This window comes from Salvelinus namaycush, chromosome 16 (genome assembly GCF_016432855.1).
Source record: "Salvelinus namaycush isolate Seneca chromosome 16, SaNama_1.0, whole genome shotgun sequence".
Taxonomy (NCBI): Eukaryota; Metazoa; Chordata; class Actinopteri; order Salmoniformes; family Salmonidae; genus Salvelinus; species Salvelinus namaycush.
Genome location: NC_052322.1, coordinates 25,336,710 through 25,458,605, shown reverse-complemented (window position 1 = coordinate 25,458,605; position 121,896 = coordinate 25,336,710). Strand labels below are relative to the sequence as shown.

At 42.3% G+C, this 121,896-nt stretch overlaps 5 protein-coding genes across 19 annotated transcripts in view; 2 read left to right on the top strand and 3 right to left on the bottom strand.

Annotated features, from left to right (window-relative positions):
- Positions 1 to 7,253: 7,253 nt before the first annotated feature.
- Positions 7,254 to 76,959, top strand: LOC120061218 (E3 ubiquitin-protein ligase MIB2-like). Of its 3 annotated transcripts, none has more exons than XM_039010865.1 (19): positions 7,254 to 7,348; positions 23,967 to 24,347; positions 31,182 to 31,353; positions 45,393 to 45,499; positions 47,586 to 47,780; positions 49,228 to 49,370; positions 49,732 to 49,839; positions 50,535 to 50,639; positions 51,841 to 52,003; positions 52,962 to 53,095; positions 53,177 to 53,325; positions 53,953 to 54,109; positions 60,031 to 60,185; positions 66,730 to 66,856; positions 68,223 to 68,498; positions 71,195 to 71,373; positions 71,598 to 71,791; positions 73,714 to 73,779; positions 73,964 to 76,959. In XM_039010865.1, the coding sequence occupies exons 2-19, from the start codon at positions 24,125 to 24,127 to the stop codon at positions 74,203 to 74,205; spliced, it is 2,895 nt and encodes a 964-aa protein (XP_038866793.1). In that variant the 5' UTR covers positions 7,254 to 7,348; positions 23,967 to 24,124; the 3' UTR covers positions 74,206 to 76,959. The 3 variants fall into 3 exon arrangements, with proteins under 3 accessions (XP_038866793.1, XP_038866791.1, XP_038866792.1); XM_039010863.1 differs by lacking the exon at positions 7,254 to 7,348 and adding an exon at positions 15,033 to 15,176; XM_039010864.1 differs by lacking the exons at positions 7,254 to 7,348; positions 49,732 to 49,839 and adding an exon at positions 15,033 to 15,176.
- Positions 76,960 to 82,056: 5,097 nt separating this feature from the next.
- LOC120061217 (ubiA prenyltransferase domain-containing protein 1-like) lies at positions 82,057 to 84,393 on the bottom strand. Its single transcript, XM_039010862.1, has 3 exons — positions 84,222 to 84,393; positions 83,116 to 83,715; positions 82,057 to 82,946 (listed from the first exon to the last, which is right to left on the bottom strand). Exons 2-3 carry the CDS (start codon positions 83,672 to 83,674, stop codon positions 82,459 to 82,461), a joined length of 1,047 nt encoding a protein of 348 aa, XP_038866790.1. The 5' UTR covers positions 83,675 to 83,715; positions 84,222 to 84,393; the 3' UTR covers positions 82,057 to 82,458.
- A 961-nt stretch (positions 84,394 to 85,354) lies between these two features.
- LOC120061216 (matrix metalloproteinase-23-like) lies at positions 85,355 to 95,036 on the top strand. Of its 2 annotated transcripts, none has more exons than XM_039010860.1 (8): positions 85,355 to 85,707; positions 90,772 to 90,911; positions 91,119 to 91,258; positions 91,705 to 91,872; positions 92,334 to 92,498; positions 92,879 to 92,989; positions 93,993 to 94,119; positions 94,215 to 95,036. In XM_039010860.1, the coding sequence occupies exons 1-8, from the start codon at positions 85,582 to 85,584 to the stop codon at positions 94,387 to 94,389; spliced, it is 1,152 nt and encodes a 383-aa protein (XP_038866788.1). In that variant the 5' UTR covers positions 85,355 to 85,581; the 3' UTR covers positions 94,390 to 95,036. The 2 variants fall into 2 exon arrangements, with proteins under 2 accessions (XP_038866788.1, XP_038866789.1); XM_039010861.1 differs by having other exon boundaries at positions 85,599 to 85,707; positions 90,776 to 90,911.
- A 1,060-nt stretch (positions 95,037 to 96,096) lies between these two features.
- LOC120061215 (cyclin-dependent kinase 11B-like) lies at positions 96,097 to 113,791 on the bottom strand. 12 transcript variants are annotated; one of them, XM_039010847.1, is made up of 20 exons: positions 113,737 to 113,791; positions 112,520 to 112,653; positions 111,949 to 112,088; positions 111,615 to 111,793; positions 111,342 to 111,486; positions 110,717 to 110,895; positions 110,444 to 110,569; positions 110,232 to 110,330; positions 109,923 to 110,021; positions 109,718 to 109,792; positions 109,304 to 109,548; positions 108,985 to 109,075; positions 107,291 to 107,412; positions 106,969 to 107,074; positions 106,556 to 106,677; positions 106,230 to 106,337; positions 105,270 to 105,386; positions 101,704 to 101,852; positions 97,486 to 97,675; positions 96,097 to 97,268 (listed from the first exon to the last, which is right to left on the bottom strand). In XM_039010847.1, the coding sequence occupies exons 2-20, from the start codon at positions 112,628 to 112,630 to the stop codon at positions 97,176 to 97,178; spliced, it is 2,496 nt and encodes an 831-aa protein (XP_038866775.1). In that variant the 5' UTR covers positions 112,631 to 112,653; positions 113,737 to 113,791; the 3' UTR covers positions 96,097 to 97,175. The 12 variants fall into 12 exon arrangements, with proteins under 12 accessions (XP_038866775.1, XP_038866778.1, XP_038866779.1 ...); XM_039010850.1 differs by having other exon boundaries at positions 109,304 to 109,518; XM_039010851.1 differs by having other exon boundaries at positions 110,717 to 110,856.
- A 4,443-nt stretch (positions 113,792 to 118,234) lies between these two features.
- The window catches only part of LOC120060711 (solute carrier family 35 member E2A-like), a 37,694-nt gene continuing 34,032 nt past the window's right edge, over positions 118,235 to 121,896 (bottom strand). Inside the window, exons 8-9 of the mRNA XM_039010114.1 lie at positions 119,708 to 119,853; positions 118,235 to 119,407 (exon numbers count right to left, since the gene is read on the bottom strand). Of these exons, the coding sequence (XP_038866042.1) occupies positions 119,170 to 119,407; positions 119,708 to 119,853 (384 nt within the window). The 3' untranslated portion in view covers positions 118,235 to 119,169. The remainder of the gene's footprint in view (positions 119,408 to 119,707; positions 119,854 to 121,896) is intronic.

Genomic DNA, 121,896 nt, shown 5'->3' with positions numbered 1-121,896 from the left:
GGAGGTTGTTTACCGGGTGCAGCTTCCTCCCAGGGGGAGAAAGGTGGCACTGCACCGGGACAGGTTAGCCCCATACAGAGGGGCCTCTTCTCCCCAAACCCCAGGAACCCCCACAATTCCCCTCTCTGGCAATGCCATTCTCCAGGCACCCACCCCCAGGTGCCGCAGACAAGGCTCCAGACAGCCCACTCCCCCTGTCTCCCCCCCTGTGTCACCGCGTGGTTCCCCAGAGCCACGGACTGTATTACCCGTTCCCGCTTCCTTGTCCCCCATATCCCTGCCTTCATCCCCTGGTTCCCAGAGGGGCACTCTGCGACCATCACGGCCACGCAGGCAAAGGAGACCTCCGGGTCGCTTCAGAGACTTTGTTTGTTCCCTCGGGGACGAGGGACTTTGTGGTGGGGGGGCTGTGTAGCGACCCGCACAGACAGCTGTGTGTTATGTGTTAGGCTAGTAGGTGGTTGTGTTCGCGGGGTCCGACATGTCAGTCAACCTGCTATCTGCCAATCACGGGAATGCCTGGAATGTTCTGATGCCGGGCATCCTGGCGGTTGGCGGAGTGGCGTGGAGGGGGGTTGGGCAGGGGGATGGAGCATTGGAAGTTAAGACCAGGTTTTGCCTTTGTTCTCTCTCTTACGTCTGGGCTTCACAAGAGAAGGTCACGATTGGCTTGTGGGTTATCTTTCATTTATTTGGCGTGGGCTACGGCCAAACAGTAGCCTGTGTAAAGTTGGTTTAATAAACCGTCCATTCGTAAACTCAATCCTCTGTCTGGACAGTTGTTCTTTTATGATCTAGTCAGGTCATTACAGTATCAAAAGTTAAAGTATAAATCATTTCAAATTCCTTATATTAAGCAAACCAGATGGCACCATTTTTATTTACGGTTAGCCAGGGGCACGCTCCAACACTCAGACAACATTTACAAATGAAGCATGTGTTTGAGTCTGCCAGATCAGAGGCAGTAGGGATGACCAGGGATGTTCTCTTGATGTGTGTGAATTGGACCATTTTCCTGTTCTGCTAAGCATTCGAAATGTAACAAATACTTTTGGGTGTGAGGGAACATTTTTGGAGTAAAAAGTACATTACTTTCTTTAGAAATATAGTGGAGTAAAAGCTGTCAAATCTAAATAGTAAAGTACAGATACCCCCAAAAACGACTTAAGTACTTTACACCACTGTGTATGAGAGTGATTGAGGTACCATTTCTCCTCAATCTCCCATACACAACAATTCATACTGTGTAAGGACTGCCTTTCAAAGACTTTTCACACTTCCTTGAGCCCGCCCCAGCCCATTCACTTTCCTCTCAAAAGCAGCTCCCAATGTTCCCTAAACAATACGCTAGCCGGTCCCATTCGGTTGATACTTTTTCCACCAAAGGCGTGTTGCCCTACATCCCTTCCACAAAGTGTAAAATGCTAACACCACAACCATGTATTTTCCAGGAGATGTGCAGTACCAGGAAATATTCTGCAAGAGGACCAAACAGTTGGTGGTTAAGAAGCCCTACACCACTTTCGGCAGAGCCTTATCCAGCTGGCCATTCACCGCAGACAGGACAAGCCCATCGCCATAGCACAAAGAGTCTCCGCTTCCCCAGTGCACCATGCCAAACACAATTGACAGTGTACCGAAGCCAGATAAAGGACTATGGCTGCATTTACACAGGCAGCCCAATTCTGATATTTTTTCACTAATGGGTCTTTTGATCAATCAGCTCTGTTGTGAAAAAATATCAGAATTGGGCTGTCTGAGTAAACGCAGACAGTGTGGCTCAGCATAAGATCATGTAGAACACACTGGAGGATACTGAGGGGAGAAGGGCTCATAATAATGGCCAGGACGGAGCAAATGGAATGGTATCAAACACATTGAAACTATGTGTTTGATGTATTTGATATTGTTCCACTCTTGCCATTACCACGAGCCCGTCATCCCCAATTAAGGTCCCTCCAACCCTGTTTCTGGAGAACTACCCTTTATGCTCCTACCCTAGTTGTAACTAACCTAGTTCAGTTTATCAACCAGCTAATTATTAGAATCAGGTGTGCTAGGTTAGGGTTGGAGTGAACCTACAGGATGGTAGCTCTCCAGGAACAGGGTTGGAGAGCCCTGATTTAGAACCACCATCAAATAAATATAGATATTTTATATTAGTCTTTTAAATTTGTCTGCCCTTATGAATTCACAGAAGACATTTATATTAAAACTGTACAGGGCTCTATAGCTTTAAACAGATGCTAGACATTCAGATATCCTCTGTAGACTCTACAGATGGGACTTATTCACCATAGTAACCTCCTTAACCAAGCCTCAGAGTGTCAGGGACTGACTGGGCCAACCCAACAGCAGGTCCCTCACAATGAGGGGTGGGCTTCAGCTTAGCACACAATTCCAAAACCACATGAGTGGGCTTGGGCTATATGGAGATTAGCATAAGTGCTATGTACTGGTTGTGCATCCCACCTAAACTTATCTGTAATTACTGTATTGGGCTGTAGTTCTGCTCTTGTTTTTAGTGTATTTTTTAAATACTATGCATTTTTGGTGTCCTGTTGTGTATATATAAAATATGCTATAAAGCAATGATGCCAAAGCTGCGCAAATATTTGGAACTCATTGTACAAGATGAGATGTTATATTTTACATAATTTATTTAAAAATATATATGCATAATAATATGTGCAGTAAAGTGGGAAAGCATGGATGAGAATAAAGACTCAGAAGTTGTGGCACCTCTTTGGGGACCATGGCCACAAGCAACACATACTCCCTCTGTTGGACTCCTATGATAAAGCACTTGCATCACTCAGTTACTGTTGCTGAAAAAACATTGAACATCATTGCATTGTTCGTAATAACGTTGAAAACGACTAATTCTCTCAGTTGTAAAGTACCTGTAGATTAACTATAGACAGACCGAATCAACAAAGTGGTAATGAATAGTATAGTGATCTGGATGCACCTTTTTTAAATAAACAGATTTGGTGTAACATGACAATGGAATGGAGTACAACTTCTATCGAGTCATTTGATGACACAAAAAACGAATGATTTTTTAAATATCCAGTACACATGGTCTGTTTTTCTGCCACCATCAGAGAGCGCTATTTCCACTTTAACCTCAACTAGCCTGGACCGCCACTCTGTTCGCAATTTGATGTGTTTATTTTGTTAGTTGTGAGGACGACGCTTCAATGACACTTTTGTTTTGAAGAGAAAAGTTAAGCGAAAGGTTGATGCAGCGTTTAGCTAGCTACCTACCGAGGTTGACTAGCTAGGTGACTTGCTTAGTTGCTGCCTCAAGCTTCCCTTAATCACACCGACAGAGTCATTGAGTTTTGTTTGGTACACCAGAAGTATACTGAACAAAAATCAAAACGCATCATGCAACAATTTCAAAGTTTTTACTGAGTTACAGATCTTATAAGGAAAGCAGTCAATTTAAATAAATAAATTGGGCCTTAATCTATGGATTTCACATGACTCGGCAGGGGTGCAGCTATGAATGGTCCTTGGAGGGCACACATCCAGTAAAAATTTTGGATTACATAATGAATAGTGCTGAACAATTAGTTATTTTTGAGGTCGTTTATGTTCAATTATTAAAATAATCACTGTTTTCAATTTCGATAATTTTGTAGACAGTAAATGCACTATGCATTATGTGGGTTGAATGCTATAACAAAATAAAACAAAAGCAGTGACTACCCATTACTGCTTATCACTTATTAACCATAATTTATTCACATGAAATTTGTTTTATTTGATACATTAATTTTTTCATTCCAAGTCATCTCATCTCTATAGAGCTGCTGCCTATGCTGTCTGACAAATTCACTATTTTAGTAGTTCTTCAAAGTAAAAAAGGCATGCTTTTATATGACTGATGAATGCCAAAGTATCAAACACTTAGATAATGTATTTTCAGGTAATTATACCAGTGGTGTAAAGTACTTAAGTAAAAAGTACTACTCAAGTATTTTTTGGGGGGGTATCTGTACTTTACTATTTATATTTTTGACAGCTTTTACTCCACTACATTCCTACAGTGCCTTGCAAAGGTATTCACCCCCTTGGCGTTTTTCCTATTTTGTTGCATTACAACCTGTAATTTAAATGGATTTTGGATTTTGTGTAATGGACATACACAAAATACACCAAACTGGTGAAGTGAAATAAAACAAATGTCTTGTTTCAAAAAATTATAAAAGAAAAAGTGGTGCGTGCACATGTATTCACCCCCTTTGCTATGAAGCCCCTAAATAAGATCTGGTGCAACCAATTACCTTCAGAAGTCACATAATTAGTTAAATAAAGTCCACCTGTGTGCAATCTAAGTGTCACATGATCTGTCACATGATCTCAGTAAAAATAAACCTGTTCTGAAAAGCCCCAGAGTCTGCAACACCACTAAGCAAGGGGGACCATGAAGACCAAGGAGCTCTCAAAACAGGTCAGGGATAAAGTTGTGGAGAAGTACAGATCAGGGTTGGGTTATAAAAAAATATCTGAAACGTTGAACATCCCACTGAGCACCATTAAATCCATTATTAAAGAATGGAAATGATATGGCACCACAACAAACCTGCCAAAAGAGGGCCGCCCACCAAAACTCACTGTCCAGGCAAGGAGGGCATTAATCAGAGAAGCAACAAAGATAACCCTGAAGGAGTTGCAAAGCTCCATTGCTGAGATTGGAGTATCTGTCCATAGGACCACTTTAAGCCGTACACTTTACGGAAGAGTGGCCAGAAAAAAAAGCCATTGCTTAAAGAAAAAAATAAGCAAATACGTTTAGTGTTCTCCAAAGGGTGGGAGACTCCCCAAACATATGAAAGAAGGTACTCTGGTCAGATGAGACTAAAATTTAGTTTTTTGGCCATCAAGGAAAACGCTATGTCTGGGGCAAACCCAACACCTCTCATCACCCCGAGCCTACCATTGCCATGCTTCACTGTGGAGGAGGCAGCATCATGCTGTGGGGGTGTTTTTCATCGGCAGGGACTGGGAAACTGGTCAGAATTGAAGGAATGATGGATGGCGCTAAATACAGAGAAATTCTTGAGGGAAAGCTATGTACGTCTTCCAGAGACTTGAGACTGGGACGGAGGTTCACCTTCCAGCAGGACAATGACCCTAAGCATACTGCTAAAGCAACACTCAAGCGGTTTAAGGGGAAACAGTTTAAAAGTCTTGGAATGGCCTAGTCAAAGTCCAGACCCCAATCCAATTGAGAATCTGTGGTATGACTTAAAGATTGCTGTACACCAGCGGAACCCATCCAACTTGAAGGAGCTGGAGCAGTTTTGCCTTGAAGAATGGGCAAAATCCAAGTGGCTAGATGTGCCCAGCTTATAGAGCCATACCCCAAGAGACTTGCAGGTGTAGTTGCTGCAAAAGGTGCCTCTACAAAGTATTGACTTTGGGGGGGTGAATAGTTATGCACGCTCAAGTTTTCTGTTTTTTTTGTCTTATTTCTTGTTTGTTTCACAATGAAAAATATTTTGCATCTTCAAAGTGGTAGGCATGTTGTGTAAATCAACATACCTCCCCAAAAAATCTATTTTAATTCCAGGTTGTAAGGCAACAAAATAGGAAAAATACCAAGGGGGTGAATACTTTTGCAAGCCACTGTAAATAAAATAATATACTTTTTACTCCATACATTTTCCCTGACACCCAAAAGTACTCGTTACATTTCGAATGCTTAGCAGGACAGGAAAATGGTCCAATTCACACATCAAGAGAACCTCCCTGGTCATCCCTACTGCCTCTTATCTGGCAGACTCACTAAACACAAATGCTTCATTTGTAAATTATCACGCTTACGCTTTCTCTCTTCTCTGTCTGCTCCACACAGACCTGACAGTAAGTGAGCACGCAATGGATTTTGGCCATTGTAGTGGATTACCACGTTTTCTGTGCTAAACTATGTAGAATATTGGTCTGTTTGAAACTTCACCTCCCTACTACATCGCACGGTTTGGGGTTGATCTGATTTATCTTTACAGAAACTGAGCATCAAGCTCACAGAAAAAAACCTACGAAATGGAATTCAAATAATTTCACCAATGTAGGTCAATTAGTTATTTAAAACCCCAAAAATAACAGACATTTCGGTTAATCATTCAGCACTAATGTTGAAAAAATTTGACTGCAGAATTTATTACCCAGCATTGAATCAATGATGCTGTCGGTCTGATCAAGGAGTCAATCTGCTAGTTACGTTACTGGATAGGTGACAAACTATGTCCTCTGAGCAGGCTATTGTTATTTAATGTTTACAGGAAACATAAATACATGTAATACATTTTATGCAGGGGTTAGCAACCCAGCTATTTCTGTGCATGAGAAAACAAGAAGTGACGCACTGTATTTCCTTTACAATTCATTTTACGGGCACAGATAGAACAATAAGCCAGATGTTTCACCGGATGTGTAAATCTGAAGCATCCAGTTGGCTTTTTCACCCACCACCAAATATGGTGATGAGAGGAAGCCCAGTGGCTGGCGGTGGGAGAAGATGGAGCACAAATATAGAAAACCCGGTGCCAAGTGACAATTGAAAATATTTTGTTTTCCACTGAGACAGCTTTTAAACAAATTAAAACAGAACTGAAAAGGAGAAGAACAATCTAAACGAAACGTGTCCATATTTAGTCCATTGAATATTTAAATAAATATATTTTTAAAGAAAAAAAAATCATAAATGCAACAAAACAAGAGAATGCAAACACATGTATGTATCTCTTGAAAGCGAAAAGTATCAGTGAGCTCTGGTTTTAAAGCTTTAAAGTTGATCATGTTTTAAAAAACATTTAAAAGGAGACGATTTTGGCCGATGTTCTGCTTATTTTCTCATCTATGAAACATTTGGTCTCAGTACAGTTTTCTGTTCCCCAAACTACACTCTGTTACGGACAGTGGACTACGTTTAGTAGACATTACCCTTTGCCAAAGTTTTTTAAATTGCTTGTTTTAGAAGGAGTTCAAGGGCAAATTGAGTTAATGCACATGCCCACTTCAGAGTTCCCTAACCAAAATATGCAAATAGATGCAAGAACGCGCCAATAGGATCACGCTAGCTAGTGCCTGGCTCGGCCCACCTCCTTGCTTGTTCTGCCCACTATGGTTCATTTGTCCCCATTGGAAACGACAGGCTGTGGGCTATCTTGGGTTAGTTATAAGAAATCTTTGGTATGGGCGTGTGGCTGACTGGCTAGGTTGCTACTTGCTAGTTAGCCAATCAACTTCCGTCCTGAGCACAGCAGACGTCAACCATGACCATAGACACCCATATGGAGTTACACGTTAACACCGATTAAATATTTGAAGTCGGGTAAGGAAAGCACGAGAAAACAATGTTTTCGAGCTAGTAGCTTAGCTAAAATGTTAGCTAGAAGTTTTTAGAGTTAGCTAGCTAAATGTGTGCTAGCTAGCTAACGTTAGCTTATCAGGACTACCAGCTGTACCAATGAATGTAGCTAACGTAATGCATATCAGGGGTGTAAATGATCCATTAAGGCGATTCTGTTGCAAAACGTTTCGTCTGTTCGTAAACGTTTTGCAACAGAAACCGTTTACTCCAAACGGAAAACGTTTCAATTGGATAAATGCAGGTAGGTCCCTCCCCGTTTCGTTCAGGTTGGTTCTGTTTGGATCTTAAACGGTAAACATTTTCACGACGTAATCAATAAACCTCAGTCCATGCATGGCAGCTGTTGTCGCCTAATGTCATTATGGCCATTGAAAAGGATAGAATTCCGGAAATTTTAAACAGCTATGTGGATTGCACTTGAATGTATATCCACTTACTTTCACACATTTAAAACCCACGTAGGTCTAACGTTACACCTATACCTCCTGAAATTCAGGAGTAGCCAAAGTGTTTACATTGTGTGTCAGTCAAGTAGTTTATGTTTATTTGGTGCCACATTCATTACATTTTTGTAGGCTGATTGGCTAAACTAGCAACATTAGACCTGCTGCCAAAGAATAGCCTCAAAGCCTCAATATGGTTGTATTGCATAAATGAAGTCGGCTACATAATAAGTAGGCCTATGCCTTTAGTTAGCCCAAAGCCTTTATCAGGAGTGGCAGGTAGCCTAATGGTTAGAGCTTTGGACAAGTAACCGAAAGGTTGGAAGATCGAATCCCTGAGCTGACAAGGTAAAAATCTGTCGTTCTTCCCCTGAACAAGGCAGTTAACCCACTGTTCCTAGGCCGCCATTGAAAATAAGAATTTGTTCTTAACTGACTTGCCTAGTCAAATAAAGGTTAAAAAAAATATACATGAAAATCTCTGTTTAGCCTAACATCGCACCATAAGGACAATTACCTTACACACTATGTTTGGTTTCAATAGCAGGTGTGAGCCTGCTTCTTCACTGGTATCAGAAGTGTGATAACTGTTAAAGATAAACTCCAGATTTTGATGATAACATTTCCTCATTGCTGCCCAATGCCCCTGATTTGCAATGACCCCTCTCTGGGGTGACCCATTGATTTGCATACTCCTCAGCCAGAATAAATATTTGCTCAGTCCACTGCAAAGATGCAGGTGTTACACCCCCCATTGCCACCACTGCTGAAAAAAATCATAGGGAAAAATGATGTCTAGTCTTGCTAAATGTATGTTTTATTGTGAAACTTTGCAAAAAATGTGATACAAATACAGATATTTGCACACTCCTCAGGCAGAAGAAATACTTGCTAAGTGCCGCTCGTCCATATATTTATATATTCTTAATTCCTTTACTTAGATTTGTGTTTTGGTATAATTTGTGAAATTGTTAGATATTACTTGTTAGATATTACTGCACTGTTAGAGCTAGAAACACAAGCATTTCGCTACATCCGCAATAACATCTGCTTAACACGTGTATGTGACCAATAAGATTTAATTTTGAGTAGACTATTCTAGCCTTGAGGTGTGGTGGTTCAGGTGCTGTTATTAGCACACATTCTCTCTAAACAGAGGTCTTAGAATCAATAGTTTTTGAGTGGTGTTTGACTGGACTGCGTTGCTGTTTCTGTCTAGTTTGTCACCATTGTTTGATATTAGCTTGGCTAATAGCTTGGCTATTTTGGGAAAATTAGGTGATCATTGTCTATCCTACCATACAGGATATGTGATCATTTGCTCTGTATTACTCAAAAATGAATCCTATGTGCCCCTATGCTTGAGCTATGCCTCATGGGTTTGTTTGAGTGTTCCTTCTTGTCTAGTATACATTTAAGCTGTTTTTTCATTTATTGACATTGATCAGACATCTCTGATTGTTGATTGTTGAAAAATCACAGGCATTATGCCTATCCAGTTTATGTGTATTGCCTAGATGCTGCTGCTGAATGTTGTCTGAAACTTGGAAGTGCAGAATATGACTTGTGGTCTTTCTATAAACTAGGGTACCAGTGAGGATTTCCTACACTGGACAACTTGTTACAGCTGCTGATATGTCATTTATAATAATCAGATTTTTTTCTCTCATGTCATTACATTAAAAGCTATATTCAATCAAATTCACCAGTTGATTTAAAACCTATGTTTAACCCTTTCTCATGGTTGGTGTCTTGACGGATTTGTCCAAAATCGTGTGACATTAAACATTACTTTTCTGTCCTAGCATTTATGACAGTGTAAGTTGTCGTTATAACATATATTAAGCATTAATCAGTTAAATTAGACACTGAACTTTAACACTAAGAATCCTGGCTCTAGAGATTGGACAGTTTTTTTGTATAGAGATCTCAGAAATGAAGTGTAACTACATTTCGTGTCTCCTTATGTGATGGGGTGAAAACAGTTTTCATGGGCACACAAATCCCCCAAAATGCACACTACCAGTCAAAAGTTTGGACACACCTACTCATTCAATGGTTTTTCTTTATTTTTACTATTTTTTACATTGTATAATAATAGTGAAGACATCAACACTATGAAATAACACATATGGAATCATGTACAGTTGAAGTTGGAAGTTTATATACACCTTAACCAAATACATTTAAACTCAGTTTTTCACAATTCCTGACATTTAATCCTAGTAAAAATTCCCTGTCTTATGTCAGTTAGGATCACAACTTTTTTTTAAGAATGTGAAATATCAGAATAATAGTAGAGAGAATGATTTATTTCAGCTTTTATTTCTTTCATCACATTCCCAGTGGGTCAGAAGTTTACATACGCTCAATTAGTATTTGGTAGCATTGCCTTTCAATTGTTTAACTTGGGTCAAACATTTCAGGTAGCCTTCCATAAGCTTCACACAATAAGTTGGGTGAAATTTGGCCCATTCCTTCTGACAGCTGGTGTAACTTAGTCAGGTTTGTAGGCCTCCTTGCTCGCCTACGCTTTTTCAGTTCTGCCCACACATTTTCTATAGGATGAGGTCAGTGCTTTGTGATGACCACTCCAATACCTTGACTTTGTTGTCCTTAAGCCATTTTGCCACAACTTTGGAAGCATGCTTGGGGTCATTGTCCATTTGGAAGACCCATTTGTGACCAAGCTTTAACTTCCTGACTGATGTCTTGAGATGTTACTTCAATATATCCACATAATTTTCCCTTCTCATGATGCCATCTATTTTATGAAGTGCACCAGTCCCTCCTGCAGCAAAGCACCCCGACAACATGATGCTGCCACCCCCGTGCTTCACGGTTGGGATGGTGTTCTTCGGCTTGCAAGCTTCCCCCTTTTTCCTCTAAACATAACGATGGTCATTATGGCCAAACAGTTCTATTTTTGTTTCATCAGACCAGAGGACATTTCTCCAAAAAGTACGATCTTTGTCCCCATGTCCAGTTGCACACCGTAGTCTGGCTTTTTTATGGCGGTTTTGGAGCAGTGGCTTCTTTCTTGCTGAGCGGCCTTTCAGGTTATGTCGATATAGGACTCATTTTTACTGTGGATATAGATACTTTTGTACCGGTTTCCTCCAGCATCTTCACAATGTCCTTTGGTGCTGTTCTGGGATTGATTTGCACTTTTCACACCAAAGTACGTTAATCTCTAGGAGACAGAACGCGTCTCCTTCCTGAGCGGTATGACAGCTGCGTGGTCCCATGGTGTTTATATTTGCGTACTATTGTTTGTTCAGATGAACGTGGTACCTTCAGGCATTTGGAAATTGCTCCCAAGGATGACTTGTGGAGGTCTACAATTGTTTTTCTGAAGTCTTGGCTGATTTCTTTTGATTTTCCCATGATGTCAAGCAAAGAGGCGCTGAGTTTGAAGGTAGGCCTTGAAATACATCCACAGGTACACGTCCAATTGACTCAGGCTAATTGACATAATTTATCAGAAGCTTCTTAAAGCCATGACAATATTTTCTGGAATTTTACAAGCTGTTAGGCACAGTCAACTTAGTGTATGTGAACTTCTGACCCACTGGAATTGTTATGCAGTGAAATTATCTGTCTGTAAGCAATTGTTGGAAAAATGACTTGTGTCATGCACAAAGTAGGTGTCCTAACCGACTTGCCAAAACTATAGTTTGTTAACAGGAAATTTGTGGAGTGGTTGAAAAACGAGTTTTAATGACTCCAACCTAAGTGTATGTATACTTACGACTTCAACTGTACATTCATGCATACATACATACATACATACATACATACATACATACATACATACATACATACATACATACAGTGCCTTCAGAAACTATTCATACCCCTTTGACTTGTTCCACATTTTGATGTTACAGCCTGAATTCAAAATGAATGAAAAAATATATATATCTCACCAATCTCCACACAATACCCAATAATGACAAAGTGAAAACAGGTTTTTAGAAATGTTTGCAAATGTATTCCAAATGAAATATATATATCTCGTTTACATAACTATTAACACCATTTAGTCAATATTTTGTAGAATCACCTTTGGCAGTTATTGCAGCTGTGTGTCTTTCTGGGTAAGTCTCTAAGAGTTTTCCACACCTGGATTGTGCAACATTTTGCCCATTATTCTTGAAAAAATTATTCAAGTTCTGTCAAATGATCCCTTATTGATGTCACTTGTTAAATCCACTTCAATCAGTGTAGATTAAGGGGAGGGAACCGGTTAAAGAAGTATTTTTAAGCCTGGGGACAATTTAGACATGGATTGTGTATATGTGCCATTCAGAGGGTGACTGGGCAAGACAAAAGATCTCAGTGCCTTTGATCGGGGTATGGTAGTAGGTGGCAGGCGCACCGGTTTGAGTGTGCCAAGAACTGCAACATTGCTGGGTTTTTCACACTCAGTAGTTTCCCGTGTGTATCAAGAATAGTCCACCACCGAAAGGACATCCAGCCAACTTGAAAAAATCTGCGGGAAGCATTGGCGTCAATATGGGCCAGCATCCCTGTGGAACACTTTCAACACCTTATAGAGTTGAGGCTGTTCTGAGGGGAAATGTATATTTTGATCTCTTTTTTGTTTTCTGTGTGAAAAACACAGAATTCTGCATTAACGAGACCCCTGGGGTGTGTCTGTTTGAAGGGACCAGTATCGGGAGGTATCCGGCTAGTAACAGTGACTAAGGTTCAGGGCAGGGCACTGGGCGGAGGCCGGCTAGTGGTGACAATTTAACAATCTGATGGAGATAAACAGCTTCAATCAGTCTCTCGGTCCCAGCTTTGAAGCACCTTTACTGTCTCCTTCTAGATGGTAGCGGGGTGGCTGGGGTCCTTGATTATCTTCTTTGCCTTCATGTGACACAGGAGACTGTTTTAAGTTCTGGAGGGCAGGCAGTGTGCCCTCATGCATTCAGCTGACCGTACCACCCTCTGGAGAGCCCTGCGGTGTGCGGAAGGTTCAATTGCCATACCAAGCGGTGATACAGCCAGACAGGATGCTCTCAATGGTGCATCTGTAGAAGTTTGTGATGGTCTTAGGGGCCAAGCCAAATTTCTTCAGTCTCCTGAATTTGAAGAGGCACTGTTGCGCCTTCTTCACCGCACTGTCTGTGTGAAGGGACCATTTCAGGTCGTCAGTGATGTGCACGCTGAGGAACTTGAAGCTTTTGACCCTCTCCACTGCGGCCCCGTCGATCTCAATCTGCTGTGTGGCGCACCACAACCCCCCGTTCCTCCTTTTCATTGGCTAGTTGGCAGTAGGAATGTCAGCTGCATATTAGGTAGCTTGTTCATGAGCCAGTGACTGTTAGTAGAATGGCTGGCTGCAAAATGCACTGTCCTGTCCGGTCCATGCCCATTACTGTATTACTGTGCTGTTCAAGGCTGTGAGAACACACACTATCCCCATTTCTCTTCCACTTCCCTTGCTATACCTCAACACACACGCACACACACAAACACACTCAGGTCTACACACAGTCCGTGATTGAAAATTGGAACCAATGCCAGGTGCTCATTCTTCAAGTCCCCATCCATCCTGCCCCTTTTCTAACACAGAAAAGCGCAGCCTTTCTCCAAACACACTTCCCCTCCCTTCCCCCTGCTCTCGCTGCCCCTCCCCCTCATCTCGGTTCTCTGGTCGTCTGTTCACTGGCAGCAGAAAGAGCGAGAGAGGTGTCCCTGGGTATGGAAAGGAAGCTGTGCAGCGCAGTGTGTAAAATACGCACACAGGCATAGTGTGTTGATGAGGGAGACAACGCATACCCGTGTGTGTCACCGGTGTTCGACAGTAACAACGGATTTAGCAGCTGAAGAGAATCCCATCCGCCTGTGTGTGAGAGTGGGTGTGTACGTGTGCATGCATGCACGCCAACCCGAATGGCCTGCCTGGGCAGCCAATTTCCTCACTGCCCTCCTCCTCTGATAATCCCTGCTGACACTCCACACAAAGGACTGAACGCTGGCCGCATCCTCCAGAAAGACCCTCTTCACTCTGCTTCTCTGCCTGTCTCGTTCCGATTACCCACACCCAGGCTGGCTACAGGGAGGATGCTGCTGCCGTAACGCTGTATGCCTGCTGCTACATCACCTCTTGTTACTTGGCTGCTACCTCCTCCTTCACCTTCTCCTCTGCTGGTCCATTCTGCTGGTCCAGTCCCCCTCCACCACAGCACAGCGCTCTAGCCCCAGGATCCTCCCCCCTCTCAATTCCTCTCACTGGAGGTGTTCCTAGGCTGCTGGTGGAACCGCTGCATGGTCTCTTTCTTCTCACCATCTTGCGCTGATCTGAGGAGGCCTCCTCTCCTCCTCCCCCGTTTTTTTTTTGTCTATCGCTGACTGTGCCGCACGCGTCTATTCCAACAGGTAAACCTACGAACCGCGCCACAAATTTGTAGCCGTGACACAATATTTCACAAAATTGGCGCTAGTTTCAGGGCGATATGAGAATGATATTTGGAAATTCTGACAGTAATATTGTGCCTTATCACATTTCTGGTAATGCAGTGCATGTATTGCTTTTAATGTTGCTATAGCTATTTAATTGTTTCGGTTTGAAGGATCACTCAAATTAGGGGAGTGTCTTTTGAAAACATAGCTGTATCCTGGAAACGTTTGTGTATTTTTTACTCTGAAATGGAGCATGGTGACCATCTTATTTGATTTTCTTTCTTTATTGATAAATTGGACAGGACTGTCTGTCTCTTTTCCAGTAGGGCACAATGAAAGGTGAACCAGTGAAATATTTTAATATTATATATTATCAATAATAATATTTTATTGATTGAGATAGCAAATCTCTGAAAACTGTTTAGAAATTTTGAGTTAGACAAATTTCTCACGTGAAAGGTATGCTATTTGATCATACATGTGCCCAGCTATGAGAATAATTTTACACGTGTAATTTAATTCCCTCAAAATGTGGGTTGATCTAAGGGCCTACTCTAAATATTCAAAGCTATCATCAGTAGGCCTACTTCTGTAACTCATCAGTGATATGAATGCAGTTAGTGATACAGGACTACCACGGGGCTATTGCTACAACCCTTTGACAGACTTTCTTTACCTTGTTTTTTGTCACAGATAGTGAGTCCAGCATGTTCCGTTCCAAAAACAAAGAGCAAACTTCACCCCAAAGCAAATACTGTAGGACAGAAACTGCTTGAACGTGTTTATTCCTCTGATAGCAGGATGACTGGTCCATAGTGCTAAGACAGTCACATTGACAAGGCAGTGACACAGCACAAAGCTGCTCATGGTGTCCTGCGACTCTGGAATAGAGCTCTTTGAGATGTTCAGGAGTGTGATGAAGATCATGGGGAGTGAGTTTACTTCTCTCTTTTTACCAACTAGTGGATATACTGACTCAATGTTGCATTATTTGGAGCTTATATAATACAGAAATAGAATACTCAGTAGGATTGGGTACTGTTCAGGCTTCTGTTCAGATATTGTGTTTAGGATTGTTATGTGGTTTGTGATAATGGTTCAGAGGCTCTGGGATGCGACAATTGCTTCTTTCTCAGTCACAGGGTGTCCAGTGAGAGTACATAGAGTTTTTGCCACATTCTGGCAATTTTCAATATGACTTAGGTCTAATTACACACCAAATTGTAAAAAAAAATATATATATTTATAATATATATATATGAGGAACACTGCTTTACTCCAGTTGGAATATACTGATACAATGTAAACAGTCAATAATTACATTGTACAGCAAGCTACATCAAATCAAAACCAGGGAAGTCACGAGCCTGAAATGGAAAACGGCAAATTAAGTTGGTCCAGTGTTTTAGCCAGGGTGAGCTAGGTGATGCAATCTTGCCAGATGGGTTGTTTATCCAGTATCCATATTAATTTTCAGAAAACCCTGCGGCACCAGATGTTTCTGACATGCGTCAGTTCCATCAAGATTCCACCAAGTACCTAGCCTAATTCTAGCAATACACACAGCCTATATACAAAGGCCTACCTACTTCAAAAATGTGTGTATGCCTAGCCCTAGCATAGGCCTATATGATTAAATCAATTATTATCCAGATAGAATGTAAATAAACCACATTATTACAGCGGTCTAGATGTAGATGGGCATCAGATGTTAGTGTGATAGAATATGATAACATGGCCGTGTGGGCACTCAATCCTACCTTTACCAGTGCTTCACATTATCACACTGTTGAAATTTAGTCAAGTCAATCAAATGTTCACAGTAAGGTATTGGACAGATATAGCATTTTTCTTCCGATATTTGTTGTTATAGACGGGCAAAGAATCAGAAAAATGTAATTTAGGCTTGGGTAACTTTTTGAATATTTCGCTATTGATAAATCTGTGTCAACTTGCATTCAGCCCATGCACCTTGCCTCATATATAATGCTTAGAATTGTGGGGAAGGGCCACTCTCTTTCAAATTAGTGATTTCATTAGTAATGTTTATGATTAATCCACCTATACAGGGTTGGAGACTAGGGTAGGCTATGTGTCTTGTGCACTGTTATCAGAAAATGCCCTTTAATTTACACTCTTATTATGCACCTAGAGAGTATTACCTTGGAGGTATGCTATTTCTGTCTCTGTCCGAGCGTCTGTGTGTACGCGTGTGTCTGTGTGTGTGTTGGTGACGTCAGCTTCACAAGGCCAACATCCCGGAGACGCCTCTTCACGTTTGATGTTGAGACTGGTGTTTTGCGGGTACTATTTAATGAAGCTGCCAGTTGAGAACTTGTGAGGCGTCTGTTTCTCAAACTAGACACTCTAATGTACTTGTCCTCTTGCTCATTTATGCACCGGGGCCTCTCACATTTCTATTCTGGTTAGACACCGTTTGTGCTCTTCTGTGAAGGGAGTAGTACACAGCGTTGTACGAGATCTTCAGTTTCTTGGCAATTTCTCGCATGGAATAGCCTTCATTTCTCAGAACAAGAATAGACTGACAAGTTTCAGAAGAAAGTTCTTTGTTTCTGGCCATTTTGAGCCTGTAATCGAACCCACAAATGCTGATGCTCCAGATACTCAACTAGTCTAAAGAAGGCCAGTTTTATTTCTTCTTTAATCAGAACAACAGTTTTCAGCTGTGCTAACATAATTGCAAAAGGGTTTTCTAATGATCAATTAGCCTTTTAAAGTGATCAACTTGGATTAGCTAACACAACATGCCATTGGAACACAGGAGTGATGGTTGCTGATAATGGGCCTCTGTACGCCTATGTAGATATTCCATAAAAAATCTGCCATTTCCAGCTACAATAGTCATTTACAACATTAACAATGTCTACACTGTATTTCTGATCAATTTGATGTTATTTTAATGGACAAAAAAATTACTTTTCTTTCAAAAACGAGGACATTTGTAAGTGACCCCAAATTTTGAACGGTAGTGTATATTTCTTATTACCGCAACACAATCTGTAATTTCTCGTTGCTTATTTGAGCTGTTCTTGCCATAATATGAACTTGGTCTTTTATCAAATAGCACTATCTTCTGTATACCACCCCTACCTTGTCACAACACAATTGATCGGCTCAAACGCATTATGAATGAAAGAAATTCCACAAATTAACTTTTAACAAGACACACCTGTTAATTGAAATCCATTACAGGTGACTACCTCATGAAGCTGGTTGAGAGAATGCCAAGATTGTGCAAAGCTGTCATCAAGGCAAAGGGTGGCTACTTCGAAGAATATAAAATATTTATATATATTTGTTTAACACTTTTTTTGGTTACTACTACATGTTATTTAATAGTTTTGATGTCTTCACTATTATTTTACAAGGTAGAAAATATTAAAAATAAAGAAAAACCCTTGATTGAGTAGGTGTGTCCAAACTTTTGACTGGTACTGTATGTGGGGTATGGACCAAAAACAGGTACACATGTCAAAATGAAGGATATCCTCCTTTTAGTGCTAAAACGCAAACTCCAGATTGTGGCTTTAAGTAAATTTAAAATGGGGTTTATACCCATATTTCCTGACAACCCCTACTTAATCAAATAACTGATGTTTCACAAAAAATATATACTATAGGTATAAGTAGTGGTCCTAGTAAATCATTCAAGTTACCAGCACAGCACACCCATTGACTATACATTAAAATTAGCTTATTATCCTTACTGAAATTAAGGTTCTCATTACCGAAATGGACCCCAAAAATGATGTGGTTGTGAAAAATGTGTGTTTCGGTAATGAAAGACCCTGAACTGCAAGTAATAGCAGACAGCCATTATGAGTCAGCAAACAATTGACCACATCAATAAACCCTATTCATCCTTCCATGTTGGTAAGGTAATGGTTCTCTAAGATTTCCCAATTTGAGCTTTTTAGTAATTTCGGTAATGAGAAGGTCAGGTGTCGTAAAGGGGGTGTTTAAGAATAAGATCCTCATTCTGAAGGCATATAAGTGAAGTAATTAAATTAACTTGTGCTCATCTAAGGACTACTCCTCTAGATGATGCATCATGGTTGAATAACAATATTTAGAAATAAAATATTGGCGTTTTTACAGCAACTTAAAGTGTTGCGGTAATGAGAAACATGGCCACAGATACAGTGTTTTTACGTAATAAATATTATAGTTTAATGTAGACTTCAAGTAGTATGATTTATGGACAAACTACAGCAACATATTTTGTTTTATTCAAATAATTTAGATTTTTCTAAAGTAACATTTTATAAGTGACCCAAGAATTTAAACTGCGCGCATTTCGGTAATGACAATTTTGGGGTGAAAATGTACAAAATTCTAGGGACTTCTTTTTAGACTGCCATAAACTAAGCATCTTAGTCTTCAGGATGATAGTTGATTGTGGCAGATGCATCATGGTTTTCTAACGATTTGTTACTGCCATGGATAAAACTGATTTCATGCGAATCACCCAACCACAGGCCCCTGTAGGGCCCACAAAATAATATGGACCTGTGTTGGTGTTGTTGGGTTTTGGCTTGCTTGCGCTCTTGCTGGCTTGTTTGCACTCTTGCTTGCTTGCTTGCTTGCTTACAGTAATTATAGTAGGGTACAATTTGGTGGCTGAGAATCCTTTTGAATAACCTGGTTGTCCTTTATGGCAGCCCTACTTCTTACTTCTTTTTCATGTTGATTTATTGATTAGGTCCTAAACATGGTCCACCCAGAAGTCTGCTGCACACCTTTGTGGGAAGATCCGTTTAGCATGCCACAAATGTAACCCATTGATTGTGAATATCGATTCCCAGTTTTTCTTCTTTGGTCCGATGTCAGCCAACTAGCCACTGTATCCTACTGGGTTGAGCTAAGCTCCCACTGTGGAACAGTGTTCTTTTAAAGCCAGGATAAGGGCTTGTTGTGTAGGTAGTCACCCCCAGACTCATCCATGCTGGGAGTGTACTTGGCACAGTCAGTCCTAGTCCAATTTTAATTCTGATTAGATATCAGTATACACTGGCAGGCTGGTGAAATCCCTGCCTGATCAAGATGCACAAGCATGGAGGGAGATTGGTAGGCAAATGTCTCCTTTCCCTAATCTCCATAGATCTCTCCATCCAAAGGGTGCATCTCAGTCATTCAATTATCCCAACCTTTTCGCTTCCAGGGACCAACAAATCACTGTCAATCTCTTTAGGACAACCAGTCAATTTTATCAGCGAATATAACAGATTAAAGGTTTTATTATTATTATAAACAATTTGCATTGTGAAAAGTAATGTAAAATTGCTTATAATTCTATTAGCCTAATACTCCCATGTCCCAACTGTGAGGCCTATTATTTTTGGACGAAACATATGTTAAAAACATTCGGACCACCTGCAGTAGAAAACAACTGGCCTAGACGATCTCTTTCTCCTAGTTTATTTTCCTGTATCAAGGGTGATCTGAAAGAACTGCTAGGATTTCTAACTTATTGCTTTCACATCACCGGTAGATCAGAGCAAAAGGAGAAGAGGAGCCAAGGACAGGAAGCTACTTTAGACTATCGATACTCACCCTGAGGCTCCCCTTTAACACAGTGTCAGATGACTGGCCAGAGCTATTAATCCAGTGAAGGCAGGCTAACTGTGATTTTAGGGCTGGAAAAAGAGAGTATGAGCAGCCTGCTTGTTCTCTCTCTGATTTCTCCCCCCCCCCCCCCCCCCCCCTCACTCCATATGTTTTCACGCTTAAGCAGATACATTTAATACACAAATGACACAGTAATCTCTGTAAACATACAAATATAATCTCAAACGTAGTATAATAATTTTGTTCGTCCTATTGCTGCTGGATTAAGATGGATTTAGGCCTATACTAAACCAAGTATCTGAATACTTATCATGTGATTAAGACTGAATAGGCACCAACAAAAAATGCATTTGGTCTACATTGTCAGTTGTATCACCCAGGGTGAATAAATGTTGTTTGTAAGCATAAAGCTTCATAGGTAGATAATAGTTACAGGTTCTCTCTGTTATTGGAACCAGTGAGTGTGAAATAGTCTTTCCAGTGAGAAGTGACAATTAAAGGGAGAGCTGTCAAAAGTTCAGAACTTCTGTAGATTAGGCTACATGCTTGGTTTTAACAAGGGAAAATGTCAAATTTGAGTGTTTCACTTTCCGATCCATTTGTGACTGTTTTTATTGGATTTGTCTCTGCTTTTTTCTTGTCCTCACACAAATGCACAAACAAAATTCTGTAGGCCGTTACGTAAAGGCTGCAAGCCCGCAGTACGCAGCCCAGGCAGGCAGATGAGGAGGATGCAGAGAGACAGGCTGATCTAGTGTGCTCCACAACTACAGGCGGCTGGACTGCCTGCCTCTATCTATGCAGTAGCTCCAACCTCGATTCCCCTGTGTACTGTAGACACAGACCGAAGCAGCATCCAGGAATGCCATCACCAACATGATCAACGTAAATCAACCAAAGCCAAGCATTTGTTGGCCGAGGGGCAACTGAGGTAGGGCTCCACCGCCTCAACAACGGTAGGGAAACTGGTTCAATACCATTGCTAAATAGCATTGTAAATTCATTGACCGTGGTTAACTCAGTGGTTTAAAAAAGGTGACTGTGCTTTAGCCTCTTGTTGTGGCTGTGTAGACAGACAGTGTTTCAACAACCGGTCAACTGAGACATTCCTCCTAGTGGTTAAGAGCATTGAGCCAGTAACCAAAAGGTCGCTGGTTTGAATCTCCAAGCCGGCAAGGTGGAAAAATCTGCCGTTCTGTCCTTTAGCAAGGCAGTTAACCCCCAACAACAACTGCTCCCCGGGTGCCGATGACGTCGATTAAGGCAGCCCCCCGGACCTCTCTAATTCAGAGGGGTTGAGTTAAAAGCGGAAGACACATTTTGGTTGAATCCATTCCGTTATGAATGGATTCACCTGACTACACTACATGACCAAAAGTATGTGGACGTGCTCGTCGAACATCTCTTTCCAAAATCATGGGCATTAATATAGACTTGATCCTCCCTTTGCTGCTATAACAGCCTCCACTCTTCTGGGAAGCCTTTCCACTAGATGTTGGAGCATTGCTTCGGGAACTTGCTTCCATTCAGCCACAAGAGCATTAGTGAGGTCGGGCACTGATGTTGTGCGATTAGGCCTGTCTCTCAGTCTGCGTTACAATTCATCCCAAAGATGTTCGAAGGGTTTAAGGTCAGGGCTCTGTGCAGGCCAGTAGAGTTCTTCCACACCAATCTCAACAAACCATTTCTGTATGGACCTCACTTTGTGCATGGGGGCATTGTCATGCAGAAACAGGAAAGGGCCTTGCCCAAACTGTTGCCACAAAGTTGGAAGCACAGAATCATCTAGAATGTCATTGTATTCTGTAGCGTTAAGATTCCCCTTCACTGGAACTAAGGGGCCTAGCCCGAACCATGAAAAACACCCCCAGACCACTATTCCTCCTCCACCAAACTTTACAGTTGGCACTATGCATTCGGGCAGGTAGTGTTCCCCTGGCATCTGCCAAACCCAGATTCGTCCATCGGACAGCCAGATGGTAAAGCGTGATTCATCACTCCAGAGAACACGTTTCCACTGCTCCGGAGTCCAATGGCGGTGAGCTTTACACCACTCCAGCTGACGCTTGGCATTGCACGCTGTGATCTTAGATGCTTGGCATTGCGCGTGGTGATCTTAGGCTTGTATGCGCCTGCTCGGCCATGGAAACCCATTTCATGAAGCTCCCGACGAACAGTTCTTGTGCTGACGTTGCTTCCAGAGGCAGTTTGGAACTCGGTAGTGAGTGTTGCAACTGAGGACAGACGTTTTTTACGCGCTTTAGCACTCTGTGGTCCCCTACTGTGAGATTGTGTGGCGTACCACTGCGTGGATGATCTGTTGTTGCTCCTTGATGTTGCCACTTCACAATAACAGCACTTACATTTGACTGGGGAAGCTCTAGCAGGTCAGAAATTTGATGAACTGACTTGTTGGAAAGGTGTCATTCTATGACGGTGCCACTTTGAAAGTCACTGAGCTCTTCAGTAAGTCCATTCTACTGACAATGTTTGTCTATGTAGATTGCATGGCTTTGTACTCAATTTTATACACCTGTCAGCAATGGGTGTGGCTGAAATAGCCGAAATCCACAAATTTGAAGGGGTGTCCACATTCTTTTGTATATATAGTTTAGATATCCCCTTTCCCTATGCAAGACTGGGCTAAAGTAGGCCATGTATGCAGTCTGACCGGCTGGCTGTCTGACTGGTGGGCTGTCTGATTGGCATACCTCTCTTATTTGTGAAGGTTCCTGCCATTCTGCCGACTCAGTCCTCCACATGAATAAGCACTTCCTTCCTGCGTTTTTGGGGTTACAGGTGGCTGCCGGGCGCTAATGCTACATGCCATAGTGTCATGATGAGGCCATGACTGTGTGGCAGACTGTGACTGCTGTGTCATGTTAGGGGTACAGAGGAAAGCAGTGAGCGTGTTAGGGGAGTCTAATGTCCAGCTGCTCCTCTCTGAGTCAGCCCATGTCACATAGCATGGGACTCAGTGAATGTTGAAGAAGGGACAGGATAAACTCACAGGGCTTCAGTACATTGGTTAATGAGACAAAAGGCATGCTGCTGCAGTGTCACTGACAGTATCTCTGGGAGTGGTGTAAAGCTCTCTGAGTATTGAGACCATAGAGATCCTGGCTATGTCATAAACAGTCAATGTCCCCGAATGTGGTGAAAATGGCAGCCATATTGGTCAGGGAGAAATCCAAACAAATTTAATTGGAATGAATGGCAGTAGAGGCATAATCCGGATTTTATTTACGCAGGAAAATTTAAGTAAGGCATGTGATCTATCAGAAAATGTGTAATAGAATTATTGTTACCCAATAATAAAGTCATATAATTATAAATACGGTTTATATGGGTTTTAAACAAATGTTCTGTGATATATATATATATATATATATATACAGTGGCAAGAAAAAGTATGTAAGCCCTTTGGAATTACCTGGATTTCTGCATAAATTTGTCATAAAATTTGATCTGATCTTCGTCTTAGTCACAACAATGTGTGTGGGGGGGCAATATGTGTTGGACTGCAGAGTGAAGGAAAAGCAGCCAACAAGTGCTCAGCATATGTGGGAACTCCCTCAAGACGGTTGGAAAAGCATTCCAGGTGAAGCTGGTTGAGAGAATGCCAAGCGTGTGCAAAGCTGTCTACTTTGAAGAATCTCATATCAAATATATTTTGATTTGTTTAACACATTTTTGGTTACTACATGATTCCATATGTGTTATTTCATAGTTTAGATGTCTTCACTACTATTCTACAATGTAGAAAATATCTTAGATATTGGTTTATGGTTTACCAATTCCCTGACAAACATGGCTGACATTTATCCCATCATAAGACGGTCCATGTCCATTCTAGTGTTCTAATTCCTAATTCTATGATTGAGACTATTGTTTTAGGGCTTAGGCTGACTTCTTTTTAAAAAATTGTCAAGATCATGAAATTGTTTACCAATGAAGAAGTGGCGGTGAATGGCTAATCTGAGCTAGCCTATTTACGGAAAAAGATGCTTGGCTGCAATAACTATTTCTCACAAAATGAAAACTAAATTGCCAGTTCTCATTCACATCTCTGCTAGTCGACGGCGCCCCAATTGATTAGACATATTTTTCTTTCTCTCTCCTTCTCCCGTCAGTCACCCCTGATTTGGTCCCGGAGCCCCTGGTGCTACCCGTGGTGCCCTCTGTGCGGGTCCGGCCTGCCCTTCACAGGCCCCAGAGGCGCAACAACAGCAGCAGCGGAAGCGACCTCACCAGGCCGCGGCCCTCGGGCCCAGCTGGCCCGAGAGGCAGCATGGAGGTGGGCATGCGCGTGGTGCGCGGCCTGGACTGGAAGTGGGGGAACCAGGACGACAGTGAGGGTCACGTGGGCACAGTGGTGGAGATCGGGCGGCAAGGCAGCACCACCACGCCTGATAAGACGGTGGTGGTGCAGTGGGACAGCGGCACGCGCACCAACTACCGCACAGGATACCAAGGCTCCTACGACCTGCTGCTCTACGACAATGCCCAGATCGGTGAGCATAACACCCCACCTCAGCTGTTTACACACATATAGGCTATGTACTTACATTGAACTCGGAAAGTATTCAGACCTCTTCACATTTTGTTACATTACAGCCTTACTCTAAAAATGATTAAATTGTTCATCAATCTACACACAATACCCCATAATGACAAAGTGAAAATGGGTTTTTAGAAATATTTGCAAATGTAATTAAAATAAAAAACATAAATACATTTACAAAAGTATTCAGACGCTTTGCTATGAGAATCGAAATTGAGCTCAGGTGCATCCTGTTTCCATTGATCATCCTTGATTGGAGTCCACCTGTGGTAAATTCAATTGATTGGACATGATTTGGAAAGGCACACACCTGTCTATATAAGTTCCCACATTGACAGTGCATGTCAGAGCAAAAACCAAGCTAGGAAGTCAAAGGAATTGTCTGTAGAGCTCCGAGACAGGATTGTGTCGAGGTACAGATCTGGGGAAGGGTACCAAAAAATGTCTGCAGCATTGAAGGTTCCCAAGAACAGAGTGGCCTCCATTCTTAAATGGGAGAAGTTTGGAACCACCAAGACTCTTTCTAGAGCTGGCCGCCCGGCCAATTTGAGCAATCGGGGGAGAAGGGCCTTTGTCATAGAGATGACCAAGAACCCGATGGTCACTCTGACAGAGCTCCAGAGTTTCTTCTGTGGAGATGGGAAAACCTTCCAGAAGGACAACCATCTCTGGAGCACACCACCAATCAGGCCTTTGCCTGACGAAAGGTACTCCTCGGTAAAAGGCATGACAGCCCGCTTGGAGTTTGTCAAAAGGCCCCTAAAGGGCTCTGACCATGAGAAACAAGATTCTCTGGTCTGATGAAACCAACATTGAACTCTTTGGCCTGAATGCCAAGCGTCATGTCTGGAGGAAACCTGGCACCATCCCTACGGTGAAGCATGGTGGTGGCAGCATCGTGCTGTGGGGATGTTTTTCAGCGGTAGGAACTGGGAGACTAGTCAGGATCGAGGGAAAGATTAGCTAAGCAAAGTACAGAGAGATCCTTGATGAAAACCTGCTCCAGAGCGCTCAAGACCTCAGACTGGGGGCAAAGGTTCACCTTCCAACAGGACAACGACCCTAAGCAAAAGCCAAGACAATGCAGGAGTGGCTTTGGGACAAGTCTCTGAATGTCCTTGAGGGGCCCAGCCAGAGCCTGCACTTGAACCTGATGGAACACCTGAAAATAGCTGTGCAGCAGCGCTCCCCATCCAACCTGACAGAGCTTGAGAGGATCTGCAGAAAAGATTGGGAGAAACTCCCCAAATACAGGTGTGCCAAGCTTGTAGCGTTATACCCAAGACTTGAGGCTGTAATCGCTGCCAAAGGGGCTTCAACAAAGTACGGAGTAAAAGGTCTGAATACTTATGTAAATGTGATATTTCAGTTTATTTTTTATTTTTATACATTTGCAGAAATGTCTAAAAACGATGAGGGGGGAAAATGGGTTAATACATTTTTTTTTTTAATGGCTGTAACATAGCAAAATGTGGAAAAAGTCAAGGGGTCTGAATGCTTTCTGAATGCAATGTACACTGCTCAAAAAAATAAAGGGAACACTTAAACAACACAATGTAACTCCAAGTCAATCACACTTCTGTGAAATCAAACTGTCCACTTAGGAAGCAACACTGATTGACAATAAATTTCACATGCTGTTGTGCAAATGGAATAGACAAAAGGTGGAAATTATAGGCAATTAGCAAGACACCCCCAATAAAGGAGTGGTTCTGCAGGTGGTGACCACAGACCACTTCTCAGTTCCTATGCTTCCTGGCTGATGTTTTGGTCACTTTTGATTGCTGGCGGTGCTTTCACTCTAGTGGTAGCATGAGACAAAGTCTACAACCCACACAAGTGGCTCAGGTAGTGCAGCTCATCCAGGATGGCACATCAATGCGAGCTGTGGCAAGAAGGTTTGCTGTGTCTGTCAGCGTAGTGTCCAGAGCATGGAGGCGCTACCAGGAGACAGGCCAGTACATCAGGAGACGTGGAGGAGGCCGTAGGAGGGCAACAACCCAGCAGCAGGACCGCTACCTCCGCCTTTGTGCAAGGAGGAGCACTGCCAGAGCCCTGCAAAATGACCTCCAGCAGGCCACAAATGTGCATGTGTCAGCATATGGTCTCACAAGGGGTCTGAGGATCTCATCTCGGTACCTAATGGCAGTCAGGCTACCTCTGGCGAGCACATGGAGGGCTGTGCGGCCCCACAAAGAAATGCCACCCCACACCATGACTGACCCACCGCCAAACCGGTCATGCTGGAGGATGTTGCAGGCAGCAGAACGTTCTCCACGGCGTCTCCAGACTCTGTCACGTCTGTCACATGTGCTCAGTGTGAACCTGCTTTCATCTGTGAAGAGCACAGGGCGCCAGTGGCGAATTTGCCAATTTTGGTGTTCTCTGGCAAATGCCAAATGTCCTGCACGGTGTTGGGCTGTAAGCACAACCCCCACCTGTGGAAGTCGGGCCCTCATACCACCCTCATGGAGTCTGTTTCTGTCTGTTTACCACCCTCATGGAGTCTGTTTAAATTCATTAGGCCTAATTTATGGATTTCACATGACTGGGAATACAGATGCATCCATTGGTCACAGATAACTTTTTTTTTTAAAGGTTGGGGCATGGATAAAAAAAACTGTCAGTTTTTGGTGTGACCACCATTTGCCTCATGCAGCGCGACATCTCCTTTGCATAGAGTTGATCTGTTGATTATGGCCTGTGGAATGTTGTCCCACTCCTCGTCAATGGTTGTGCTAAGTTGCTGGATATTGGTGTGAACTGGAACATGCTGTCTTACACATCGATCCAGAGCATCCCGAACATGCTCAATGGGTGACATGTCTGGTGAGTATGCAGGCCATGGAAAAACTGGGACATTTTCTGCTTCCCGGAATTGTGTACATATTCTTGCGATATGGGGCTGTGCATTATCATGCTGAAACATAAGGTGATGGCAGCAGATGAATAGCACAACAATGGGCCACAGGATCTCATCAAGGTATCATCAAGGTATTCAAATTGCCATTGATAAAATGCAATTTTGTTCATTGTCCGTAGCTTATGCATGTCCATATCATAACCCCACCGCCACCATGGGGCACTCTGTTCACAGCATTGACGACACCATACACGCCATCTGCCCGGTACAGTTGAAACTGGGATTCATCCATGAAGAGCACACTTCTCCAGCGTGCCAGTGGCCATCGAAGGTGAGGATTTGCTCACTGAAGTCAGTTATGACGCCAAACTGCAGTCAGGTCAAGACCCTGGTGAGGACGATGAGCATGCAGATGAGCTTCCCTGAGAGGGTTTTTGACAGTTTTTGCAGAAATTCTTCGATTGTGCAAACCCACAGTTTCATCAGCTGTCCAGTTGGCTGGTCTCAGACGATCCCGCAGGTGAAGAAGCCGGATGTGGAGGTCCTGGGCTGGCGTGGTTACACGTGGTCTGAGGCCGGTTGGACGTACTGCCAAATTCTCCAAAACCTGTGTAATGATCATGCTGTTTAATCAGCTGCTTGATATGCCACACCTGTCCAGTGGCTGGATTATCTTGGCAAAGGAGAAATGCTCACTAACAGGTATAAACACATTTGTGTATAATATTTGAGAGAAATACGCTTTTTGTGTGTATGGATCATTTCTGGAATCTTTTTTTTTCAGCTCATGAAACATGGGACCAACACTTTACATGTTGCGTTTATATTTTTGTTCAGTATAAAAAAACACAGACCATTGAATATCCCTTTGAGAATGGTTAAGTTATTAATTACACTTAATTACACAGTCCCTACAAAGATACAGGCGTCCTAATTGCAGCATTACCGCAAAAATGGAAGAGGCAATTGGAAGGGGGGAAAAAGTAAGGAACTTGTCTGTCGACCCTGCATTAAAGACAAAAATTGGTTAAAGAAAATAGAGATTAAATAAAAATGTATACCAGTTTAATTTAAGGACCAAAACATTGACAGCTGTGCCATATAGATTGCAAAATTATTGGGAATAAATTTTCGATGTACCGATTTCATGGCACATGGTTTATGAGCTGATACACAAAACGATGCCGGATTGAAAATTTCAAATTTTCCAATTTAATTGATACCAGAATTTTACCAGATTCTTGCAACTAATAGAATGTTATATATATACTGTATACAGTTGAAGTCGGAAATTTACATACACCTTAGCCTAATGCATTTAAACTCAGTTTTTCACAATTCCTGACATTTAATACGAGTAAAAATTCCCTGTTTTAGGTCAGTTAGGATCACCACTTTATTTTAAGAATGTGAAATGCCAGAATAATAGTAGAGAGAATGATTTATTTCAGCTTTTATTTCTTTCATCACATTCCCGGTGGGTCAGAAGTTTACATACACTCAATTAGTATTTGGTAGCATTGCCTAAAATTGTTAACTTGGGTCAAATGTTTTGAGTAGCCTTCCACAAGCTTCCCACTAAGTTGGGTGAATTTTGGCCCATTCCTCCTGACAGAGCTGGTGTAACTGAGTCAGGTTTGTAGGCCTTCTTGCTCGCACACGCTTTTTCAGTTCTGCCCACAAATTTTCTATAGGATTGAGGTCAGGGCTTTGGTCAGGGCTTTCCAATACCTTGACTTTGTTGTCCTTAAGCCATTTTGCCACAACTTTGGAAGTATGCTTGGGGTCATTGTCCATTTGGAAGACCCATTTGCGACCAAGCTTTAACTTCCTGACTGATATCTTGAGATCTTGCTTCAATATATCCACATAAATTTCCCGCCTCATGATGCCATCTATTTTGTGAAGTGCACCAGTCCCTCCTGCAGCAAAGCATCCCCACAACATGATGCTGCTGACCCCGTGCTTCACGGTTGGGATGGTGTTCTTCGGCTTGCAAGCCTCCCCCTTTTTCCTCCAAACATAACGATGTTCATTATGGTCAAACAGTTCTATTTTTGTTTCATCAGACCAGAGGACATTTGTCCAAAAAGTATGATCTTTGTCCCCATGTGCAGTTGCAAACCGTAGTCTGGCTTTTTTATGGCGGTTTTGGAGCAGTGGCTTCTTCCTTGCTGAGCGGCCTTTCAGTTTGTCGATATAGGACTCGTTTTACTGTGGATATAGATACTTTTGTACTTGTTTCCTCCAGTATTCTTCACAAAGTCCTTTGCTATTTTTCTGGGATTGATTGCACATTTTGCACCAAAATACGTTGATCTCTAGGAGAATGCATCTCCTTTCTGAGCAGTATGACGGCTCCGTGGTCCCATGGTGTTTATACTTGCATACTACTCTTTGTACAGATGAACGTGGTACATTCAGGCGTTTGGAAATTGTTCCCAAGAATGAACCAGACTTGTGGAGGTCTGCAATTTTTGTTCTGAGGTCTTGGCTGATTTCTTTTGATTTCCCCATGATGTCAAGAAAATAGGCACTCAATTTGAAGGTAGGCCTTGAAATACATCCACAGGTATTCCTCCAATTGATTCAAATTATGTCAATTAGCCTATCAGAAGCTTCTTAAAGCCATGGCATAATTTTCTGGAATTTTCCAAGCTGATTAAAAGCACAGTCAACTTAGTGTATGTAAACTTTTGACCCACTGAAATTGGGTCAAACCTGGTGGCCAACTACAAGAAACGTCTGACCTCTGTGATTGCCAACAAGGGTTTTGCCACCAAGTACTAAGCCATGTTTTGCAGAGGGGTCAAATACTTATTTCCCTCATTAAAATGCTAATCAATTTATAACATTGTTGACATGCATTTTTCTGGATTTTTTTGTTGTTATTCTGTATCTCACTGTTCAAATAAACCTACCATTTAAAATTATAGACTGATCATTTCTTTGTCAGTGCGCAAACATACAAAATCAGCAGGGGATCAAATACTTTTTCCCCTCACTGTAAGTGAAATAATCTGTCTGTAAACAATTGTTGGAAAAATTACTGGTGTCGTGCACAAAGTAGATAATAATAAGTATTATAATATAATACTTTTAGAAGAAAAAAATCTTTAATTTACAATCTGTAGAAACTATGAGAATAGAAAGGTTCAGAACTTGTGTGAAACATGGAAATCAAAACTGGATAAAAACAGGATGCACCTGAGCTCAATTTGGAGTGTCATAGGAAATGTCTGAATACTTACGTAAATAGGGTATTTCTGTTTTTGTTTTTTTATAAATGTGCAAAAATGTCTAAACCTGTTTTCTCTTTGTCATTATGGGCTATTGTATGTAGATTGATGAATGAAAAAACGAATTTAATAATTTTTAGAATAAGGCTGTAACGTAACAAAATGTGGAAAAGGGGAAGGGGTCTGAATACTTTCCAAATGCACTGTATCTAATGTATTGTTTGTATATCATTTGTTATTTTTAGGTATTGGTCTCATCTTTGTGACTCAAGCAAGGTTCCTCAAGCTCATGTTTACTTACCATCGCAGAGCAAAGGGCATCTCTCTCCATCTCCATTTCTCTTGACTCAAGCAGGAGACAGGCAATACAGCCCTGTTTTAGAATCGGCTGTATTAGAATTTAATGCCAAGTGCTAATGCAGGATTCATCTGCATTTTGCTCCATTAAAACAGAATTGTTCTACCTCAGAAGTCAATAAGGCTTCAATTAATGTAGCGAAAGCAAAGAGAAGGAGAAGGAGAGTGAGAAGGGGGAGGAAGATCAGCATTTCTCATCATCTGTCATCAGTCAACTCTTCTCATTTGCTGTACTTTGAACTAATTCTGGACTGGCTTGTCTTAACCTCCTTCAACCTCGCTCTGACTTTCTCGCTCTCTCTCTTTCCCCTTTTCTCTGTCTCAGGTGTGCGCCACTCCAACATCATCTGCGACAGCTGCAAGAAGCATGGCATCATGGGAATGCGCTGGAAGTGCAAGGTGTGCTTTGACTACGACTTGTGCACGCAGTGCTACATGAACAACAAACACGACCTGGGCCACGCATTTGAGCGCTATGAGACAGCCCATTCCCAACCGTGAGTACCATGCCCCCCCCCCCCCCCCCCCACAAACTCTCCATTCCTTCGAAACCCTATCTCCAGATTCACTTGGGTTGATTTGTATTAAAATTAGCTTCAAAATACAGTGTGTGATTTGCTGAATTTGATTACAATTTGTTTTACTTTTCAAATAATAACTTGTGCCAGATTAATTTGAAAGGGACCGTTCTAATTGTCCCTGTGTCCCCGACTCCCCTAAGTTGATTCCCATTGTCTGCTCTGCCCGCCTTCTCTAATTAAGTGATCATGCCAGAGATTTGCCGATCTTTGGAGGATATATTGGCATGGCTGTCGTCGAGGGCCGGAAAACCGTGCCAATATATCCTCCAAACAATGGCTTCGAGGGCATTATCAATTTTATACAAGTACGTGAATTATCCCCTCCTCTCTCCTCATCCAGTCTTCTGTATCAGTTCACAGTAAAGCGATGTGGAACCGATACAGGCACTGTCTGAATGTCAGCTGGGTGGACAGTTCCCTTTATAATATTGGGTGATACTCATGGCACACTGAATTTAAAATGGGGCACAGAATTCTTCTACTAGTCCACCAGTGAAGAGCCAGCTCAAACCCCTGTATTCCTTTGTGTGCTCGCTGGTGAGTGTGTTTCTGGGCTTTTTGAAGCTTGAGACTGAATTTCTCAAGAATTCTCCATTCATGTAGTATAATACACTTAGTATTACACAGACACGGGCTGATCATCTGGCCAGGAGCTAAAACTCAAAATGGTAGAACGACACTTAAGCAAATATGTTCCATGATGCCAAGCAGAATACTGTTGGCCAATAGTACAGTAATTCCTTATGTGGAACCGATTCCCTCTTATCTGTGATCGGCACACATTTCATCGCATAATTAGTTTCCTCAAATGAGTGAAGCCTTTTGGAGATCATAGACATTGCGAAAGACATTTGGTGAAGATAGAGGAACTGTGTCAAGAGAACAAGCTTACCAACCCTTCAATGGCTGTATGCCCCTGCTGCTTAGGTTTAGGGCTATTCAATTAAAACTGGTTGTTCTGTTCTTAGGGTTAGAGTAGCCTGAACTACTGAAAAGTTCAGTCTTCATCTTGAAATTCAAAAAAAAACAATAAGCAGTTTGGATAGTAGGACCCCCGGTTTACATTTTTCTCTCATAACGAGAGAATAGATCAAATGTATTTGACACTGATGGCCAGCTCTCATATTCTGTACCAGGGTTCAGTACTGCAACTAAAACAGTCGCATTTGCAACTGTTTGACTTGGCAGTGCAACACACATTTTTATTTGGTCGCAAGGGTGCCAGCAAACATTTTTTTTACCTGGTCATGTTCGTTTTTGGATCACAATTTGCTCTCTTTATCATGTTTTATTCAAACAGTAATGTGCAATTGACCAAAAATTAACCCAACTTTATGAAGCGTCAGAGATCGACTTACAGGGGAGGTCGATCATCCCCATCAGTGGGCCGGTGAAAGAAATATTGCAATAATGCTATTTTTAACCTAGGCTATATAATTGAGCAACTCAATGAAGAACGACAGCGGTAGGAAAGATGTTCCAAGTTATGAGGCAAGAATGGGTATGCAAACCAGGTATTTAAAAAGTCTTGGTTGAATATTTGCGATGTACAATTCAGTCATCATGGAATGGCGTACTTTTGAAAATCATACATTTCCTCTTGGTTATTTGATCTTTTGAAAAGTCATTGAAGTTATGGTAGCTGATTTAGAAGTTCTACTGCTCCAATATAATTATTCATGTTTTCATTTCTGATCCGTTTTAATGAGAGATGAAGGCACTTTCATTTGTTTCCCGCCGTTTCAATTGAAGGGTGTTTTTTCTGTAGGCTATTACAACAAATATACAATCTTGGTCCTTGGAAAATACAATTAAGTGCTTGAAAATGTCCTTGAATTTGACCCTGTAAAGGCTACTTGCTCAGCCTGTAAATGAAAGGTAATATATTCTTAAAACTATGAAAGCATAATTTGCTTTCCTGTCAGCTCTTGACCCGGGCCAGTATTTTTTTCATTCGAGCCAGTAGCTTTCAGTTGGCACTGGACCGGTGTGACACTGGCAAATTTACCTGAATGTCGAGCCCTGATGTGTGCAGTGCGCGTAGGGCCTATATGGCTACCACTTTGTGTAGCTGTTAGCGATGCTAATGATAACAGTTTTCAGGCAGATTGAAAGGCAATTTAAAGGTAACTACAAAGTAGCCTATGTCTACCTGGCATAATCATAATTATTTGCATCAATCCAGTGACCATTTTCTTTTGAAAATTGTGTGTGCTATAGAAACACTGCTGGCCAAACACAACTGTCTGGCTGGTGCACACCTGAATTAAAGGGTAACTACAAAACAACAAAGAATATGGTTTAAGCATTGTTATGGACTTCGAACATCCCATTTTGAGAGTGAAAACCTGTAAAAACTGGGGGAAATATATATTTTTTTGTGTTATTGTTTTGGTATCAAGTATCGTTTTTCCAATTCTGCCCTCTGCAGGATTTCGCAGGAAAGAACACATGGCACTTTGAAATTGGCAATAAATACATTTTGCACTTTATTTTAACAGTCTCTTTTCTTTGCTGTCACAGTAAATATATCAAAATCAATGTAAGAACACAAGGACATGCTAATTTAAAAGATGGCAAAAATAGTAGGTGCCACCAGTGTAAAAGGTTAGTGTAGAACCCTGTGTGTACAGTACAACAGTGGTTCCCAACCAGGGGTACTAGGACCTCTATCCACAGGGAGTAACCTCCCGGGTGGCGCAGTGGTCTAGGGCACTGCATCGCAGTGCTAGCTGCGCCACCAGAGTCTCTGGGTTCGCGCCCAGGCTCTGTCGCAGCCGGCCGCAACTGGGAGGTCCGTGGGGCGACGCACAATTGGCATAGCGTCGTCCGGGTTAGGGAGGGTTTGGCCGGTAGGGATATCCTTGTCTCAGTATGTAAAAATGTAATGAAATGTAAAAATGTAATAAAATGTATGCACTCTACTGTAAGTCGCTCTGGATAAGAGCGTCTGCTAAATGACTAAAATGTAAAATGTAAAAAAAATTAGTACTTGAGAAGACTCATGAGACCACAGGCCTACTGGTAAAATGCACATGAGGGGGTACTTCTGGGGGCAGAGCAAAATTCAGTTGGTGGTACAATAACCACAAATTTTGGGAACTACTGCAGTACAATACAGTCTGACAGACTCCTTCCCCCTCTCACTTGGACTCCCACCTCAGTTTCTCTACAGTATTGATTAAACATTGGGCATGTATGCTGTTTGGCTCAGCAACATCCTTCATTAGAAGAGAGCCCTTCAGACAGTCCTCAGGATGGATGGCTCTGCTGTTCCTGGAGACTTCAGGCCAAGAACAGTGGCCAGTGCTTTCTTAGTGGAATGCAGGGATTCATCCCACTCACTTGATCGAGTAAAGATACATTTAGTAGATTCAGTGACAGGATGCTTGCCATTTACTCATTTCTCTTATTGTGGTAAATGTGATTTGATTAAGGTTGTTTGGTTTTTAAAATGTTCAAGGTTGTTTGATTTAAACTTAAAGGTAATTACTTTGCGTTATCACATAAAGAGATGGGCTACGTCTGGAGTGAAAAAGTTATAAGGTTGGATTTATACTTAACTCTTTATTTGAAACAAAGTAGTTAAGTCTGGACTTGAAGGCCTGAAAGCTGTCCAGAGAGTAAACACAAGGCCAAATGTTTTATTTCTGGCCTTTGAAAACACTAGTGGACAGCAGTGTGTCCCATAAGACCACTATAAGATCCAATCGTCTTATTGGTTTTGTTATTTGCAGGTTGTTTACAAACTACTCAACCCCAGAGTAGGACTTACGCTAGCTACCTGATGAGACTGCAAAACTACCTTTTTAAAATATATATCCTCTACTTATTACAAGTAAGGAGATTGATACATATGCTGGGTGTGGTGATGGGATAGTAGTAAACACACAGACCACCACGCTGCCACTTTGTGGTGAGGGAAATAAAAGCCTATTATTTAGTTAGTTCACTATTGATGAAATTACTCCCACACACACACATTAACTTCTCTATATCAACAAACAGTACAGACAGGTAAAGGCAAATGCAGGATTAGATATCTCAGTAGTTGAGTCCTGTACATGAATGATAATGGAGGTTTTGAAATGGGGGGATTTGGCCCAAAATGGCTGATGGTCAACACACGTTTAGTGTGTGTGGTCCATGCAGGGAATTGTTTGAATATGAAGTGGTTCTTTTGGAGGGATCTCTGTCATTCCAATACTAACACGTTATTAATCTGAGCCATCTCTCTGAGCCATCTCTCTGAGCCATCTCTCTGAGCCATCTCTCTGAGACATCTCTCTGAGACATCTCTCTGAGACATCTCTCTGAGACATCTCTCTGAGACATCTCTCTGAGACATCTCTCTGAGACATCTCTCTGAGACATCTCTCTGAGACATCTCTCTGAGACATCTCTCTGAGACACCTTTAAGTAATGGAGTATTTAGTCTTAAGTGGAATGAAAGAATGTGACTCAGCTGAAGTCAGTTGGCCTGCAGTGATGTGATGGACCCTTTAGACATCTCTGGCCTTGGCTAGAGAGGACATACAGTAACGTGATGAATGGAGGGCAGACGTGACGAGGAAAACCACTGAGTGAACAGACGGGCTCTTACGCAACCCTCATCCCGACAGAACATTCATTAAGATGAATCTACTAATGTGTTCCCGCCATTACCACTGAGGATTTGGAGAAACTAATCTCACGTGGACAGTTTTACTTCTTGGTAACTGAGATTAGGAGAAATGGATGATACAAAGAGCCATTGATGGTCTTTCTCAGTTCTGTTTAGGCCTCGCTACTTAGCCTAATTCAGACACTTATGCCTTTTGTAGTCACACAGCTCATGTGCTAGAGCAGACGTCTTTAGAGAAACCCACTGAGTCGTAATTAGTTTATTTGAACTATGAATCCCATTGGCGTTGTTTTGAATTCGCTAGATTGGTGTCAAGCAGGAGGCTGAGTCGGTTTCAGTTCTCCTTTGACCAAATATGCCATATGCACGAAATATAGCCAGTCATTTATATTTCTACACCTCATCATACCAAAACTCATCCATACTTCATTAGATCACGCCATTAGCATTTTAGACATACTTACACACACAACATTCCATCTTTACTGTACAAGATTACGAAACATTGCACTCGTCCGTTGCAATAAGCATATGCGTATAAGGTTTCATTATGAATCCAACAGTTTATTGATCCGCCTGGTCTCATAGTAAATCGGGACACTCAAGTTCGTTTTGATATGTCAAGTTTGGTATGGTTATAAAAGACCGAAGGTTAATTAAGGCAAAAACAAAAGGAGGGTGGTTGGTCGGGGTGTATGTATAACGCGAACGTATAGCAACAATTTTAGCTAACCCTTCCCCTAACTTTAACCCTTTAACCTAACTCCTAACCCCTAGCTAACGTTAGCCAGCTAGTTAACGTTAGCAACCTAGCCACATAGCTAACGTTAGCCACAACAAATTGGAATTCATAACATATCATACGTTTTGCAAATTCGTAACATATTGTAAGTTGTGCAAGTTTGTAATACAGTGCATTCAGAAAGTATTCAGACCCCTTCAGTTTTTCCACATTTTGTTACGTTACAGCCTTATTCTAGGAAATACAGGAGTAGATCAAGGTAGGGAAATGGTGAATAAATTAGTCAAAGTTTATATCCAACCATTTGATCACAATTCTGGTTTAGATGTACTTTTGATGTCATTCATTACACACAGTGAAGATACATTGACTGTTGGTGCTCCAAGACCCAGCTCTAAAGCAAAGGGGAAAAACATCATATGAAAGTAACGCCCGCAACCCCTCGTTCTTCTTCATGCTTGTTGTGCATGGGGCAAAACACAACAGAGCCCCTCTATACAGTGCCTTCAGAAAGTACTCACACCCTTGACTTTTTCCACATTTTGTTGTGTTACAGCCTGAATTTAAAATAAATTCAATTGAGATTTCTTGTCACTGGCCTACACGTAATACCCCATAATGTCAAAGTGGAATTATGTTTTAAATTGTTTTTACAAATTAATTAAAAGCTGAAATGTCTTGAGTCAATAAGTATTCAACCCCTTTGTTATGGCAAGCCTAAATAAGTTCAGGAGTGAAAGTTTGCTTAACAAGTCACATAATAAGTTGCATGGACTCACTCTGTGTGCAATAATAGTGTTTAAAATGATTTTTGAATGACTACCTCATCTCTGTACCCCACACGTAAGGTCCCTTAGTCGAGCAGTGAATTTCAAACACTGATTCAACCACAAAGACCAGTGAGTATACAGTGAATGTTCCTGAGTGGCCTAACAGTTTTGACTTAAATCTACTTGAACATCTATAGCAAGACCTGAAAATGGTTGTCTAGCAATGATCAACAACCAATTTGACAGAGCTTGAAGAATTTTGAAAAGATAAATGGGCAAATGTTGTGCAATCCAGGTGTGGAAAGCTTTTAGAGATTTAACCAGAAAGACTCACAGCTATAATCGCTGCCAAAGGTGATTCTACAAAGTATTGACTCAGGGGTGTGAATACTTAGGTAAATTAGATATTTCTGTATTACATTTTCAATAAATTTGCCAAGATTTCAAAAAACATGTTTTCCCTTTTTCATTATGGATTATTTAATCAAGTAAAGTCAAATTGTATTTGTCACATGTGCCGAATACAACAGGTGTAGACCTTACAGTGAAATACTTACTTACAAGCCCTTAACCAACAATACAGTTTTAAGAATATACAAAAACAAAGTAAGAGATAAGAATATCAAATAATTAAAGAGCAGCAGTAAATAACAATAGCGGGGCTATATACAGGGGGTACCCGTACAGAGTCAATGTGCGGGGGCATTGGTGTCGAGGTAATATGTACATGTAGGTAGAATCCATTTTGAATTCAGGCTGAAACACATTAAAATGTGGAATATGTCAAGGGGTATGAATACTTTCTTGAGTGAGTGAGTGAGTCCTCAGTGATGTCATCCAAAGCGCTACAGTCTGTCTCGCGTCTCATAAGACCTGGTCCGTCTTAAGAAAAATGCAGGCATTCAATCTGTCCCAAACTGATATTGGGGGAGCCAAGAAGTTGGCTGGCTTCCATGATGAGAGAGGCCCTGCTTTATTTTACTGATCATTTGTGATGGAGGGATTGGATCTGGGCTCAGCAGCACAGCTAATGGGATTCATTTAATGTCAGAGACCGAGAGAGTAGCCGAGCAGGTGGCTCAGCTGAGGGCTTAAAGCAGAGAGAGAGCCACTGTTAGGCACACACTGCCATGGGGTCGGGGGGTTCTTATCGAGTAGTACAGGCCTTGCAGTGCCAGAGTTTTGCTGTATTGTAATTAACCCACTTAATAATGGGATTAGCATGTTAGCAGAATGTCATGTAAATTCTAATCAAGCAAGGGAGAAAAGACTTTCAATTTCTTCAAACAATCAACCTTTAATACCGATTTAATTATTGCAATAATGGATCTGGTCAACGACCACCCATAGGTGATCATTGAGAGCCCAATAATACAGAAAACGCAAGAGGTTTATATAGAAACCCCAAACCTGCTTAGTCATGGTTGGTTCCACCCCTCCCCAGCAGATCGGGGCATCATAAGCTACTGTGGTTTCTTCTTTGTCTTATGCCTTGTGACCAAGTTACTCAGAAGCAAAGATGATTGGAAACAATACAGGTCTATTCTGTTCCTCAAGTTTATCTCTATCCCATGTCCTTAACTACACGCCCAGACCAGCTGCGGTGAGTGAACGTGGAAGAGAGGAACCATCCCTGAGGCGGGGGAAGTGGTGAAACTATCTTGTAGTTTCAACCCTCCATATGTGCACAGCAATATGCCGCCTTTATTCCTTTAAGCAGAGAGCTCTTTACGATCACTAAGCTCCTATACTAAGCTCCTATTATGAAGCTACAGATAATTATATAGGTACATCTAATAGATCCTGCAAATACATGTTTTTTCCCTCACAAGTCTCACGTTCCTCCTCATTGAAGTGTGTTATAAGGTAATTAATAGTGGCTGAGTGTGAATACAGATTTGGGGAAGTGAGGTGCCAGTGGATGTGCTGTGATTTTCCTTAATACAGGATGTTCATTACCATGTATGTGTGCCCAGTCTGTGATCATCTGGATAGAGGCTGGGTCATCTGGATACTCTCTAATAATGTAGTCACATGTGAATGTGTTTTGTAGAGTGTTTTGTCACGTGTGTGTGTGTGTGTATAATAACCAAGTGTTCACAATGACATGTTTGGTCACCGTTGTTCATGGTAAGTGGTGTGTATTGTCTTGCCGTGTTTGTGTAGGTTATGGCGTGTTGACGGTGCCCTGTGCAGCATATGGGTGTCCATATGTTTACTGAGGGGGGGGGTGGAAACGCAACAACAACTTCGCGGTTGGCTAATCGTCTCCCGCACACACACACACACACACACACACACACACACACACACACACACACACACACACACACACACACACACACAGATGCAGAGGCCCTGTCAAGTAGGCTCAGTTTAATCCTTATCCTGCATATCTGGCAATTCAGCACCTCTACCTCCTACTGGTCATGTTTCAGCTCACCACATCCTCTATCTCAGAGAGACCGTTGGTCAGGCAGGATTAGACGTCCAGGTCCTTTTAAAGAGCTGCTCGCTCTCTCTCTCAAAGTATAAGTGTTTAACAGCGACAACACCAACAACAGTAATATGTCAAAATAGTTGCTGTCTTCACTAATGCCATCTGTACCATTCATGCATCATTATATTTACTCTCTACTAGATCTGTTTTGGATAGTTCTGCCCCCCCCCCCCCCCCCCCCACCCTTTACATATTTTGCCCAATGGTATCTGGACCCATAAATTCCTTAAAGTGGTGTTTTTAATCTTGCTAAAATCTATTGTTGAAAGCAGCCCATTAACAACCTCCACCCTAATCTACCAACTCAGGAAATCCTGCTGTATAAGCCAGCATTGTTTTATTCAGGTCTTATCCCCACCGCATCATCATCTTTGCATGGAATTTTCTGAAAATCATGTTGCGTACCAACCCTTTCACCGCCTGTGGCCGTACACAGTAAACACAGTGTCTACAGCAAAGGCCTACAGTTGAAGTCGGAAGTTTACATACACCTTAGCCAAATACATTTAAACTCAGTTTTTCACAATTCCTGACATTTAATCCTAGTAAAAATTCCCTGTCTTAGGTCAGTTAGGATCACCACTTTATTTTAAGAATGTGAAACGTCAGAATAATAGAGTGATTTATTTCAGCTTTTATTTCTTTCATCACATTCCCAGTGGGTCAGAAGTTTACATACACTCAATTAGTATTTGGTAGAATTGCCTTTAAATTGTTTAACTTGGGTCAAACATTTCGGGTTGCCTTTCACAAGCTCCCACAATAGGTTGGGTGAATTTTGGCCCTTTCCCCCTGACAGAGCTGGTGTAACTGAGTCAGGTTTGTAGGCCTCCTTGCTCGCACACGCTTTTTCAGTTCTGCCCACAAATTTCCTATATGATTAAGGTAAGGGCTTTGTGATGGCCACTCCAATACCTTGACTTGTAGTCCTTAAGCCATTTTGCCACAACTTTGGAAGTATGCTTGGGGTCATTGTCCATTTGGAAGACCCATTTGCAACCGAGCTTTAACTTCCTGACTGATGTCTTGAGATGTTGCTTCAATATATCCACATAATTTTCCTCCCTCATGATGCCATCTATTTTGTGAAGTGCACCAGTCCCTCCTGCAGCAAAGCACCCCCACAACATGATGCTGCCACCCCCGTGGTTCACGGTTGGGATAGTGTTCTTCGACTTGCAAGCCTCCCCCTTTTTCCTCCAAACATTACGATGGTCATTATTGCCAAACAGTTCTATTTTTGTTTCATCAGACCAGAGGACATTTGTCCAAAAAGTATGATCTTTGTCCCCATGTGCAGTTGCAAACTGTAGTCTGGCATTTTTATGGCGGTTTTGAAGCAGTGGCTTCTTCCTTGCTGAGCGGCCTTTCAGGTTATGCCGATATAGGACTCGTTTTACTGTGGGTATAGATACTTTTGTACTTGTTTCCTCCAGCATCTTCACAAGGTCCTTTTGCTGTTGTTCTGGAATTGATTTGCACTTTTTGCACCAAAGTACGTTCATCTCTAGGAGACAGAATGCGTCTCCTTCTTGAGCAGTATGACAGCTGCGTGGTCCCATGGTGTTTATACTTGCGTACTATTGTTTGTACAGATGAACGTGGTACCTTCAGGCGTTTGGAAATTGCTCCCAAGGATGAACCAGACTTGTGGAGGTCTGCAATTTGTTTTCTGAGGTCTTGGCTGATTTCTTTTGATTTTCCCATGATGTCAAGCAAAGAGACACTGAGTTTGAAGGTAGGCCTTGAAATACATCCACAGGTACACCTCCAATTGACTCAAATGATGTCAATTAGCCTTTCAGAAGCGTCTAAAGACATCATTTTCTGGAATTTTCCAAGCTGTTTAAAGGCACAGTCAACTTAGTGTATGTACACTTCTGACCCATTGGAATTGTGATACAGTGAATATAAGTGAAATAATCTGTCTGTAAACAATTACTTGTGTCATGCAAAAAGTAGATTGCCAAAACTATAGTTTGTTAACAAGAAATTTGTGGAGTGGTTGAAAACGAGTTTTAATGACTCCAACCTAAGTGTATGTAAACTTCAGACTTCAACTGTATAAATGTACATCCGTATGCTCACAGGACCATTTGGCACAGAAAGCTTAATAAGGGCCATATGTTATCTCCGTGGTGACGCAGATGTATTTTTGTAACACGCACTCTCTTAGCTGTGCTGTCTGACATTGTGCTTCCTGATTGCGCTGCTGTCTAGGGATTAGTCCTCAAATCTCTGATTTTAGGCACATGCCACCTCACCTCCCCATTGTCCGTGGCCACACAGCCCACACCAGGATTTACTGTCAGTCTACAGTAAGCCTCCAAGAAGCAAAGGTGCCACCGGCTTCTTCTTCTAAGGCCAACGTGCCTCACAATCTGACCTGATTAGTTTGGAAGATAACCAGGGCTAGCTTCGTTTTTTCCCCCACGTTTGCGTTGATGGACACCACTCGAGGCCGAAGGGAGAGTGACGCGTAGGTGTAGCAAAGCCTCTCTTCATCCCAGAGGAAGACCACCCACGGGAGGATTGTTTTACTTTGATTATAGTGGATTGAGAGAAATTCAAGTCAAGTTTCCAGTCTTTCCCCAAGCTTCATGGCAGAATGAAACCTCAATGCTGACCTCGCAGAGAAAGTATGGCAAATGGGAATAGGCAGTTAATTTGCCCCTTTGAGATATGACCAAATCTTTACCATAAGGTACGGCTCCTCCTAGACCCCTCCCCCCTTCTGATTTCTGAGGAATTTAGTATAACTGCCTGCTTGAACCTGTCAAACAGGTCTGGGTTTTTGGCAGCCATATTCTGCTTAGTCTTGTGGTTGTGATGACATTGATGTCCCCTGTTGAGTAATTTAAGGGTTTTGCAGCATGTTTTTTCAGTTTAGGACGCCTCTCAGCCCTCAGCGAAGCTGAACGACCCATCAAAAATAAAGACCTCTCCTTAACCTGTCTGGCTCCGGGGTTCCGCTAGCGGAACTCCTCCCACATTCCACTGAAAAGGCAGAGCGCGAAATTCAAAAAATATTTTTGAGAAATATTTAACTTTCACACATTAACAAGTCCAATACAGCAAATGAAAGATACACATCTTGTGAATCCAGCCAACATGTCCGATTTTTAAAATGTTTTACAGCGAAAACACCACGTATATTTATGTTAGCTCACCACCAAATACAAAAAAGGACAGACATTTTTCACAGCACAGGTAGCATGCACAAAACCAACATAACTAACCAAGATCCAACCAAACTAACCAAGAAACAACTTCATCAGATGACAGTCCTATAACATGTTACACAATAAATCTATGTTTTGTTCGAAAAATGTGCATATTTGAGGTATAAATCAGTTTTACATTGCAGCTACCATCACAGCTACCATCAAAAATAGCACCGAAGCAGCCAGAGTAATTATAGAGACCAACGTGAAATACCTAAATACTCGTCATAAAACATTTCTGAAAAATCGATGGTGTACAGCAAATTAAAGACAAACATCTTGTGAATCCAGCCAATATTTCCGATTTTTTTAAGTGTTTTACAGCGAAAACACAATATAGCATTATATTAGCTTACTACAATAGCCTACCACACTACCGCATTCATTCATCAAGGCACGTTAGCGATAGCAATAGGCACGTTAGCGATAGCGAATAAACCAGCAAAATATATTAATTTTCACTAACCTTCATAAACCTTCATCAGATGACAGTCCTATAACATCAGGTTATACATACACTTATGTTTTGTTCGAAAATGTGCATATTTAGAGCTGAAATCAGTGGTTATACATTGTGCTAACGTAGCATCTTTTTCCCAGAATGTGCGGATATTTTTATGACACTCAACTATTCTGACCAAATAACTATTCATAAACGTTACTAGAAAATACATGTTGTATAGGAAATGATAGATACACTAGTTCTTAATGCAATCGCCGTGTTAGAATTCTAAAAATAACTTCATTACGACATCCAGCTTAGTTATAGCGAGAGAGTGCCCAAAATCTGGGCGCAAACTACTAGTTCACATGTTCGACAGATATATGAAATAGCATCATAAAATGGGTCCTACTTTTGATGATCTTCCATCAGAATGTTGTACAAGGGGTCCTTTGTCCAGAACAATCGTTGTTTGGTTTTAGAATGTCCTCTTCTCCAGTCAATTAGCACGGAAAGCTAGCAAAGTAGCGCGAAGCTCTCCTTTCTGAACAAAGGCACACAACGCAACACGCCTAACGTCCCGAATAAATTTCAATAATCTAATAAAACTATTTTGAAAAAACATACTTTACGATGATATTGTCACATTTATCAAATAAAATCAAAGCCGGAGATATTAGTCGTCTATAACGACAGCTTTACAGAAGGCAATACCAGGTCCCTTCTCGCGCGTTCCAGGAAACAGAAAATGGGTGTCACGTCATGCCAAGAGCTTTTATTCCACCTCAGATCATGTTATACACTCCATTTCTTCTCTCACTGCCTGTTGACATCTAGTGGAAGGCGTATGAAGTGCATGTATACTAATATATATCAAGCACATTTATAGGCAGGCCCTAGAACAGAGCATCGATTTCAGATTTTCCACTTCCTGTCAGGAAGTTTGCTGCAAAATGAGTTCTGTTTTACTCACAGATATAATTCAAATGGTTTTAGAAACTAGAGAGTGTTTTCTATCCAATAGTAATAATAATATGCATATTGTACGAGCAAGAATTGAGTACGAGGCCGTTTAAATTGGGCACGATTTTCCCCCAAAGTGAAAATAGCGCCCTCTGTCCTCAACAGGTATAATTTGGATGAGCAATCGAGCGCATGTATGCCATCTCCCCTTGGCAAGCATCCACCACAGAATAGACTCCCCTTTGTCTCCCCACCTCCCTTACTGATTCAAGTGTCTTCTGAGTGTGTCTCAGTAACATTGTTTCCCCAACATTGTTGTATCTTATAACCCTCTCTGACTTTTAGGCTTGTGTCTGTGACATAGCGTGTCTCTAAGCCAGAGAGCTGTTACATCTGGGCTGTTTGCCTGTGCCACTTAGTTGGACTATAATGTAGGCCAGACGGTTGGCTTACTTATTCGAGATAGCTGTACGTTTTAAAGGGTTTTAGCTTGGGTTTTTCTGGTGGCCGATAAGAGAAGCATTTCGAACAAGCTTCTGTCAGTCAGTGGTTATGTTTCTGAAACTGCACAATGTCATTTGGACAGAACATTCTGGATACACTCCATGATGTTGTATCACAAGTCATAATGCTATCTTCTTGCCATAGTGTTTCATTGAGAATGTGGTTTGTACTTTTTGCCTTTCACAGAGTGTGCTTGGCCCCGAGGCAGAATCTCCCACGGATCATCCTCAAAGGAATCTTTCAAGGGGTGAAAGTGGTACGCGGACCTGACTGGGACTGGGGAAACCAAGACGGTGAGGGAGTGAGCGGAGCAATCCATCCATACCGACCAGGGCCTCTTGTTTACCAGTGTGGCAATGTTGTTGTTTCAACTGTTTCACCATGACCCCTTAACCTCATTCCATTATACTCTAATGTTCTCTAATTACCCTGCAAAGTGACAGTGTGAACTGGTGTGTTTGTGCTTCAAGATTCTTTCCCAACCCAAAAGTGTCTCATTGAGTCTGTTTAACAGATGTTTCTTAACGATCAGGTTTATTTTTCCTTTCGTACCGTTTCCCCTCTAGTGTAGTGGAATATACCAAGAAGTCACATGAATTCTAATTATAGAATGTGCTGCAATTCCGGGGAGGAAAAAAATGTCTTTGGGGTTATTAAGTTCATTTTGGGACATGGGTTTTGCGGCTACTGTGCTGTTGGGTTTCTGTGGGTTCGCATAACATTTCGAATCAAGAGTCAAGAGAATTTGTCTCTCAATGGCAAATTATTAGGAAAGAAACAGATTTTCCATACAAGTACTAAATTAACTCTTTGCAGGATCTCCGAAAGTTTGATAATTGTTCCTTTCAATTTCAAAACCCTTGAATATCATTGCCTCTAGGGCTGGAGAAAGCTGTCATTAGCTCTTTGTATTACCTCATGTGGGGTCAGCACCGGGAATGGCATTGGGTCCTCTCTGTGCTAAAGCACTGGCGAATGAGTCAAAATGTCCTATGGTGTCTTCGAAGGTGAACTGGGGTCTAAGTCATCATCAGTCTTTAAGCAGCATGCGGTAAGTGCATAGGGACATTCTGGGTATGCTTAGAAGAGAGGCTGTCCCTTACCCGAGTCCTGTCCTGTACTGAGACTCTGTGTAATCCTTGATATAACTGTTAACCTGCATAAACTAGGCTATACAATGTCAGGTTCTCTAAGTTTGTGGTGGAAACTGAATGTAGTATTTGATATCATTTGACCTTGATGCAAGTCAGTATGTAATAAAGTAGATGCGTAACGCCGTGGTAGTAAATCAATGTATTTTATTGTATTGTATCTTGTGTCCGGTACAGTAGTTGAGAATGTGAGGGGTGCTAGCCCCAGCCTCTAAGTGTGCTTTGTTTTGTGTTCTTCTTTGTTTGATCTCTCACTTCTAACCAGAGTCAAAGGGATGATTGGAGAAACCTTGTTTAGATTATCCATTTAGATTGGTCTTTGAAAACCTTTTCAGCATCCAGAGCACAGATTGGAGTCATGATCCTACTTGTTGTTTCTTACTTTCAGTATGTGATGTTGAATTAGCCAAGTTTATAATTGACAAGATTCCTGTACCAGAGTATGGTCTTTGTGCTGTGCGTTCCCACAATAAGGTTGAACATGTGGATGTGAAACACTGATGGGTACCATCTCCTGTTTTAACATTGGGTGTGTTTGTAAATTCACCCTGGCTATCTACTCCGATTTCAGAGCACTCTCGTCAGTGAGCACAGAATAACTGATTAATTTATTAACTTGCAACACCTATTGAATATGACCGGTGTCAGTAAATGTCAGCAAAAAATATAACTAAATTGTTGCCTTCAGCACAGTTACAGTCACCAACGCTCTAACATAAAAACAGCCTAACCAGCTCTGCTAGGACCAGTAAAATGGTCAGAGTGAGCTGTTCTCTCATTTGTGTCTGGAAATAGTTAGCAAGCTAGCCAACTTTAGCCAGTTAGCTTGGGTGCTTTACTGCCGTTGAGGTCAAAATGCTCGGATCAACCCTACTCCTCTGCCAGAGTGTCCAGTGTGCGCTCTGAATGCTCAGAGAGCGAAACACTCTGAATTTACTAACGGACAGTCTGACAACCCTCTGAATTTACAAACACCCAAAGTGCACTCTGATCGCAGTCTGGCAATCCAAAATGCATTTACAAACATACCTATTGTGTCTTTGAAGGGGTAATGTCCTGCCTGTGCACAGAATCAAACTACATAAAACATAATTGTTTCCATTGTGCTTGATATATTCACCCTAACTATCTTCTCATTATTCCTAATTTTTCCCCAATAAGCCTATTTTACTTGCTCTCTTCGGTTTTTCTCTTCTCTCATACTCCTACACCGTGTGTGCGTGTGCAGGAGGAGAGGGTAAGGTTGGAAAGGTGGTGGACATCCGTGGCTGGGACACAGAGTCTGGTCGCAGTGTGGCCAGTGTCACCTGGTCCAATGGCACCACCAACGTCTACCGATTGGGTCACAAGGGCAAGGTAGACCTCAAATACGTGTCGGAAGTCCAGGGAGGCTTCTACTACAAAGACCACCTACCAAAGCTTGGTATGAACCAAGGGGGATAGATTTTAAGTTTCTACCTCTTGTTAAGGAAACAATTCATCAAATTGTATACACTACCGATCAAAAGTTAGAACACCTACTCATTCAAGGGTTTTTCTTTATTTAAATTTTTTTTTCTACATTGTAGAACAGGTGTGAACAGGTGTGCCTTCTTAAAAGTACATTTTTTTTTACATTTCTTTCCTTCTTAATGTGTTTGAGACAATCTGTTGTGACAAGGTAGGGGGGTTATACAGAAGACAGCCCTATCTGGTAAAATACCAAGTCCATATTATGGCAAGAACAGCTCAAATAAGCAAAGAGAAACGACAGTCCATCATTACTTTAAGACATGAAGGTCAGTCAATACGGAAAATTTCTAGAACTTTGAACATTTTCAAGTGCAGTCGCAAAAATCATCAAGCGCTATGATGAAACTGGCTCTCATGAGGACCGCCACAGGGATGGAAGACCCAGAGTTACCTCTGCTGCAGAGGATACGTTCATTAGAGTTACCAGCCTCAGAAATTGGAGCCCAAATAAATGCTTCACAGAGTTCAAGTAACAGACACATCTCAACATCAACTGTTCAGAGGAGACTGGGTGAATCAGGCCTTCATGGTCGAATTGCTGTAAAGAAACTACTACTAAATGACACCAATAAGAAGAAGAGACTTGCTTGGGCCAAGAAACACAAGATTTTTGGTTCCAACCGCCATGTCTTTGTGAGATGTGGTGTGGGTGAACGGATGATCTCCGCATGTGTATTTCCCACCGTAAAGCATGGAGGAGGAGGTGTTATGGTGTGGGGGTGCTTTGCTGGTGACAGTGTCTGTGATTTATTTAGAATCCAAGGCACACTTAACCAGCATGGCTACCACAGCATTCTGCAGCGATACGCCATCCCATCTGGTTCGGGCTTAGTGGGATTATCATATGTTTTTCAACACGACAATGACCCAACACACCCCCAGGCTGTGTAAGGGCTATTTTACCAAGAAGGAGAGTGATGGAGTGCTGCATTAGATGACCTGGCCTTCAGGAAAAGCAGCCAACAAGTGCTCAGCATATGTGGGAACTCCTTCAAGACTGTTGGAAAAGCATTCCAGGAGAAGCTGATTGTGAGAATGCCAAGAGTGTGCAAAGCTGTCATCAAGGAAAAGAGTAGCAATTTGAAGAATCTAAAATCTAAAATACATTTAGATTTGTTTTACACTTGTTTTGGTTACTACATGATTCCATGTGTGTTATTTCATAGTTTTGATGTCTTCACTATTATTCTACAATGTAGAAAATAGTAAAAATAAAGAAAAACACTTGAATGAGTACGTGTTCTAAAACTTTTGACCGGTAGTGTATGTATCCTACAGATCAATATGAAAGCACTGCAGTAGAGTATGTTGTCACGTGTGTGTGTGTGTGTTTTTATCTATGGTTTGTGTGTACACAGGTGAGCACGCAGAACTGCAGAGGCAGGAGAGTGCAGAAGGCCACACCTTCAACCAGGGGGACAAGGTGAAGTGTCTCCTGGAAGTAGACATCCTCAGACAGATGCAAGAGGGCCACGGAGGGTGGAACCCCAAAATGGCAGAGGTACTAAACTAAACTCCCTCCAAGTCAATTGGTGGAATTTCTCTGACATAATCTTATCAAAAGAGTCTTACCTCATTCCAAGCTTTCTCCAGTCGTAGAACTACTTTGAAGTGTATGCCACGTTGTCACTGCATGTGCTATGTTAGGCAAGTACTGGTTCAAATTCTGAGTACCGTATCCCCATTTTGAACCTTTGAACCCAGGTTTATGTAACGTTGCCGGCGTGAATGGTCTCTGGTGTGCAATAGAACAAAATCAACAAGCACGTATTACTTTCAAATCAATGGAGCCAGCGAAATGACAATGCCAAGGCCGGCCACAATCGGCAACTGCAAATCAAATCTGATTTGTGTGTTTACAGTACATCTGCAAAATCGGGACGGTACACAGAATCACTGACCGGGGAGATGTCAGAGTCCAGTACAGCAACAACATCCGCTGGACTTTCCACCCAGGTGCCCTGACCAAGGTACTCTAGCTCTACCAGTGAGAAATGAATACAGGCTCACAGCATGGTCTTATACTGTAGGTTAGCATTAGCTAGCGATGTGATGCTAATCAAATCAAATTGTATTGGTCACACACACATATTTAGCAGATGTTATAGTGGGTGTAGCAAAATGCTTGTGTTTCTAGCTCCAACAGTGCAGTAGTATCTAACAATTTACAACAATACACACAAATCTAAAAGTAAAAGTATGAATTAAGAAATATATAAATATTAGGACGAGCTATGGTCGGAGTGGGATTGACTAAAATACAATCATAGAACACATTATGTACATATGAAATGAGTAAATCAGTATGTAAACATTATTAAAGTGACTAGTGTTCCATTATTAAAGTGGCCAGTGATTCCATGTCTAAGGTGCAGGGTTGAGTAACCGGGTGTTAGCCGGCTAGTGATGGCTATTTAACAGTCTGATGGCCTTGAGATAGAAGCTGTTTTTCAGTCTGTCGGCCCCAGCTTTGATGCACCTGTACTGACCTCACCTTCTGGATGGCAGCGGGGTGAACAGGCCGTGGCTCGGGTGGTTGATGTCCTTGATGATCTTTTTGGCCTTCCTCTGACATCAGGTGCTGTAGGTGTCCTGGATGCTGACAGATTAGCATTAGCATCACATCGCTAACAATTTGCTGTCTTCTTCCCCTTTCTTGCCGTAGGTCAACACGTTTGGTGTGGGCGAGCTGGTGCGAGTACTGGAAGACATAGACAGTGTAAAGAGGCTTCAGGCTGGCCACGGAGAATGGACAGACAGCATGACACCAGTACGTTGACATAAGCTGAGGCTAACTATCTGTAGCCTGACGCTAACTTCCTGTAGCCTAACTGAGTGGGGAGAGGGAAACTGAAAACTAGCTGTTATTGCCAGAGAAGTTTCGAACTCCCTTTCTTATTAAGGCATCAGCATGCTTCAGTTAAGCAGGTACCTAGCCGAACTCGGCTAGCCGAACCGAACGAGTGTGCTCGCATACTCTCTTAAAAGACCTCTTCACTTGAAAAAAGCGGCAATAGTTACTGTTTGTCCATTTTGAGATGCCATAGCCAGAATACACTTCCTCAAAATAGTCAGAATTAATCTAAGATAACTCAAGAAATCTCATAAATGTTGACGTTTTTGCCGAAGAGATCTTAGTCAATCTTAGCAATTTTACATCTAAGATGTTTGGGGCAGTATTTCTTTATGAAGAAATGTGCATGAAAACGAATTATCTCTTGTTGAATGACAACAAAGACTTTATTGAAGAATCTTTACTGTTGACTTGGGGCATAGACTTCTGCTTCGAACTTAGGCTTGCCTCCAGAAAAAATTGTCATTACCCTCACCGAAGTCCAAAACGAACAAAAACGTCACAAAATGTCGTCATAATATATGCACAAACTCTACCGAACTGTTTCGGCTGGGAAGCATGCAGATGCCTTTAGTCTATTAACTAATTTACCGTCCTGGTCTTTTCAAACAGCTCTTACACTAAAAGGGCATTATCATTTTCACAATTTCACAGTATTTTTCCAACCTCATAGTGTGGAGATATATAGTATAAAACACAGGAAAAGCTAGTTTTTCACTTCACTGGGCCTTTAAGGCTTCTGCGAAAACAAAGCATCTTATTTACCTATAAATAAAAGCCCTGAGAATTTCCCTGAGTGGCATGGGTAACTGAAAAGAGTGCATTTGAGATGGCAAGATGAATCATGGTTTGATGGAGGTTCTTTGAAACGCTCCTTCTCTCATTCATGGCCAGTGATAAGTGTTTATACCTAAAATCTTGTCATATCAATGGTCGTGATGGAAAGGAGACAAAGTGAGGAAAGTGTAAAGGGAAAGAATCCATAGTCCTGCTTACCTATCTGGTGTCCTAACACTGTCAATACCACTGTCTTTTCACTCTCCTCCTTCTCTCCTCTGCCCTCCCACCCTTCTTCCTCCTCCTGTTTTTTACACCCCCTCCTTTCTCCTCCGATCAGGCCCTGGGGCAGATGGGCAAGGTGCTGAAGGTGTACGCAGATGGGGACCTGCGCGTGGCCTTCGGCGGCCAGACGTGGACCTTTAACCCGGCGTGCCTCTCAGCCCAAACCACGGAGGTGGATGCCAACCTCATGACTGCTGAAAACCCCAATGAATCCGGAAGTAAGGACTACTTAGACCTCGCAAAAAGGAGGAAGTGGGCCTCTTATCCAACAGTCTTCCAGCGACCTCTGCTTTTTGTCCTTCCTTCGCCTTATTCCCCCTCTCCACCCCTCCCTCTTCTTCCAGCACTCTTGCTGCAAGCCATGCATGCACTACTGGCCAAGGACTGTGACAGTGGCTGTCTGTTGCATAGACAGCCAATCATAACTCTGTTTCTCCTGGTCACTGTCTCCGCATGCATGGCCAACGGGTTTCATTTGCATGTCTCTGAAATGTCTGGTTTCTCTCTCCGTATCATGTCCATGCATGTAGTAAATAAGAATTTGTTCTTAACTGACTTTCCTAGTTAAATAAAGGTCAAATAAAAATAAAACAAATGTTGGAGGGAAGCTCCACAGGCCTCATCAGCATATGTGCCTCTACTGCTCCTCATGTGTGTATATGAATGTGTGCTTCTCCTACCAGTCTTGAGTGCCCTGACTCAATCCCCCCTCTTTCTATGTCTGTCATATTCATAATGATGGCACAGAGATGGGGACGAGAGGCTCATAATGCTGGGTTAGGGTGCACGAGGACATTTTGACCCATTCCAATGATTGTACTTTGACTTGACTTTACAAACCGTCTTGGTAACTCTGTGTGTATGTATGTGCTCTCTGGGTTTAGAGGGGCCTGGAGGGCAACGCAGCACAAACTGTTTCCCACGCTCTCGAATCCATCACTAACATGTCACACACACTCTCTTCTTTCTCCTTCCTTTGCTCCTCTACATTGTCTTCTTTCACTGTCCCTCTCCCCTTTTTTTCTTTGGCCTCTATTCCCGATCTTCTCTCCATCTCTCTCTCCTTTCTTTCTTTCTTTCTTTCTTTCTTTCTTTCTTTCTTTCTTTCTTTCTTTCTTTCTTTCTTTCTTTCTTTCTTTCTTTCTTTCTTTCTTTCTCCCTCTCTCTCATCTCCAGACACAGTCATTTCAGTCCTGGAAAAGCTGCTGTCTCAGTCTACAGAGCAGGACAACCCCAGCCGGCTGGTCATCGAGGCGGCGCATGGCAGTGCCAGCAAAGTCAGAGAGCTAGTGCAGAAATACCCTGACAAGGTGCGCTCACTCCCCACCGCAGACTGTGTGTGTGTGTGTGTTACATCTCTTAATGTGATTGTGTGTGTTACATCTCTCCAGGTGGATATAAGGAACCAGGGCAAGACGGCGCTGCAGGTGGCAGCCCACCAGGGCCACATGGAGGTGGTCCTGGCTCTGCTGCAGGCCAACAGCTCCATCAAGGTGAAGGATGAGGACGGAGACACTGCCCTGCACTACACAGCCTTTGGGTGAGAGGAGCACACCCAGACACACGGGCCATCTGAAGGTGGCCGTCTTAACCCTGTATTCACATTGTAAGCAAACAAGTTATGGGGAGGGGTTATCTGGATTTAATTGGATTTGGACTTGTCCATTTCTCCAGGTGGTGTGCATTGGGTTCAGTAAAATCACTCCACACACACACAGACAGGCATTACTTTTGTCCCTAATCCTCCACACGACAGAGAACAGGGATTAGATAGGCAGCTTTAGATTCCATCTATGAGAAAATGAGCCATCGATGGGATTTACAAGTATCCCTTGGGTTGCTCAGTGGTTACATGGCATGTAAACAAGCATCAGCTTTGGGATGGATCTGTTATGAGCCTCGTGCTGTGGGTTTGTTATTCAGGCCTGCGTGTTTTAGTGGTTCACTCTCCATTTTCAATTCAGTCCAATCCAGTGAGGCTTTATTGTTGTGGAACTCATTGGTAAATATTGCCAAAGCTGAAATTTGTTATCAGTAATGAGTAAATAAAAAATAAAAACACAACAATTATATGAAAATGCATCGAGTAATGCATATTGAAATTAATATGCTAACTAGATATGAAAAATTATTATGCTTAGGCCTAAGTGTGTGTGTGTGTGTGCAGGAATCAGGCGGAGATTGCGCGGCTGCTGCTGAGCAAAGGGGCCAATGTGAACCTACTGAACAACTCCATGTGCACGGCGCTGCACATAGCCGTCAACAAGGGCTTCACCGACGTGGTGCGCGTGCTGTCAGAACACTTGGCCGACATCAACCTGCAGGTCAGTACCGACTAATAAGATTTACATTACCTGTGCCTGAAATGGCATCCTTTTCCCGATATAATTCACTACTTTTGTTCGTGCTTTCACCTGTCATGCTCACTGCCCATACATACAAACACACACGTTCACGCACAAACACACTCTCACAAGTCTCTCGAAATAAACAGCATAGAGAGTGCAATGGCAGACAGATTTATTTTACCTAAAAACAGAATTTTACCGCAGATCCTTTTTTTCAGATCCTCCATACCTTCTGCTATGGAGCTTTTTAACAAACACTTTACACTACTGTTCAATAGTTTGGGGTCACTTAGAAATGTCCTTGTTTTTTAAAGAAAAGCTAATTTTTTTTGTCCATTAAAATAACATCAAATTGATCAGAAATACAGTGTAGACATTGTTAATGACTATTGTAGCTGGAAACGGCGGATTTTTAATGGAATATCTACATAGGCGTACAGAGGCCCATTATCAGCAACCATCACTCCTCTATTCCAATGGCACGTTGTGTTAGCTAATCCAAGTTTATCACTTTAAAAGGCGAATTGATCATTAGAAAACCCTTTTGCAATTATGTTAGCACAGCTGAAAACTGTTGTTAGTGATGGTAGTGATGGTTGCTGATAATAGGCCTCTGTACGCTGTTGGATTCTGGGTAAACTTTGAACATTACTACACTAGAGACATGATAGATCAGAAGTAATACTATAGTATCTGCGGGGTGATAGAGCATGGTTGTTACATCAGAAGTTAATGGTTATCTGTAGGAGACAGATGGCTTTGGAATGTGCTGGGTGGACGGGAAGAAGGAGTGCTATAGGTGTGCTCACGGGAGTGCTATAGGTGATACGGGTGGAGAGTTTTGGATTAGACATCAAGGGGGTTGAGGTCAGGTCACCATAAGGGAGACAGAACGGTTTATTACTCTATTACTTTGTCTTCCTGTCAGACCATAAAACCTAAGGATTGGAGAGAAGGAGTGTCTAAATTGGAGTGGTGGAAACGTGATGTCTGAATGCAGCTATCAACCCTTTGGGAAGAATTAAACTTGGTTAAGCTTTTCTAGTGTCCGTCGAGTTATTTACACTAAAAATAAGAACCTGATAACGCCTATGTAGATATTCCATAAAAAATCTGCAGTTTCCAGCTACAATAGTCATTTACAACATTAACAATATCTACACTGTATTTCAGATCAATTTGATGTTATTTTAATGGATAAAAAATGTGCTATATATATATAAATAAACACACACACAACCGTATATACATATATACACATATGTATGTATGTATGTATGTATGTATGTATGTATATATATATATGTATGTATGTATGTATGTATGTGTGTGTGTGTGTGTGTGTGTGTGTGTGTGTGTGTGTGTGTGTGTGTGTGTGTGTGTGTGTGTGTGTGTGTGTGTGTGTGTGTGTGTGTGTGTGTGTGTGTGTGTGTGTGTGTGTGTGTGTATAAGCTTGACACTAGAGGTCGACCGATTATGATTTTTCAACGCCGATACCGATTATTGGAGGACAAAAAAAAGCCGAAACCGATTAATCTGCCGATTTTTATTTAATTAAATTTTTCTATTAGTAATAATGACAATTACAACAATACTGAATGAACACTTATTTTAACTTAATATAATACATCAATAAAATCAATTTAGCCTCAAATAAATAATGAAACATGTTCAATTTGGTTTAAATAATGCAAAAACAAAGTGTTGGAGAAGAAAGTAAAAGTGCAATATGTGCCATGTAAGAAAGCTAACGTTTAAGTTCCTTGCTCAGAACATGAGAACATATGAAAGCTGGTGGTTCCTTTTAACATGAGTCTTCAATATTCCCAGGTAAGAAGTTTTAGGTTGTAGTTATTATAGGAATTATAGGACTATTTCTTTCTCTGACATTTTTATTTCATTAACCTTTGACTATTGGATGTTCTTATAGGCACTTTAGTATTGCCAGTGTAACAGTATAGCTTCCATCCCTCTCCTCGCTCCTACCTGGGCTCGAACCAGGAACACAACGACAACAGCCACCTTCGAAGCAGCGTTACCCATGCAGAGCAAGGGGAATAACTACTCCAAGTCTCAGAGCGAGTGACGTTTGAAACGCTATTAGCGCGCACCCCGCTAACTAGCTAGCCATTTCACATCGGTTACATCAGCCTAATCTCGGGATTTGATAGGCTTGAAGCACAGCGAAGAGCTTCTGGCAAAACGCAGGAAAGTGCTGTTTGAATGAATGCTTATGAGCCTGCTGCTGTCTACCACCGCTCAGTCAGACTGCTCTATCAAATCATAGACTTAGTTATAACATAATAACACACAGAAATACGAGCGTTATGTCATTAATATGGTCAAATCCGGAAACTATAATCTCGAAAACAAGACGTTTATTCTTTCAGTGAAATACGGAACCGTTCCGTATTTTATCTAACGGGTGGCATCCATAAGTCTAAATATTCCTGTTACATTGCACAACCTTCAATGTTATGTCATAATTACGTAAAATTCTGGCAAATTAGGCGGCCCAAACTGTTGCATATACACTGACTCTGCGTGCAATGAACGCAAGAGAAGTGACACATTTTCACCTGGTTAATATTGCCTGCTAACCTGGATTTCTTTTAGCTAAATATGCAGGTTTAAAAATATATACTTCTGTGTATTGATTTTAAGAAAGGCATTGATGTTTATGGTTAGGTACACATTGGAGCAACGATACGTACCGCATCGATTATATGCAATGCAGGACACGCTAGATAACTACACATGGTTGATGATATTACTAGTTTATCTAGTGATTATGATTGATTGATTGATTTGTTTTTTATAAGATAAGTTTAATGCTAGCTAGCAACTTACCTTGGCTTCTACTGCATTCGCGTAACAGGCAGGCTCCTCATGGAGTGCAATGTAATCAGGTGGTTAGAGCGTTGGACTAGGTAGCTGTAAGGTTGCAAGATTGAATCCCCCGAGCTGACAAGGTAAAAATCTGTCGTTCTGCCCCTGAACGAGGCAGTTAACCCACCGTTCCTAGGCCATCATTGAAAATAAGAATGTGTTCTTAACTGACTTGCCTAGTTAAATAAAGATGAAATAAAGGTGTTAAAAAAAAGTATATATATTTTTTTTAATCGGCCAAATCGGTGTCCAAAAATACAGATTTCCGATTGTTATGAAAACTTGAAATCGGCCCTAATTAATTGGCCATTCCGAATAATCGGTCGACCTCTACTTGACACACCTGTATTTGGGGAGTTTCTCCCATTCTTCTCTGCAGATCTTCTCAAGCGCTGTCAGGTTGGATGGGGAGCATTGCTTCACATCTATTTTCAGGTTTATCCAGAGTTGTTAGATCGGGTTCAAGTCAAGGCTCTAGCTGGGCCACTCAAGGACATTCAGAGACTTGTCCCAAAGCCACTCCTGCGTTGTCTTGGCTGTGTTCTTAGGGTCATTGTCCTGTTAGAAGGTGAACCTTTGCCCCAGTCTGAGGTCCTGAGCGCTCTGGAACAGGTTTTCATCAAGGATCTCTCTGTATTTGCTCTGTTCATCTTTCCCTCGATCCTGACTAGTCTCCCAGTCCCTGCCGCTGAAAAACATCCCCACAGCATGACACTGCCAACACCATGCGGGACGGGATGTAGTCTGGCGGGTAGGAGCGTTGGGCCAGTAACCGAAAGGTTGCTGGATCGAATCCTCGTGCTGACAAGGTAAAAATCTGTCGTTCTGGCCCTGAGCAAGGCAGTTAACCCACTGTTCCCCGGGCGCCGATGACATGGATGTCAATTAAGGCATCCCCCGCACCTCTCTGATTCAGAGTGGTTGGATTAAATGCGGAAGACACATTTCAGTTGAATGCATTCAGTTGTGCAACTGACTAGGTATCCCCCTTTCCCTTTCTCCCATGCTTCACCATAGGGATGGTGCCAGGTTTCCTCCAGACGTGACGCTTGGCATTCAGGCCGAAGAGTTCAATCTTGGTTTTGTCAGACCAGAGAATCTTGTTTCTCATGGTCAGAGCCCTTTAGGTGCCTTTTTGGCAACTCCAAGCGGGCTGTCGTGTGCCTTTTACTGAGCAGTGGCTTCCGTCTGGCCACTCCACCATAAAGGCCTGATTGGTGGAGTGCTGCAGAGGTTCTCCCATCTCTGCAGAGGAACTCTGGAGCTCTGTCAGAGTGACCATTGGGTTCTTGGTCACCTCCCTTACCAAGGACTTTCTCCCCCAGTTGCTCAGTTTGGCCGGGCAGCCATCTCTAGGAAGAGTCTTGGTGGTTCCAAACTTCTTCCATTTAAGAAGGATGGAGACCACTGTGTTCTTGGGGACCTTCAATGCTGCAGAAATGTTTGTACCCTTCCCCAGATCTGTGCCTCGACACAATCCTGTCTCGGAGCTCTTTGGACAATTCCTTCGACCTCATGGCTTGGTTTTTGCTCTGACATGCACTGTCAACTGTGGGACCTTCTATAGACAGGTGTTTGCCTTTCCAAATCATGTCCAATCAATTGAATTTACCACAGGTGGACTCCAATCAAGTTGTAGAAACGTCAAGGATGATCAATTGAAACAGGATGCACCAGAGCTCAATTTCGAGTCTCATAGCAAAGGGTCTGAATACTTATGTAAATAAGGTATTTCTGTTTTTATTTTTAATACATTTGCAAAAAAAATTCTAAAAACCTGTTGTTGCTTTGTCATTATGGGGTATTTTGTGTAGATTGATAAGAATTATTATTATTTTAATACATTATAGAATAAGGCTGTAATGTAACAAAAAGTGGAAGAAGTCAAGGGTTCTGAACACTTTCCGAATTATGTGCTGCTTTTAGTGTCTTTGTCATTTGTTGTGTTTTTACTGTGTATTTATCGTTGGTATATCTATTGGCCGGTACAATTAAATGTATTCCTTTTTTGTGTGATTAATAAAGTACTATGTTATCTAAAATGGATACATTCACCACCAGCCTGATTCATTTTTCTATAAGGGCTGTGTGATTTTTCTGCTCACTTGGGTCCAGTTGTTGAGCTCATTAAAGCCATTTAGACATCTCTCCAGCTCTCTGTCTGGGCTTTCCTCAAATGGCCACACCTCAAAACAGCTCCTTACGCCTCACAACAAGTCTCTGGTTTTGTGTACGGCTCGGGATATTTCATTTTTCCGCTTGTGCAGTGTGCGTGCTCAGTTGGAGTGGAATGGCTGCCTGGAGTTGTGTGTGTTATGTCTTGCTCGGGTAGTCGGATACTGGGTTATGTCGGCGTAAATGTGCAACATGTTTGAGGTGTTGGCAGCTGCATTGGCTATTCTCGTGGAGCAGTGGTGACGTACTCTCTCTTTCCATCGCCGTTGTAATCTACTGGGAAGCCAGAATGTTCCCAACTGGAGATTTAAACGATGATGGAGAATCATCCTGGTTTATCGACCCCACCACTCGCCATTGTACAGAACGAGTTCTGGACTGCGCCTCACAAAAGGACAATTTGAAATGCGCCAGTTAAGATTTTAATTTAGATTACAACTTGCGCATAGGCTCTAGTTCTTTTAACCGAATAAGCCAGAAGAAAAAAAAATTCAGCTCAGATTTACTCGAGGCTTACAACGCAGTGTATGCATAGCCTATAAGCCTAGTGTTTTTATTTGTTATATATTTTTTTATTTATCAATTTGGGTTCACAGTGCTGACTGAACTGAGGTCCCTGTACCGAATGGTTTTGTACGAATATGTGTACCATTACGGCCATATCCCATATCTCACTTCCCTCCAGGACTGCTATTAGGACAAGATGCTGTACAGATTTAGGATCAGCTCTCCCTGCCCAAGTTATAACCCTCTCCTTTAGGGGCTACCATCCTCTAAACTGACCCCATATAATTTATTATAGGGCTAACTTCTTTCTCCTCCTATCCCACCAGGACTCGTATGGAGACACGCCACTGCACGACGCCATCGCCAAAGACTTCCGGAACATCATTGAGATCCTGGCGGTGGTGCCCAACATCGACTTCACCCAGCAGAACAACCGCGGCTTCAACCTCTTGCACCATGCAGCCCTCAAAGGCAACAAGCTGTGAGTACCACACTGCTGCTGTACACTACACACTACCTCATACAAACTACACACACCACGCCACCCTTAAAGGCAACAAGCTGTGAGTACCACACTGCTGCTGTACACTACACACTACCTCATACAAACTACACACACCACGCCACCCTTAAAGGCAACAAGCTGTGAGTACCACACTGCTGCTGTACACTACACACTACCTCATACAAACTACACACACCACGCCACCCTTAAAGGCAACAAGCTGTGAGTACAATCAACACTACTACTACTAGACAATACACACACATACTACTAGACTATACACTACACACACATACTAGCTACATCTCACTACAACCCTCATACTCTTCGCACACACACAAACTAGGGGTGGGCGATATGGCCAAAATATTATATCACAGTAGTTTTTTTTAAAGTTGGACGGTATGACGGTATTTGACTGTATTTTTAGTTTTTGAATAACACAAGTTCTACATTTGCTTTATGAGTAGTGAGTGATCCGAGGATGGCAACACATACATTCTAAGTGATATCAATGAGTCTTTCTCCATTCTGATGGTTTTATACTGTTCAATTCAACTTCAACCAAAACAAATTTCAGCACTTTTAGCATTTATGCATTTCCTGCACTCAATTGCAGTGGTCGAAAAAGTACCCAATTATCATACTTGAGTAAAAGTAAAGATAGAAAGAAAATGATTAAAGTGAAAGTGAAAGTCACCCAGTAAAATATAACTTTAGTAAAAGTCTAAAAGTATTTGGTTTTAAATATACTTAAGTATCAAAAGTAAAAGTATAAATCATTTCAAATTCCTTATATTAATCAAACCATTTTCTTGTTATTTTTTATTTACGTATAGCCAGGGGCACACTCCAACAGTCAGACATAATTTACAAACAAAGCATTTGTGTTTAGTGAGTCCTCCAGATCAGAGGCAGTAGATGACCAGGGATGTTCTCTTGACAAGTGTGTGAATTGGACCATTTTCCTGTCCTGCTAAGCATTCAAAATGTAAACAGTACTTTTAGGTGTCAGGGAAAATGTATGGAGTAAAAAGTACAGTATTTTCTTTAGGAATGTCGTGAAGTAAAAGCTGTCAAAAATAGTAAAGTAAAGATACCAAAAAAATGACTTAAGTAGTACTTGAAAGTATTTTTACTTAAGTACTTTACACCACTGCTCAATTGAGAGAATTTACACACTGCCACGTAGGGCTGCACAATATGGGCAAATAATCTAGGATTTATCTTTAACCAAATGTTGCAATTGCGATTTGACTTGCGAATTAGTGCAAAACTGTTGAAATCATGGAAATAGAATGACTTCTAATGAATTAAAATGCCAGGGAGGAGTTTTTTTGACAGGGTAGGAACTAAATTGCTGATAAGTGTTTCTTAGGGGACCCTATAAACTTTGGCTACATTGCAATTTTCTCTTACGTACTTCATGTAGCTAACATATTATTGCTTTGCATATTCCTCTTTGATTGGGAAGATACTGTTGCACAAACGACATACTGATTGAGGTCTACACCATCAATGGTAATATCACGCTGTATTAGCTAGCTACGTTTGCTCTTACTCGGTACATTTATTTGCTAGGTAGTTAGCTATTAGCATTAGCGGCATTATTATTAGCATTATCTTTTCGTGAGGTCCCTGGCAATTCGTGAGGTCCCTGGCAATTCCCAACAATTAGCGTCTCACAAGATTTAGGGCAACTTGCTAAGGAAAGAAAAAATAGCTGTTTGCTGATGTAAGAAACACAAACTAATAGTGTCATTATAGAATGCTAGTGGATTTATATTAAGAAGCAAAGTGAAAACAGCATTATTGTCATCAACATTATTGCATGTGCTGCATTGACCATGCAGACTGAACACAAGTGTCTCGTGGTTGAGGAACATCAAATGCGCTCCTTGAGTGACAGGGGGCGTGGCTAGGTCTGTGGAAAGTGGCACGGAGAGAAAGGGCCGAGAGTGAACGAAACATTAAAATACCGGTATAGAAGGTAAAGTAAAAACCCAAACCGGTCCCTGCATCAATACCAGTATATCATAAAATACCGTATACCGTCCAGCCCTAACACACACACACACCAGGCTGAGATGGGAAGCTCCCACACAGCATCTGTTCCCATGAGCCTCAGCACTGAGAACAGCCAGGCTCTCCTGTCTCTCGCCCTCCCCTTCCCACCAGCACTATTAACACAGAGAGAGAAGACACTCAAGACGTCCCACACACATTCATGGCTAGGCTACATTCTTTGTCCATCCAGTTTGTGATGATGAACTGGTAGTTTGTGCTCAAACAATCAGGGTAGCGGTGTTGCATTGAGTAAGTACATACTAGATACAGACAGAAGGCGCAGCTCTCACTTCAGATACAAAAACCCTAGTGTTGGCAAAGAGTCCACAATGATTTTGATCTGAAATCAGTTTAGTTACCAAAGCCAGTGTGAAATACATTTGTTTCGGCAATAACTAGAATACCCAGCCCAACAGTGTTTAAAGTTGTAACATTGCTTTCAGTTTCGTTCTTCGTCAGGCCTTTAAACCCCAGAGTCTAGTGAAACGCTTGAGCTGGCGCACACCCCAAAAAAGTTAGTAAAGGTGCTGACAAACAGTGAAAACTGTAGGCTATAAAAAATAATAAAGAGTTGCACACTCTATACAAGCTCCCAGTAATTTATTGGGTAAACCACCAACGTATGGGCATCACGGTGCCTTATTCAGGGTGATAGGACTGAAATAGAGGACAGACAAATGCTTATAGACCCAACAAGTGATTGAAGTACATCTGAACGCAACTGTTAGACATTCTATTGGCATCAGAACAGTCTGTTAGTTATGGCGTAACCAGTGGTTCCGAACTCCAGTCCTCAAGTACCCCCAACAGTACACATTTCTATTGTAGCCCCAGACAAGCACACCTGATTCAAGTTGTCAACTATTCATCAGGCCCTCAATGAGTTCAATCAGGTGAGTTTGTCTGGGGCTACAACAAAAATGTGTGCTGTTGGGGGTACTGGAGGACTGGAGTTGGGAACCACTGGTCTAGAGTAACTGGCTTTGCTTAACCCAACACCATATAGCAAGACACTTGTGTTACTGTTAAAGGGATAGTTCGCCCAAATTACATATTGGTTTCCTTACCCTGTAAGCAGTCTATGGACAAGGTTTGGCAGCAATCATGTCCAAAGCATCCAAAAGTTTATACAGTTGATTGTGAAGCTCAACAAAGTCACATATAGATGATTTAAACCTGAAGCACGAAAAATTATATTATCAGTATGGGATTTGTGCCACAAGCCAGGACCCTCCTCCCCAAATCAAATGTTATTGGTCACATACACATATTTAAGCAGATGTTATTGCCACTAGTAGTTGTTATGGCCCAGATTCTCTCATCACATTGGCACAGCTCACTCCCACAGCTCTGGGGGGACTAAATGACAACTACACCCCCGAGCCTGAACTCCACAGTAAACACACACACATCTGCCCTATACTGCTTGTATCTCTATTCCATAAATGTACACATACATGTATTACAGCAGTGGTATTCAAACGTTTTGTATGTATGTATGCATGTATAGTGGGGAACAACGGAATTCAATTTTTTTTTAAGTGTATTTATTGCTAAAAGTAGAACCAACTCGTTTCGGCTTTTGGCCTTTAGGGTTTTTTGCTGAAAGATGCCCAAGTGTCTGTGTTTCTTTTATTGTTTAGTTATTTGGATTTTTATTTCGGTGTTTTTGTCAATAGAAATGTACGTTTGTTTATTTGAGTGAAGGTATTTATTTAGTTTATCTGAGGAAATGGAAAAAGAGCCTAGTTCTAAAAGGATCCTCGGAAGGCAGAGGCAGGCAGCCAGAGGAGTACTCGAGCTCCCCAGACACAGGCAGACAATGAGACAGAGAGCCTCATAGAGGCCCTTTCTCTCTCTTTCCCTCTTTCTCGCTCGCCGCGGTCTCTTCTAACCCTCTTTCCCTCTCTCCAATCTTCCTCAATCTCTCTCTTCATCTCTCTATCTGGTGACCTGGGCTCTCAGTGCTCCTTCCCGAGTCCCCAGCCAGGCTCCCAACCAATGGCCAGTCCATCTGTCCGTACGCACCCCAGCTAGGCCTTATCCCTCACACACAGTCGAACCACAGCAACATTAAACATCTGAGATGACTTCCTCTGTCCCTCTAACTACGTCACATAATTCCTCAGCAAATGAACACACATTTCTTTCCACCTCCTCAAATCAATGTCACTTAGAAGCAATGTTTATTTCCCGAATGAGTCCACGATTAATACCAAACGATGAGAACCCAAAAATACATTTGCTCTCTAGTGAAGTCATTATCATAGCGTTGGAATGCCCTCAAGTCGTGTTGTATGAGCTCATGTTAAGACAGTAATGCCTCGTAGATATGGAAATATTAATGAATGTGCAGGGGTTATTATGGAAATGATGCAGAAATCTAAACCGAGGGGAGGCGAGGTAAGATGCGATGGAGTGATTGGGCAAAAATCCAATCAGAAACACTTTCCAAGGGCTGCAAGGGGAGGGGGCGGGACTATGAGCTTGTGAAGTGGGTAGGGGGGATCTGAGAAATGCGGTTTTGATGGAGGAGCGAGGGAGGCAGCCGTGACAACCTCCCTATCCACCCTCCATCCTGCCTCCCCTACTTCCTATGTGATCCGCACTGCAGGTACAAATGACCTGGATGTCCCCCCTACCAGTAGTACAGTATGTGGTGAGCTGCTTCTAGCAAGGCTGGCTGACCATGCCCATCTGCTGGTTGTTTACTAGGGATGGGGGGGGGGGGGGATCTATACAGTTACATATCGCAACATTATTTTGGACGATATTATATTGATTTGTAAATATAAAAAATATAAATGCTGTACCTGCACCAAAACTCTGGTATTTTTCATCGTATATCTTGTTCTCCATCTTTAAAAAAAATAGTGAGCCATCATGTTTTCAGCACTTTTATTTCCATGACTGATCAAACTTTTATCATGCTCTCTTGTCTCTATGCACCAGACATAATGAGAAATATGTATGGAACATCAAATCGCAAGGAAATCTCGGATTCGAATCGCAATACATGTAGAGTCATGATAATCACATTACATATCGTGTCGGCACCTAAGTATCTTGAGAATCGCAATACATATCGTATCGGCACCTAAGCATCATGATAATATCTTTTCGTGAGGTCCCTGGCAATTCCCAGCCCTTTTGTTTAGTCCCAGCCAGCTCTGCTGGTCGTGTACAGTAATGCGTCTGAAACAGATGAGTATGTGTTAATGAGGGCTGCAATTAGCACCACTTTGTTGCTATCATAAATAATGCTGCATTAAACCCCCTTATTGCACTCCGCAGCAGAAATAATTTAACTATGCATCCTCTGACCGTGCTTTTACTGTACACTACTGTAATTACTTACACTAAACGGTTACCCAGTCAAGAGTCGACACTCAAATGTCTAATCTGCTGTTTAGTAGTGGTCATTTCAATTTTTCTTGAAGAATATAATTTATAGATGCCTCATGACATTTAAAATTATTTAACAGTAACTTGGAGATGCAAACGCTTCATGTTGACATTAGATTATTAAAAATGAGATGCAAGTTAAAAACAACTGACTAATGGGAAAGAGCCTGCCTGTCTGCAGTGGCCCGAGAACTGAATAATACTGTACAGGCCAGGGCTAAGGGACTGGGGCACTGACTAAGGTCTGTTGAGTTCAATTTCACACGCCATAAAGCAGCCGGCGCAGAGGATGGACACGGACAGCCCTGCTTTACAGCCAGCCAGCCCCTCGACGGACTGCAATATCAGAACCCAGTGCTTGAATAACAAAGCAGGATTATTCAATACACCCGTCCTATTCGTCCTCAAAGCCCCAGCTCAGTCTCTCCACCACCACCACCACCTCTCACTTTGCACACTATGGAGATTGGCGAAAGTCTGTGGAAGTAGTTATAGAAAACATTTTGTGGCACGAATATGTGGTGTGGATTAGAGTGAATTATGATGAGTGCTTGAGGAAGATTTATCTGAGTGTGGGAATGGTGGAGGAAGTGACTGATGGTAGAGTGAGATGTATGACGGGGGAGGAGGTGGGTGTTAGGAATGAGCAACGGCAATCCTTTAATGCAAGTTCAGCCGAGAGCTGAAGGTCAATGCTGTTCAGAGCTGCTACTCCTTAGTAAAACGCTTAGCACTGCCTAATGGAAATCCCTGACCCATGTTGGGGCTCGCTGGCTGTGTCGTTTCCTTTCCTTCTTATGACGGCTTAGTTCTAGCTCCTGAAACAGCTGTCTGTGCCATCATCCAAATGCCCCTTAAGCTACCGATGTGACACATTGACCTACGTCACAACACAGTCTCTCTGATTCCAGGGTTTCCGTGTGTGTGTGTGTGTGTGTGTGATTATAATCCATAAAGCACTCTTCTGTCCCCAAGGCACGAAACATGTACATTATATGAGTAGTGCACTATATAACCCATCTGAACCCAAGGCTATTTGTTTCCACAGGGCCACGGAGAAGATCTTGGCTCGGGCGCGTCAGCTGGTGGACGTCAAGAAGGAGGACGGCTTCTCAGCTCTGCACCTGGCCGCCCTCAACAACCACCGAGACGTGGCCGAGATCCTTGTAAAAGAAGTAAGGAACGGGGCTAAAAAGAGGTTTCCCCCAGCCTGTATATCTTTCTGTCTCCCCTTCGCTCTCTGCTCCCCAGAGTTATGAAGGAGACCTCCTCCTGGTGGCTGTTAACAGATATGACATGTTTGGTTGTGGAGCAGCTAGAAGAGTTGTTGTTTCCATGCAACACTTTCAACGCTTAAAATGAACTTTCCAAGAAACTTTCCTTAATTCTGCATTGACAGCATCCTTTGAAACTGGGACAGAAATGCCATACTAAACATTACAAGTACTAGAACAATTGTGCTGTTGGAAAAAATCCCTCCTTGCAAACCAAACAGCCAATAATATAGGTCTACACATAGGCTAGGCCTACTGTCAATTAAAGTCGCATAAACGTTACTTCAAGTTAAACTTCGACAATATTATAAATATTAGTTTAAGTGCTCCCGCAGCAGCACTTACAATAATCAGGAACAAAAAATAAATGAATGATGAGTCTGTATTTTCAATAGCTTAGAAATTTGGCATTTATATAAAAGTCAACAACAATCGGATAAAACAAATTAATATTTTGCTTATAACATTCTTTATAACACTTAAATGAACATTGGGCTAAAAACGAATAGGCCCATTATAGCCCAAAAGGGCTATGCCTTTCGAACTGTAAAAATCCTAGATATACAATCAGATAAAACAAAATTATTATTTGGAACTTTCTTTATAACACTTAAAAACGAATGAACATTGGCTTATCCAAAAAAAAAAAAATAGGCCTATTAGGATATTCCTTTTTCCTATCTAACTGTACAAATCTTAAAATAAGAACTACAAGTAACAAAATAAATAAAGTAGCCTAAACAAAATAATATATTTTAGCCTATCCTATAGGCTATCTCTTTCGAATAAGATGCATCTGGATTTGAATTTAGGCTACATTTAAAATTATATAAAAAAGTTATATGAGGAACCATTAGGTCTAGTTGTTTTTACCATGTCTTAGGCCTAAAGACCTAAATGTTTCTGACAAGAAACACAAGCATATTAACTTTTTTCTGCCCCAGAAAAGCGAACTCAGCCATTTGTCCTTAATATTGTATTCTTCCAGCCAATTGACCCCTCCGTGCACAATCTTAGTACAGTACAGCATAATAGGAACACAACAGCACAGTAAAATACTTACAGATACCAGGCAGTCACAGGACAGTAACATAAAAAGCAAACGCATACAATCTAACATCTGTACCTTCTTAGCCTTCCAAAATTGTTTAAATGACAGCAATACCTAAAGATGATCACAAAGTTATATTAAATCAACGTGTACCTTTACGCTTCAAAACGAGCACACCAACTAACTTTCCCTCACCCCTCACCCACCCTCTCTCAGGGCCGCTGCGACATCAACATCCGCAACAACCGCAACCAGACGCCGTTGCAGCTGGCGGTGACGCAGGGCCACGGGGACTTGGTGCAGCTGCTAGTGGCCGAGGGCGCCGACGTCAACGTGGAGGACGAGGACGGGGACACGGCCATGCACGTGGCCCTCAGCCGCCCGCAGCTGGCCAATGCCAAGCTCACCCCGGCCAACTCCAGCACCACAACCACCATGCAGGAGAGAGGAGAGGGGGGCCCGGGCTCATCATCGTCCTCGCTCTACTGTCAGGTAGGACTGTGAGGAGAGGTGTGATCCTTCTTGATTAGTCAGGAATTCCTGCATTTCTAGCATTGTCCTCCATTCATATACATTTGAAACTGACCTATCCCCTAGCCAAAATCCTGCTTTTCCTAGAATGGTGAACACAGCGATCAGACTAGTTCTTCTATGTTGTCCTGATCACATCCTTAACCGGGTAGCCTGGTCCCAGATGTGCTTTAGCCAAACTCCTCTGACTTTTGTTCACAATGGTAGCCAATGGCGTTGGCTAAAGCACATAAAGATGGAGACCAGGCCAGGAGAAGGACGGTGTGAGAGATCTTCTCCCCCTTCTTCATATACAGTGGGGAGAACAAGTATTTGATACACTGCCGTATGATGTTGTATGATTTTTAAGTAATTAATTTGCATTTTATTGCATGACATAAGTATTTGATCACCTACCAACCAGTAAGGATTCCGGCACTCACAGACCTGTTAGTTTTTCTTTAAGAAGCCCTCCTGTTCTCCACTCATTACCTGTATTAACTGCACCTGTTTGAACTCGTTACCTGTATAAAAGACACCTGTCCACACACTCAATCAAACAGACTCCAACCTCTCCACAATGGCCAAGACCAGAGAGCTGTGTAAGGACATCAGGGATAAAATTGTAGACCTGCACAAGGCTGGGATGGGCTACAGGACAATAGGCAAGCAGCTTGGTGAGAAGGCAACAACTGTTGGCGCAATTATTAGAAAATGGAAGAAGTTCAAGATGACGGTCAACCACCCTCGGTCTGGGGCTCCATGCAAGATCTCAACTCGTGGGGCATCAATGATCATGAGGAAGGTGAGGGATCAACCCAGAACAACACGGCAGGACCTGGTCAATGACCTGAAGAGAGCTGGGACCACAGTCTCAAAGAAAACCATTAGTAACACACTACGCCGTCATGGATTAAAATCCTGCAGCGCACGCAAGGTCCCCCTGCTCAAGCCAGCGCATGTCCAGGCCCGTCTGAAGTTTGCCAATGACCATCTGGATGATCCAGAGGAGGAATGGGAGAAGGTCATGTGGTCTGATGAGACAAAAATAGAGCTTTTTGGTCTAAACTCCACTCGCCGTGTTTGGAGGAAGAAGAAGGATGAGTACAACCCCAAGAACACCATCCCAACCGTGAAGCATGGAGGTGGAAACATCATTCTTTGGGGATGCTTTTCTGCAAAGGGGACAGGACGACTGCACCGTATTGAGGGGAGGATGGATGGGGCCATGTATCGCAAGATCTTGGCCAACAACCTCCTTCCCTCAGTAAGAGCATTGAAGATGGGTCGTGGCTGGGTCTTCCAGCATGACAACGACCCGAAACACACAGCCAGGGCAACTAAGGAGTGGCTCCGTAAGAAGCATCTCAAGGTCCTGGAGTGGCCTAGCCAGTCTCCAGACCTGAACCCAATAGAAAATCTTTGGAGGGTGCTGAAAGTCCGTATTGCCCAGCGACTGCCCCGAAACCTGAAGGATCTGGAGAAGGTCTGTAGGAGGAGTGGGCCAAAATCCCTGCTGCAGTGTGTGCAAACCTGGTCAAGAACTACAGGAAACGTATGATCTCTGTAATTGCAAACAAAGGTTTCTGTACCAAATATTAAGTTCTGCTTTTCTGATGTATCAAATACTTATGTCATGCAATAAAATGCAAATTAATTACTTAAAAATCATACAATGTGATTTTCTGGATTTTTGTTTTAGATTCCGTCTCTCACAGTTGAAGTGTACCTATGATAAAAATGACAGACCTCTACATGCTTTGTAAGTAGGAAAACCTGCAAAATCGGCAGTGTATCCAATACTTGTTCTCCCCACTGTAGGCACAATCACTCCTCACCTCTATTCAAAAAATGTGTTCCTTCTATTAGCTAGGTAGGTTATTGGGAATTAATTATCTTTTACAATATGGACAAGGTAACAACAGAGCCTTGTATGACTGCACCCCCAGGTAGGTGCAACAGATTGTTGGTGGAAGGAATTAGTTACCCCCCAATAACTGCACAATTACAACATAAAGCACTGTTATTTTGAGAAGAGCTTTATGTAAATGAAAATCATCAGCATTGTGTTCTAGCTGCCACTGCCGAAGGGCATCCTCTCATATCGGCACGACCTCAAACACTGCAGCGCTCAAACAATGCTGGCCAACCGCCAAGCCTTTTTTGGGGCTTGGTGGATGGATGGGGTAAACAAACACAAACACACACACACACATGCACATCTCAAGGTGGCCAGTCTTAGTACCCTGTATTCACATTGTCAGCAAAGGAGGGGGGGGGGTTCTGGATTTGTCCAGCTGGGGTGCATTGGGTTTAGTGACAACACACCCTTGTGGTACTCTAGTCTGTGTATGAGGACCAGACATGCCCTTTGAATTTAGTAAACAGGTGTGCAGCTTGCATCTCTGACATGCCACTGATTACTATAATTAATAGAAGATTATTGATGAATTTATACTAATGATCAATTACTAGCTTTAGTGTAATCTTATGTCCCCAGTAATCTTGGTGTGGTTGTTGTGCACTGTACTGTCTGTCTCTCTCTGCTATATCTTATGTGTGCGGCTTTCAAGCTCACTTATGTGATTCCTTTAATTTACCAGATTAAAGGCTCATCAGAACTCAATTCTCTTTCTTCTTCCCCTCCTTCTCCCTCCCTCTTCATGTCTCCTGTGTAGCTGAGCAGCTCGGGGCTGATGGGTAACACGGAGCTGAGCGTGGGTGCGGCCATCGCCTGTTTCCTGGCACAGGAGGGCGCCGACATCAACTATGCGAACCACAAGGGCAAGAGCCCCCTGGACTTGGTGGCGGATACAGCCGTGCTGCAGCTCATCAAGAGCTTCTCCGAGAAGTACCGGTACATACAGCAGCCAGTGACTATTATAACAACCCCTCTCACACTCCTCACTCCGATGGCTCAGCCTGGAGATTAATGCCCCAATCAGACATAAATGGGCTTTAAAATAAGTGATAAAGAAAAGACCAGAACAAATAACTAACCAAAAGAAAGAAGATAGGATTTGTCCTCTAATCATACAGTATGTGTACCAAATCAGTCTTCCATCCATCCGTTCCTTTTAGGTTGCAGCGGCTGCAGGCCATCACGTGTGGCACGTCACTGAGCAGCACCAGCCTACGGCGGGTCCACACAACGCCCAACACCATGACCAACCTGGCCATGCCTGCCCTGCCGGGGCCCAGCGAGTGCCTCATCTGCTCCGAGCTGGCCCTGCTCGTCCTCTTCTGCCCCTGCCAGCACATTGTTGCCTGCGAAGGTAGATGGATAGTGTACAGAGCTCGACATAAAGGCTTGTCCGGGGCAATAAAAAAATAGTCGGACAACCAGAATATAGATTTCAGTTGTCTAAATGGACAAGTAAAAAATTACAATATCAAACAATTAGTCGAATCAGAATTGGATAAGGCAGCGGCGATGCTGCAGTGCACAGCAGGGCGTACATGGTTGACATTCTCAGTAAATTGCCTATATCCAACACTCCAGTGTCTTATTGTTGTAGGATCCCAAATGTTCTATTTTCTCTCCATTTGACATGAATATGACTTGGCCTATTAAGTCACTCTTTCAGTTTAATGCATGCTAGATCTGTCTTGCCCTGCAATTTCATGATCAAATAATAAATTAGTCATCTCAGAAAGTTTTACATTGTTTAAGGTGAGGCCTAAGGCAATAATGAGAGCTAGAAGAATCAATAGCAAGATATAAAGATCAAATTAGAAATTTGAACAAACTTTAGTTGCGAGGTCAGAAAAAAAATCCTTCCTTGCCATTGCGACCCAATGACCAAAAGCCTAATCCTACTAACTGAAATATCATAAAAGCATTAAGACAAATTAAAGTTATGAAGAGTATTTTCCAAACTATTCCAATAAAGTGTTTAATGTCCTAAAGTTGCAGCTTTTAAATGGGAATAATTATGAACGTCGGAGTCTATGCTATTCTCATTCACAGATTTATTTTAAATTACAAATATTTTAGGCCACAAGAAGTGAAATTGAGCAAACAATACCAAAATAGAAAAATCTAATGAGGAATCAAAAGAAATAGGCTACAGCTGAGGAAAGCTTATGAAAGAAATTCCCAGTTGGCCCAGGCCTATTGACATATTATTCTAGCAATGTGCAACCTACCTACAACACAGAGTAGCCTAGGCCTAATAAGAAAGGAGGAGGCAAAAATGCAAATCCGTTTATAATTATCCAGTTCTGAGGACAGCAGAGTTGCTCTGCAGCCCATGATGATTTACAACCCATCACAAGACGCACAGCCAGCGAGGCTCGTTGACCGTGTCACTCGCTCCATCTGCACGCTTCGGTACACACGGATAGCCAGATAGGCCTAGGCTACTACACGTCTCCTTCGTGCCACAGCTACACCAGAGTGGAATAGGCTATTCGAAAAGATTTGTCTCCACTAAATATATTTGGTCAATGTCATGGTTCCTCTCGTCCCTCCCGTAGCATGCCAGCCAAATGTGTAGCGGTCATCTTTCTTTTTATCTATTTTTTTGTAGATTATTTTGGATGGTCGCTAGGGGACAATAATATTGTCTATGGCAGGGGTGTCAAACTCATTCCATGGAGGGCCAAGTGTCTGCTAGTTTTTGGTTTTATCTTTCAATTAAGACCTAGACAACCAGGTGAGGGGAGTTCCTTACTAATCAGTGACTTTTATTCAATCAATTAATTACAAAGGAGAAGCAAAAACCCGAAGACACTCGGACCTCCATGGAACGACTTTGACATGTAGTCTATGGGCAAGCTTAGAAAATTATTTCAGATTCCTCCTATGTACTTTACTCATTTTCAGTCACCATTTTGGCCGATGGTGTTAGGGACCTTTTTTTGTTGGGACAAGTGACTTCAGCTTTCGGACAAGTAAAAATATCAGTCCTACTTGTCAGAAGGGTAAGTGGCAAAAAAAAATTAATGCCAAGCCCTGCTGTGGGTGCCCTGTGATGGTGTGTGTGTGGGGTGGGCATCTGGAGCATTAAGGATAGTCCTGGACTAAAATGGATCCATTGAAAGTGGTTTTAGTCCAGGACTAGGTTTAGTCTGTGTCTGGAGAAACTGGCCTTTGATGTTCCCACAATTGTACTCGGTACCTTATTTTAGGTTTGAGGTCTTGATGTTTGGGATCTGAGGTAACTCCTTGTGCTTCTCCCTAATCTCTCCACAGAGTGTGCTCATCGAATGAAGAAATGCATCAAATGCCAGGTCACGATCACCAAGAAAATAAGACAAGGTAATGATACCACAGATGAGTAGAAGGCCTGTCTTGTTTTCAGATTTTTATTGATGTGTGTCGGGGAGGAGCATTGGTAGAAATGGATAAATAGAAGATGTCCGGGTCATACTAATACTAGTACAGATCACAATACCGTGTGATGTTGAAGTGAATGATGTGCATCCCCTTCCTCTCCCTCCAGACCAGACAGAGGTGGACTGCAGCCCGGGCTCGGAGAACTCCGAGCAGCACAACCTGCTGGAGCAGCTGCAGTCACGCTACCGCCAAATGGAGGAGCGCATCACCTGCCCCATCTGCATCGACAACCATATCAAGCTGGTTTTCCAGTGCGGCCACGCCTCCTGCATCGACTGCAGCGCCGCCCTCAAGACCTGCCCCATCTGCAGGCAGACCATCCGGGAGCGCATCCAGCTCTTCGTCTGAACCAGACCCTCCTCCTTTCTTCCTCTCTTCCCCTCGAGGAGTTGCCCAGTCAGTCTGCTCCTCAGTCCTTTGGGATTAGCCACTCGATCGTCCATCCTGGCTCAGCTGCTGTGCTTTGTTGTGTTCCATTACGTGACGTGCACCAGGGTTCCCAGCAGTGTCAATGAGCTGGATGTGGTTGTACTGACTTGATTTTTTTGTTTTGTTGTTGCCTGTTTTTTCATGGAAAAAATCCAGTCATGGCCCCTGAAATGCTTGTCAATGCTTTGTCCGTGGCTCCCAGTGTGTAGCGGCCGCAGCGGGTTGCGTCAGGAGGAGGCAGTAGTGCTGCAAGCTCCATTCCCATTGGTCCACATGGAGGACATCCCTACGAACCAGGGAGGAAGTCCCTCTGAATAGTCCCTCACCTGTGCTGCTCTAAGAGGATGTCTGTTACTCCCTGTTAGATTGCATCCCACCCTGTTCCCCCTGTTTGCCTGTCTTGCCTACCCTGTTTACAAGGCTGCAGAGAACTGGCTGATGTCTCCCTGTCTTGAATCCGGTGTATTATGTTTACTCTCCTTCGTATGAAACTCTTTGTTATCAGTGTTAGTCTCCTGAGGGTGATGGTATAACTAAAGGCTCCTCTGTATAGCCCCTCCCGCTTGCCGTACGTACGCAAGGGGAAAATACACACTTTATATATGCATGAGTATATGCATATTCTAAGCTGAAGACTGTGTTGTGGGTTTGGTTAGATGTGTGGTTTTAAAAGTACCAGTAATTAGTACTGAGGTATTTATGTCTAAAAGTGTTTCTATTTAGCTAAAGTCACATTATTTTTGGTGTTCGCTCAGTAAAAAAAGGATTTCTGCTGAAATTTCACCCAAGCCTATGTCCTTCTCTACTCAGGGTCCTGATTCATTGAAATACTTCTAGTATCAAAAAGGTTACGGAATGTTTTTTTTTGTCAACCCTTTTTACGTTGGAGCCATCTGACAATTTGATGTGTGTTCATTAAGGGACTTGTAGTTGATGTCTCATAACACAACAGCTAGAGCTTTTATAGCAGAATAGACCTGTGGATAAGTTCACTTTGGTCCAACATACCTTTCCTGCTTTAGGTATAAAATTAATGTTTAAATTACACCATCGTAGAGAGTGGTTTGCGTGCTGCTTTAAAGGAAAGACTTTGTCAGATGACGCAGTGCAACTAATTTTCATTATACCATCACCCAGATACCCATCGGCTTTGTTCTTTATAGATATGTATCAAAACCATAATCGAAGCCTGTGTCTGTTGTTCATCTGAACCTGAGCGTCTGTCCTACTCCTCAGTGTGTAGTGTTGTACTACACAGCGAGTGCATTAGCTGCCCACAGACCCACTTGCTAGCATCATCACACTCAGGCTCAGCCCATTTGGTGGTGCAGAGATGTTTGTCATTATGTTTAGGTCAACTTTGGACTCTTTTTGGACAGAATGACTTTTGACTTCTGGAGGCCTTTGTGTCCTCTAAATAGAGGAAGAACACTGATACTGTACATGATGAATCAATCCTCCCAATACAGAACAGGAAGGATTATTGATCAAGCGAGGTGTGTGAACTTCTACCAAAGCTGAGCCAGAAAAATAATTAGCATGTATTTGCTTTTTCTTTCTTATTTCGTCACAATGTGGAATTTTGGCAGCCTTTGCACTCTGTTTTCTTGTCATGTATCTTTTTTTCTCTCAAAAAGATGTCTTTGTAAACATTTAATAATTGTTAATTGTGCACCTGTTTCACATCATAGTCATCCTACCTGGAAGAAACCCTCCCCAATCTGTGTTTGGCAAAGCATTTTGGATTGTACTTTATCGTTAATCATCCTTTGTAATGTTTGGTTTGTTTTCCGAAGGGCTTATGCATTAAAAAAAATTATCTATTTTAATCTTCTATTTCATTTTTCTATTGTAAACTTCCAGTGACAGGAGTTTTGTAACATTAGATCCCAACTTTGGGAGAGCCAATTAAGATGTACATTTGAATGTCAGAAAAATGTAACCTGCATACTCTGCCTTGTAAAGCTGCATGGGAGAGAGGAAAGTAAGGTTTACTCAAAGTACTACTAACGTTACACCAGTGCCAAATCTTCAAAAGGATGTGCGTGGCTCTGGTAAAAGGATGTGCGTGGCTCTGGTAAAAGGTGGTGCGTGGCTCTGGTAAAAGGATGTGCGTGGCTCTGGTAAAAGGATGTGCGTGGCTCTGGTAAAAGGATGTGCGTGGCTCTGGTAAAAGGTGGTGCGTGGCTCTGGTAAAAGGTGGTGCGTGGCTCTGGTAAAAGGATGTGCGTGGCTCTGGTAAAAGGTGGTGCACTACATAGGGAATAGGATGTCATTTGAGACGGTGCTTCTGATTAACTGATATTAAAGAATTCTGATCCAAAGTATATCAATCAAAAAAAATGTGGAGCCCAAACATTAATTTTTTTTAGTCATGAATATAGCGAGCATTTCTGATTGAATGAATTAGAGTCATCTGGGGTCATGTGAGTAGTCTCTGTGCACAGGTAAAGGTAATAATACTTTAGAAGAGCCAGGAGGTTTTGAAATATACCACTAGAGGTTTGCGATGAGAAGTACATACATAATATTTAAGCAACAAATGTTACTATTGGTGTGTGTACAGCACTTGGAGTTCTTGTTGGCCTTACTGTCCATTCTTATGTTCATGTTTTTTTTCAGTTGTATTCTGTACAAAAATATTTTGCAATAAATATGGAACTGTTTTATAAGGATTGTGTTCTGTGCTTAATAAGTCACTGTCTCCACCCAAAATGTAATTGGCATGTCACCCATCTAACTTGAAATATGTTTATCCTCAAATAGTATATTCATGTTTTCTAACTCAAATTTAGTTTACTCACAATAAGTGTAAATTGGCGTAATTTGAGTTGGGTAAAGGTATTATTTTGAGTTGGATAAACTGATTGATTGACGTGATGGTTTATCATACTTTAATATTTGGATATGTTATGTGCTGGAGCTCGGATCCACCTGGCTCTCCCTTGGGCCCAAGGTGCAGGAGCCCCGCTCCGGGTAACTCTGGCTCAATTTAACCACGGTTTGTGACTGAAGTTTCATGCTCGTTGAATGACCACATTTAAAGCGTTTCCCTTGAACACATCAGTAGTAGTGTGTTCAGCTAAATGCTGCTGTGTGCCAGTTCTTAGGCCTAATTGTCTACACTGCCACCTGGTGAGGTTAGCATAGGGCTAACGTGTGCCAGGTTATCTGATGGAACCAGCTACAATGTAGCGTTCTATCACGTGCGAGTAAATCAACTATTTTAATTGGCTGATGCGTATTTTGAGACTGAGGTCCAGGTTAAATTGTAACTTTTTCTAATGTTCAAATCCACAAGCGGCTCCCGGCATACCTAACGCGGACATTGCCATTGGCTGAACGGAAATCCCTTGTAGCCTTGTTTACAAGTTTGAACGCTGGAATGTGAGATGTAATCTACACCTCAATTAAACTGATATAATCCTCAATGTAATGATTTTCAATTTGAGCGTCATTATTTCTATATAGCCTAGACTTTCTAATTCGGAACTTCTGTGAGTTGGAGGGGTGTAGATTTGTGACAATGATCACAAGAGCAGCTGCTCACAGATTTGACCGCTCCAACACCGCCAAAACATCAGCTATGTGGGTGTCAGCTGTCGCTGGTTATTGCTTGATCCGATTGAATTTAGGCCTTCCTTATCACCTCCGTAAGTAATTGAGGAAGAATAATTGAGAAAGATCCCTGGAATTCTGCCCAAATGAGTTTTCCTCATTCAGGCCAGAATTCCATCCATATAGTCTTTTCAAAAAAACATTTTTGTTCATGTGGTCAAGATCAGATCTTCTACAACTACATTTACACAGGCAGCCTAATCTTTTGACTAATCAGATCAAATCTTTTGCCAATAATTGGGCAATCGATCACAATTGAGCTGCCTGTTTAAACAGCCTACAATATGAAACACTATGTATTTCTGCGCACCTCCAAGACTTGATACCTACTAATGGTTTAGTTACTATAGACAGAAGTTAAAGAGGGTAGGTGGGCATAATTGGCGATCTTCTAGCAATCTAAAGGTTGCATATTCGAGGCGCATCGGGGACAACTTTAGCTAACCTTTGCCCTTATTCTAAGCGTAGGTCAATTCACCTAATCAGCTACGTAAATTCACCTAACCTTTGTGATTTGTTCTAACCTTTTCAAATAATCCTAACATTTGTCGTTAGTTCCCCTAACCACCAACGTAAATTCTCCCCGTAATTCTTTGTTGTTAGAGCACAACAAGGAACCGGGTCTCGTCTGCCAAGATGTATGGTAAGTTACCTCATCCAATTCGTATGCTATTTTACGTCCAGGTAAGATGTATGATATTGTACGACCGCTATTCCTTTCATAATGTAACCTAATATATCATACTAAATGGAGTGTCCAAGATTTACATACAGAATAAGACGAAATGCTCTGAGACCACATTAGTGTAAACGCAGCCTATCTGTTTAAGTTTATCCATGTCGACACATGGTACTGTCTCCACATTGGGCCAATATTTCCTGGTCCCTACCTATATGTATGAAAATTATTTGAGAGACTGTTTCAAAATTATAATTTTTATTTGATGTTAAGACAAATATTGATGTCTTGAGTCAATGGTGTCACCTGTCAACAAGGGTGGAAAGAGTACTGAAATATCCTACTCAAGTAGAAGTACTGCTCCTTAAATGACATTTTACTCAAGTAGAATTACTAAAAAAAGTACAAGAAAAGCTACTCAATAACAGTAATAAGAGTAGTTGTAATTTGTTACTTTAGACCTCTGCTTATTAATAATTTCAGAGAGCGGTGTAATGAAATGATAATTAGAGACAGTAGAGTTGGATAATGGTGTAATAAGCAACGGTAGAAATCCATCGCCTCACTATTCCCATCTCAGCATCTGTGCTTTTAATGGGTCAATTATCTCGCTCTGCTGCAGAGCACATTGATGAGGCTAGACAGCCTGTTCTTAGCAAGGCCTGTATCATAAACCATCTCTGTCCTTAGCCCGAACATAACAACCTCATGCCTTCTTCATCAGGAACACATATGGTACTTGCACACAAATTGACTTGCATATGACAAACTGCTCATGAGGGGATGATGACAGAGCCACATGAGAGCAGGGGCTTAACTCAGGTGGTGGAAGCATTTTGAGCGGTGCAGATAGAAATGTAATGAAATAGAGGAGACATGATGATTCTCTTATCATGGAGTTTAGATCATTTTTTTCAAGGAGAGTATAAATATTTTATTGAGACGGACTAGATATTCCTGAACAGGCCCCAGCCTAACCAGATGAATAATTTTCTCAAAGATGGAGGAAAGAGCATTTGGTCCAGTGTGGCTCAGTTTATAAGAGTTTGGCGCTAGCAATGACAAAGTGGAGGGTTCAATTCCTGCAGGGATCACATACTGGTATGCACTCATTAAACTTTGCTTTGGATACAAGCATCTGCTGAGTGGCATATTTATGCATTTGTAAAGTTGTTATTTATTATTAAATACAACTTCAGTTGTAAAACATTGAAATGGTGGATGGCTGTTATGCACCTGGTGAGGCTGAAGCGTTAGAACTGCAAAAGGTTGTCTGTGGTTTGGTTGACCAAATAACTTTTTTTCTCTCTTTGTACCTTTTATTCAGATAGGTGATAAGTAGAGGGGGTTCTATACTAAATGGTAGTTCTATACTAAATGGTAGTTCTATACTAAATGGTAGGGTGGGGCGATAAACAGCCGTTTAAAGAGGCAATCTGCAGTTGAAACAATAACAAAGCTCATCCCCACCCCAGTTTTGGTAAAATGTTGAGGGATGGAGTTGGAGAAATGTAACCACTCTCAAATTAATAGACAGAGCTATGGATGCAAGGACTGACCATCCATGTTTTCAACATTAGTTTTACCCATGTAGTGAGGCTATACACAGTGTACAAAACATTAAGAACACCTTCCTAATATCGAGTTGCACGGGAAACAGTTGAGCGTGAAAAAACCAGCAGCATTGCAGTTCTTGACACAAACCGGTGCGCCCGGCACCTACTACCATACCCCGTTCAAAGGCACTTAAATATTTTTTCTTTCCCATTCACCCTATGAATGGCACACACACAATTAATGTCTCAATTGTCTCAAGGCTTTAAAATCCTTCTTTAACCTGTCCCCTCCCCTTCATCTACACTGATTAAAGTGAATTTAACAAGTGTCATCAATAAGGGATCATAACTTTCACCTCGTCAGTCTGTCATGGAAAGAGCTGGCATTCATGTTTTGTACACTCAAGTGTATAGTGTTGGTTTACATTGACTTTATTTACAAACATTGGTTTATGTTGGCTTCTGATGGGGTACAACAATTTAACTAAGCTCATGAGGCATTTCTAAGTTATATTCTTCAAGAATCAAAGGGTACAATATTATTAATTATTAGTTTTAAAACATCTATGTAGCAACTACAGATTGCTCTTTTAAGTTATACCGGTATGGCTTTTTACAACACCGTCTACAAAGGCATTTCTACATTTAGTAAGTTAACATGATGCAAATTCTTACCATCAGACTGAGTAGTTTGGCTGACAAGTCCAATGGTCATGTCCCAGTCCTGTTCCATATAAAACACAAGTTATTTACAAATGGATACAAGTCAATCAATCAAATGTATTTATAAAACCCTTTTTACATCAGCAGATGTCACAAAGTGTTATACAGAAACCCTGCCTAAAACCCCTAACAGCAAGCAATGCAGATGTAGATGTAGAAGCACAGTGGCTAGGAAAAACTCCCTAGAAAGGCAGGAACATAGGAAGAACCCTAGAGGAACCAGGCTCTGATGGCTGGCCAGTCCTGTTCTGGCTGTGCCGAGTGGAGATTAAGAGTACATGGCCATTAAGACCAGATTGTTCTTCAAGATATTCAAACATTCATAGATGACCAGCAGGGTCAAATAATAATTACAGTGGTTTTAGAGGGTGCAACAGGTCAGTACCTCAGGAGGAAATGTCACTTGGCTTTTCATAGCCGAGCATTCAGAGGTCGAGACAGCAGGTGCAGTAGAGAGTCGAAAACAGCATGTCCGGGACAAGGTAGCACGTCTGGTGAACAGGTCAGGGTTCCATAGCCGCAGGCAGAACAGTTGAAACTGGTGCAGCAGCACGACCAGGTGGACTGGGGACTGCCAGGAGTCATCGGGCCAGATAGTCCTGAGGCATGATCGTAGGGCTCCGGTCCTCCGAGACGGAGAGAGAATTAGAGGCAGCATACTTAAATTCACACAGGAAACCAAATAAGACAGGAGAATTACACCAGATATAACAGACTGACCTAGCCCCCTGGCACATAAACTATTGCCGTATAGATACTGGAGGCTTAGACAGGGGTGGGTCAGGGGACACTGTGGCTCCATCCGACAATACCCCCACCCATGTCATTTCTTAATGAATACATAACTTTCCAAAACATAGAATTTTACTATTAAATGTAAAAGATCACTAACTGGTCCGATGCAAATTAGGCTGAGATTTGGAACATTTGGGGGCATTTCCATGTACATTAATTTGTATTTGTTTATAGACTGGATCGATTATTGGTTGCACTCCTCTGTCTAACAAAATAAAATGGAAATTCCCAAACCTTGACTGCAAAACCTGATAATTACAAGGCTACCATCTCATACCCCTCCAAATAAAAACACTATTGCAATTCATAATTTTAACCTCAAACCCTGACTAATAAATCAAGCTATTGTCCTAACATAACCAAAAAAAACTGACATTTAATTTCAATTTACAGAGATTAAATGGTTTAGATTTGGTTTATTGACATTTTGAAGAATTGCATCACCGGTAGCAAGTATGAGGGCCCGCCGCAACCCATGGCAACCGTTTCTTCAATGTCTGTCCTCATTTTGAGGCATCAGGACTTGAAATGTCCTCTGTACTGTAGTCTTATACCAAATGAGTCTGAACACACCTCAGACTTCAATCGATACACAGAACTACGCAAAATAATGGACCAGTTACGCATCTGGTTATATCTGTCAGTATTAAAGAAGAGTAACTAAACTGTTTCTCTGGACGTATAAATTAGACAATACATTAAAGCCTTTGAACTCAAGTAAATAATTACAAATACAAAGATGTACATAAACTAGTCTGCATTTCAACAACAAAAAAAGCTATAAAAGAAGCTACAATTCAATCACAGTAGCGGTAAGCTGCCTTGAGGTGCCAGAATGATCCCAAAGACATAGAAAAGTCCCATCAGGAGGTTGAGCTTGGCTGTCTTTTGGGGGATCTTGGAATAGCACTGGCTGCGGAACTGCCTCTCTAGGGGGAAGGCCATGGGCAACGTGAGCAGGGGCAGGGCCATGCTGATGGTGTAGTGGGTGGCCAGGATGCAGAAGAGCACATAAGGGACAAACAGCAGGAGGTTGAAGAGGATGTAGGACAGCGTGGGCCCGATGAGAATGGCCAGAGTGACGATGCCCGCCTGTTTGTCAGAGTCCATGTCCCTGGTATTGTTGCTGTGTAGGATAGCCTCTGTGTTGAGGGCCAGGGGAACGGCGTAGACCAGAGGCAGGACAGACAGGTAGCCCACCTGCACGGCGTGGGCAAACATGACCGCCAGGGGGCCAAAAGTGATCAGGATCACCACGTCCCCCAGGGCCACGTACTTAAGACCAATGCCTGGAAACAGGACAAGGAAGGTATCGTAAGAATCTGGATATTAGTGTGTGTGTGTGTGTGTGTGTGTGTGTGTGTGTGTGTGTGTGTGTGTGTGTGTGTGTGTGTACTTGTAAATAAAGTGAGGGAAATAATGTCAGTACATTTTGAAACAAGTTAATGCCAAGCTCACCTCCCGTGTACAGAAAAGAGCTGGAGAGCCCTCCAAAATAAATAAGGGCCAGATGCTCCATCCTCAACGTGGAGAGAAAGTAGAGCAGGGTGGCACACAAGCAGCCCAGAGAGTAGAGCAGCGCTCCGAACATGACCACGTCCTGCGGCGCCAGGATCTCATCCACCAGAGTCCTATCGTCGCTCTTCTTGTGGTCGATCCCTTTGGAGAAGTCATAGTAAGTGTTAACCAGATTCCCTGCCCCGTGCACCACCAGCACTGCCACGGCACACACCATGAGGATGACCAAGTCCACAGAGCCCTCCAGCTTGTAGGCCAGGGCACTGCCCAGAGCCACCGGTGTGAGGGAGGCGCTGAAACTCCACGGCCGCAGGGCCAGCACATAAGCAGCACACTTGTACCTCATGTCAGACGCGACTCTGGCCCTCCCCGAGCTTCGCTGGTCAGCGGTGTGATTCTGCACAGTGTCATTCAAACCGGTGTGCCTTGTCTCACTATGTCCATTCAATCCAGCCAAAACAAATGTCTCTGCACTGCTTGGTTTCTGCCCCACAGCCATACCTCTGCCAGGGTCCACAAACAAAGAAACAGAAGGTAAACCTGTAACAGAATTACAGAGGTCACACATAGAATGTCATTTATGTACAATGAACATCTCATTTAATGAACAAGAGCATCAGAATACAGGCTCTTTAAGTTATTGAAAACCAGTATGGAGTAGTTTTTGTATTATCTGTCCGTCATAATTGAAGGGTTGCAAGAGCGTGAGACCAGAATGTTTTGTTGTTGTTGAGCAGGATTAAAGCGTGCTACTACATGCTAAAACGTAGGTAGCAAACGAGTCTGTTAATTTACAGTATTTCCCGAGTAGCTAGAAATATGCTAGTTGGACCACCTGAATTTCAATGCACCATGTTGTGAATTGTACAACACACCTGTTGGATGGCCACATTGCTTGCTCCCTACAACCTCGCAAAATTGGCATTTAGAGCATTGCACTGCTGGATAGTCAACTACATAGATTAAAGGATTAAAGCTAACTATCCAGTGTGCTATTAGCAAGCCAAAAGCCAGGGCCAAATTAAATGTCCGAAACCAGACTTTACCTGTTTTATGTATCCGTTATCTGATAAACTATTTCACGCCATGTAACAACAGATTTATGTGGCTGCTACCTAACCACAGGGCTGACCCTACTCCTTGATAAACTTGCTACGTGTCAATTTCGAGAATATTTCACTGGCTGATCACAGTTAACCCTGACGGACGACATTTCGTCCAACCCTCTTGAGTGAGTGCAGACGTAAATAGGCGCCGTTAGAAACACACTTCAATGTGATCTGCGTTCCGGGTGTTGTAGATGACATGTGCAAGAAGAAGCCTTTCCTCAATAAGAACATTTAAATAAAATAATAAAAATATCTGGAAAAATTTAGGATTTAAAATATCGCTTATTTTGTACACTCGCACCAACGGATGTATTAGAAATACTAAGGCAGGCCAGGGAGTTATTGATTCTCTGGTGGTGGTTCAGTGCGATCTCTCACTATCCCACCCAGATTCGTAAATGGGGGAAAACGTTCAACTAAATTCAGACCATCATCTCAGGGCAAATACCATACTCTCTTAATAAAAACACTTGTGAAGCAATTTGTTTTCCAATTATTTTCGAACGTAGCTGAATACGAATGCAGCCCAGACTCAAATTGCGTGTTTTGGGCCTTCACAAACGCACTGGTTTTACACAGATCTGCAGAATATATGCCTATCAGCATAGGCCTACTGACATACATTTTCACAATTAATTTGATGTAGGTAATTTACTCCAATTAAAATATAATTTGAGAAATATTTGTTGCTTGCATCAGGCAATAGCCTGTCACAGATATACTATTTTCCTATGCAATTAGAACAAAAAAATATTGCATTTTTAATTAAGAGTCAGAACATATTTAAATAAGGTTCAATATAAATCAAAGTCAACCTATTGCCCTATGCGTATTCCTCAGCTAAAATGAGAGACCCACACATAGGTATTTGAGCAGGCCTACATTTTTTAAATCCATGATCAAATCTCTGTTATGCACTTCTAGATTAATAAGCATGCAAAAATAATAGTTGAATCAAAATAGTTTTAAGATTGTCGACTACGTGCAGCTGGTTTCCTTTCCATTTAAACTTGTCAAACTCTGACCTCCATTTAAAGTAATGTGAAACCATTTGGCAGACTGCGGAATAGCGCTGCGGCCGAAGGTTGTATAGAAAGCTGCAAAGTTTGATGCAGCCTGGAGCTGGCGGCGGGTGACCAAGGATTCCAGCCTTAACACCGTTATCCTCAATTTAAAAATAATTTGTCAAATAAAAGGATGCATTGGATGGCCATTGATATCCATGCGGATAGATGGTGGTGAAATTGACTAGTCTGTCTTTGTTTGGGGATTTTTTCTGGAAGGTGATATCGCAACGATGGTGTGTCAGACGTTCAGAAGTTTACAAAGAGGCGACTTCAGTGCTCTGCTGGCTGTGGCGGTGCTTGGGGTTCTGTTTGAAGGGATGCAAGAAACCACGGCATTTCCCACCTGGAGAATAGAGGTATGGTGTGAGAATTCAACTTTCTAACTTGATACCTCCTTTAATTGCACTGCTGAATACTTCATTCAGTTTCTATACTGGACAGGTTATGCTGGAATAAATTATGATCAAGATTTTAGATGATTAAACCCATTTAGGGCAACAATATTTTCATTTTATTTTAACTTGTTTTTTTTCAGTGTCTACCAAGACATCTGCTTGGTGACAAATGAGCAAATAATAAATAAATCAAATGTAATTGTAATATGAATCACATTTTTGGATAAACTTCATCAGACAGGAATTCCTTTATATAATCAGTAATTATACATATCATTTATAATGTAGCCTATTCATATTATATAATTGGAGGAATTCTTTAGTTTTGGTGGTGCATGCAAGGAATATAATTGTACACCTTTCCAATAGCCTACAGTTAGTATAGAATAAGGGACAAAAATCCATTATGACATTTTCTTTGAAAGAGACATATCATCACAGGAGCCAGACTTGCTTGTATGATATGCAATCTCTGTAGAATAATTAAGAATTTGGTTGGTTTTGCCCTGATTTTTGTCCCAGTTGAGGAAAAAAACACTATTCTTATTGCATTGTAGCCACAATAAAAATGTTTTGATCTGGCTGGATGAAGTCTTAACCCTCACTTATACCAAGTTAGCTATTCTAAAAGTATCTTATATTGTTCATTAATTCACACTAAGTCAAATGCAGACTTCTCAGAATCCTTGATTAATAAACCAGGGGCAAACAGTTTGGGAATCTTCAAAGGAGATCACAGTAAGAGGAGCTTAGCATGTTGGTTGAGCACTGAATGATCAGGTTCTAAAGGTTATCTCCAGTGCGCTTGTTTTGGAACATTTTCAGTTGTTTTCCATAGGAAGAAATGGTGTAGTAAATGGTACAGCTTAGAACAACATGTAGCTTCAAGAAATCATGGACTGTTCTCACATTGCTCCAATTTAAGTGGAATGCCTGCTCCAACTTCTAGGCTATGTCCTCTTCTTTTGTAGTGTATGTTTCCTTGACTCTGTTATCAGTGTGGCAGGAAGACTTCAGTCTTCTGCAGGGCTCCTCTGGTGTTCGTCTGGGTGTCTAGGCCTCAGCTCTTGGCAAAGCCCTTGTTTTCCTGAGGATTGAGGAACATTAAAAAAGGAATGCATATGTAGCACATGGGGATGTGTGAAACTTACTCCTCAGCCTGAAGGGTCCCCACTTGTGCCAGCGAATAGCTAGCTTTTTCCGACTGGTAAGACACTTCAGGAGGGCGGTCACGTGTGCTAGCATGGCAGAGGTCCCGACTTAGCGCCAGGTATGGTCTGAATGAGCAGCGTGGCAAGCAGTGTGACGTCCTTTACATATAGTGTCTACATTATTTCTCTGCGAAAAAATATTTAATTTTCATATAGATATTTAAATAGTATAAATTCATATGTTTAGAAATAGCAATTTTTGGGGGTTGTATTTCCACTGTATTTGTATGTAAATGTTGAACTTGTTCAGGTCGTGTTGGTCCAATCCCTTATCGTTGATGATAAGGACTGTGGAGTAGATCTGTGGATAGGCTAAATTAGCTTATTCACTTGTCATAAAAGTTCCCGATAACAAAGTCACCTAAAGTTATTGGATAATCAGTCAAAGTGTACACTACCTTTCAAAAGTTTGGGGTCACTTAGAAATGTTCTTATTTTTGAAAGAAAAGCAAATTTTTTTTCCATTAAAATAACATCAAATTGATCAGAAATACAGTGTAGACATTGTTAATGTTGTAAATGACTATTGTAGCTGGAAACGGCAGGTTTTTAATGGAATATCTACATAGGCGTACAGAGGCCCATTATCAGCAACCATCACTCCTGTGTTCCAATGGCACGTTGTGTTAGCTAATCCAAGTTGATCATTTTTAAAGGCTAATTGAGCATTAGAAAACCCTTTGCAATTATGTTAGCACAGCTGAAAACTGTTGTTCTGATTAAAGAAGCAATAAAACGGTCCTTCTTTAGACTAGTTGAGTATCTGGAGCATCAGCATTTGTGGGTTCAATTACAGGCTCAAAATGGCCAGAAACAAAGACCTTTCTTCTGAAACACGTCAGTCTATTCTTGTTCTGAGAAATGAAGGCTATTCCATGCGAGAAATTGCCAAGAAACCTTAGATCTTGTACAATGCTGTGTACTACTCCCTTCACAGAACAGTGCAAACTGACTCTAACCAGAATAGAAAAAGGAGTGTAAGGCCCCGGTGCACAACTAAGCAAGAGGACAAGTACATTAGAGTGTCTAGTTGAGAAACAGACGCCTCACAAGTCCTCAACTGGCAGATTCATTAAATAGTACCTGCAAAACACAAGTCTCAACGTCAACAGTGAAGAGGCGACTACCGGATGTTGGCCTTCTTGACAGAGTTGCAAAGAAAAAGCCATATCTCAGACTGGCCAATAAAAAGAAAAGATTAAGATGGGCAAAAGAACACAGACACTGGACAGAGGAACTCTGCCTAGAAGGCCAGCATCCCGGAGTCGCCTCTTCACTGTTGACGTTGAGACTGGTGTTTAGACTGACGAGTTTCAGAAGAAAGTTATTTGTTTCTGGCCATTTTGAGCCTGTAATCGAACCCTCAAATGCTAATGCTCCAGATACTCAACTAGTCTAAAGAAGGACAGTTTTATTGCTTCTTTAATCAGAACAACAGTTTTCAACTGTGCTAACATAATTGCAAAAGGGTTTTCTAATGATCAAAACAAAGTCACAACATATTTCTAAACACTCTTAAACAGTTAGCACCTATAGCTGGCCTTTCACAGCTGTAAAACAAGAATAGAATACTGGTGTTATTATTTGGAGAGTCTCATTTGCCCCTCCCCAAAGGGACATCAGACATATTGTATCTGCAAAATGTATCATACTTAAAGTTTGGAAAGCAGTTTTACTGCTGACCACTTCCTTTTTCTACAAAATGGAATGCCCTTGCATGAAAATGTAACATGTAACATTCACATGCAATGCATTGGGATAATAGCCTCTAGAAACTGCAGAATTAGAGTTGAGTATCCTCAGCTGGTCTCGTCAAACCAGAACCCTTGCAGCATGGAACTGTTGATTGTTTAGATTTTGAACATTATAACTATAAATACTGTATAAATTAACACCATGAATCACAACTGTCAGTTCAACTAACAGTGTAAGTAGATTACAGTACAACGTTAACGCTGTGCTGCTCTCCGCCTGCTACTTGAAGTGTGTCAGAGGGTTGGGTACTGTGGCAGTAAAAAGACAAATGACGTTGAATAAATGTGTTATACATTTTTTATGAATGATACTGCAGACACATGAATAAAGGTGTAATGACTAGTATCATAAAGGTATTATGCATGCATTATGTATACCCCCTTCAAGTAAAGTGTTACAACTTTTACTTTTTACTTCTCGGGGATCTCCACTGTTTTTGTCCAGTTTCTCAAGTTCCTTCCATGAATACTTCTGTTCTTCCATCTCATGTTGTTAGCAATATTCTCCTGGTCCTTGGTGCTTGGTTCTTTGGTCTGGTTCAGACACTGGATCAAGTCAGTCATATCATAATAATCTGTCAGTCAGCCACGAAGACAGGAACACTAACAGTGATAAAATACTAAGCACTAGCTATGTGTAGTTCATAAACACAATTGTATTCTAGGTTAATTATCTACTGAACAAAAATCTAAACGCAACATGCAACAATTTCAAAGATTTGACTTAGTTACAGTTCAAATAAGGAAATCAGTCAATTGCAATAAATTAATTTGGTCCCAATCTATGGAGTTCACATGACTGGGAATACAGATATGCATCTGTTGGTCACAGATACCTTTTAAAAGAAAGTAGGGGTGTGGATCAGAAAACCAGTCAGTATCTGATGTGACCATTTGCCTCAAGCAGCGAGACATATCTCCTTCACATAGAGTTGATCAGGCTGTTGATTGTGGCCTGTTGTCCCATTCTTCTTCAATGACTGTGCGAAGTTTCTGGATATTGGTGGAAACTGGAAAACATTGTCGTACAAGTTGATCTGGAAAACGCTGTTGTACACGTTGATCAAGAGCATCCCAAACATGCTCAATGAGTGACATGTCTGGCGAGTATGCAGACCATGGAAATGTTCAACTTCCAGGAATTGTTTACAGACCCTTGTGACATGGGGCTGTGCATTATCATGCTGAAACATGAGGTGATGGCGGCGGATGAATGGCACGACAATGGGCCTCAGGATCTTGTCACGGTATCTTTGTGCATTCAAATTGATATAGATAAAATGCAATTGTATTCGTTGTCTGTAGCTTATGCCTGCCCATACCATAACTCCGCTGCCACCATGGGGCACTCAGTTCACAACGTTGACACCAGCAAACTGCTCACCCACACGACGCCATACACTTGGTCTGCGGTTGTGAGGCCAGTTGGACTTTCTGCCAAATTCTCTAAAACGATGTTGGAGGAAGAGAAATTAACATTAATTTTTCTGGCAACATGTGTGGCATTGTGTTGTGTGACAAAACTTCACACTTTAGAGTGGCCTTTTATTGTCCCCTGCACAAGGTGCACCTGTGTAATGATCATGCTGTTTAATCAGCTTCTTGATATGCCACACCTGTCAAGTGGATGGATTATCTTGGCAAAGGAGAAATGCTCACTAACAGGGATGTAAACAAATTTGTGCACAACATTTTAGAGAAATAAGCTTTGTGTGTGTGGAACATTTCTGGGATCTTTTATTTCAGCTCATGAAACATGGGAATAATAATTTACATGTTGCGTTTATATTTTTGTTCAGTATAAAAAATAAAGTTAAGACCAACCCAGCGAACACAGAATTTATCTGTAACGTTTCCTAAAGGTTATCCTTTGACAAATAACTTTCACACAAAGTTCTGGAAACCAACATTTGTTTGCTGGGAATCCAGATCCCAATCATAGATATAAATTACATCTGGATGTTGAGGTGACATGTGTCCAGTAGGTTGAAACTCCTCTCCTCGCTCCTAACTGGTAGCGCCAAATCTCTGGTGGTTAATCTACAATTTTTTTGTCCAAGGAAGAAGTTCACACCTCTGGTGTGTTAATGATTGGGATTCGCAAAGATGCCCGCACGCAGGTTCTCCACCTCTCCAGGAACAAGCGCTACACCCTCACCCCTGAGAAACTCAAATGGGACAAGTTCAAGCTCACTTACAAGTTTGGAGATTATTTTATTTCACCCTCCTTTCTTACCAAACATTTACTGTCTAAAAACAAAAGGAAATGCTGTTTGAATTGACTTCAGACATATTTACAAGGGACAGCTGTCTTAGAGCTTTATGGTAGCTCCAATTGCTTTTACTGATTTCTGCTGTTGTAATATGCCAAGTGGTTTCCCCAGATAATGGCATTGTGTCTGTGCAGGCTGCTCTCTTTTCCAAGGAACCTGATGAATGCCAGTGACACGCGCCGGGGCATTGCCAAAGCCTTCACTATGTGGAGTGATGTCTCGCCCTTCAGCTTTAGAGAGGTGCCCGCTGACCAGGAGGCAGACATCAAGATAGGTATATGTTGTTGTGCCCCCACCTAAAGTATATCAGGCATGATGACTGGCATATAATCTAGTAGGACTATACAGTGACATGTCTGAAATGCCTTCAGCATTTGAAATGAACAAATCTCCCTCTACTGTCTAGTTATCTAATGTTCAGCATGATTCATGGCTTTATTTGTATGACAAAGAGTCCTGTACACCTTCCAAGCATGTGTAATCATTTTAAAATGATCTAAATAATGCCGAAGCCATCAGAGTGGGAGCACCATGATCTGGGATCCTTGTTCCAGCATAAATACTTGATGCAAGTGTGAAAAATGACAGTCATCCTCAGTGGGGTTAAGAAGTTTAAAATCCATCATCTTCTAGACTCTATTGTATGTAGAATGAGAGAGGCTGGAGAGTTTCCCCTCTTGGTTGCGCTGTCTGAGGCACAGGTCTGTCTCTTTTTGGCAGGCTTCTACCCCATCAACCACACAGACTGTCTGCAGTCCTACTTGCACCACTGTTTCGACGGCATCACCGGCGAACTGGCACATGCTTTCTTCCCTCCGACGGGCGAGATCCACTTTGACGACCATGAGTATTGGATTCTGGGAAACATGCGCTTCAGCTGGAAAAAAGGCAGGCACCTTGGGTGATCTCTTTCCTGATTTTTGTAAGCTGCTGTTGTGCACTCAGCACCAAAGCTACTTGCTGGATGTCCAGTTGAATTAGTCAGATGCACAGGGTTGAAAAGTGAAAATCGTGGACACTGTAGTTGGCAATTATGTCTTGAAGCTGGAATAGTCCACAGTGTAATACTGCGCCTAAATGTGTAATGGTTGGAAGATACTGTGAACTTAGAAGCGTAGTTAGATTTTGCCGTTGTTAGATCAACTGTGTCTCAGTAGCCATCTGCTTCATCGACACTGATCTGAAAAGACAGGTATAGGTGAAAGCCATATGTTGTTATGCCACTCAGAACTAGCTTTCATGTGTATAGTTCAGTGGATGAGGGAAAGGACTTTCGAAAGTAGCTACTATTGAGATGCACCCCAATTACTGAGACAGAATGAACAGTTTTGTGTTGTTGGTTTGTGCAGGGGTGTGGCTGACAGACTTGGTCCATGTAGCGGCTCACGAGATTGGCCACGTCCTGGGCCTCATGCACTCCCTGAACCCCAAGGCCATCATGCACCTGAACGCAACTCTAACGGGGCGCAAGCTCATCACACAGGACGAGGTGTGGGGCCTGCACCGACTCCATGGTAAAGCCAAGCACCCACAAGCAAAGAGCCCTGTAAAACAGACAGAATAAACAGTGTCATATTGTTTTGTAGCACAAAACAATCACCGGAAGCATATCTTTCAAATGAAATATATCCTCATTTAAAATAATGGTCCCACTTTAAACAACCAATTTATACAGGCTTTATAGACTATTCATGATTTCTTCCTAAGCACTATATAGATGCTTCACAAATAATTTATTTACTACCTGCTGCAAGTAAACGTGGCCTTAATGAGTATTGTTGAACCTTTAATACAGTGAGTGAGTCATTATAAATGTGAAGACAGATTGTCATCCCAAATTCCTTTCTGTAGACTGAAATTAGCACTCTCATCCCTCTTTCCTCCTCCCCTGTAGGATGTTTGGATAGATTATTTATCTGTCCAGCCTGGGCGCGGAAAGGCTATTGCGACAGCAAGCGAAAGCTCATGCAGAAGCACTGCCCCTCGAGCTGTGATTTCTGTTACGGTAAGAGCAGCACTGCAAAGGAAAAAAAGATTACTCCCAATCTACTGGTGCAGGAATCGCATCTGTACCATTTGCCAATGCATCGTAACGCAGCCAACAAAGTCCAGCCATGCAGAACCATGATGAGGGTTTGCAGCCCTTCTGATTTAAAGTCAGATTAGATACTTGCCACTGGATGAGACTCATTCAGAAATAATTACCTCTGGATGTATTTTGGTCTGCTTTATAGTAAGCGAGCAGAGCGTCTTAGTGAAGCACCTCGACAGCTTAAATTCCCATAACCTCCGCAACCAGTCTCACCACGGCCGAGGCCTCCGGTTGCACAACAGGATATGACTCCTCCTTGCCACGGCAGCCATAGATTGTGGGTTTGTCCGATTTATATGTGTAACAAGGGAGAATGTGGAGAGGAGAAAGGATACCATTCCTGGCTCCTAATCTGTTCCTCATTGTTGATTGGGAGACGTTGTACGGCTGTGGAAAATTCCAGTATGACTCCAAACCACTGGAATTTCAGACTGTGGCTTGAGTGTTAGAGACGCGGAAGGTCAATTTGGGATTTCTGCGGCCCAAACTAGTGGCTGCCTTTTAAACAAACTTCCAACTGATCATGAGGCACAACATCGTGTTTACACATCGAATGGCCATAGCACTTGGGTAAATTAACTAGATAGAGAATGTCCTAAAACATCTACAATGGAGTTGCCATGAAGTTTTTTGATGCACATGTAGGCAGATAGGAGCTTTTATGCTTAGTTTGAGTGTGTATGTCTTGGGGGATAATGATATGATCCTAAATTCCGACTCAGATCAGATTAAACAATAACTAAGACATTTTCTTGGCACTTCTTTGTTTACTTTTTGGAGTAAACATTTCATGAAAAGACTAACATCATTTTGTGAAATTAAAGCCATACCACACTGAGTCATGTCTGGTTAAGACTAAGACTATACAGAAGTGGATACCCCAGCCTTTAACCTTGTGTTCCCTAACTTTCCTCAGAGTTCCCCTTCCCCACCATGGCCCCCACCCCCACCCCCCAACGGACCAAACACAAGCTGGTGGCTGAGGGGAAGAAGCTCACGTTCCGATGTGGAAAGAAAATTGCAGCAAAGTCAGGCAAAGTATAGTGAGTGTCTTATTTAGCCCAATATCACTTCTAATAAATCATGATATCATACCAACAATGGACTGAATTTAAATGTATTTTTACTGTTTCTGTAGCTGGTACAAGGACGGAGAGATTCTGGAGTACTCCCACCCTGGCTACATCTCCCTAAAAGACGATCACATCAGTATCGTGGCCAACGCCATCAACGAGGGCACATACACCTGCATCGTGAGGAAAAAGAACAAGGTCCTCACCAACTACTCTTGGAGGGTACGAGTGCGCTTCTGAGGGTGATGCCCCCATCCGCACATAGAAGCACTGGGTATTAGCACAGAGAACACACAACCGTAGAAACAGAATTACCAGAAGAGGAAAAGCCCTTAGACAACTGCATTTTCACACATTGATTTGAATGGGATGTCCGTTCTAGGAATTCTATTTAAAGCACACCTTCACTCAAACATTGCTTGTTCAAAACGGGGACCTCACTCACTTGGGCACATATTTTAATGTATGTACATTGTCTAAACAATACCCTCAAAACAATCATGTTTCAGGTTTTTTTGTAATGCATTTTCGTATGTGCACAATAAACCCTTTTGTTCTGTGGTAAGTAGTATATAGAATCTAGATGTAAAACTACATTGTGTCCAAGTGAGTATTAGATACACTGCTGGCATTGTTTCTGTTATGTATTATGTGAACAATAGACTGTTCATTGAAGTTAGAGCTCACTGACACTTACAGGGTAGCTAGTAGCCTCAAACTTTCCTAAATATTGTCCAGGAATTTCAAATAAATGTAACTAGCCTGGCTACTTTATGCCATGGGTAATGCATTCTAAAAGCTACTGCATCAATGCATGACACCTACAGTATAAACAACATGTTGGTTCCATGTTTCATGAGCTGAAATAAAAGATCACAGAAAAGTTCCATATGCACAAAAAGCAAATTTCTCTCAAATGTTGTGCACACATTTATTTACATCCCTGTTACTGAGCATTTCTCCTTTGCTAAAATAATCTATCCACCTGACGGGTGTGGAATATCAAGAAGCTGATTAAACAGCATGATCATTAAAACAGACGCACCTTGTGCTGGGGACAATAAAAGGGCACTAAAATGAGCAGTTTTGTCTCACACACACTGCCACAGATGTCTCAAGTTGAGGGAGCGTACAATTGGCATGCCGACTGCAGGAATGTCCACCAGAACTGTTAATTTCTCTACCATAAGCCGCCTTCAATGTCATTTATTCGAATTTGGTAGTACGTTTAACCGGCCTCACAACCGCAGACCACTTATAACCATGCCAGCCTAGGACATCCACATCCGGCTTCTTCACCTGGGGATCGTCAGACCAGTCACCCGGACAGCTTATGAAACTGGGGGTTTGCACAACCAGAAACTTTCAGCACAAACTGTCAGAAACCGTCTCAGGGAAGATCATCTGCGTGCTCGTCGTCCTCACCATGGTCTTAACCTGACTGCAATTCGGCGCCGTAACCGACTTCATTGGGCAAATGCTCACCTTCGATGGCCATTGGCACACTGGAGATGTGTGCTTTTCACAGATGAATCCCGGTTTCAACTGTACCGGGCAGATGCAAACAGCATGTATGGCGTTGTGTGGGAGAGCGGTTTGTTGATGTCAACGTTGTGAACAGAGTACCCCATGGTGGAGGTGGGGTTATTGTATGGACAGGCATAAGCTACAGACAACACAATTACATTTTATCGATGGCAATTTGAATGCACAAAGATACCGTGACAAGATCCTGAGGCCCATTGTCGTGCCATTCATCCGCCGCCATCACCTCATGTTTCAGCATGATAATGCACGGCCCCATATCACAAGGGTCTGTAAACAATTCCTGGTAGCTGAAAATGTCCCAGTTCTTCCATGGCCTGCATACTCACCAGACATGTCACCATATTTGGGATGCTCTGGATCGAAAATGCGTAAACAAAAAACATTGTTTGCAGTCATATGAACTGTTTCAACCTTTATTTAGATATGAAACACCTAAGACATCCAGCTAGTTTAGTTATCCTTTAGGTGGCCCCAATGCTTTGCCTACTCATTTGACACATCAGGTGTAATACTCCACAGAAGGGCTTAGAGGGGACTCGCAGATAAACTGATTAATGCATGTCAATTTCTGCTGATTCTAAGGAGTACCCCATACGAGGGAAAGTTTTTCAACTGTTCCAGTCCGAGCAGCCAGCCGTATCCCAAGATTGAGAATGTATGGTTTATTTTCCTCTAGCTAGAAATCAAATAACTTGATGGTTTAGGCCTAAAAATCATGAGCCACTTCAACAACAAAGACAATCAGGGGCTCTTTCCCCTGAAATGTCCTGAGACAAAGTGTGCAGTGCAAAGGAGGACATCACTCTTGGACGGTTACTATAGAGCCGAGTTCAAGGCTGGAATTTGTGTTGGACTCGACGTCCTTTCTTTTTTTCTTTGGCAGGCAGTGTGTGGTGCTGTTTGCTTAGCTCAGACAGCATTTATAAATGCCAGCAAAAGAGTTTTACATTTTATTTCTAGCAAAAACATGTCCTGGTATGTCAGCCGTCAGTCAAACAGTTAAGTCCTTACAATATGATGGATTGACATGGATCTAACGCTGCTTCATTATTATACAGTAGCTCCAGTACTCAAATACCAACCACTTAAAATCTGGTCCTTTTCCGCAGTGTAAAAAAAAGGCGGAAAACAAAACATAAAGCCAATATGAGCTAAGCTACTTACAAATTGTAGTTTGGTTTCGATGTACTTGTCAGAGTCGAGAATGTTAAAAGAAGTGACGGTTTAACTGTTGGGATTCATCCATACGGAAAGAGACAATAAGCGGATTTGTCCGTGGTTCATGTCATGTAATGACCAGTCTGTACCCTCACAGGGTCACAGTGAGGGCAGTAAGCTGACCCCTGACACCGGAGGCCATTCCCACAATAAGCCCAGCCACATTAAAACCTACATGTCCCATGACTCATTGTCTGGTCAGGTGACCATGCTAGTCTCTCTTTTTGCATACACAGGGTGTCCTGTCCTCCATGTGCAGCTCAGAACTTGAGGCTGAACCCTGGGCCCACAGCAGAAGCCCCTTGGTTGCTGGTGGTCAGATGGAAGCCGGTGTCTTTCAGGTCATCGTCACCCTGGAGAGACGACAAGCCACACACGTTAGCTGATGAGGTACATTGCTGTTATGCCACGGAAATAATGTATTCTAGAAACATAAGTAGTAAGCATTGGGAGGATGTCTCGACAACACATAGTAGAGTGCTGTTGGTCTATAATCTGTGTAGGACAGAAACTGAGCTCAGATGTTAAACCCTGGTCGACATAGGGATGTAGAGTTCAACCCAGCCTCACCAGCTGACTGTAGCCCAGGCCTCCCTCGGGGGGGCGCGGGCTGGTGCCCCTCTTCACCCTTTGTTGCTCGCTCTTGGCGGGCCAGGTGGGGAACATGGACGGGTCGATGGGCTGCGGCGTCTCCCGGAAATACTCGTGCTTCAGTGCCTCATCCGACAGGATCCTCTTGCTGGGGCAATAGGTGAGGAACCTTGGGGAAAGGGAAAAAGTCGAGGTCAGGGGTGGCAGAAATCACTCAAAACGGCAGCACTTCTGTCATCTGTATTAAAGCTTTCACAGAGCACATGGGGTCCCTCTCCATAGTCTAAAGCGGCGTCCTTTCCCTCATCTCATCACACAGGGTAAGTGAAAGCAACAAGCCTGACAATTACATTTTGACCTTCCGGGATTAATAAAATTGTTTTGAAGGGTACGCCTTCCAAGAGTTATTTTACATCAGAGAAGTTGGAGAAAGCCGATGAGAAGAAGTCCCCTTTAAACTATTGAGATTAGGGCTGACCATATTTAGTCGACTGGTCGATTGTTTGATCGATCAAGATTTATTTAGCTAAGCAGTAGCAAAAATGTTTTAAATAAAGTATTGTGTACAACACACCTGTCTGATTTGCGCCTGTGAGTGGACTGATCTATTGTGGACGCCGTGGGGATGGCACAGTCCATCAGTCTACAACATATGCTACTGAAACTGTATACAGTTATATTACATAAGAACAATGGTGCAACACTAACACAAATAAAATTATTTTATAACAAAATGTGCCTTCTCCCGCGTTGGATAGTGGTCGCTGTCCTTGTTTCAGAAGCACATCTGTGCGCTGTTGAATTGGCGCCTTTCCCTAGACCATGTTGCCATGTGCCTAATAGCAAAGTTAACCAGCATATTGGTATTGAGAACAATGCGGCGGAGGCAGCAGCAGAATGAGGAGACGAGAAAACAGCCCTTGCCTTATTGTCGATGAAGAATTAGAGGAAACCCGAACTTAATGGAGGTTATTGATTATAGACCTATCTGTTAAATATGCCTGGCTTTATACATCATCAATATATCTAAAGAAATAAGACAGGTCCTGCTTCTGTTGCCTGTTTGTTTAATAGCCTACTGATTCCGTGAGCGCCAACCCTCATGCAACGACATGTCAAGTAAACAATTTCACAAATTCAGCTTTAAAAAAAACAATCTTTGCTGTAATAAAGGTTTTATACTATCCCTTAGAACAGCCTCTCTGGTATTATTTATCATTTAGTGTTTACACTGTTCCAAAATAATATCTCTCCTCTTTCTTAATCTCCTTCTTGTTATTACTAGTATTATTAGGATCATTAGTAGTAGGCTTTATGATATGCTATAGGTCAGGCCCCATTGTGCCCTATTTGGACTGGATTAGTTTTAATGGGGAGGTCGGGTAACAAATTATGTGCACGAGCAAAAAACCCACATCTGTAATTTTAGTCCCGTTTGAATCTCCGTCAGTAATTTTTACATGGCAGGAGAGTAACAATTCCAGCCAGAATAGCCTACTGGATGTCCTGGGCTACTCCAAGGTCCTCTGATAATACTAGACCTGTGCTAATCTACATCCTTGTGTTTTGAGAGAAATGTCTGACAGGTGAGAAAGTTTGACAGGTGTTGCTTGCGGTTTGCGCATGAAAACAGTAACTAAGTCGATAAATTAACTAAGTAGTTCGCATAAACTATATATGAAATGGCCTACATGTAGCCTATCAATGTTTACAGTGAATGCTTTTGTTTACATGTTTTGTGCGTATTAATAGAATATTGCCAAATGCATCAAAATTGCACCTATTTAATGCAACCCTTGCTGTTAATATTTACGCTTAAAATCACACTGTCAAAGTCATTACATTTTGGTACATCAGAATTACATTAATTTCCAATTAAACGCTGCGTTTGCCTTACAGCATTGCGTTGCAGTTGCAGTGCATACGTTGGATTTATCGAACGTATACGTCAAACTGTATGCATATACGGCTTGACAGAACTGGTAGCAGAAGGTGAATGTTGAACTTTTGTTGCACACATCCATATGATGCTGCATCTTATTTTGAGCAATGACTGTCGGTGTGATCTAAGCGTTAGACTTTCTCATCCATAGACTTAAAATGCATCGCAAGCGCAATTGCACTGTTCAGCTCACATCTGAAGGCTGGGAGGCATTTAGGACGTACTGCATATCGCTAAAGATTATGATCACACTTCCTCAATTTAAATATTATCACGACACTACACGAAAGATGGTTTCTAAACCATACCAAACCAAGCTTGAGTTATCACCTGGACATGTTAAAATACTGTATATTCACAGCTAGAATAAAAACCTCCAGGCTTCCGTCATAACTGTCAATATATTGAAAAAAATCACAGGGGGCAATTTGGAAAAAACTAAATCACGTCCGAATTCTCCTCTGGAATAACGGACATTCTGGAGTAATAATTACATAACCAACGTTCTCTAGTAATACTAATCCTGTGCAAATAGCTATTCAGTCACGTGCACGCGATGCATACATATGTAACGTAAAGAGAACAGGGGTTAAAGGAATAAGGAATATTTTTCCTAAACAAATTAGAGATTTCGGTAACAGAATTTTTCAGTCAGAAATGTCTGTAATTATGTTGCAGCTTCAGTAACATGGACAGCACGATAAACACTGATGTTCTATGGTGGCCGCTGCAACAGGGAGGAGAAAGACAACGGGTGCTGGTCAGTCACGGTCTTTTTTATTTTTACACAGCGCAGCAAGTCTGAGCCCAGCCCGGCACAATCAAATGAATTGCTGGTCGGACTCCCTCTAGTCATTTGTGTGTCTTAATTATTTAAGCATCAGACAAGCTCAGTTAATATAGTTGATTTGATTAAAACACATAGGATGTGTCAATATATGAAAAAATACCAATCGACTGGTCGAAAGAACATAACTTTTTTTTGTCAGGGACATCCCTAATTGAGATGCATACTTCGTCTGCAAGGTCATTATTCAGGTCACAGCTCTAAACTCCCCCCTACAGCCTGGTGCCATGGAGGAGTGTGATGTTCCAAACTGAAACAGGACTGCCATGTCCATCCAGAAAGCCTACACACTCAATGAATAGACTTACGCCAGTCCAGTTCTGCGGCTGAAGGAGGTCCAGCCTCCAGTCCAAACATAGACCACAGGGGTCAGGGTCTAATGAGACGGCTAGCAGCCACTGGCCAGGGGTCATTACACTTCCTGGGTCATGTGACTGTTGCGGCATTCCACTCAGTTGGACTGGTGTCAAACTTCACCCAAAAGCTGACCCCAACCCCTCCCGTGGCCATACATGGCCACCCATTACATGTGTGACGCAAATAATAGGGGTGTGAATGTTTAAACTAAATTGAGATCGTTGGCGTTTAGAAAAAAACCTAACTGAAAAACAATTTCTCACAAACTAAGTCTCTTTGCCGTGTTATAGCCTAACTAGATGATACGCTATAAAGGCCTAGGGAAAGTTGTGTATTTAAATAAAGGTGAACTTAAGGATACTTTGGTAAATATGCGAGATACAGATTACCAAGACATATGCGCACGGCTCTGCCTCCCTCATCCTCTCTCCATCTTGCTGGCTCGCCTGCTACTTTTCTTTGCCGATGATTCGAGTGTGTTCAGTCTTCGGTCAGTTGCGTTGAAAATATCCTAGCATATTCATTTATGATAGGCCCTGCTTTAATGCAGTTGTGAGACACACGCAAGCCAAGATATAAAAACCAAAGCTGTGAAATGCAATACAGGTCTGGAGGAGGGCTGAGGTACTTTGATGCAACGCCAAAACGCTACTTCTCCATCCTGTTTATAGTCAGCTTGCCAATAGTGCAGTGACTGAAGCAGAAGACATGGAGAGCATATCACAGGGCAGACCTGACAGCAGACACACATTAGATCAAGGCATAGCAATGCTGATGTTAAACCTCCCGCTGAAAGAGTAAAGACCACATTGGCACAGACACACAATAGTCTTTCAGGTTGATGGACAATTAAGAATTAGGTACCAAAAAAAAAAGCATTCTCTCACTTTAGATACACTGCTCAGTTGAGGTTGAATTTCAAGTAAGTCTGAGGTTTGGTGTAGGTGAGTTAGGTCAGATTTTTAATAGGTTAGTAATGAATGGTGTTGTAACTAACCATGTGGTTGAAATTGTTTGGGGTAAGTGCAAGTCTGAAGTTGAGTAGACGTACTTGTTCATGAGGTCGAAGCCCTGGTCTGAAAGCAGGGCTCCGAAGCGCTTGCGCATGTTGTTGTAGGGGTACTCTGTGAAAGTCATCTTCTTCACAGCAGGGAGCTCGTTGTAGCCCGGCCAAATCTTCTCGCTGGGCGACCCTAAGTCCTAGTGAGAACACGCATCAACACACCGACACAGAGTTATTATGTGTATATGAGGGTTGGTCCCCATTTTGTCTGGTATGTTCAGAACTGCTAAGTGAGGAGTACTGGAGCACAGTCAAGACCACATCTTTTAATCTGAGTTTTACGGTTAGCCCAGTCAGACAAGCGCCACAGACAAGACCGTTACGTCACACTGTCTAAAAGAGACTGGGTCATTGAACCGCAGTGAAAAATAGATTGTGCCGTCAAATTAAATCCATTTAATCTGACTATATTATATTCCTAACTCTGCAACACTGTGGGGAGATCATAAAACTGCAAAACTCACAAAAACATGGTGGCTATCAAGAATGTATGCAGACGTACAGTACCAGTCAAAAGTTTGGACACACCTACTCATTCAAGAGTTTCTTTATTTAAAAAAAATGTTTACATTGTAGAATAATAGTGAAGACATCAGAACTATGAACACATGGAATCATGAAGACACCAAAAAAGTTAAATCAATATATATTTGATAATCTTCAAAGTAGTAACCCTTTGCCTTGACAGCTTTGCACACATTGGCATTCTCTCAACCAGCTTCACCTGGAATCCTTTTCCAACAGTCTCGAAGGAGTTCCCACATATGCTGAGCACACCGGCTCTGACGCTCGTCGGATGTGGCAGGGCTTGCAAACTATTACGGACTACAAAGGGAAGCACAGCCGCGAGCTGCCCAGTGACACGAGCCTATCAGATGAGCTAAATAACTTATATGCTAGCTTCGAGTCAAGCAACACCAATTTGCATACTGCCCCAACAGATCCACAGAAGATGCCAACTCTATTGCACTCCACACTGCCCTTTCACACCTGAATAAAAGGAACACCTATGTGAGAATGCTATTCATTGACGACAGCTCAGCGTTCAACACCATAGTGCCCTCAAAGCTCATAACTAAGCTAAGGACCCTGGGACTAAACACCTCCCTGTGCAACAGGATGCTGCACTTCCTGATGGGCCTCCCCCAGGTAATAAGGGTAAGTAACAACACGCTGATCCTCAACAGAGGCCCCTCAGGGGTGCGTGCTCAGTCCCCTCTTGTACTCCCTGTTCACCCATGACTGCATGGCCAAGCACAACTCCAACACCATCATTAAGTTTGCCGACAACACAACAGTAGTAGGACTGATCACCGACAATAATGAGACAGCCTATAGAGAGGTGGTCAGAGACCTGGCCATGTGGTGCCAGGATAACAATCTCTCCCTCAACGTGATCAAGAAAAAAAGAGATGATTGTGGACTACAGAAAAGGAGGACCGAGCACGCCCCCATTCTCATCGACAGAGCTGTAGTGGAGCAGGTTGAGAGCTTCAAGTTCCTTGGTGTCCACATCACCAACAAACTACATTGGTCCAAACACACCAAGACAGTCATGAAGAGGGCACGACAATGCCTATTCCCCCTCAGGAGACTGAAAAGATTTGGCATGGGTCCTCAGATCCTCAAAAAGTTATACAGCTGCACCAACGAATCATGACTGGTTGCATCACCGCCTGGTACGGCAACTGCACCATCGAATCATGACTGGTTGCATCACCGCCTGGTACGGCAACTGCTCGGCCTCCAACCGCAAGGCACTACAGGAGGGTAGTGCGTATGCCCAGTACATCACCGGGGCCAAGCTTTCTGCCATCCAGTACCTCCATACCCGGCAGGTGTCAGAGAAAGTCCCAAAAAATTGCCAAAGACCCCAGCAACCATAGTCCAAGACTTTCCCTCTGCTAGTCTAGGTCCAAAAGGCTTCTTAACAAGCCATAAGACTGAACAGCTAATCAAATGGCTACCCGGACTATTTGCCTTGTCCCCTCCCCCCATTTGTAAATTTTTGAAACTGCTGCTACTCTGTTTATTATCCATGCATAGTCACTTAACCTCTACCTACATGCATATATATTACCTCGACTAACCGTTGCTGTATATAGCTTGTATATAGCCTCGCTACTGTTATTTTATTGTTGCTCCTTAGTAAAAATGTTTACTTAAGTTTCTTAGTAAATACTTTAACACTTAATTTTCTTAAAACTGTTGTTGGTTAAGGGCTTGTAAGTAAGCATTTCACTGTAAGGTCTACACCTGTTGTATTCGGCGCATGTGACAAATACAATTTGACTTGATTTTGAGATGGCTAGTTTACCTTCACTCTGTGGTCCAACTCATCACAAACTCTCTCAATTGGTTTAAAGTTGGGTGATTGTGGAGGCCAGGTCATCTGATGCAGCACTCCATCACTATCTTTCTTGGTCAAATAGCCCTTACACAGCCTGGAGGTGTGTTGGGTCATTGTGCTGTTGAAAAACAAGGAGAGCATAATCGCTGAATGCTGTGGTAGCCATGCTGGTTAAGTGTGCCTTGAATTCTAAATAAAATCAGACAGTATCACCAGCAAAGCACCCCCACACCTCCTCCATGCTTCATGGTGGGAACCACATTTGCAGACATCCAGTCACACAAAACAAATCTCAAATGTGGAGACCAAAGGACAGATTTCCATTGGTCTAATGTCCATTGTTCGTGTTTCTTGGCCCAAGTAAGTCTCTTCTTCCTTTAGTAGTGGTTTCTTTGCAGCAATTTTACCATAAAGGCCTGATTCAAGCAGTCTCCTCTGAACAGTTAATGTTGAGACGTGTCTGTTACTTGAACTCTGTGAAGCATTTAATTGGACTGCAATCTGAGGCTGGTAACTCTAATGAACTTATCCTCTGCAGCAGAGGTAACTCTGGGTCTTCCATTCCTGTGGCGATCCTCAAGAGAGCCATTTTCATCATAGCGCTTTATGGTTTTTGCGACTGCGCTTGAAGAAAATGTCAAAGTTCTTGAAATGTTCCAGATTTACTGACCCTCATGTCTTAAAGTAATGATGGACTGTCGTTTCTCTTTGCTTATTTGAGCTGTTCTTGCCATAATATGGACTTGGTCTTTTACCAAATATGGCTCTCTTCTATATACCACCCCCATACCTTGTCACAACACAACCAATTGGCTCAAACAATAAGGAAAGAAATTCCAGAAATTAACTTTGAACAAGGCACACCTGTTTATTGAAATGCATTCCAGGTGACTACCTCATGAAGCTGGTTGAGAGAATGCCAAGAGCGTGCAAGCTGTCAAAGGCAAAAGGTGGCTACTTTCAAGAATCTTAAATATATTTTGATTTGTTTAACACTTTTTTGGTTACTACATGATTCCATGTGTTATTTCATAGTTTTGATGTCTTCACTATTATTCTACAATGTAGAAAATTGTAAAAATAAGGAAAAACCCTGGCATGAGTAGCGGTGTCCAAACTTTTGACTGGTACTGTAGGAGTGGGGTATAGTGCTATTACGTTCCAGACAGTATGAAGTAAAATGGGACTTCTTGAATTAGCTAACCTTAAATATCTTGTTAATTTGGTCGATTTCAGATTTTCCAGGGAAGAGAGGTTTCTGGGTAAGGAGCTCTCCAAATATGCAGCCCACAGACCACATGTCCACAGCTGTGGAGTACTCCTGTGGAGAGAAAAACACACGCTAAAACCACAGTATTCCAAGGAACAGACAGCACTACATGAGTCTGGGTTAGAGTGTTTAGTCTGGGCAAGGACAAGCTTTGACTTGGTGCTGTGTGTATGTAGTCTTGGGATATGTTCAGAACCATACTTCTACAATATTTGAAGGTGTACGAAGTATGTGTTGCGTTGTCTGGGTGTGGTAAGGTTCACAGTCAGGCAGGGACTTGTTTAGGGTTTAGAAAGGCACCATTTTGACTGTAGAGGGTCTTTGATGTTTGAGACATTTTGACTCAGTTGTTCTGCGTCTTTGTAGACCAGAGGTATTTTGACAGTATTCTTGTGTCTCCGAATACAGGTGTGTAATCTCGTTCCCAGCCACTTCTGCCCAAATGTGAAGAGTCTGGTAGACCAACACGCCAAACTTGGCCTTCGTTAGCCAATACAGAAAGACCATCAGAAGCTCCCGGTGCATAGGCTTCATCTATCAACCAATCGTCTACCACAACACCTTCCCCCTAACCCTCCCCATAAGCTAGTACACCACAAGCACAGAGCTATCTACATCTCGCAGTCATGTGATTCGCAAAAATGTTATTATGATAAATACTTTACTCAGTAATGTCACTCCCATATTATTCTATGGTCTTTCCCACCAAGGCCAAATTTGAATCGTTGATGTACCAGGCGTATATGCGATGTGCTCAATAGCCTGGGAACGAGGTTAGTTACTGTGTGGCTATGTTGCCCGAGACACTGATCAAAAGGTCGGTTTTGCATGTCATCCAACAAATCATTAGGATTTGGGGAGGGTAAACTGATTCCAGATCAAGTTCCGACTCACTTTGGCTCCCAGCAGCAGCTCTGGAGAACGGTACCACAGTGTCACCACCACAGGCGTGTAGGGCTTCAGGGGAGAACCATACTCACGGGCCAGACCAAAGTCCCCCACCTAGAAGAGTGCAACAAACATTTCAAAGATGACTATGAAGCAAGCACACCCTCTCACGCACATTAACATCATTATTCTTTGTCATCAACAAGCCTAGAATTTCTTCATCCGAGCCATGGATGACCTAATCCTCATCTGAAGTTCCCAACCCACAGTGGTTTTAATGTTAATATAAATGGGACATAGCATAATACAATACAATAAGACATCTATGGCACCTTAAGGATCCCCTTGTGGCTGAGCAGCAGGTTGGAGGTCTTCAGGTCGCGGTGGAGGATCCAGTTGTCGTGGAGATGGCGGACGCCTCGCAGCAGTTGGATCATCAGGGTCTTCACTTCGCCTGAGGCCAACGAAAAAGAGGAAACAAGAGACATGAGTTCATAAACATTAAAACAATCCTTTAAACCCCAGACCACATCGTCTGGGAAGAAGGACTAACCCTTGTGGTAGCATGGTCACCACAGAAGAATGACAACATTTGCTAGGTAAACAAAGGGAACCCACCAGAGCACACGTTTCATTTCTATTCCAAACAGAGCACCACTTACCTAGCCACATGATATGGGAAAATGGCTGGTGGACATTTGTATACCGCATTTAGTCCAACTCAAACTGTACCCCACAAAGTTACCTGGCAGGAAAGGCTGTTTCATGGTCTCCATCAAGCTCTTCAGGTCGTGCTCCACGTAGTTCATAACAATGTAGATCTTGTCCATGTTGCTTCCAACAACGATTTCCTAACATGGGAGAAAACGGGATTAAGTACAAGTTCAGCTATCACTAGTATACATTGCTCTTTTATCCATTTTATTACTTGAATTTGTGCTACACTTTCAGATGAAAGGAGCTAAACAAAACTAATTTCTAAATATTGGAGGGGGGCTCCCTCTAAATCAGGTGTGTGACGCTCACCATAGAAATAGAATACCAATATGTATTTCTATGCTCCTCACCCTGACAGTGACAATGTTGGGGTGCTGGGCCTTCAGAATGGTGTTGATCTCTCTCAGAGACGTGATGGGGAAACCTTCTTTCTCCTTCTCCATCTTCAAACGCTTCAAGGCTACAATCTCATCTGAAAGGGAAAGGTGTGTTTTAGTGTGTGTCTGAGTCCAGGGATGGATTGGAAATCGATTGCAAGGTAGCCCACAGTGACTTCGGGAAAGTATTCATTCCCCTTGACTTTTTCAAAATTTTATTACGTCACAGCCTTATTCTAAAATGGATTCGTTTTTTCCCCTCATCAATTGACACACAATACCCCATAATGACAAAGCAAAAACAGGTTTTTAGGAATGTTTGCAAATGTAATAAAAATAAATATCAAGTAAATATTCAGACCATTTACTCAGTAATTTGTTGAAGCACCTTTGGCAGCGATTACAAGCTTGGCACATCTGTATTTGGGGAGTTTCTCCCATTCTCTGCAGATCCTCTCAAGCTCTGTCAGGTTGAATGGGGAGCGTTGCTGCACACCTATTTTCAGGTCTCTCCAGATATGTTTGATCGGGTTCAAGTCCGGGCTCTGGCTGGGCCACTCAAGGACAATAAGATACTTGTCCCGAAGCCACTCCTGCGTTGTCTTGGCTGTGCTTAGGGTCGTTGTCTTGTTGGAAGGTGAACCTTTGCCCCAGTCTGAGGTCCTGAGCGCTCTGGAACAGGTTTTCATCAAGGATCTCTCTGTATTTGCTCTGTTCATCTTTCCCTCGATCCCGACTTGTCTCAGTCCCTGCCGCTGAAAAACATCCCAACAGCATGATGCTGCCACCACCTTGCTTCACCATTGGGTTGGTGCCAGGTTTCCTCCAGATGTGATACTTGGCATTCAGGCCAAAGAGATCAATGTTGGTTTCATCAGACCAGAGAATCTTGTTTCTCCTGGTCTGAGAGTCCTTTAGGTGCCATTTGGTAAATTCCAAGCGGGCTGTCACGTGCCTTTTACTGAGGAGTGGCTTCCGTCTGTGCACTAGCATAAAGACCTGATTGGTGTAATACTGCAGAGATGTTGTCCTTCTGGAAGGTTCATCCATCTCCACAGAGGAACTCTGGAGCGCTTTCAGATGACCATCGGGTTCTTGGTCACCTCCTTGACCAAAGCCCCTCTCCCTGATCGCTCAGTTTGGCCGGGCGGCCAGCTCTAGGAAAAGTCTTGGTGGTTCCGAAGTTCTTCCATTTAAGAATGATGGAGGCCACTGTGTTCCTGGGGACCTTCAATGCTGCAGACATTTTTTGGTACCCTTCCCCAGATCTGTGCCTCCACAATTCTCTCTCGGAACTCTACAGACAATTCCTTTTTGCTCTGTCATGCACTGTCAACTGTGGGACCTTATATAGACAGGTATGTGCCTTTCCAAATCATATCCAATCAACTGAATTTACCACAGGTGGACTCCAATCAAGATGTAGAAACATCTCAAGGATGATCAATGGAAACAGGATGCACCTGAGCTCAATTTCAAGTCTCATAGCAGAGTCTGAATACTTATGTAAATAAGGTATCTGTTCTTCAATTTTTATTGAATTTGCACAATTTTTTTGTGTGTAGAATGATGAGGAAAACTAATTTAATCAATTTTAGAATAAGGCTGTAAAGAACCAGGATGTGGAAAAAGTGAAGGGGTCTGAATACTTTCCGAATGCACTGTACCTGTTTTTTTGTCCTTGGCCCTGTACACCACACCGTAGGTCCCTTCCTCGATGCGATTAAGACACTGGAACTCCTCCACACTGCGACACCCCTGGAAAAGACAGGAAACCAATCTCAATCAATACGTCTCTATACGATTTGCATGTGTGTACAGGTCTGGGTCAAATATGTTTTCGTTTTCTGTCAAATACTTGAGCATTTCTTGGAATATTCTAATGAGCCCCAATATACATGGTAAGCTAGGTCTAGTGCACCTCAGGTATTTGAAATAAAACAAACATGTATTTAACCCAGGTGTGGTGTGCTGCCAAACACAGACCTGTAGAGCTGGCAGGTACTTGGGCAGCTCCTTCTTTAGCTCCACCGGGGAGATGGGAGGAGAGTCAGGGCTGTAGTTCTCCTCAGGTTCAGGGGTGGCTGAGTGGGAGTGGGACACCGACTGGGGGGTGACGTCTCCCTCCCCTGCTTCCTCCTCCTCCTCCTCCTCCTCCTCTCCACTTTCCTCAGTGTCATGGTCAAATCGTGACTCAGGCACTGGGATGGTTAATGAGGGGGCAGTTACAACTTATAGAAACAGGACAAAATAGCATCTAGCAGCTGGTTGAGAATACCTCCTAACCTTTTTAGATAAACAAGCTTGAAGACCAGTCAAAACAAACTTTACTCTTAGACATGACATAATAATACCTGTTCAAATGACTGCCACCAGACAAATGGAGTGCGAAATGCCTACCTGGAGCAATATGGTTGCTGTTTTCTCTTTCTTCCTCAAACTCTTCCTCAGACCGCTCGTCTTCACTCACGTCACCTGAAACACAGACAATGGGTGGGTCAGAGCCATGTCACCGTGACAACACCGTAATGATAGTCAGGGATAAGACATGCGCACGATCACGCACACAATCACAATAACAGAGACAGACATAAATTCAGCAGACCTGCAGTCTGGTCAGATTCTCCTGAGCCCGAACCCGATTCCTCTTCCTCGCTGCTAGATCCATCATCATTCTCCTCATCATCCGAGCCTGACCCTGAACCTAGGAAAGAGAAATCCACTCCGTGTCACAGCCAAACTACCCACATTGACATAACACAAGGAGATGTGTCTTGACTGAATATCTATAACAGAACTCTGTTACTGATTAAACATCAGTAGGAGTGTGCTTTGTTTTCATTCCTTTTTTGTGATGCCAATCTGGTGTAAAGTGACAGTGGGGTATGTTGCGACTGTAAATGAGTGTGTCTACCTAAGGAGGACTCTCCTGTACTGGTCTTCCTCTCACTGTCACTGATGTCCTGGAGGTCAGAGAGAAGGTCCTTGTCCTCAGGCTTCTCATCCTTTGCCGCTGGACAACAAACACAAGCACCCCATTATAAGTCATGGATTTAATTTATTTTGAGGCTAACTACCACCAAAGCAATATTTTCTAAAACCAACTTGATTGGTTAGTCTCATCACCAGTTCTGTGTGGCTCGCTGTTTTGCTCCAGTCTATCCCGGGGAGCCTGGTTAGGGCTGCGACTGCGGTGGCTCTGTTTGGGCTTGTCACCGTACTCATCGGGCAGCGCACGGTGGTGGGACGGAACTGTCAGAGGGGGAACAACACATTTAGCTTCCCTCACCAACAGAGTGCCCTTACATACATCAAAAGACGTACATCATTCACGCACACTCTAAAGCTATAAACTTTAGCCTTGTGTGTGTGTGCGAATACGCATGTGTGAAGCCTGACCTTCTCGGCGCACCTCGCGCTCTTTCCGGCGCTCCTCTGCCCTTCTCTCCCTCTCCTTCTGCTCACGCTGCTCCTTCTGCTGCTGCTCGCGGAGCTTGCGGTCCCTCTCGCGCTGGCGCTCCACCTGCTCCAACCTGTCCCTGTAGTCCGGGGAAGACGGGGGAATCCTGTCAGGAGCTCTCCAGAAACCCAAAAGCCACCCACCCCACACCGTTAATGTCTGCTTCAGGGAAGGGGAAGAGTACAGTATACAGTGTGACAGGTAACTGCACAGTAAACGTGATGACTGAGCAGTGATTGTTTGAGGATCTGCAAGTTTAAAAGTAGACTAAGCAATATGACATCACAAGACAGTGGGGCGATACGCATTAATAAAAAAATGCAGATGTTGTTTTTTGGTAGTCTTTGCTCTTGAAACTTTTGTTCCAACTTGCCCCACTCTTAAAGGTCATATTCTGATAGAGGTGTACAGTATGAGATGCCACTGATTAACAGACATGTTGAGAACTTCATATTTTTGAACACAAGTGATTTGTTCTGTTGTACACATTTGCTAATACAATCCACGCTAATACACCCAACTGTGTGTGTGTGTGCGTGTATGGTCACAGTAGTCGGTGGTCACCTCTCTCTGCGGGATTGTGCTCTGGCCTGTTCCCTGCGTTTCTGCCTCTCCCAGTCTCGCCGGGCCTTGTCTTGCTCCTCCCACTGCCGCTTTCTGCGCTCACTCTCCCTGTCCTTGTCTTTGGGCCGAACGCGTTTCCCTGCTGCTGTGATAAATACAAAATGTGATAGAGTGCTAATAGGTGCTACATATGCATAAATACAGTTTAACACTACCTGATCCAGGCTCTATGCAGCATTCTACAGCGATACACGTCCCAGGATGGCAACGTACCTCCTTCAGCAGAGTGACTGCGGCGGCGTCTCTTGTCCTTTCTTTTCTCCTCCTTTCTGTGGTGAGATTTGTCTTTTCTGGTAATTTGCTGGGGAGGCTTTATTGCCAGCGATTCATCCTCTTCTCCCCTGGAATTGGGAAGACTGTCTAGTGCCAACGGCTCAACAAACAGGCTGCCCCTGTGCATAGCAGGGTGGCGTTCAGTTGGGACAAAAATGGGAGAAAATGTATTCAAAAGGAATAAGTTCAGTTTTGAAACACATTTTTTTTCCATTATCTGGCCCGCCTGAACGTGACCCCAATTCCCACGGCTCTTTTTTCGTATCCCCTTTACCTGTCCTCTGTGGAATCTTCCCGTATGTACGGGGAATTCCGGATTGTTATTTCCATTTTTTTATCCCGTAGTTCTCCTTCTTCCGGAGTGTCCCGTTTGGCTTCCCGATCATCCGTCTGTGGAACAGGGCACGGAACGCACTGGACAAGACATGAGAAAGAGGGGACATTATACCCATTCCACCCCAAAAACATGTAAAAAAAAAAAAAGTATGGTAACCATAACAATGATTGATTGCAAATATGGTAAGATTACGATAAAGTTTGAGGCACTGGTACAGCTCTAGTCTGTGATACATTTCGATAAACATGATCAAATCAAAATGGGAACCAGCATCCTCTGATGGGGAAGAGAAACAATGTGCCCCAAATCAACCCCTAGACCATCGTCAGGTGGAGATCTGAGCTATCGAATGTGTGTAAGCACTATGGCAAACATTTCACCTAGTTAATCAGGGGGCAAGGTGGAGCCATTTCCACATTCCTTATCCCAAACTCTTTTCATATCTCCCCAAGTGTATAGGGTGTACTAGGGTCAGTTTGGGGCACCACAGCATTTCTCTTCCGTTTACATTTTTCAGACGTTTGGGCTCCGTACTCTCCTCCAGCTCCCGTCTGCGTTTCTTCTCTTGGAGAATTTCGTCGAGTGTTTTCACTTTCCAGGTGTCCTTTTCGTCCCCCATCAGCACCCGCTCGCCGCCACCTGCTACAGAGACAGAGACCCCCTGCTTCAGACTAACATGGAGGGCAATGGAAGAGCAGTGTGCACTGGTGTCATGTTAGTGGCAACTGTGGTATTTATGTGCAAAGATTTAATTTCTGTTCATTAGGTATGTGATGTAGGCCTGCATGTTGCCTTTGGACAGTACATTCCACAGTTCAATGCATGCGTTTCATGATTTGCGCAAAGGTGTACATAGTTACACACACACACACTATTTCACACCTCGGGACAAGAGGGTTGTACGAATAAGAATTTGATGGGTGATAGTCAAGATGGGTCTTGCCCAGGATATAGAATTTTTTTCCCATCGTATAAGGGTTGTATGGGAGAGGCTCAAGTTTGTAGCCTATAATTTCTGTTGTTACCTGAGTAGCGCCTCGTATCATATCCATAGCAGTTTCACTGGTACAAAATAAAAATAAATCCCAAAATGGAAGGAAAACGTCGGTGTGATAGAAGGGGGAGAGAAGTCATACGTCCAAGTCAAATAGAGAGATCTACACACACGTTGCGTGAAACCGCACTGTGTAATGCTAAATGTGAAATGAATCTATGAAATATTACTCGCCGACACTCCTTACGTCACTACGTTACATTATAAGTATACTGCATAACTAGCTTTAATTCACTAGTTAGCTAGCTAGGCCCGTTGTCATAAATAAACCAACTCTAAACGTTACGTGATACCAATTAACGTACTATAGCTTACAGCTAACGGTAGCGTAAGAAAAATGCTCAATTACTACTAAGTTAGCTACTGTATACTAACCCGTGGCGGTCGTTAATTAACATCTGAAAGTGTACCTAGCTGCATGCGTCTTGTAACTAGTAAGCTAGTCAGGTGCAGTCAGAGCCACATATATATATAGAGAGAGAGAGTTCTGGTTAGGTGCTAACGTATGCTAATAAGCTAACATTAGCATTGGCGAGAAATGAAGGCGCTGGTGACAATAGGTTTTAGTTTTTTTTCCCATGAGAAAATTATAATTCGTCTCCTCTCAATAAATCTGAAGTGGGTTAACTGAATACTTTTTAATCCTTTGCATTACAAATGATTAAACAAACCTGAAATATACTCCGCGCAATCTTGGACAACCGGAAGACTCAAACGCTTCCTTCTTCTTCTAAAGGTCATACAATTACTTCCAGTTAATATTTCTTCGCTGGTTTTTGAAGCTAAGAGAACACCTTACTGCCATCACCTGGACAGGAGTTGCAACGGTTTCTAGGTGCAAAACGACAGATACAGTACAAGCAAACAAATAACAATATAATGCAGAAGAAAAATATATTTTATTAATCACGTGCATAACATTATCGATTATTAAACATCATTACATCTCAGATAAAATTCACATGAACAGCTCCCCAAAATATACAATTAGGATCCTCATTGACAATTTTAATGAACATTTCCCCTTTTCACAATACATTTTTTGTTATATTAGCAGTAGGTCTATTTGGATATATTTTTATCCCTTACCAGGGATTGAAATTAAGGGTTGCCCTATTGCCTGGGGCAAGTGAATTGAGTAGTCGTGCAAGCCTGCCCTGAGGTTGCCCCATTGAGTAGGTGATTTTTTGTTGTTGATTGCTACCCTATGTTTACATGCCAGGCAGACAATATACGGCATTTCTGCAAGTAAATAGCTCATTTACATTTTCAGCAAGTGATCATAACCTTCAGGCAGCCAAAACTCCTGTCTTGCCAGATGGGTAAATGCCTTTCAGACTTGAATGTCAATCTCTGCTTACTCCTACACAATACTTTCCCCTTTTATCCTTGTGACTCACAGATTTTGAGAGGTATAATATTGTGAATTGTGACATATTGCTATTAAATTAGAAAAGTGGTGATAAATCAGTGTAAAACTATGTCTGGTTCATATGACAACCAACACAATCATTTTGGGGAATGCATCAACATGAAATCTTAGTCCACATGTTTCTTTAAAAAACGACAGAGGCCTCTCTTTTATGAGTGATGCAGTACTTAGAAAATACAACCAAAAAACGAGGTTCTGAGCAAATTCTCAGAGAATGAGATGAAAAAGGTCACCTGGTGAGAATTTCACTTAACAGTAGAAATTATGTAGCCTTTGATATACCCCATCGGCTAAACATTTTAAAGTCTACAGTAAATATCTTAATTACAGTAATCATATCAACACTGGACCATCAGTGAAAATCACATTTAGGCAAGAACATGAATTCAGAGAAACAGCCCTAAAGGCACAATTCATGTGCAAGTAAAGTGGCACTTGTAAAATAATTAAGAAAACAAAATCAGTCAACAGGAGTCAGAAAGAACTTGCAACTTGTAGCTATAAACATTGATTGATCACAATAGTCAGGGAACACAAGATTACATTCTAGTCAAATTCACATAAATTATCTGTCCAAACTTGAGACATCCACATATTGGGAACTTTCCTTTGCTGAACTTGTTGTTAGTGTGAGAAAAGCACCACACCATAACAAAACCAAGGAAATGCCAGTGCCATTTACTCAAGCAAACAGACACATTTCCTTTTTATGTCAGCTTCCCCTTACAAAATGTAGTCAGTTCTGTAGTTTCGCTTGATCCTATCCAACTGACCACACTTTCACTATAGACAAAGGACAAAAATGAGATCCAGTTTCACTAAACCTAAGCTCAATAGAGAGGTTGAATAAGATTAGGTTGGAATTCAACCCTTGCACCTAGCTCATTCAATCCACAGGACTGCCATTTTCTAATTAAGTTGGCAAATCCATCAATCCAGAATACTCTGGGGTGTAAATCAAACACACCCAAAAAATCTGCAAGAGTTGAATTCCGGCCATGCCAGGGGTGCACAACTCCAAGGGCGTATTCATTATGCCGATTTTGTTGAAAAAATGTTTTTAAACGGAAGCAAACAGAACGGAGGGACCTACCTCAATTTGTCCAATAGAAACTCTTGTTTTGCTTTATTTTGCTTCCGATTAGTTCTTAAACGGTTTCTGTAATGAATATGCCTGTCCTTGGGGGCCAATTTACTGCTGGTTTTTGTTTCTCCTTGGTGTTTAATTGCTCAAATCGCCAGGAAAGTCACACACCTGGTTATGCCGGTATTATTCAGTTACAAGGCAAGGACGAGAACCAGGATAGAATGCAGGAGATGTACACCCACTGTCTGCTCGCTTATTCTCTGTCTACAGGCAGGCAGTGGAGTAAACCAGTACTTGTAGATTCCTCAACAGAATTGATATAATTGAGCTTGTTTAATGCAAATATTAGATTACATCACCCAAATGGTAATATATAGAAATGACAGAGGAAATGGTTAAAATGGTTGAGACCTTGGGCATTTCACAACCCGAATGACAAAAATTAAATGCGCTGTTAAAAAAGAATGCAAAGACAAAGGAATGTACTCAAGACAAATAACAGTTTCGTGTACAGTACTTGAAATACAGCACTACTTGAAGGACAACACTTCAAATAAAGTACATCAAGTCATTGGCACCTTACAGTGAAGTCCCTTTTAAAGCCAAATATTCAACTGACTCATAGCAAATAACGGGATTCAATGTGGCACATAAAGTAAGACATGGGTGTGGAAGGCTACACAATGCCACAACATCCCAAATCAATCTATCTATAAATAAACTGAAGGAACCTTTCAGGTTTCGTGCAAGAAAAAGAACAAACAACAATACTATCAGAGAAAGCTATGAGAATATTTTTTTTTATAGGTGAATTTGTAAGAACTGCAGATGATATGATCTCTGCAGACTGCACGCAAGGCTTTCAAATATTTCACATTGCTGTGAGAAGTTCAGTGTCAAAAGTGAGCTTTGGGAAAACAAATAAACATTACTCTCTCTACCTCTTCTCCCCTGAGGGTAAGACACACCTTTGTAGTCAGGCTAATGCCTCAAATATTTGCTTTTCACTTGTGACTAGTTGGTAAACAGCTGAGCTAATGCCCTATTGGAATTAATAAATGCCTTAACTGTTCTACATTATGATGGACGGTGGCTAATGAATCGGGAGAATAAAGCTGTTTTGTCAACGAGAATATGTGCCCATAACTTTTTTTTTTAAGACCAATGGAAAAAAATTAAATCATAAAGGCAAGTATGCATAAAAAATTGACTAGTATTGAACCACTTCCACCAATGAACATTGAGAGAAATCCTGAGTTTTCACATTGTTTGAAAACAGGCGAAGGAATGGAACAACAAAAGGAATTGACAGTGTAACAGTGAAGTGAAGTCTGAAGGTCTGGCCATCTGACGAGTGCTTGTTTAAGCACACCAGACCAGGGGCCTCATTTATCAACTATGCATACATTTCTTACTCAATTCTGGCATACTTGGGAGATTCTAGAATTTACGTCAGGGCCGGATTACCAAACAGTCAAACAGGGCACATGCCCAGGTGCCCCCAACCTTTTTTGGGTTGTGGGTCCCCTGGAGGTCAGGGGCCCCCCAGACAGCATATGATAGAACAAATCTGTACAATTGCAGGAAATAAGCACTAAACTGCAACATTTTCTCTCAACCTCATGGAGAAAATGTGACCAATAGCATGAGATGAGCTATAAAAAAGCACATTTATCACTGACCCATGTCAAATAGTGTAGAATTGCAGGAAATTAGCTTTAAAAATTGTTTAGCATTATTAAACAGAATTATTACTATTTAAAACAATTATGGGGGCCCAAATGAGGTAGTCCGGCCCTGATTTGCCTGTGCAACAAAATTATTGCGATTTATCAAAATGTGGCATGGAACATAATCATGTTTTCATTAATACACTATATTTGTGCGTTCGTGATCAACCCTGCCTGATTCACTTGTGGTAACAACAACGCCTTCATTTGCTGTTTGATTTGGAGATGTTGGAACTGGGCCATAGTTAGTTGCAAAAGTTGCAAAAGAAAGTGCAATGGCAAATGTGATCACATTTCTGTAGAGGTGTGGGCAGAATGTTTTAATCTTTTGTAGTGACATTTCTTTACAAAAAATGCATACCGCCTATAGCGAGTGCCAAACACTAGTCGCACATTCTGCAAGATTTATTGTCTATTGAACAATTTGAAATTAAATGCTTACTATAGCCTACGCTTCCATGAAAAATACAAATTGTTGTTCAATATTTTGTTTATAAATACATGTTTGTGTTTCTATCTCCTGCCTTGGTGTATGCTCGGGGATTAAGGGTGTGTTCAAAAATTCAATCTAGAGTGTCAGAGGGGGAGCTCAGAGGGGGCGCTCAGAGGGTGATCGTAAATTCAGAGAGTTGTCAGATTGTCCGTTCGTAAATTCAGAGTGTTTCGCTCTCAGAGTGCACACTGGATGTTCTGGCCAAGCAGTAGGGTTGATCCGAGCGTTCTGACCACACAATGGCAGTCAAGCACCCAAGCTAACTGGCTAAAGTTGGCTAGCTTGCTAGCTACTTCCAGACACAAATGATAGAACACCTCACTCTGACCATTTTACTGGTCCTAGCAGAGCTGGTTAGGCTCTTTTTATGTTATCCAGAGGGTTGGTGACTGTAACTGTACTGCTGGCAACAATTTAATAACGTTTTTTTGCCGACGTTTACTGACACCGGCCATATTCAACGGGTGTTGAGCGTTCGTAAATTCATCAGTTATTCTGCGCTCTGGCACACTCAGACGAGAAAGAAATAACAATATTTGCTTGCAATATAGTTGATCAACCACTAGAAGTAGTGTGTACGCTTGGCCTGAGATTTGCGTGGAGATACTCACACTTTCCCGTCAAGTTCAAAATGGATAAACACCAAACTTTGAGGCCTAACTGGCGCAGGAAAGTTTAGTCTTTTTTTGTGCGCATGCAACTTTGATAAATGAGGCCCCAGGGGTGGGCAAACTACGGCCTGGCCGGATCCGGCCCATGAGCCCATTCAATCCGACCCATAGGAGGTAAAAATAAACAAATTAAAATAAGTCGTTTTTTGGGGAGGGGGGAAATTGTTTTGGGTTAAAAAAAAAAATTACACTCCAGGCCACACTTGAACGTCTAAAACTAGATAGAAAGTATGTCGAAATATAAATGGACCTATATATTTAAAAACAACTGGAATGTTTCTGGCCCAAAAATAGATTTTGTGTGTCCCCCGTTCAATTTAGAAATCCGGATGTGGCCCTCAAGCCAAAAAGTTTGCTCACACCTGCACCAGTCCACAGTCAAACAGTGGGCCGCGGTCAGACCACACACTAAGACAAGTTCACATAGGTATCAGAGAATGCATCAGTGAGGCCGAATGAAACCTCAAGAGAAACTAGCCTCTCAAATGGACAATTCCTACTGAACGAAACCTCACTTGAGTGACAGATCCTTCTACCGTGCTATGATGACCGCTGACTTCCCTCATTCGTCATAATGCTGGCGCGAGTCAAAACATGGTCTAGTCAAATCGTCTGCGTATCAGGTTCTACATGATCAAAGTTAGAGAGAAGAGACCTCTTTGGTCTCTCCCCCCTTGGTCTCCTGAGAAGTCTATCGGTCCGATGCTTTGAGCTTGTGATCCTGCAGTAGTGGTTTGTAGTTGTGGCCCTGAGCCTGGGCGTGGGCCAGGGCCTTTAAGGTGTGTCTCTGAAACTGCTTGGCCTTGTTGTACAGCAGCACGCCCACAAACACCAGGGCCGTGCCGGCAGCGCTGAGCACCGTGATGTGGTTACTGAACAAGATGATGCTCAGCCAGACAGACAGGGCATGCTTCACCGTGCTGGCTACACTGTGGAGGCAAAGGGAGGGTGTTAGACGCTGCTGCAGGCCGCACTAAATATTTATTGAATGTGGCTTCTGTCTGTGACAGACTGCCTGCCTGTCTAAATGCAATGACTGTCAAGGATAATAGTGCTACCTGAAAGTGCAATAGTCCCACCTGAAAGTGAGTGGGTGGGGCATCTCAATAAATTCACGTGTCTCTCTATCCTTATCTACTTTCCTTCATCTGTACTGAGGTAAAATAACTGATGGGAATGATGGTTAACTGTATTGAGATGCCCCCTGCCTGTGTGTATCAGACTCCTACCTAAAGGTGACGGGAGAGATGCGTCCCATCAGGGCGTAGGCGGTGACACTCTGCAGGTGGAACAGGGCCCCATCAAACAGCAGCAGCAGAACGATGTCTGGACTCCAGCTGAACGAACGCCCACTCTTCCCAATCACTGAAATGTCCTGGAAACACAAAGGAGCATGGGAGAACATCTTCACTTGTTGGGACTCCCCAAAACCAAATATCAGGTAAGTTGCTAACTTACCACTTTCATTCCAACTTAAAAAAGGCTGGCACACTCAGTGCAATTTTCATTGCTTGTTTTTAAAGCAACAATTTGTCAACATAATACCAGTGTTTTGGCGATCATTATGATAGTAATAGTATTTAAAAATTTGTATCTGCCATCAGTAGCTTTAGCTGCACAACACAGTACTACACTGAACAAAAATATAAACGCAATTTGTAAAGTGTTGGTCCCATGTTTCATGAGCTGAAATAAAAGATCACAGAAATGTGCCATACGCACAAAAAGCTTATTTCTCTAAAATGTTGTGCACAAATTAATTTACATCCCTGTTAATGAGCATTTCTCCTTTGCCAAGATAATCCATCCATCTGACAGGTGTGGCATATAAAAAAACTGATTAAACAGTATGATCATTAGGTGCACCTTGTGCTGGGGACTAGAAAAGGCCCCTTTAAAATGTGCAAAACAATGCCACAGATGTCTCAAGTTGAGGGAGCTTGCAATTGGCATGCTGACTACATGTAACCACGCCAGCCCAGGACCTCCACATCCAGCTTCTTCACCTGCGGGATAGTCTGAGACCAGCCACCTGGACAGCTGATGAAACTGGATTTGCACAACTAAAGTATTTCTGCACAAACTGTCAGAAACCGTCTCAGGGAAGCGTGCTCATTGTCCTCACCAGGGTCTTGACTTAACTGCAGTTCGGCTTGGTTACTGACTTCAATGGGAAAATGCTCACCTTCGATCAATCAATCAAATGTATTGATAAAGCCCTTTTTACATCAGCCGATGTCACAAAGTGCTATACAGAAACCCAGCCAAAAGCCCCAAACAGCAAGCAATGCAGATGGCCACTGGCACGCTGGAGAAGTGTGCTCTTCACGGATGAATCCCAGTTTCAACTGTACCGGGCAGATGGCAGACAGCGTGTATGGCGTTGTGTGGGAGAGAGGTTTGCTGATGTCAACGTTATGTCAATGTTGTGAACAGAGTACCCCATGGTGGCGGTGGGGTTATTGTATGGACAGGCATAAGCTAAGGACAACAAACACATTTACATTTTATCAATGGCAATTTGAATGCACAAAGATACCGTGACGAGATCCTGAGGCCCATTGTCGTGCCATTCATCCACTGCCACCTCATGTTTCACCTCATGTTTCAGCATGATAATGCATGGCCCCATGTCAGAAGGATCTGTACACAATTCCTAGAAGCTGAAAATGTTCCAGTTCTTCCATGGCCTGCATGTTCACCAGACATGTCACCTATTGAGCATGTTTGGGATGCTTTGGATTGATGTGTACGACTGTGTGTTCCAGTTCCCGCCAATATCCAGCAACTTCTCACAGCTATTGAAGAGGAGTGGAACAACATTCCACAGGCCACAATCAACAGGCTGATCAAATCTATGCAAATGAGATGTGTCGCGCTGCATGAGGCAAATGGTGGTCACACCAGATAACTGACTGGTTTTCTGATCCACACCCTTACTTTTTTTTAAGGTATCTGTGACCAACAGATGCATATCTGTATTCCCAGTCATGTGAAATCCATAGATTAGGGCCTAATGAATTTATTTAAATTGACTGATTTCCTGATATGAACTGTAACTCAGTAAAATCTTTGAAACTGTTGTATGTTGCGTTTATATTTTTGTTCAGTGTATATTCAAAACAAATGGAGACCGGTACACACTAGGCTACACAATATACTCCAGGGTAGAGAGCTGCATTGTGGGCCCTGCACAGTAGTTTTCCCATGGACCTGAACTTCCTAAACATAATAGGCTATAATTTAGACTCCAGGATTGACTGGAAAATAAATATTGATAACACGTCTGCCTGCAAATTGTCCCGCTTCTATCAAATTTATGCCAGATTATTTCAAAACGTTTCTTTGTTTTGTAGGCTATTCCTTATCTATTGTATTAAACGGAATAGTCACAAACGCTAATAACCTACTTTTTGCT

Excerpts from the sequence above, each read along its gene's own strand:
- LOC120061216 (XM_039010860.1), top strand. The coding sequence starts at position 85,582 with ATGGTGTGTCAGACGTTCAGAAGTTTACAAAGAGGCGACTTCAGTGCT. Across the intron at positions 92,499-92,878 it reads GGGCCTGCACCGACTCCATG|GATGTTTGGATAGATTATTT; the intron begins GTAAAGCCAAGC and ends CCTCCCCTGTAG. Across the intron at positions 94,120-94,214 it reads GCAAAGTCAGGCAAAGTATA|CTGGTACAAGGACGGAGAGA; the intron begins GTGAGTGTCTTA and ends CTGTTTCTGTAG.
- LOC120061218 (XM_039010863.1), top strand. The coding sequence starts at position 15,110 with ATGGTGTCCTGCGACTCTGGAATAGAGCTCTTTGAGATGTTCAGGAGT. Across the intron at positions 50,640-51,840 it reads GGACAGACAGCATGACACCA|GCCCTGGGGCAGATGGGCAA; the intron begins GTACGTTGACAT and ends TCCTCCGATCAG. Across the intron at positions 73,780-73,963 it reads CACCAAGAAAATAAGACAAG|ACCAGACAGAGGTGGACTGC; the intron begins GTAATGATACCA and ends CTCTCCCTCCAG.
- LOC120061215 (XM_039010847.1), bottom strand. The coding sequence starts at position 112,630 with ATGGGGGACGAAAAGGACACCTGGAAAGTGAAAACACTCGACGAAATT. Across the intron at positions 107,075-107,290 it reads CCAACATTGTCACTGTCAGG|GAAATCGTTGTTGGAAGCAA; the intron begins GTGAGGAGCATA and ends CTCCCATGTTAG. Across the intron at positions 106,678-106,968 it reads GAAACAGCCTTTCCTGCCAG|GCGAAGTGAAGACCCTGATG; the intron begins GTAACTTTGTGG and ends CGTTGGCCTCAG.
- LOC120061217 (XM_039010862.1), bottom strand. The coding sequence starts at position 83,674 with ATGGCTGTGGGGCAGAAACCAAGCAGTGCAGAGACATTTGTTTTGGCT. Across the intron at positions 82,947-83,115 it reads CTCTTTTCTGTACACGGGAG|GCATTGGTCTTAAGTACGTG; the intron begins GTGAGCTTGGCA and ends TCCTGTTTCCAG.